At 44.9% G+C, this 102169-nt stretch overlaps 4 protein-coding genes across 4 annotated transcripts; 2 read left to right on the top strand and 2 right to left on the bottom strand.

Annotated features, from left to right (window-relative positions):
- Positions 1-20087: 20087 nt before the first annotated feature.
- LOC308674018 (testis-expressed protein 2-like) lies at positions 20088-53144 on the top strand (the record flags this gene model as incomplete). Its single annotated transcript, XM_081338162.1, is given in 13 exon segments — positions 20088-20415; positions 20418-21391; positions 27543-27743; positions 28494-28812; positions 32274-32485; positions 33386-33532; positions 34418-34517; positions 41932-42064; positions 45714-45851; positions 49990-50202; positions 50639-50759; positions 51976-52097; positions 52907-53144. Coding segments are annotated over 13 exon segments (3099 nt in total). The 3' UTR covers positions 52998-53144.
- A 1500-nt stretch (positions 53145-54644) lies between these two features.
- RPL3L (ribosomal protein L3 like) lies at positions 54645-75662 on the bottom strand. Its single transcript, XM_081338077.1, has 10 exons — positions 75588-75662; positions 71644-71836; positions 70072-70240; positions 69394-69529; positions 66237-66423; positions 64718-64878; positions 63588-63689; positions 59062-59157; positions 57178-57297; positions 54645-55039 (listed from the first exon to the last, which is right to left on the bottom strand). Exons 1-10 carry the CDS (start codon positions 75588-75590, stop codon positions 54983-54985), a joined length of 1224 nt encoding a protein of 407 aa, XP_081194203.1. The 5' UTR covers positions 75591-75662; the 3' UTR covers positions 54645-54982.
- A 2305-nt stretch (positions 75663-77967) lies between these two features.
- NDUFB10 (NADH:ubiquinone oxidoreductase subunit B10) lies at positions 77968-80739 on the top strand. Its single transcript, XM_081338173.1, has 4 exons — positions 77968-78178; positions 79115-79253; positions 79795-79934; positions 80483-80739. Exons 1-4 carry the CDS (start codon positions 78031-78033, stop codon positions 80581-80583), a joined length of 528 nt encoding a protein of 175 aa, XP_081194299.1. The 5' UTR covers positions 77968-78030; the 3' UTR covers positions 80584-80739.
- A 1715-nt stretch (positions 80740-82454) lies between these two features.
- RPS2 (ribosomal protein S2) lies at positions 82455-92903 on the bottom strand. The gene is made up of 8 exons (XM_081338171.1): positions 92736-92903; positions 90252-90341; positions 89635-89742; positions 87589-87762; positions 87262-87421; positions 85444-85535; positions 84971-85205; positions 82455-83397 (listed from the first exon to the last, which is right to left on the bottom strand). The coding sequence occupies exons 1-7, from the start codon at positions 92898-92900 to the stop codon at positions 85122-85124; spliced, it is 873 nt and encodes a 290-aa protein (XP_081194297.1). The 5' UTR covers positions 92901-92903; the 3' UTR covers positions 82455-83397; positions 84971-85121.
- Positions 92904-102169: the final 9266 nt, after the last annotated feature.

The raw sequence follows: 102169 nt of genomic DNA, 5'->3' as shown, positions 1-102169 counted from the left end.
CTCACCTCCTTCCGAAGCTGAGTCTATCTTCCAAAGTGTTAGCATTCCCCCCCCACACACACACACGCTTGGTGTCATCTGCAAATTTGATGAGCTCCCTTTCTGTCCCCTCTTTTATAAAGATATTGAAGAGTATTGGGCCTAAAACAGAACCTTGAGGTACCCCACTGCTTACTTCTCTCCATGTGGATGTAGTGCCATTGAGGACCACATACTGAGTGCAGTTGTTCAACCATCTGCAAATCCATCTGGTGGTGATACTGTCTGTCCCACATTGTTCAATCTCACCAAAAGGTAGGCTGTGGTCTACTTTGTCAAATGCCTTACTGAAGTCTAAATATACTATATACACAGGATTTTCATTATCCACTAATTTAGTCACTTTACCAAAGAAGGCAATAGGTTTTGTCTGGAATAATCTGCTTTTAACAAACTCATGCTGGTAATCTAGTAATCTTGGAAAAAGTTCAGAGAAGAGCAACTAAGATGATCCAAGGCCTGGAGACTAAAACATACGAAGAATGGCTGCAGGACTTGGGTTTGGCTAGTCCAGGGGTTCCCAACCCTGGAGGTGCAAGACAATATTCCAGGGGGGTGGAATCTTGGGTTTAGAAGTTTAAAAATTATAGTGTGTATGCATAATTCGTTGCCATTATTTCAAACAGAACGGTCATATAGAACAGAGGTCCGGGCTACGAGCCACGTGAGTGCCTGGCCAGTGAACGCACACATATGTGCGTGCTCATCCCCTGCCCTTGCAACAGTGCTAGCCAAACTGCGAGCCTCTCTCTGGAGCTAGCTGAGCCATGAGCCTTGCACCTCACCCCCTGTCCTTGCGCCAGCAATAGATGAGCTGTGGGCCTCTTGCCAGTGCTATATGAGCAGTGAGCCTTTCGCCCTGGCCTTGCGCCGGTGCTAGGTGAGCTGTGAGCTTCGCACTGGCGCTAGGCGAGCTGTGAGCTTCGCACTGGCGCTAGGCGAGCTGTGAGCTTCGCACTGGCACTAGGCGAGCTGTGAGCTTCGCACTGGTGCTAGGCGAGCCGCTCGCCAGCACTAGCTGAGCTGCACACCACCACTAGCAGCCCCATTTGCGGGGTGCACATGCTCACAGCACAAGTGCACATAAAGGTGCCTGTCCCTCCCTTTCCTACTGGGCCAACCCAGAAAGGTTGACAACCCCGGTCTAGAAGGAGTGCAAACACGCAGCCTTTCATAAATGCTTGATTGATGTCAGCACTCAGCAGGAGATACCAGGGGTGTAAATCTGTAAAAAAAAACCTGGGGGGGGGGAATTCTCCCCTTTCCTCCCAGGATCAACCATCCTTCTTTTCACTCCTTCGACAACCGCCCATATAACCCAATCTCTGTAGCACGTGGTGCGCGTGGTGTCCCTTCAACACGGGCGCCCATGCAAGGGTTGTCAATAATTGATTGCAATTAAATTGCTCGATTCAATCAATTATTAACTGATTATGTCAAAGAAGAGGAAATGGAATGATGACTACGTGTGCTTTGGTTTCACTTGTACAGGAAAGGAGGATTTCAAAAACCCCAGTGCATGTTTTGTAATGCTGTGTTTTTTAACGGAAATCTGAAGCCATCTAAGCTGTAGAGCACTTCAACAACAAGCACGGTGGAGCAGAGGTTTCTGGACATGATATTGGGTCACTGAAAATTAAAAGAGCGCATTTTGATTCTGGAGGAACCCTTCCAAAGTTAGGTTTCGTTTCCGTTGACAAAGCACTACTGTTAGCTTCATACCAAGTGGCATATAAAGTAGCCAAGTCCAAGAAGCCACATACAGTTGCGGAAGAGCTTATCAAACTGTGTGGCAACAATTATTCTGGGCCAAGAAGTAGTGCTGCTGTTAAACAATGTCATTCATAGCCGAATTGGCGATTTGAATGAAGATATTTTGGATCAAGTAATCTCAGATATATATATATTTTTAATTTTAATTCCATTTATATCCCGCCCTTCTCCGAAGACTCAGGGTGGCTTACAAGCTTAGCAGTAGCCTTCATTCTATGTATATGCCTGCTTATTAGGGCTTTCACACACACCCCAAGCGGCATTATTACAAAGTCAGCTTAATTGCCCCCAACAATCTGGGTCCAGATCCAGTCCCCTGAAGATCTGGTCCCCTGAAGATCTCTCTTCAGTTGGACGAGTCAACTGATGTGTCCAACTGCAGTCAATTCATTGCCTTGGTAAGATGTGTTAATGATGAAGCTGTAAAGGAATATTTCCTGTTTTGTGAAGAACGGAAAACAACCACGAAAGGGAAAGATGTATTTCAGATTGTGAAGGACCTCTTTGTGAAACATGATTTAGACATCCAAATAATCGGTTCTGTGTGCACTGATGGTGCCCCTGCGATGCTAGGGAACAAATCTGAATTTTCTGCATTGATGAAAGGGGAGATTCCGCACTTGCAAGTTTCGCACTGTTTCCTTCACTATCACGTGTTGGCATCAAAAACATTGCCTCCAAATCTGAAAAAAATACTCGACACCTGCGTAAATATCATCAACTGGATTAGGGGTTGTGCTCTAAACCACGTTTTGACAAAATCCTAAAGAAGCAGGAGCAAAAAAATCATTAAATTCAAATTGACTATTTGCACGTATTTGAATTTGTATAACTTTTTCTTATTTTTTATGTTCACGTCATTCAAAATTTGTTTAAATAAGTTTGTTGCTCAAATTGAGTGTATATTCGCTTTCATCACCTTCAAACCAGGTATTACTTTTATAAGGGGTGCGAGAATATATCAGAAGCGTTCTAGGGGTACGGGGTATAGTAAAGGTTGGGAATCACTGGGCTAGTCTACAGAAAAGAAGAAATAGGGCTGACATGATAGAAGTATTCCAGTATTTGAGAGTCTGCCTCAAAGAAGAGGGGTGTTCTGTACCAGCCTGCTACCGGCCCTGCAGAAAAAGCAGGGACAACCCCTTTACAAACGGCAAGAGGCTGGAATAAAGCCTGCCAAATTTATTAACATAAAACAGACACCAACCATGAAACAGGAGCTATGAAACAGGAACTATTCAAGCGGTTGCCTTCAGCAAACCAGCCCTCCCACACATTCCCCTTTTATACAGTTCAGGGCGTGGCTTCTCTCTGCCTCCTTCCGAGGTGCCCCATTGCCTTCCTCTGTTTACTCCTGATTGACTGCCTCCTGCGTCGGGCGTCCTTGAACAGGGTCAGCTGTGGGTCATCTTCATCCACGCTGTCAGGCTCACACAGCTGGGTCTCCGTCGTGACCAGGTGGGAGGGGCCTGGCTGAGGGCTCTGCGGAGCCTCAAGGCCATCATCAGCAAGCTCTTCAACACCCCCCTCCTCCTCCTCTGAGTCGTCCGACCCAACTGCCGAACCCACAGGCTGACCCTGAATCACAACAAGGGGGTCAAATTATTTTCCAAAGCGCCAGAGGGCAGGACAAGAAACAATAGTTGGAAACTGATCAGAGAGAAGCAATCTGGAATTTAGGAGAAAGTTCCTAACAGTGAGGACAATTAGCCAGTGGAACAGCTTTGCCTTCAGAAATCATGGGTCCTCCATCGCTGGAGGTTTTTAAGAGACTGAAATGGTATAGGTTCTCCTGCTTGAGCAGGGGGCTGGACTAGAAGATCTCCAAGGTCCCTTCCAGCTCTACTCTATTCTAATCACCTTAGTTTATTCTGAGAATTAGCCTTCCTGACTCTGTCCTTGTACATTTGGTCTATTTGCTGGTATTCTGCTGTAGTTATTTGCCCCTCTTTCCGTTTTTAATATTTGTCCTTTTCATTCCTCAGTTTTTCAGAGAGCTCTTTGTGCAACCATGTTGGTTTCATCTGGAGTTCCTTGTGGGTTTTTTTCTCCATGGTATTGTTTTTGTTTGGGCCTTTATTATTTATTTTTCAGAGTTTACTAAGCATCCTGAACTGGTTTTCCCTCTAGGATTTCTATCTAGATGATCTATCTAGATGCACAGGCTCACCACAGGGCTGCGTGCTTAGCCCCTACCTGTGCTCACTGTACACATACAATTGTGTATTGTCCAACCCATCCACCGCGATAATTAAGTTCGCAGATGATACCACCATAGTGGGTCTTATTACAGGTGGAGATGAAACAGCGTACGGGGGGGAGGTACAAAAACTATCCATATGGTGTTTAGAGGACAACTTGCACCTGAACATCGGCAAGACGAAAGAGATGGTGCTAGAGAGGAACCTGCCCCACTTTACATCGGGGAGGACTGTGTGGAGAGAGTTTCCTCCTTTAAATTTCTGGGAGTCTACCTCTGTGAAGATCTGACCTGGAAAGTCAATACAACCCAGGTGGCCAGAAAGGCCCAACAGAGGCTTCACTTTCTCAGGCTCTTGCGGAAGAACAGGGTAGAACAACGGCTTATGACCCTCTTTTACCGGTCTACTATAGAGAGCGTCCTCTCGCACTGTATTGTGGTTTGGTATGCTGGTCTGACAGCCGCGGATAGGAAAGCATTTCAGAGGGTGGTGAGCACAGCACAAGACATTGTGGGCTGTGCCCTGGCACCACTGGATGACCTCGCCAGGGCTCGTTGCCTTGGAAGAGTGAGGAAGATTCTCAGGGACGACTCACACCCTGGACGGTATCTCTTTACTCTCCTACCATCCGGTAGGAGATATAGGAATATAGCCAGCTGTACCAACAGGCTGAAAAATAGCTTTTATCCGTGGGCTGTTAGGCTTTTAAATGGGACATAATCTCTGTGAACTTATGCAGAATTGACTTGGGAGGCCGGTGTGTGGTGTAGTTGGTTCACATGGTGTGGTAGGATGGAGGGTTTGTTGTCACTGTGTGTTGGGGGGAGAGAGCACGGGGGGGAGGCTCAGCTAATCTCAATGTACACATGTTGTACTTTGACAATAAAGGTTTATTATTATTATTATTAATTAAGTTCCTGAAAATTCCAAGGTTTATGGAACCAGCAACCCTCAGGTGACTTGCAATTCATATGCCCTCACTGAGGAGGTAGCAGAAAAGAGATCTCCAAACCCAAGCCCTGAATATCTTGCAGTGGTGGATTCAGACTGGTCACCCTGAACGGTACCTCTTTACTCTCCTACCGTTGGGTAGGAGATACAGGAGTATAGCCAGCCGTGCCAACAGGCTGAAGAACAATTTCTATCCATGGGCTGTCAGGCTCCTGAACGGGAAATAACTCTATGTATGATTGACTTGCGAGGGTGCTGTGTTGTGCAATTAGTTCACATGGTGTAATAAGATGGTGGGTTTGTTGTCACTTTGAGTTGTGGGCACAAAGGGAACAAGATCCAGCTGCAGTTGGGGAATGTTACATGTTTTGTGCCAGCCCATGGCAGTTCCCCAAATAGGTCATCAGATGGAGCAAAGAGGCTTCTTTGCTCCCCTGCAGCAGCCCCATTGGCGAGAGAGTTTTATGGCTGGGGAGGGGCCGAGACCCCCCATAAATACCTCTGCTCTGGGGCTGCCTCTAAGCTTCTAGTTCTGCTTCTCTTTCTATTCTCTCGCATGCATTCTCTATCTTACAAGCATGGATGCTTCCATGCCATATAGCTCTTTTTATATAACCTGTCGATGAATAAAGCTTCATAATGACTGCATCTCTGCATTCTGCTTATTTCACTTGGAAGCACCTTAACGTCCCATCGATCTCTTGTGAAAGCTGCTTCACAAGTTGGTAGCAGAGAGGATGGTTAAAGGGAACGCTTCCAAAGCCTGCAGCTAATGCCTAGATTTGAAACTGAAATGGATGGCCGGAAATCGCAGATTGTGACCAGGAGTCTTCAATCAAGATCAACAGCTCTAGCCCCTGAAGCAAGCCCCGCTCCAGGTGAGAGCACAGATGGCTTCCTTCTGCACGCCACAGAGGGAAGCTTGGAAGTTTTACAGTCCGCCCAAGACTGTCAAGATGCAGCAGAAGCGCTCCGGGCCCAACGCAAGCAACGCGTGGATCAAATGTCTACACCGGAATGCAAGGAACTGCTTCTAAAACTCCTTGAAGTACAGGAGACCCCACAAGCCTCTCCACGAAGGACATCAGTGCAGCAGGACTGTGGATGCCGGGTAAGCCCCCCCTCAGCCACCACGAGGCCCCTCAATATGGCGTCTGCCACCCTGAGTAACCCCGGGACCCCAGGGCTTTCGGCGCGAAATCCCCTGCCTAACTGTGACCTACAGCTTCCTGGGGCAACAGGAAACAAGATGGCTCCGCCCAGGGAGGCCGCATGGTCCGGCACAGGAAGCAAGATGGCAGCCCCCCGTGCGCCCACATTTTCTAACAAAGAAAGGCCTCAACTAAGTCTGGAGGCCCAGCAACCCCTGGCACCCGGCCGTAGCAACATGCAAACTCCTGGGCTATCTCCAGCAGAAACCCTCGTGACCTATGATGGCTATAAGACTGCTCATTACCCCCCAAGGCCCCCGACCCTCTCTCCGGGGGCCCCAGCCTTCCCTTCGCCCCCGCCCAGGCGCTCTCCTTACTTGGCCTTCGGGGGGGGATTGGCCCCCTCCTCCAGCATCGGCTTTAGCCATCCCCAAGGTTTTCAGGAACAGCGATGGGCTTCTCAAGGCAATCCAGGGCCGGGGGGGCTCCAGGAAAGATTTCCAGAGCATTTTCAAAACCAAGTGCCGGCCGGCAATCTTGGGCTCCGCCCACCCCCTGATCACATGTTTTCCGGACATGCCCAGTACGGGCTTTTTAACCCAGAAGGGGGGCCACCTGAAAATCAGAGAAATATACCACCAACGCCCACTAGAGGGGTACCTTTACCATTTTTTTCAATGCCAACCTCCCAGATGCTGGAGGAATGGGATAAAACGTTTCTGGCTGCGTCCACGTTGCATCCCAACTTTGAAAAACTGAAAATTGGGGGTGAGAACTACCACAGTTGGAATAGAAATTTGCAGGCATGTCTATTAAAGGATGGGATTCTTGAAATGGCCCTGAACCCACCACCTTTCCCGTGGAGCTCACGAGAAGAGTGGCTTCATAGACAGACTTTTTCCACTCTGATGGCGTCCATCGATGATAATTTGTTCCCTAGCATTCCAGATGGACTCAGAGCTTGCGCAGTTTGGCGCTTATTGTACAATTTATTCAACAGCAAGAGCATGGGTTCTCTCACCAGACTCACAACTGAGTTTTACAACACAAGACTCAGGTTTGGGGCCAGCATGGCAGAACATCTTGGAAAATTAAAATCCCTCAGGGCGCAACTAATGTCCAAAAATTACCGAATACCTGAAGAGAACTTGGTCGCAGTTATCGTGGCTTCCCTGGACAAAAGTTGGAACAATTTTATTATTTCCCTGGAAGGGGGCAGGGATGGACCCATGCCTCTGTCCTACCTCGAGGGCAGACTCATTGACGAAGATAGCAGACGTAGACATACGGGAGAATACAACAGAGTCACCAGCCAGCCAGCCAGCACACGACACCGCAACTCAGAGCGGGTTAATGCTCTACTCAAGTGTTTCACCTGTGGCTCTGAGGGGCACCTCAAGAAGGACTGCCCCCATTTTCAACAAGGCCCCAAGCGTGGTCCCAATCAAGGTAGGGGCAAGGGACAAGGAAGGGGCCGTGGCGGGGCCAAAAGTACTAACAATCTTGTGTCTACCTGTGCCCCCACCACAAGAGCCGATAGCTCCACTGACTTATGGTTACTGGACTCTGGAGCTTCTTCTCACATTACCAATATGAGTCAAGGTTTTAAAAGGGTAAAGAAAATTAAATCATCTGTCAAGGTGGCCAACGGTGATAAAGCTTTAGTTATTGGGGAGGGCACGGTTTCTCTACCCGGGCTTGGAAAAGTTGAAGGTGTCTTACACGCGCCCTCTATTGCCAACAACCTGTTGAGCATTATCAAGTTATGCGACGATGACGGGGTGGAAGTTTTATTTCGCAAAGGGGGAGGTCATGTCACCCGGGACCAGAGGGTCATTGGAAATATAGCCATCATAGATGATTTGCCATATTTCTCCCCCTTAGAAGGGGCCTCACAGACAACCCCAAGGCTGCTTAACGACCGCAAAGGTGAAGCAGTTGCATCCAAGCCCCCACAGCAAGGCAGTGTGGATAAGAAATCCCAACCTCAGGTGTCACCTGAAGCACCGCTCAAGGCTACCAAAGCCAAGAGGGTGTCAGTCGGGAAGCCACTCCACGATAAGTGTGCCCATATTTTGCACCGAAGATTAGGTCATGCAAGCTTCCCTGTGGTTAAAAAGATGGGAGAGTTTGCTGAGGGAGTCCAGCTCAAAGATTGTGAGGTATTCCTGGACTGTGCAATCTGTAAGAAGTCAAAGAGGAAGGCTGCGCCCATTCCAAAAACATCACTGCGTAAGACCCAATTCCCATATCAACTAGTCCATGTTGATTTGGTCGGGCCTTTCACACCATCCCTAGGGAAAAGTCAGTATTTTCTCACTGCAGTTGATGATTTTTCACGGTACGGCCACGTGTATATACTCACAGAAAAATCTGAAGCCTTTGACGCCATAAAATCACTCTACAACTTTGTAGAGACCCAGTATAAAACCAAGATTGCACAACTGCAGAGCGACCGCGGGGCTGAGTTCATGTCCCGAAAATTCCAGGACTGGGTAAAGCGTAAGGGCATCCGCCATTTTCTTACCGCGCCTTTCACCCCCGCTCAGAATGGTGTGGCAGAGAAAAGAAATGGAGTCCTACAAACTATGATGCGTAGTCTGATTGCAGACGCAGGGGTTGCAGAATCATACTGGGCAGAAGCGGTAAAATACGCCAATTATACCTTAAACCGCACTTGGAGCAGTGTTGTGAACCAGACCCCATATTTCCTAGTTCATGGTAGGAAACCAAATCTGGGACATTTACGTGTTTTTGGGTCCTATGCATGGGTTCACATCCCCAAGCAGCTGCGGAAGAAGGGGAGATCTGTCTCCCAGAGACTGAGGTTCTTGGGCTACGCTCCTGGCTCCAAGGCCTACCGTTTCCTGGGAGAAGGGGGCAGGATTGTGACTTCCCAATCTGCCTCCTTCGAAGAGGACTCCAATTGGGCCCAGATACACTCCAATAATCTGAGCCCATATACCAACCGTCCCAGCAAGGGCCTACGACATCACCTGAGACGTCCACATACCCTGCCACCGACGAAAGTGTGGAACAAGACGAAGATGTCATCCCACCTGGTTCAGATGGGGAGGATGAGCCGTCTAGTTGCCCAGCAACGCCTCAGAAACCCGCGGAAGAAAAAGGCGGTGAGTGGCAGAAGGTAAGGAGGTCAAAGCGGTCCAACAAAGGCATTCCGCCAAAGAGAATTGACATTGGGCACATCGCGTCTGTTAACAGCGTTGTGGTCACCCCAAAATCCTTCTCCGACATTCAGGAGCTGCCCATCGAAGAACAGGAGAAATGGCAGCTCGCGATGGAGAAGGAAATGCAGAGCTTAAAACAACTCAAAGTCTTCACCCCCCAGCAACCACCAAAGGAGAGGAAAGTCATTGGCACAAGGTGGGTTTACAAGGCAAAACCACTTGCCAATGGCCTCTACCTGTATAAGGCCCGTTTGGTAGCTCAGGGATTCGCCCAACGCTATATGGAAGACTATGGGGAGACATACTCTCCAACCGTCCGGGCAGAGAGCGTCAAGACCGCCCTCGTGACTGCAGCCGCTCTGGGGGAGGAAGTCTTCCAATTCGACATCCAGACGGCTTACCTCCACGCCAAATTGGACCGGCAGATCTACGTGAAGGCCCCTCCTGGCTACCAGCAAGAAGGGGAAAATACATGGTTACTCCACAAAGGGTTATATGGTCTCAAGCAGTCAGGGAAACTATGGTATGACTGCCTTAGAAAAAGTTTAGAACGAGTTGGTTTCACTGCATCCCGTGCAGATGAATGTGTTTTCACACGCAACTCAAAGGGTACCACAGAAAGGGTGTTAGTTTATGTGGATGACCTACTATATGTAGGACCTGACAAGGAAGGTTGTGATGAATTTGCCAAGGCCCTGGAAGAAAAGTTCACTTTGAAATCTTTGGGGCGGGTTGATAAGTACTTGGGTGTGCATATTTTGGCCACTAAGGGGGGGTTCGCTCTATCTCAAAAGAAAAGATAGAGGAGTTATTGGCCAAATGCAAAATGGCAGAATCTAATCCCACGCATAGCCCAATGCAAAGCGACTTTTACAACCATACTCACAAGGACGGTCCTGAGTTCACAGATAATACGCTTTACAGATCTGTGATTGGCTCCTTGCTATATATCAGCAATTGGAGCAGGCCTGACATAGCTTTAGCTGTAAATCTATTGTCCAGGCATGTGGAACACCCAAAGGAATTCCACTGGACTGCTGTTAAGAGGGTACTTAGGTACCTCAGGGGCACGACCGATGCCCTCCTTGTGCTGGAACCAGAGAAGGGGAAGACGGCCCAGCTCTCCGCTTACTCAGACGCAGACTGGGCCGGCGACTCCAAAAGTAGACGGAGCACTTCTGGTTTCCTCATATTGCTAAATGGCTGCCCAATACATTGGCATGTTAGGCAGCAAAAATTTGTTTCTTGCTCCACGGCCGAGGCTGAATTTGCCAGCCTGTCAGACACGGCCAATGATTTGACTTGGTTCAATGAGCTGATAACGAGCATCTGGGCAGCCCCTCCTCTGCCCATCCAAATTCTAGAGGACAACACAGCCGCCATTGCAATCTCGGAGGCTTATGCAGTAGGCTCTAGATCTCGCCACATAGACATACGCTATAAAAATGTCAGACAGCTTGCCAAAGAGGGTTTTATACGTGTAGAGCACTGTAATACAGCTGACCAGATAGCTGATCTGTTCACCAAACCTGTTCCCATTGACCGGCACAACCTTCTGTGTAAGCGTTTGTGTTTGGTCTTCTGAACGTTTTTATACATGTCTATGATACCTGCTCGCCCCCTCACACACATTCACTGGTCCCTGTCATTGGCTGGCAAGAAGGGGAATTGTTACATGTTTTGTGCCAGCCCATGGCAGTTCCCCAAATAGGTCATCAGATGGAGCAAAGAGGCTTCTTTGCTCCCCTGCAGCAGCCCCATTGGCGAGAGAGTTTTATGGCTGGGGAGGGGCCGAGACCCCCCATAAATACCTCTGCTCTGGGGCTGCCTCTAAGCTTCTAGCTCTGCTTCTCTTTCTATTCTCTCGCATGCATTCTCTATCTTACAAGCATGGATGCTTCCATGCCATATAGCTCTTTTTATATAACCTGTCGATGAATAAAGCTTCATAATGACTGCATCTCTGCATTCTGCCTATTTCACTTGGAAGCACCTTAACGTCCCATCGATCTCTTGTGAAAGCTGCTTCACAGGGAAGAGCTCCCTTCACTCCCCTTTTCCCTTGCTCTCTGTATGGGCCTTGGAAAACCTTAACAAATTAGTGATACTCACCTCCTTTCGAGCAGCTGTCAGGTTCAAAAATCCCACAACTCCCTTTACTACCCTTATCTGAGCAGTCAGGGTCCAGAGAGCCCAAAGAAGCCTGCTGTGGGCTAGATGAAGGCTTACCCAGGCCTGATCTGCCAGGTAGGTTAGCTGGAGTCTCTTCATGGTTGCCAGAATTGTTGGAAGTTGAATTCCGGGCTTGTCCTTACAGCCGGGAAATGAGCAGCAGAAATGTCGCCTTAGCAGAAATAAAGAGATCAAAGCCAGCTGCCAGAAAGGAGGTTTGGTTTATTCAGAAGCAAACTGACACTGCATTGTTTCTGGGACAGCTGATAACTAGGTTTGGTAAGTAGACAGATTTTTATATGGTTTCTGGGCTTTGTGATTATGATATCCAGGTTCATTGTGCAATAGACTTAAATGTGTGCCTTTTAATATTCTAATTGTGGTGGGCTAACTCCTACTGAGATTGAGGGGTCATATCTTATCCTTCAGGTCAAGCAGGGGAATGTAGATTAAATTTTATTGTTTGTGTTTTAATCCCTTTAGCCTTTGGCTTCTTGGGAAACCTGCAGTCAGCAATGTACTGTTTATGAATAGGCTATAGCTGGTGGCACTTTCTCCCTCTGAATGGAGCTGTCCCAAACAATTGGCATACGCTTTCAATAAGTGCTTCGCTTGTAAATACTTGACAGCAGTTTTCTTAATGAGTGAGAGAGTGCCATTTGATTTTTATGTTGTGTAAAGTTCTTTTCTATTTCTTAGGGTGCTTTTCCTTCCTGCCTGTTTTCCTGGGGGGTGGGCTCCTTAAAGTCCAAAACATTGTGGGTGCAGGATTGGTTGTTAATCATTTTCTTGGATCTAATTTTGAAATTGAGAAAGCAAGTAAGCAAGATGTCGGCTCTACAAATGAGCATGGCTGCAGCCATTTTCCTTCTCATTCTAGGCTGCCACATAGAATGGAGGGAGGGGGGTTGCCCAGGTGCTTTGTTACTCAAAATAATCTTTTGTCCCGTGGGAACCAAGGTCATCAGCTGCCCCCGAGACTAGGGACTGGGCGTTGCATAAAAATCCCGCCAAATAATCACATTGGGGTACATACTTGCTTGCATAGTTTTATGGGTGGGACATTTAACTTTGTATTGGGAAATTGTTGCTTGTTTATCCAGATTGGTTTCACTCTTGACCGTGCCAATACTTTGTAACTAATAAACATGTTCTTTGAGGAATTTGCAAGCTTTGGAGTTCTGCTTTATTTGTCTCTTTCTGTCAGAACCGTGACATTAAACCAAGTCTCCTAAAAACTTCATTTTGGGGGGAACTGGGCCCCGACTGCCTACTCACTCACTTTTGGGAGAGTGGTAAACACTTGGTGAAGATTTGAAATGGAGGAGAAGAGTGAAACCGCTGCTAGCCGCAATGGAACTCCGGCTGTTGGAGCGCAAGCTGGCATCCCTGGCAGGGGCTCGGCCAAAGGCCAGGTTAATCCAACCTGGGAAACTGGTACCTCAGAAGGAGCTACAATCCTGGCGGACCTCTTTCAAGCCAAGGCTGCCCCTCAGCGCAGGAGCACTCCTGCAACCTCTGGAGAGGAGCTGCTATTGCTGCCATCCCAGGGTTCTTCATCTGCGGATAGCAAGAAAGGAAAGGGGTTGATGGGATGACTCCGGAGAGTGGAAGTTTCAGTCTGTAGTCCACAGCCCTTACTCGAACAGCTGAAGAAGTTTGGCAGGCTGCAGGTAAAGGTTACGATTCCTGTTGCCTAGGAGGAAGGTGCTGTGGGGCGGGGGGAAATGCCAAGCGCTACCCATCTCTTCCCCCTCCCTTATCGGAGCCCCAGCCCAACTGCTGGAGCCTGTGCCACTTCACCCATTCCCCAGCCAGCTGTGATGTCAAGCCCTGTATCCCAGCCAAGGCTGCTGCCACAGCCTCAAGATGCCAGTCCTAAAGCCCAGTCAAGGGAAGTCCAGAGAGTGGCTTGGCCACGTCCCCAGGACCAGCAACCCACCCGAGCCCAACAGCGGTTGCAGGCGGGTCCGCCGAGATTTGAGCTGCCTCCCATCAAGCCCACCTTTGATGGGGACCCTGAGAAGCTGGCCTTCTTCCTAAACCAGGTGTGGGCTCATTTAGATCACTACACTTATGCCTATCTGTATGGGGCTATGATGGTGAATGCTGTGGCGGCAAATGTAGAGGGGGAAGCAGCTGACTGGGTGACCAACCTCCACGGGCTCCTGAATTGCACAATATTAACCTATTCATGGAGCAACTGAGGGGCCATTTTAAAGACGAATCCCGGGCCCTGCTGGCCGAGAAGAAGACCCACCATCTGAAGCAAAGAGGCCGTTCTGCTAAGGAGTACATTTGTGAATTCAGGCAAGTTGCTGGTCGGCGGGGGCAATGGACAGAATGATCACTGATCAGCTACTTCAAGCAGGGACTGGATTGCGACTTACTTCAAACCTGCATCATTCGGAGGTTTCCTAACCTATTTTGTGAGTGGTACAGCATGGTGGTGGTGGTGGTAGACATTGAGTTGGACCACCCCAGAAAGTCAAGCACAGGTGAGCCACCACACATCCAGGAGAAATGCCCTTCTGGCCATTTCCAAGTGTCTCCCAAGCACCAGCCAGGTCTCCTATCAAGTGCTACCAGTGCGGTCAGATGGGCCACCATGTTGTTTGAGTGCCCAGCTCTTAACCCTCATCCCAGGAGTGTACCAGTTGCTGCCACAAAGCTGTGAAAAGCTCCCAGAGGGGGAAGAGAAAAAACAAACTGGGCATGTCAGGACCCGAGTGTTGAGGCCTCCCCTCCCACTGAGCTCGAGGCCAAAACCCAATTTGAGCTACAGCAAATGCTGACACCTTACGACAGTGACGAGGAAGGCAAGGAGGCCCCATGGTGAGTCAGCCCATTCCCTCCTTTGCCATTCCCGCTAGGCTAGTAGTGCCCAAAACAGGGGCCCGCATGAGTTTGAACAACCTAACAGACTCGGGGTGCACTCGGTGCTTAATTAACTTGCCCACTGTTCTCAAACTGGGCATCTGAGCCAAACTACTGCCCCTACCCATGAGGTTTGAGCAAGCCGATGGCTCCCTCATCCGAGGTACCCCTGCTACACACCTAACTGTTGTGATTCAGTGTCAGCCTGTGCTTCCAGCAGCTGAGTCTGAGGCATCTGAGTAGGAGGAGGAGGGGTTTGGAGAGCCTTACGTGTTGGAGGGAGGGTCTGAGGCACTGCAGGACTCTCAGCATGGCCCCTCCAATCGTGTTCCTCATGAGGCTCAGCTGTGTGAGGAAGAGGTGTTGGACTCAGAGGAGTCACAGCTGAATCTGTTCAGAGACACTAGAAGCAGAAGGCAATACAGCAGAGCAGAGCAGAGAAAATCTTATAAGGCAACTCAGTGAAAGGAGGAGAAGGCATTGAGTAGCCACGCCTTGGGACAGAGGGGAAGGTGTGGGCAGTGCTGGTTGCTGAAGGCAACCGTTCGGAGACATTCAAAGAGAATCCTGGTCTGTTCGTGCTAATCTGTTTGACTCTTGTTTGTTGACTCTTGTTTGATGTTTTGAATCATTTATTGAAGAAAGTATTCTGCTGCTTTTTTGTTTGAAAGACTTTATTATTTTTGAACTGTAAATAAATTTGGGTTGGGTTTTTTCCAGTCTATTAATTTGTCAAAAGGAAAAAGGGGTTGTCCCTGTCACACAAACAGGGCCGGTCGTAGGCTGGAACAGAACGCTAACAGAAGCCGTACGTTTGGAAGTGGGTTGGAAATTACTGTCTGAAGCAGTAATTTTGGGACTAGTGTGGCTTGATAAATGGCTTCCCAACATTTGGTGGGAGGAGGGAATGCGGAAATTAAGAAAGGGGACAGGACTCCTCCCACCTGCCACTGATGATAAAAATGCTGGCCATAAGCGAGATTCAAGGGGAGCCCCATGAAACCCTAAAGACTGTGGCCAAGAAGCTGCTGTGGGTTCAGCTTGTCCCCACGCGGAAGCGTTTAATGAAAAAAAGTGTGACATCCTTCCCCCACACCGGGCTATTGAAATTGTGCTATTGAGATTCTGCCCAGTGCCAAGCTCCCCAAACCCAAGATGTACTCTATGATGCCCGGAGAGAGCACATTGATGAAAACTTAGCTTGGGGTTTCATTCAGCCAGCCAAATCACGTGTGGCTGCTCTTGTGCTATTCAAGGAAAAGAAAGATGGGTCTCTTAGATTATGTGTGGATTTTAAAGGGCTAAATGCTGTCAGTATAGAAAATATGTACCCCCTCCCCCTGTTGAAGGACATGTTAACCCACCTGGCTTAAAGGATTTTTTTTTTACCAAGCTGGATTTAAGAGAGGCTTATTACTGAATCTGGATTAAGGAGAGGGACAAGTGGAAAACCTCCTTCAATTGCCCTTTGGGGAGTTTCCAATTTAAAGTGATGCCTTTTGGACTGCAGGGGCCCCCAGTTGTACTTATGCAATTGATAAATCAAAGGAGCCTTGGTGGAGCAGTGGGCTAATGCCTCCTTAAGTAACACCAGCTGCCTGCAATTAGTGCAGGTTCGCATCCCACCAGGCTCAAGGTTGACTCAGCCTTCCATCCTTCCGAGGTAGGTAAAATGAGGACCCAGATTGTTGGGGGCAATTAAGCTGACTTTGTAATAATGCCGCTTGGGGTGTGTGTGAAAGCCCTAATAAGCAGGCATATACATAGAATGAAGGCTACTGCTAAGCTTGTAAGCCGCCCTGAGTCTTCGGAGAAGGGCGGGATATAAATGGAATTAAAATAAATAAATAAATAAAATAAATGCTCCATGATCATTTATACAAAAGGGTTTTGGTTTATCTTGCTGACAATCTTATTTACACCAAAACCATGGAAGAACATATCAAATTGGTCTGTGAGGTGTTAAAGAGACTATTAAAAGCCAAACTGTCAAAGTGTTAATTTCACCAGACACGTCTTGATTATCTGGAGTATCAGATTTCAGATGAGGGGACAGAGATGGGCCCTACCAAAGTAAAAGCGGTGCTAGAATGGCAACCCCCATGCACCCATAAGCAGCTTCAAAGCTTTCTGGGTTTTGCCAACTTTTACCGTCAATTTATTCCCTCTTTCACAAAGATAGCCATGACAATCACTGATTTACTCAAAATGTGAAAAAGGGGGAGGGGAGCCCAACCTTGTCAGCCGTTGCAGTGGTCATTAGAATGCCAAGCTGCATCCAAGAAACTAAAGAGACTCTCTGCAGCTGAAACAATTCTTAAGCACCCTGACCCTGAACAACAATTCATCATTCAAGCCGATGTGAGTGAAGCCGCCGTGGGCACCGTTCTCTTACAAATTCCACAGGGGGGAATTACAACCCTGTGCTTACACTTCCCGAAAGTTAACTGACACTGAGAGGAGGTGAGCTGTTTGGGAGAAAGAGGCTTTTGCAGTTTGTTGAGCATTGCTGACATGGTGTCAAGGGGGAGAAATATCTTTTGAGGTGTGGATTGATCACAAAAATTTGGAGGCTCTGAAACACACACACCCCACAAATTATCCCTGAAACAGGTTTGGTGGGCTCAGTACTTCAACTGTTTTAATTTCACCTTAAAATATTTTCCAGGGGGTAAGAATTTTTTCGCTGATGCCTTATCTAGAATGCCCCAATTCAAGAACCACCAAGAGGAAATAATTAACACCATTATTCCTTTGCCACAATCCAATCCGGTTCTCAAATAACAACCAGATTGCAAACACAGAGACACACCCCCCCGCTGGTCCTGATGATCGTTTACTGAAGGAATTGAAGGAGAAGTTAGAGACTAATGCCCAGTTCAAAAACAACAAATCTATTTTAACCCTAAGGGGGCGACTAGCCTGGAAAGGCTCTAAGTTACACCTCCCAGATGGCCTCAAACTCCAAACCCTTCAGTGGGGTCATGATGCAAAGCAGACAGGTCATTTTGGGTTCCTGAAAATGTCGCATTTAGTATGGAGGCAACTCTGGTGGCACATTGAGAGTTATGTGAGGAACTGTGCTACCTGCAATGAAAAGATATCCTGGGAAGCCCCCAGGGTTGCTGCAACAAATGGCTGACCCTACCCAGCCTTGGGAGGAAATAGCCATGGATTTTATAGTGGAGTTGCCTGAGGACAAGGGAAACACTGTAATATTGATCTATTTTCCAAACAAGCGCGTTTCATCGCTTGCTCAGACTTCCCTCTGCCCAGAAGTTAGCCAAGATGTTTTTGTAACACATATATTGGCTCCATGGAGCTCCAAAGTGGATTATTTCTGACAGGGAGTCCAGTTTACGGTAAAGTTCTGGAGGGAGTTCCTTAAACTGATTGGGACCGTCCTAGGGGCTTTCATCGGCTTTTCATCTGAATACCAATGGAGCTGCTGAAAAAGCTAACGCAATGGTGGAACAGTACCTCAGATATGTAAATTACCAGCAGACTGATTGGGCTGATCTCCTGCCTTTCACAGAGATAGCCTACAATAACACTGTGTACAGTAGCACTGGACTCACCCCATTTAAGATAGAAACAGGTTGAGATCTTGTGCCCATGCCTGAGTACCCCAGGAGCCTCCTACTTCCCAGACTTTGGATCAATGGTTGACATCCTTCCAGAAGGTTTGGGTGAGTGTGAAAAAAGCATTGACCAAGGCCCCCAAGGTTTACAAGGAGCAAGCAGATAAGTGACACTCCCCTCAGAAGCCTTTTCGTGTTGGGCATTTGATTTATCTTTCAACAAAATATTTAAGGTTAAAGTTACCCAGCAGAAAATTGGGGCCAAAGTTCCTTGGTCCTTTTCGCATCACTAAGGTCATAAACCCTGTTACAGAGGAACTGAAACTTCCTGTGTTTCATTGTAGTCTATTGAAACCTGTGTCAGAATCCTCTTTAAGACCTGTTCCAGAGAAGCTGCCAGGTCCTGTAGTGGTAGAGGGGGAGACACGTTATGAAATAAAATGAATTATCGATTCTAGGTTATACAAGGGAAAGTTACAGTACCTCGTTCAGTGGAAAGGCTACCTCCTGCCAGAAGCTATGTGGATGAAATGTACCAATGTGAAAGCAGAGATTAATAAAAATGTTCTACGATAAATATCCTCCCAAGCCTCCAGGAAATACTTGACCTGCATTTTGTTTCCCCTACAGGAGGCTCTTTCTTTCTGAGAGGGGCCGACTGCCAACTCTACAAATGAGCATGGCTGCAGCCGTTTTCCTTCTCATGCTAGGTTGCCACATAGAACGGAGGGAGGGGGGGGTTGCCCAGGTGCTTGATTAGTCAAAATAATCTTTTGTCCCGTGGGAACCAAGGTTATCGGCTGCTCCCGAGACTAGGGACTGGGTGTTGCATAAAAAGCCTGCCAAATAATCATATTGGGGAACGTAGTCGCTTGCATAGTTTTATGGGTGGGACATTTAACTTTGTATTGGGAAATTGTTACTTGTGTACCCAGACTTGGTTTCACTATTGACCGTGCTGATACTTTGTAACTAATAAATACGTTCTTTAAGGAATTTGCAAGCCTCGGAGTTCTGCTTTATTCATCTCTGTCGGATCCATGACACAAGACTGATTTATGTGATAAGGAGCAATAAAGTTTTTTTTTTACTTAATGAAGTGGGGAACATGCCTATGGATGGGTAAGCATTAGGAATACACCAGGCTATTGCCGCTTGCTCAGCAAATAGTGGTTAGAAATTCTGGCTTAAAATTGGAAGGCATGACCTGAAGACCTGGCTCTTTGAGCTTTCCGGCCAGGACTGAGAACTTTTAATTTTTAACCTATTGTAATTGGGGTTTTTAATTAGAGTTAAGGGTTTTAGATTCAATCAAGGATAATTTAATTTATTTTAATTTGTTATTAACTTTTGTATTGTTATATTGTCTTAATTGCCTTGTGAACCGCCCTGGGTCCTATGGGAGAAGGGCGGTATATAAGTTTAAATAATAAATAAATAAATAAATAAATAAATAAATAAATAAATAAATATAGTCACCTGTTCTCCCTCTTCATGGAACCTTGGAGTCTCTAGATCGATAACAAAACATGAAGTTCCAGACTGTGTAATACCTTCATTAGACTGCAGTTCCCAAGATACTTTGGGAAAGTCACAACCACAAAAATGCTGTGAAAGAGATGATGAATCATAAAGTTGGTTGACCCTTAAAAGGTCCATAAGGTCCACCCCATCCTGACCCAGGAATCTCCCTTTTTACATATTCCCACAACATACATGAATATAAAGATTTTCCTAATACTCAAGAGTCTCCACATTTATGGAATCAGTGATCACGTTCTGAAATTATACACACACTAAAAATAAGTAGCTGCAAGGTGAGTCTGGCCAAGTTGCCTTTCAAGGGAGCCTACATGGAAAAGAAACACAACTAGAAATGAAGATGATACACATGGCTAGCTTTTTTGCTTTGCAAGGTGTGAACTCCCCCCATTTTTAATTAAGAGAATCTAAAATTAATAAAAACTAAATCAATTGGAGCATATCTGCCGAATGGCATCACAAGTATTACTTTGGGATGTGAGGGGTCAACATGTACAAGATAAATGAATGACTAAATGGCTGCTTTGAAGGAATTTGGGTTGGAATTTAAAGTTTCTCAGCATCTGTATTTGTTCCCATTCCATAGGCTCAGCCCCAGGGAGCATGTGAAAGATGACTGACCATCCTCAGATGCCTTCAGATCCTTCTGCAGCAAATATTCCTTCCCATTCCTGGGAAGAAACATGCCATCCTTCCCAAAGATTAAGCCATTGCTCAGCTGCTGAGTCTGGAAAAGACATTGTGTGGGAAGATGCATATGGAAACGAGCCGATTTTTGCCTTAGAAGACGAGGAAGCTCCAGCTCCAAACTTAGCCAGCAGGTTTTTCTTTGAGGAAGATGTGCACAAAGAGCCTGCCTTCTGTGGGTCATCCTCTCCTTTGTTTCCTCTTGAATCAGATTTCTCATCCACGCTCCCCATTTCCCACTCCCCATCTCCAACTCAGCATCTCAGAGAGCAACTAGCCTGGAAAACTCACACAGTCCCAAACCCTTAATCAACTTGGTGAAATCCCTCTCAACTGAAATGGAGTCCCAGGAAGGCCCATCTCTCAAATCCCAACCTTTGTTGAGCTTGGTCAAATCCATTTCCACTGAAATTTCCCGCTTGGAGACCGAGGTGTCACTGTCCAAATCAGACTCTAAGCTCAACATTCAACTCTGGCGACAAATCACCCAGCCCAAAAACAAAAATGGCGATTCCAGGACTGCTCCATCATCTCCCAACCGTTCTCCTTCAGAGAGCAAGGGCAGCTTCTTCAAGACTCAGGAAGCCAAGTTTGAGGACACCAAAAGGAGGTTTTCAGAAGCCATGCAGGAGCCACTCAGCAGGCTCAGCAAAATGATTGGGGATGAGAATAACGTGTCCCCCAAGCTCCGATTACCCCTCTCCGGGCACCAGCAGGGTCCTGAGTTCCTTTCTCATCACTTCAGGGAGTCTCCCATCTTGGAGAGCAATTTGGAACACCCCCTCCAAGAGACAGACTGGACTGAGACCATTTCGTCGGGGAGAGGGGAAATGGAAGAGCGGAAGTGGGACTCTTCTCCAAATTGCCAGCGTGAAGAGGGCCCCTGTGGGGATGTTTTCCAGGTGGCTGAGAAAAAAAGCAAGGCCCCTGGCAAAATGCAGACTCTCTCACCTCTTGGGCCAGTCCAGCCCCCCAGGTGTTGCAACCCAGTGCCATGTAAAGTTCTCACCTGGATTGCCATCTTGGCCTACAATTACCTGGTCCTCCCTTTGCCTCCTTATATTTCTGGCCTCTGCCTTGGCTTAGCCTGTGGGTTCCTTCTTGGTCTCCTGGTTATTTTGCTTCTGGTGCCAAAGCGTGCCCTGTCCCCACAGGAAAGCCCCCCTCCTCAGGGCAGGCCACCCTTGCGAGGGATACCTCAGCAGCCGTGGGAGCCCCACGTGCTCAAGGTAGGGTGGGGTCATTGGTGTTTCTTTGCAATCAGTGGGAGGAGGCCCAGAGGGTTTGGCTGGCTTCTGAACTTGCTTCTCAGTTCCTTTAGAAAACTGGCTCTTTTGGGTTATGCAGGAAAAGGGATACGATGACAGAAGTCTGAGTTTCTTCAAAAAAGCAAATTCAGGCAGACCATGTTTGACAACTGCTCTGTTTAGTAAACTGCCGAAGTTACAGTGGTGCTGCAAATGCAGTCAGTCCTTGCATTTATGACCATTTATGCAGTGTCACACAGTCACATGATCAGTCACCATTTGTGTGCTTCACAGCTGGGTTACAACAAGTAGACTCAATGGAGAAGTCAGCAATAAAATTGTGAATTGGAGTCACATGATGTCTCCTTAGTGATTGTGTCATTTAGTGACAGTTGCCAATCCCAATTGTGGTCACAAAGTGAAGACTACTTGTATAGCCTGACACACAATAGTTTCCTTCTCCCATAGTCCCCTGAAGTCCAGCATGCCAATACTTGAGCCACAGCCTTCCTCTACACTTGAAATGTTTCATGGAGATAAATTATTGCTAATTATTCAGCTTTAAGGTGGAAAAGAGAAAAGAAAAATGAAAGATGTTGCTATTTTTAAAATTTAGAACATTTAGTTCTAATAGTGCTAGAGATTGAAGCAAGATGGGATGAGCGTTCCCTTGAAAAATTCTGAGAAAATTCTGCATAAATTTTGAATAATAATAATAATAATAATAATAATAATAATAATAATAATAATAATAATAATAATAATAATAATAAGAAGAAGAAGAAGAAGAAGAAGAAGAAGAAGAAGAAGAAGAAGAAGAAGAAGAAGAAGAAGAAGAAGCCTTGGTGGAGCAGTGGGCTAATGCCTCCTTAAGTAACACCAGCTGCCTGCAATTAGTGCAGGTTCGCATCCCACCAGGCTCAAGGTTGACTCAGCCTTCCATCCTTCCGAGGTAGGTAAAATGAGGACCCAGATTGTTGGGGGCAATTAAGCTGACTTTGTAATAATGCCGCTTGGGGGGGGCGAAAGCCCTAATAAGCAGGCATATACATAGAATGAAGGCTATTGCTAAGCTTGTAAGCCGCCCTGAGTCTTCGGAGAAGGGCGGGATATAAATGGAATTAAAATAAAAAATAAAATAAATAAATAAATAATAAGAAGAAGAAGAAGTTGGAAGGGACCTTGGAGGTCATCTAGTCCAACCCCCTGCTCAGGCAGGAAACCCTATACCATTTCAGACAAATGGCTGTCCAGTCTCTTCTTAAAAACCGCCAGTGTTGGAGCATTCACCACCTCTGGAGGCAGGTTGTTCCACTGGTTAATTGTTCTAACTGTCAGGATGTTTCTCCTTAGTTCTAGGTTGCTTCTCTCCTTGACTAGTTTCCATCCGTTGCTTCTTGTCCTGCTTTCAGGTGCTTTGGAGAATAGCCTGACTCCCTCTTCTTTGTGGCAGCCCCTGAGATATTGGAACACTGCTATCATGTCACCCCTCACCCTTCTCTTCGTTAAACTACACATACCCAATTCCAGCAACCGTTCCCTATATGTTTTAGCCTCCAGTCCCCCAATCATCTTTGTCGCTCTTCTCTGTACTCTTTCTAGAGCCTCGACATCTTTTTTACATCGTGGTGACCAAAACTGGATGCAGTATTCCAGGTGTGGCCTTACCAAGGCATTGTAAAGTGGTATTAGTACTTCACGTGATTTATGCATAGGATTCCATTGAATTTATGCATAGGATTCCATTGAATAGCTTTATTTGTTTATATCAAATAAACACTTTCTTGTTATTTGATAGCCCTCTGTAGGATTTTTTCCTCCGTGGCCGGCAGAGATCCTTCAATGGGAAAACTGAAATCCATCAGCCAAAAGAGCAAATTATCTGTTTGATATAATTGACACAAACATTGCTCGTGGTCTCCTCCAAGCCAGCATGCAACCACTGCAGCCACAGGCCTCCTGAGCAAGTTGCCCTCTTTGATATGTACTTGTAGGTATTTAGGGCGATTGTTGCCAGGACACAGAACCAGGTCTGGCTTGGAACAATGGGAATTGTCGTCCAGCCTAGCCCAGTGCCCTTGGACTGGTGGTCTCTGCCCCAGGTTATGCCAGGGCTGTAGGGAGGCAGAAGAAATGGGGGAGAGGAAATAACCATAACTTTATTGCAGCTTTAGTGTGTGGTACCTAACTTGCAAAAGCAGCTCTGAGCAGATTAGATAGAAGCATAAAAAGGTAAAAACAACCACAAGAAACAGCGAGAACTAAAGCTAGATTGACTGAATAGCAAAACAGAAGGATAACTAAATAACTGAGGCCAAATCCTACTGTAACTGCTAAAAAGCTTCTCATTCTGGATGGACTCAGCTTGCTTCCCAACCTAGTACCTGATGGGAAGAATCTGCTTTTCACAGCTGTACAGAAGGCTCTCAGGATTGGGACCATCCATTTTTTTTTGGGGGGGGGGGTGCATCATTTTTTTTAATAAATGGGAAGGAAGTGGAGGGCCTCTTTTGAAACAGGGAAGAAATTGTTTCATAGAATCATGGGACCATAGGGGGTGGAAGGGATCTCTGAGGTCTTCCAGTCCATCCCCCTGCCCAAGGCAAGAGATCTTATTGCATCCCATGCAAATGGCCGTCCAGTTTTTTTTTCTTGAAGACCTGTTTTAATTATTTGAACCTGTTTCTACTTTTATACTTTTCCTTCTTGCCAGAGAGCTCTTTGTGCAACCGTGTTGGTTTTGTCTGGTGTCTTTTGTTTTTCTTTCTCTGTGGTATTGTTTTGTTTTCGCCTTTAGTATTTCATTTTTCAGAGTTTCCCATTCATGCTGAGCCATTTCAGTGACCCAGAGTCGTTTGTGACAAGATGAGTGGAAAATAAATTCAAATAAATAAATCCTGAACTGTTTTTCTTCCTAAGATTTCCATCCATGGAATCCTTCCTATTTTTTCTTTTAGTTTGTTGAAGTCAGTTCTCTTAAACTCTCAAGTGACTTAGTTCAGTCACCTGTGCCTGCATCATGGCAAATTCTAGTATGACATTGTCACTCCTGCAAAGTTCCTACAACTTCCACTCCTTCAGTCATTTCATCCCTATTAGCGGTGCTTTTTTTGTAAAAGAAAAAGGTGCCGGAACTCACACATGTCATACAACCCGCCTTGCCTACCCTACAAGGTTCCATCCAAAAAAGGTGCCGGAACTCCGTTCTGAGCGTTCTATGACAAAAAAAGCCCTGCCTATTAGTAAGGTTTAAGTCCAGTATAGCTGATTCTCTAGTTCTCACCTCCTTTTGAGTGACAAAGTTGTCAGCCAGGAATACAAGAAACCTGTTCTATTTCCCGCTCACTGCAGAATTTGTTTCCCAGTTGATGTTGGGGTAGTTAAAGTCCCCCATTATTGCAATGGTGTGTTTCCTGCACACATTAGTTAACTATCAAAGAGTTCATCTTTCCTCTTCTTGGCTAAGTGGCCTGTGATAAACACCTGCAGCAATGTCATTTCTTTCTCCTCTAATATTCATCCAAATACTTTCAAGAAGGCTTCCCTTGTATTGTGAGACACCAGCATGGTTGCACAAAGATCTCTCTGATAAACTGAAAGACAAAAAGGATAAGTACAAAAAATGGAAAGAGGGACACATAACTAAGGCAGAATATCAGCAGATAGCCTGAATCTGCAAAGATGAAGTCAGGAAAGCAAAAGCTCCAAATGAACAAAGACTTGCAACAAAAATCAAAGATAATAGAAACATATTAATAACAAGAAAATAGTCAAGGAAGTAGTTGGTCCACTAAAGAGAGAAGACGGCAAGGAAGTAACAGGCAACAGAGAGAAAGCAGAGCTGCTTAACTCATTCTTTGCATCAGTCTTCATACAAAAAGAAATTATAGCCCAACCTACCAAAAACGTAACTGTAAAAGACAGACTAGAAATAAAAATTAAAATAAGCAAGAAAATGGTAAGAGAACACCTGTCTTATCTTGATGAATATGAATCACCAGAACCTGATGGATTACATCCCAGAGTTCTGAAGGTGCTGGCAGATGTTATCTCAGAACCACTGTATCATATCTTTAAAAAAGTTTGGAGCATTGGGAAACTACCAGAGGATTAGAAAAGAGCTGATGTGGTTCCCATTTTCATAAAAGGGGGGGAGAACAGACCCAGGAAACTACAGACCAATCAGCCTAACATCAATACTTGGGAAAATAATGGGGGGAAAAGCAGATCTGTGAACATCTAGAAACAAATAAAGTCATAACTAGAAGCCAGCACAGGTTTCTTAAAAACAGATCATGCCAAACCAATTTTATTTCATTCTTTGACAAAATGACTAAATTAGTAGACCAGTGAAATACTATGGACATAGTATATTTAGACTTCAGAAAGGCATTTGACAAAGTAGACCAAAACCTACTTCTTGGTAAGTTAGATAGGTTTGTGGCTGACAAACCACACTCATCAAGTCGTCCTTAATGGTACTACATCTACACGGAGGGAAGCAAGCAGTGGGGTACTACAAGGTTCCATTTTAGGCCCAGTACTCTTCAATATCTTCATAAATGACTTAGATGAGGGAATAGAAGGGGAACTCATCAATGTGCCCTATCCAACAAAATGAAATTTAATCTAGAGAAAAGCAAGATTTTACACCTAGGCAGGAAAAACCAAAGGTTTAATTACAGGCTAGGCGAAACCTGGCTCAAAAACAGTAACTGTGAGAGGGACCTTGGAGTTCTAGTGGACAACTATTCAAACATTAGTTAGCAATGTGCGGCAGCAGCCAAAAAGGCTAAATACAATCCTTGTTGTATAAACAAAGGCACAAAAATCAAAATCATCTGAAGTATTCATACTACTTTATAAATCCTTAGTAAGACCACACCTGGAATACTCCATCCAGTTTTGCTTACCACATTACAAACAAGATGTTGAGACTTTGGAAAAAGTGCAAAGAAGAGCAACTAAGATGATCAAAGGCCTGGAGACTAAAACATATGAAGAACATTTGCAGGATTTGGGTTTGGCAAGTCTAGAGAAAAGAAGGGTTAGGGGGGACATGATAGCAGTATTCCAGTATTTGAGGGGCTGCCACAAAGAAGAGGGAGTCAAACTATTCTCCAAAGCACCAGAGGGCAGGACAAGAAACAATGGTTGGAAATTGATGAAAGAGAGAAGCAACCTAGAATTAAGGAGAAAGTTCCTAACAGTGAGGACAATTAACCAGTGGAACAGCTTGCCTTCAGAAATCCTGGGCGCTCCATCATTGGAGATTTTAAGAAGAGACTGGACAGTCACTTGTCTGAAATGGTACAGGTTCTCCTGCTTGAGCAGGGGGTTGGACTAGAAGACCTCCAAAGTCCCTTCCAGCTCTATTCTGATTCTGATTCTGGCCTATGATGAATACCAACAGCAATGTCATTTCTTTTGCCTCTAATATTCACAAGGCTTTTTCCCCTAGTATTGTGTATTTCTGTAGAACTATAGTAATTCTTCACATACAATGCAATTCCTACCCCCCTTTTTTGGTGCATTGGTTCTGTTTCATTTGAACAGGATATAGCCTTCCAGCACTTCCAATCTCTGAGACTGGCCATGAAAAATTACCCAAGCAGTTGCAATAATTTGAGGGTACCTTCATTAAATCCCAAAGAAGACATCAGATTGGGAAATGTGGATAGCTAAAGTAGATGCAAAGAGAAGGAGAAACAGTGATGAAATGTGAGTCAAGACAGTCAGGCCGAAATGTAGGAAGCAGATTCTCTTTCATTATATTGTTAGGAAAAATATGCAGGCAAATTTCTCTGGGACTTTTTTTTTCATGGAAAACTGATTTTAACGTGGAGGTGGGTAACCAATGTGTTCTTCTACCAATATGGCAGGACCTTGCTCCTGCAGTTGCCAGAAAGAGGAGAGGGAATGGAGAAAAGAACTTTGAGATGTTTTTCAGGAACTGGAATTTCAGGTTGCCCACATCTGTACTTTTGAAGAAATACATTAAAGTGAATGTGAAAGTTGCTTCTTTTATTCCAGCAAATGCAGGTCAATAAATAATATCAAGCAGAATAGTGACAGATAGGTTTTTACTCTTGTTTTAGACATTCCCTGACTAAAATTAATTGTTCTTTTCCAGGGTTGGATGAACAAAATGCATTGTTATGACCCTGAGATTTATCATCCTTCTCTTACCCATTCCATATTTGTGACCTTAGAAAACTCGAACCTGACATTTTCATATCCCCAAACCAGCATCCCTCGGCGGGCCACCTTTGGGGAAGAAAACTTTGAGGTGGCTTTTGTGACCCACCAACTTTATGATATGAGTGGAGCCAAGGTAAGATTCATCAACAACGTAGCTGACAGGGCGGTGGATATGTGTAGTAAGTACAGATTGGGAATTTGGTGGAAAGGCCAGGAGAGCTTTCATCCTTTCATCCCCGCACTGCAGATATGGTTCAGTCTTAGATCAGTTGGGGGCATTTGAGATCCCACGGGAAGACCTCCCATTCCTTCTTCTAGCGCAATCCAGAAGGGATTAAAGTCCTTCTCTACCTACTGCACTGATTCAAGCTGGATCCTGGGTTTTTAAAAAGACATTCAGTCAAAAGGAAGATCATTTAATTTAAATGTTTAAGTGTTCCACATTATCAGCATTTATTTTGCCTTTGGCTTTAGTTTCTTAGCTGTCATACCAACTTCTCAAACATATTTTATAAAATACTTATAAAATAGGATGATTGGGCAGCAAGTACCCCCAAAACTGTCTCAAAAGGAAGTTAAAATTGGATTGGCTCAGAACTCATAGAGTGATCCGTTCCTGTGAGATTTGGGGAACTTTAGGGGAGATGTCTTAGGATAAAAATTATTATTATGAGATCACAGGATTTGGGCCTTCTAAGGCAAGGTTTCATGGGCTTCAAATGCCAAAGTTCATAAGATAGGACACCCAGGACTCCTCAAGGCGATTGTCAGGTCACGCAATGGCATTTGGGTTGTGAAAAGGTTGCTCTGTAATTCAAGCTGCTTTTCCATGGAGAAGGTGACTTGATTCTCTTGTGACTTCAGATTGTCTGTTACTTTTCAGGTCTTCCTCTTCCCACCTGGGCTGGCTCGCAAAAGGATGTGGAACAAAAAATATCCCATATGCATTCTTTTCCCAGAACAAGTGGATCTGAAAACCAAAGCACTAGCAACAAAAGACCAAGATGTGGATTCTCCAAGAGAGGAGAAGCCAAAGAAGAAAGAAGTAACAGGGCAGTGCCCAGCTGAGGCCCAAGAAAGGACACTTTATCTCTTTGGCAGAACGGGTAGGGATAAGGAGGAGTGGTACCAATATCTCGTAAGAGCCTGCCAAGTTGAACACCATGAGCTACACCACACCAGCCAAGGTGAACTCCTCTCAGGTAAAGCAGGCTGGGAACCATGGGTCCAACCCCCAGGGTTCCTTGATTTGATTGCCTCTTATATTTAGAAACAGAATGAGGAAATCCTGGGATGGCATCATGTTTTGTTTAAATTGAATGGCATTTTGATAAGACGAGGTGAGCTGAGGTGAGGTAAGATAAAATGAAATGAGAGATAAGGTAAGGTAAGGTAAGATACGGTAAGATAAGACGAGACGAGACGAGACAAGACAAGACAAGACAAGATAAGTTAAAATAAGATAAGGGGAAGTTGCCCAAAATGGAGTGGAGGGATGAGCAGCCAGCCAAAGCTGTGGTAGGGGCAACAGAGGGAAGCCAGATTGGAGCCCAGGGGATTCCCGGTGGCCAAGCAGCCTCCATCTGGCCAAAGGTGAAAGCAGAGAAGATGAAGCAGCTGGCATCACTGGAATGGTCAGGGATGGCAGGAGCCTACAGCCAGCTGAGCCTGGAGTATTGGCAAGAAGGGGCACGAAAGGCCTCCAAAGCTAGGTTCCCGCTGGATTGCGTAATGTGACGGCTGCAACTGGTGGGGTGGCTAGGGCTCAACTGGCTAACTCCCCTCAGCCTGGTCCCAACCCAGGGCGTGGAGCTGCCGGCCGTCAGCCAGCAGCCGCCCCACCACCCTGGAGGCGGTGCAGGTCTGGATGGGAAGGAACAGGCTCAGGCTGAACCCCTCCAAGACCAAGTGGCTGTGGATACCAGCATCTTGTATTGTCCAACATGTTCCACCTCTTTTGATGGGGGGAGGTATTGCCCCCCTCTGAAAGGGCTCGCAACTTGGGTGTCCTCCTGGATTCACGGCTTAACTTGGAGGATCATCTGGCTGCTATGACCAGGGGGGCCTTCGCACGGGTTCACCTGGTGCGCCAGTTGTGCCCCTTTTTGGACCGAGTTGCCCTGTGCACGGTTACCCATGCCCTCGTCACTTCTCGCCTGGATTACTGCAATGCTCTCTACATGGGGCTGCCCTTGAAGTGCACCCAGAGGCTTCAGCTGGTGCAAAATGCGGCCGCACGGGTGCTTATGGGAGTTTCTCGATACTCCCATGTTACACCACTCCTGCGCGAGCTGCACTGGCTTCCGGTTGTCCTCCGGGTGTGATTCAAGGTGCTGGTAATCACTTTTAAAGCCCTACATGGCTTAGGCCCGGGGTACTTGCGAGACCACCTGCTGCCATTATCAAACTTCCATCGCCCGGTTTGTTCCTACAGAGTCGGCCTCCTCAGGGTGCCATCAGCTAAGCAATGCCGGCTGGCGACCCCCAGGGGGAGAGCCTTCTCTGTGGACGCTCCGACCCTCTGGAATGAACTGCCCCTGGAGCTGAGGATGGCCCCTGACCTTCGGTCCTTCCGCTGTGACCTGAAGACATGGATGTTCCAACAATCGGGCCTGGACTGACTGTAGTTTTAAATTTGGTTTTACTGGGTCTATTGTTATGTATTTACTTCATTGTTTAATTCTTTTTTAAATTTTGTATTTTATGTTTTTAACTTTTTATTGTTGTGAGCCGCCCTGAGTCCTTAGGGAGAAGGGCGGCATATAAATTTAATAAATTCAAATTCAATTCAAATTCACCCAGAGCAGCTGATCAGCAGCAGTCACAAGGGCCGATGTATGGTGCCCAGTGGTGGATGTTCCCTAATGGGATGGGATGGCCACCGGAATATTGGGGTGCCCCAAGGCCTCCACAGCCTCCCCTCGTTGAAGGCCACTTTTGACGGAAACCCAGAGAAACTGGCTAAAAAGCCAAAAAGCCACCAAGCAAAGGGAAGGAGAAGATGCAAGCAGAGTGCCAGGTTGTTGAGGTCTCCCCTCCAAAGAGTGAAGGGGAGGGAACTCCGGCCACAGTGGACCTGCAGCTGAACCTCTATGAGAGCGAGAGTGAGGGAGAGGATGGCCTGATGGTAAGTGGACCCGTCCACTCCCTCACAGCCCAAGTGGATATTGTAGTGATCCACTCGGGTTAAAGGGGGTAGTAAAAGCCCCAATAGGGTGCATCCAATGCCTGGTCAGCCTACCAACAGCATGGAAGCTGGGGTTGCGAGTGAGGAAACTGCACCAGCCCATGAAATTGGAGCAGGTGATGCCTTTTGGACTACAAGGACCCCTGGTCATATTCGTGCAGCTCATAAACAAGGTGCTGCATGAACATTTATACAGTTGGGTTTTGGCGTACCTGGATGACATCCTCATTTACTCTGAGATGATGGACAAACACGTTAAACTCATACAATTGCTGAAAAAACATTTGGACGCAAAGCTATATGCCAAGCTGTCAAAATGCAAGTTCCACAAAAGTAGTCTAGAGTACCTGGGCTACAGAGTGTCATGTAAGGGAGTGGAAATTGAAATCCATCTTGGAATGGCAAGCTCCTCGGACCCACAAGCAGCTACAGAGTTTCTTGGGGTTTGCAAACTTTTATAGGCAATTCACTCCCTCCTTCACAAAGATTGCCCCAGAGGCCAGTCACTGAGCCCTGTAATTGTAGACATTTTTGGCCCTGGCAATATAATGGCCATCTTGAAAAAATGGGGGGACCACTGCTGGCTGCAGTGAAAGATTGAAAGTATCTGTAAGACCGCAAGCCAACTCATCTGCACATTCCCTAAGAACACACCCAGTGATGTTATCTGGACCTGCTGTTTTCTGTATGTCAACTTTCCACAATGTTCTCTGGACAGAGGTGACATCAAAGCTAAGCACTTGCTCATCAGGGTGGGGCACAGCTTTCCTGACAGGATGCTATTTGATTCCTCAAACTACCAAAAATGTGTTCAGCTTGTTTAAAAACTCTGTGTCACCTTTACCACACGATGGAGCCACCTTGTAATGGCCTGGATGACTTACTACATGCACCGAGTGTTCGTTGGCTCTGTTTTTGTCTTGACTCAATCCAATTCCAATCCAACCCAATTCTTTGTTGCCACACTTATCCTAGGCACAGGGGACGTCATTCTAAGGCCGAGGGTAATGCAAGGGCATCCACCTGGGTTGGGGTGGAATAAAAACAGTCATCCATTTAAAAAAGGGTGGGCTTTTGACTTTTTTGACTGCTTCTGCAGACGCTGTCGTCTTTTGCACCCTGTAGATAAAGAAATGGCAAGTTTCATATAGTTTCACTTGAACCAAGCAGCTGTTTCTTCAGTTAACAAGTGTAAGATTGATTTTAGTAAAGTAAAGTAAATAACATTGAGGACCAAGTTGGATTAGAACCCACTGAGGGGTTAACTTTTATTTCCCACTTTGGTCTTAAACCCAATCTGAGTGGTTTTCATCAGAAGCTCCTGTTAAAGGACAGCAAATTCTGGGCATCAGCAACTACCTCTGTTATTTCCACAAACTAACAACCCCAAATTTCATGATGTTGATATTATTGCACTCCCAGGCCTGGCCAGTCTTGTCATTCTCTGTTATAGCCACCTTTCCTTCTCTTGCTCAGGTGTAATCCAGCTCCTTCCTGCAGGAAAGGAGATCCACAATCACGGCACGGAAGACCTGCCCCCTGCAGCTGGGCCCAAGGAGCTGAGCCTCAGCAGTCAAGAAAAACTCTTAGTGGACTACAATGTGTACATGTCCCAAATCATTCCGGCAGCCACTGACTCCGACCCAAAGCCCTGCTCCAATGTAGCAGACAGCCCCGGTTCCAAAAAGGTGAGGAAATCTTGCTGAAATCCCAGGAAAAGTGAAAGTGAAACTGCAACTGTGTGCTTGATCTTACAAAGGATTGGTTGTAAAGTTACTTTTTCATCCCTGTTGCAACTGCGAACAGTCACTGAACAAGGCAATTGTTAAACAAGGACTACCTGTATGTGTATATAAAATTGAATAAGTTAAACACTGTATTTTTTAAAAAATGTGTCAAATACAATTTTAAGATTAGGAATTGTTTTTCAAAGCTTCTTTTTAAAAAAATTAAACAAAAAATATCTGTTGTGATCAATGAGCTCTGATTATTCAGAACTTTTATTGGACATTTTTCAAGACACCTATTATTCTTCGCTATTTAGAAATTGTTTATACTCTGCTTCAGCCAAAATTGCTCCCTCAAAACTCAGGTCTTCAGTCTTTTAAAATAAATAAAGATCTCTATATTTTGATAAGACAAGAAAAACATGCTGCACTGAGTTTAGGGATGCTGGTAAGATATGTGACATTCCATTCGCTGAAAGATTAAAGCTGATGGTACCATCCCCAAGTATTCAGATTTTGCAAAATATTTTGAATTTTGAATTTTCAGACGCATAAGGTAAACATACCATACCAACAAAATAAAACATCACATAATCTCAAGGCAATCTGAGACATTTGCAAAAGTGGGGGGGGGTGTCTGTCATAAAGGTTAAGGTGACGGTGATGGCCACACAATGGAAACTCCACTCTGTTTTTATGTATGTTGTGCTTCCCAGCACTTAAGCACCCCCACTTATTTTTGCCAATTCTCCTGATTTAGCATTGTGACACCTTTAAAGGGCAGTTAGTTCTCCCCAGTGCATGTGGCCATTGCAGTCCAATACGACCACGAGTGATTGCTTTCCCTTTTGTTCCTTTCAGTTCCCTGGGGATGAGACTCGGATCCCCAACCCCCCTACAGCTTGGGTCAATGCGATGCTTGGGCGAATGTTTTGGGACTTCCTAAGGGAAAAATATTGGGCAGATCAAGTTTCAGACAAAATTCAGAAGAAACTGGGCAGAATCAAGGTGAGAAAAGCTGCTTTCCCCTTGAGCAAACAAACCTCCAGGGGGCAAAGAAGGCCTGCTCAGCTGAGATACCCAGAAGGCATTGCTTTCTGGCTCCAAAGGCAGATTTGCTCATCCCCCTCTTGTGTGCACGTACCTCACCCTACATTCCCACAGCACACGGAGTCACAAATTCACCAACCACGTTTCAGCCTAGAATGCATCTCAGCACACGTGGTTAGATTATGGTTTTGTAAATAATAAATCAGTTGAGTGCAAACCCAATACTTTCTTCTAGACATTTATTTTTTGGGTGCTGCAGACTGCCTCACCATATTTAGACCAAGCAATTCACATTGCTTGCCAACCAGAGAGGCTGATGTTGCTGGATGCAGATGGACTGGCTCATATCATTCTCAACTAAAGTCCCCCGCACTCTGAGTTCCTAGTGGACCACAACAAAGGCACTAGAGACACAGCGCAATTCTCTGATGCTGGTTACATCAGAGAATTAGCTGGCTCTGGGAATGGGACTGGACATTTGTGAAATACTGCAGAAGAATAGATGGACATTCCTTTTTTATCTTCTAAATAGCTAGTAACTTTCCCACCTCAAGTCAAGAGGCAGTTAGAAACAGAATCAAAGGCATGAAGGAGACCTTAATGTTCTCTCCGATAAATGAAGGCAAAGTACACAAATCTGATATCCAAGATTGTGTTACCCAGTCCCTTTTTCTTTGCAAGAAATCCAACACAGGGACACTGTGAATCTTGCTTTCTTGTTTATGTGTGGCTGTTAGGAGCCTGACATTGACTGCTAAAGAATGCCAGCTTGACATCAATTTCCTTCCTCTCTTTGGCTTCCCTGATGTTTGGTTTGTTTCTTCTTCCTTTGCTCTCATGCAGCTGCCATATTTTATGAATGAGCTCATCCTAACTGATCTGGAGATGGGGACCTCCATCCCACACATACTTGGCATTTCTAGCCCCACTGTGGATAACCGAGGTAGGTTTTGGTGACCAGCCAGCCTATGATTCGTATTGCTGTCTTCTTATGGTCCACGTGTATTACGTTGGGGTTCCGGAATCAGAGATGACACAAGTTCAGGAGCTAAGTTGCTTTATTGAGGAACATGGCCGAACTGGGGAACAAAGGATTTCAGCTCTCATTTATACCTGGCCAGGTGACTGCCTGGCCAATGGGTTAAAATCCAAGCGTCCTGCCGGCTGGTCAGCCAATCCCTTTAAATCCGGCTCTCCCGCCGAATGCTGTCTCCTTGTTCTGGCTTCCCGCCGAACGCTGTTCCTGCTTGCTGTTCCTGCGTGGAGCTGTCCAGCTCCACGCCTCCTTAATTCACTGACCCTCACGTGTATGCAAAACCTGTATACACTACAACGTGAACCTGGAATGTCTGGAAGCAGAGAAGCCTGGACTAGCAGGTTTCCTCCAGACACCTCCGGAAGGGAGCTTTGCTTTTTCAAGTTGTCTGTTCCATATTTGCATAGCTGGAAATAGTGGGGCCTGGTGTGCACAGGAAAGATGGATGACTGAAAGAAGAAATCCAATTGACAAAACAAAGAATTATTCAGACACTAGAAAAGACCAGCCTGGATATATTCCTTTAGCAAGAGCAGCCACTTCTGGATTTGGAACTATTCCTGTGGGAGGATGATTTGCCTCCAAGCAAATCATTCTTGCCTCTGTGGACACAAAGTCAGAGTCGTACCATCTGTATTTCACGATGTCAGTCTGCATAATTTCTCCAAGTATCTCATGTTCCACAAGTTGTCACATGCTCCCTATGAATGCCTCTGTCCATATATTAAGGACTATACCAAAACAAAAACAAAATGCTTGAGTTTACATGAAACATGAGTTAGGGCAATGTTTCACTTAGCCTACCATTAAGTGGGTTTACACACTATTGTTAGCCATGGTTTATTTAGCCATCATTTAAGGAATAAAGGTATAATATACCGAGTCATGATTACAAATCGCAACAGCGGAGTTAAAGTAAAGCAAACATATGGCATAAAGTGCTCTGTGAAGGCAGCCATCTGCTTTGGTAGACAGATGTACCAGCCCTTGGTGACTTTAGATGGTCAACCAGAGAAGGGAGGACAGAACTAAGTAGGGATTTTCTGTGTTCAGAGAGGAGCCATAATCCCTGATGTAATTCATTGGCCTGGAATGGGCATCCTTCTCCTTCCACCCGCCATTTTTCTAGAGCTGTGTTTCTTAAAGTATGGACCTAGAACTTCTGGGGCTCCCCAAGACCCTCTCAGGTGCCCACAAAATAAAAATTGCCAGCCTGTGTTGAAAAATAAAACAATATTAAAATTCCATTAAACAATTATGAAAAGTGTTTGCAACAAAGAATGTGCCAATTTTAATTTTTAATACAGTAAATATTGATAAATATAACACACACAAACAAATGTCTTTTGGGGTTCTCCATAATTTTTAAATGTGGGAAGGGGTCCTGAAAAAGAAAAAGTTGAAGAAACGCTGTTCTACAATAAACCATATGTGTCAGAATCCATTTATATCATATTCATAAATGGAATGTTTCAAACATTATCCCATGGATTCTGTCATCTCCCGAAGAGAAGAGGATAGATGTGTATTGAACCGGCAATAGGCATTTCAAAGGAAAGGAGAAGCCTTTTGAACTGGGGAAACAAAAGGGGGGGCTAGCATCTGGGTTTTGTCACGGTAGACAGCAATAAACAAAAGGGTCCTAACTTCCTCTTTCCCACGAGATGGATGATACGAGAGGAAGGATGGGGGGGGACTGACCAAATGGGGATTAAGGGGGGTTAAACCGGGAATTCTTTATAAGGGTTTACATCGTGGAAATATTAAGCCCTGTCTCATTTCCTACAACCGAGCATGTCATAGTAAAGATTTCTTTTGGACTAAAACCCTGGCTCCAAGAGTTTTGTCTTCCTAAGACGTGGTTTGGGGTGGGTCCTGACATTAGACAGGGCTTGCAACGAAAGTCAACCCGGGAAGAAGAACCTTACCGGGGGATTTTGCAAATAAATATGATGTCTGACGATGAAGCAAGAAGGGAAGAAAGCCCCACGGAGAAGGAGCCTTCCCCCCAGCCGAACTCCCAGAAACATTGGGAAGCTGAGGCATCATATTCCTCCTGGGAGGAAACGGAGCAGCACGAACAAAAACCCCGGTGGTCGATGGGCGTTGGAAGGAAAAGTGAGTGGAAAAAGGCTTCGAGAGAAGTGACCCTGAGACGGAGCGACCACCAACCGGAATGGAAACAAGAGATGGAGAACTCCCTGCACACCAGTGAGGAAGAGCGGATTCTGGAAAAAGCTATTGACTTGATGAAAACAACCCTGAGCTCACTAAGGGAGGAGAGAGCTGGAAACCACAACACCTGGGGTCGCAACTGGAGGGGTAACGGAAGGGACCCAACACCTGAAACCCCAGGGCTGTCCAATGGAACAGGAGCCGCTGACTCAGCGGTACCCACCCCCCCCAGACCCACAGATGGGGACCGAGATGAGGAGCGATACACTCCGCGGCGCAGACAACGCTCCAGCCAAAGATTCCCACCCCTGGAAGCAAAATTCAAGGGGGAGCCATCACGACTGGGATTTTTCCTAACCCAAGTCCTCAGCTACATGGAAGAGTACGGACGGGACATCCCCAGTGACAAAACACGCATCCGAATTGTGCAATCTGCCCTGGACGGGATGGCCGCAGACTGGGTGGTGAACCTGCATGACTCCAACGCCCCAGAACTCAACGACTTCAACCGATTCATGTCATCCTTGAGACGACGATTTGAGGACCCTTTGGCTGACCGGAAGGCCCGGGAGAGAATCAAGACGGTGAGGCAGGGCAGGAGAACAGTGGCCGAATATACCCAAGAATTCCGAGCCATCGCCAGCAAGCTGAACTGGCCAGAAGACATCCTCCTCAGCCATTTCAAAGATGGTCTAAACTACGACCTGTATGACGCTTGCCTGCCTCGGGGAGACCCCTACCATCTCGATGACTGGTATGTCCTGGCAGAGGAAGTGGAAATAGACCTATTGAAAAGACAACGCAGAGGAAAACCATCGGGCCGCCCGCCACTCGAGCAAACACGTGAGGGGGAAAACCCACCGGCCACGGCTAAAAAATCAAAGGGATGTTTCAATTGCGGGAGAGAGGGCCACCGTGCTGCAGAATGTCGTTCGAAAGCCCCTCCACGCAAAACAGAGGCACCATCTTCCAAAAAGCTGGGGAAGTCTCAAGGCAACCCAAAAGAATCTTCCATGAAGGGGACAGAGGCTGTAGAGTCCACAATTTCTGCCAAAACCTGGGATTGGACTCCGGCCTACACTGCAGGGGCGGTGGACACCTCGGAAGACAGCTCAGAGGGAGAACCTTTGGTAAGTGGACCTCTTCCACCCATACTTAAGACAGTAACTATATTAGCTTCCTCTGCACCAAAAGCAAATGAAATAAAAGCTTTGATAGACTCTGGCTGCATCCGCTGCCTCATCAGCCCAACACTGGTGGAGGAACTGAGCATCCCAGTGAGGAGGCTAAAACAACCAATCTCCTTCAGTCAATTAGACGGGTCTATAGCAGGGGGGGGACCAGCTACCCTAGCCACTCTACCACTCCACATGTCCCTGGGGTCCCATGAGGAAGACATAACATTTATAGTGGCCCCAGGCATGGCATGCCCAATGATTTTAGGACTGGAATGGCTGAAGAAATGGAACCCCGGGATAAACTGGAGGACTGCAGAACTCAACTTCCCAAAAGGGGAACAGGAAAACGTAAAACCCCCAAACACCCCCCCAACCCAGAGGGAGGAAAAAGCAGCAGTGGGGGAAGAGAAGGGGCTAACAGAGATACCGGAGGAATACAGGGACCTGGCTGAGGTTTTCAGTGAGGAAAGAGCAGATGAGCTCCCCCCCCACCGCCCCACAGACTGCACCATAGAATTCAAACCTGGGGCAAAACTCCCAAAACCCAGGATGTATGCCATGAGCCCAAGGGAAATGGCAGAAATGGAAAGATTCATAAAGAAAAACTTAGAAAGAGGATTTATTGAGCCCGCCAAACCCAAAGTAGCCGCCCCGGTTCTGTTCAGGGAGAAGAAGGATGGTTCCTTTCGTTTGGTTGTAGATTACCGGAACCTAAATACAATTAGTGAATGTAATCTATACCCCCTTCCCCTAATGAAGGATATGCTATCCCACCTATCGAAAGGAAAGATCTTTACCAAACTAGACCTGAGGGAAGCATACTACCGTATTAGGATTAAGGAAGGAGACGAATGGAAAACTGCATTCAACTGCCCAATGGGGTGCTATCAATTCAAAGTATTGCCATTTGGACTGCAAGGGGCCCCCGCAGTCTTTATGCAATTAATTAATGACGTACTGAGAGAGCACCTATATAAGGGGGTCCTGGTTTACCTCGATGACATCCTTATCTTCACAGAAACCAAAGAGGAACATATCAAACTAGTCAGAGCAGTCCTGAAGAAATTGCGAGCTGCCCATTTATATGCTAAATTATCGAAGTGTGAATTTCATAAGGAAAAAATCGACTACCTGGGATATCGCATATCCCCAGAGGGCATCGAAATGGACCCAGAGAAGGTCAGGGCAGTACTAGAGTGGGCACCCCCCCGCACACGGAAGCAATTGCAAAGTTTCCTGGGGTTTGCAAATTTCTACCGCCAATTCATCCCTGCATTTGGCCAAATAGCCATGCCCCTCACAAATTTGTTGAAAACGAAGGGGGGGTCACCCGTGAAACCCAGCCAGCCTCTGAAATGGTCAATGGAATGTCAAGCAGCATTTGAGAGGCTAAAGAGACTCTTTTCTGTGGAACCTGTACTTAAACACCCAGATCCCAACAAACCTTTTGTAATACAGGCAGATGCGAGCGACGTAGCAGTCGGAGCCGTATTACTACAAGAAAATGATGAGGGGGCGTTGCAACCTTGCGCATATACATCCAGGAAACTTACAGAAACTGAACAACGATGGCCAATATGGGAGAAGGAAGCATTCTCATTAAGGTGGTCATTATTAACTTGGCGTCAATTTTTGGAAGGAAATAAAATACCTTTTCAAGTCTGGACTGACCACAAAAATTTAGAAGCACTAAAAACGCCCAGGAAGCTCACTCCTAAGCAAGCCCGCTGGTCCCAACACTTTCACCGATTCAATTTCACTCTCAAACACTTACCGGGGGGAAAGAACTTCCTGGCAGATGCATTATCCCGCATGCCCCAATATAACAGCACAAGAGTTACTGACTTCAAACCACTTGTACCGGAACAACAACTGGCAGCACCAGTCACCACCAGGGCACAAGAAAAAATGAAACCGAAGGTAGATAGCCAAACTGGAATAGAATTCAGGAAATCTTTGGAAAGTGATGAATGGTTCCAGAAAAATAAACATGTGTGCACAATTAAAGATGGACTGCCGTGGGTGGGGGAGAAGCTATATATACCTGCCACACAGAGAATCAATTTCATGCAACTGTGCCATGATACAAAATCAGCAGGACACTTTGGCTTTGTAAAAACCTTACACTTAACTAAAAGGCAATTTTGGTGGCCATCTATGAAAAAGGACATTGAAAGCTATGTGGGTAGCTGTCAAATTTGCGCAATGGCCAAGAGGTTACAAGGGAAATCGCCAGGACTGTTACAACCAGTGGCGAATCCCTCAGCCCCATGGAAAGAAATAGCCATGGATTTTATTGTGGAACTACCAGAAAGCAACGGAAACACCGTTATCTGGACTGTTACTGATCTGTTCTCTAAGCAAGTCCATTTCATACCTTGCCCAAAAATTCCTACTGCAAAAACATTAGCAAAACTTTTTGTACAACATATTTACAGATTGCATGGAGCACCACTACGCATCATATCTGACAGAGGGGTGCAATTTACCTCAGCATTCTGGAAGGAATTTTTATCTCTGTTAGGAACCACCCAAGGACTGACATCTAGTCATCACCCTCAGGGTAATGGTCAATCTGAAAGGGCTAACTCTGTACTTGAACAATATTTAAGATGTTATGTACATTTTCAGCAGAACAATTGGACAGACCTGCTGCCTTTCGCAGAAGTGGCATATAACAACGCAATTCACTCCAGCACAGGTTACACTCCTTTTCAAGTAGCCACAGGCCAGAGCTTCAACCCCATACCTGATCTAACTCCAAAAGAACCGGTAATTCCAGAACTAAAGGAATGGATTGCTCAGTTACAATACACCTGGCCTATTGTCAGAAAAGCATTAACAGAGGCTAGATTAGCACACAAGACACAGGCAGACAAGAAAAGATCTGATCCCACACCGTTCAAGGTGGGAGAGATGGTATATCTGTCTACAAAATACCTTAAGTCTCTCCAACCCTGTAAAAAACTAGGACCAAAATACATTGGACCTTTTCCAATTAAAAGAATCATAAACCCAGTAACAGTTGAATTAGAACTACCTAAAAATCTTAGACGAATACACCCAATCTTTCACTGCAGTCTAATAAAGAGAGAACAACAATCTCCCCTACGAACAAAAATTCCACCACCACCACCTCCCATCATGGTGGAAGGAGAACAACATTTCGAGGTGAAGGAAATTCTGGATTCCAGGAGACATCATGGAACAACTCAATATCTAGTGGCTTGGAAACACCTCCCCTCCTCAGAAAATGAATGGGTCAGCAAACACCACGTTAAAGCAACAAAGCTGCTTAAGAGATTTCATACAGAATATCCAAACAAACCGAGTTAACATTTACACATGTTATTTTTTCTTCTCTTTTCTTTTCTCCCCCTACAGATGGACACATCTTTCTTCTAAGGAGAGCGGACTGTCAGAATCCATTTATATCATATTCATAAATGGAATGTTTCAAACATTATCCCATGGATTCTGTCATCTCCCGAAGAGAAGAGGATAGATGTGTATTGAACCGGCAATAGGCATTTCAAAGGAAAGGAGAAGCCTTTTGAACTGGGGAAACAAAAGGGGGGGCTAGCATCTGGGTTTTGTCACGGTAGACAGCAATAAACAAAAGGGTCCTAACTTCCTCTTTCCCACGAGATGGATGATACGAGAGGAAGGATGGGGGGGGACTGACCAAATGGGGATTAAGGGGGGTTAAACTGGGAATTCTTTATAAGGGTTTACATCGTGGAAATATTAAGCCCTGTCTCATTTCCTACAACCGAGCATGTCATAGTAAAGATTTCTTTTGGACTAAAACCCTGGCTCCAAGAGTTTTGTCTTCCTAAGACATGGTTTGGGGTGGGTCCTGACATTATGTGTTTCAGATATAACTCAGCCCAGCTGGCACCAGATCAAATCCCAGAAGCCCAGCCGTGACCTCTAACTCTCCTTTGGCCTCCTTTTCTGCTCTGCAGGGCTTTGGGTGGATCTGGAAGTGGCCTATCAAGGATTCCTGAAGATGACCCTGGAGACCAAGATGAACTTGTACAAACTAGGCAAAGAAGAGCTGGAGAAGGGAAACGGGGGAGCAGATAAGGACAGAAAAGGGTGAGACTTCTTGGAAACTTTCTTTAGCTGCCAGCTGAGCTCCCAGGACAGATGCTGGCCCTCTTTAAGAAACTCCCTAGGCCTAGACGACAGCAACGGGTGTGCCGTCACCTGCCCTGTGACCGCGGCTTCCTTTATGCTACTACCTGGCTTTGCAGTTTGTCCTGGAACAACCAGCTATAAGAGAAAGTTTGTTTTGCTATTTTTTATTTTTAAATATAAACGTTATTGAAGAATTTGTAACAAAATAAAAGCATTGCAAATGTTAGAAGAAAATAAATAAAATAATAATAGTGAATAATAAGAAAAAAGAAAAAAAGGAAAATATTAGATTACATTAAAAAGGTAAAGGTTCCCCCACACATGCGTGCTAGTCATTTCCAACTCTAAGGGCCGGTGCTCATCTCCGTTTCAAAGCCGAAGAGCCAGTGCTTGTCCGAGGACGTCTCCGTGGTCATGTGGCCTGCATGACTAGACACCAAAGGCACATGGAACGCTGTTACCTGTTACCTGTTACCTTAATAGGGACCGTAGTGGTCCCTATTTTTCTACTTGCATTTTTATGTGCTTTCAAACTGCTAGGTTGGCAGAAGCTGGGATGAGTAACAGGCGCTCACTCTGTTACGTGGCACTTGGGATTCGACCCGCCAAACTGCCGACCTTCTGATCGACAAGCTCAGCGTCCTAACCCACTGAGCCACTGCGTCATTAGATCAACTTATAAAAAGACAGCTTTGATTTTTTTGAAGTGGTTGTAAATGCATTTAAATGCATTATATACCTTCTCTATCTGATGTTACATCATCATTTCCTTCTTTCCATAAGCTCCCTTTTCTAATTTTCAAACCTGTCAATCACAAGTCCATTTTTCTCTTTTTTCAGCAAAAAGTCCACAAGGCACTTCCAGTCACTGATAAAGTAGTTATTGATCTTTCACCTATCAAAGAACTTAATTTTTCTATCTCTACTAATTCTGTTACCTTCACCAACCTCTGTTGTGGGTATTTAGGAATCTTTCCATTTTGTATATATAATTGTCTCACAGTACAAATCATATATTAGGATGCTCCTCCGTTACTCTTTTGCCCATTAATCCCAGCAAGAGCAGTTCTGATTCCAGTTGAATGTTGATCTTCAAAATTCTTTGTAACATCGTCTGTATTTGAACCCAAAATTTCTGGCTTTTTTATTACACCTTGCATGATTTCTGGCTTTTTTATTACACCTTGCATGATAAAATGACCCTTCATGTTGTCCACATTTCTAACATAAATTGAAGTATTTTTATATATTCTAGACCAGTGTTTTTCAACCACTGTTGTTGCCTGGTGTGCCGTGGGAAAAATTGAAAAGTAATTATAAAATACTTTCTTTGTGTTTATTTGATTCCTATTCAAGAGAATTACTTTATATATAGTCAATATAGGCACAGAGTTAAATTTTTTAACATTTTCTAATGGTGGAGTGCCTCGTGATTTTTTTCATGAAACAAGTGTGCCTTTGCCCAAAAAAGGTTGAAAAACACTGTTCTAGACAATTTTTCTGGAGTTATATGCCAACAGTATATCATTTTACAGAAATTCTCTTTTAAGTTATAATATGTAATTTTCAAATTTTTAAATCACATATTTCCCCTTTGCTCCATCAATATTCCATGTCCAAAGTACCAATTTTACCACATAGTCTTCTACTTGTTCTTCCATTTCAAATTTCAAAAGTGTCCATGTTTTAGCAATTACATGTTCGTTATTTAGTCCAACTTCTGTCTTTTGCTGCTCAGTTCCAAATGTCCTATTATCTACTTTAAATCTTTCTCTGGTTAAGACCAGTTTTTAGCACAGCAAGGCCTTTGTACGTACAGTACAATTCTCAAGCTTCAGCTAGGCTGATGAGATTAAAATATATACAGTGTATTTTCTTCACAGGCCAGTGTGTCTTCTTACAGTTCTGTCAAAACAGTAAGCTCTTTTCCCCACAAATCCCCCCTTTTACTTTTCACAATCAGTATTGATTTTTACATTCATATTTCTCAAATTGTTGCAACATTCTTCCAACCTCTTCACTCTCATATTTCATTTTCTATCCAACCATACAGTCTTTACAACAAATCATCATCATTGGTCCAAGTTGCATACAACAACAAATCATCATTCCAATTATCAATATTAAAATTCCCAACATTACTAATTGTTTTAGCCATCCGGCCAAGTTAGGGATCCAATCACTGAGTCTTTTCAAGGGATTTCAACCATCCCTCCCTATCGCCCTAGCCTTTTCTTGTAATTTATTTACTTGTTCATGATGTTTTTCAATTAGTTCAGAATAATCAGGTACTCCTTCACTAGTATTACGTATCCAAGTACAACTGTAATCAATTTGCTCTCCACATAGTCCATTCACAGCAGCTGCTAAAGTCTCTATTTCTAATTGTTGTCTTATCTAGGTAGTCCTTACTATTTTTAATTCTTCACTTATTTTTATTTTTATTTATTTATTTATCCTCATTTTACCTACCTCGGAAGGATGGAAGGCTGAGTCAACCTTGAGCCTGGTGGGATGCGAACCTGCACTGATTGCAGGCAGCTGGTGTTACTTAAGGAGGCATTAGCCCACTGCTCCACCAAGGCAACATTGTATCATTTTGAGTTGTGTTTATTATTTCATCCATAATATTGGTGTAATTATTTATTCTATTCACCATTTCCCATCCCCATCCTGTAAACGAAGGGGCTAAAGTCCACCATCTATCCTCAGCTTCAAACAAGTCTTTTTTCCTCCTATTTAACAAATACCTGGGATGTTCTGGTGTGAATATATGTGTCTCATCCTGCATCTCCATTACCGGCACCAACTTAGCAAGGTAACACCATCCGATTCTTCTCATGTTCATATATTGGAAACATTTGTTTTCACAACGATAATAAATGTTATTTCCAGCACTAGGCATTAGCAACACTGTAGTGATAAGCATTAGGAATTCAAGAGCTGGTTTGTGTGACACCCTTTTGTCCAACTGTCTCTGTCTGATGTGGAAATGTGAAAAAGATAACTAGGAATGATGGTCCAGATTCAGCTGCTTCAGATGGGGAATGTCATAGAATACCAGAGTTGGAAGGGACCTTGGAGGTCTTCTAGTCCAACCCCCTACTCAAGGAGGAGACCCTAGACCAGAAGTCCCCAACCTTTTGAGCACCATGGACTGGTTCCATGGAGAGAGGTTTTTCTGCAGACCGGAGGGTGTGTGGTTTTGTGTGCTGCCTGCATCTCGCAGATGGGGCTTTGGTTGTTTGTGCAGACCGGTTGCTGGTGTGCCATGGCCCAATACTGGTCCACGGATTGGGGGTTGGGGACCCCTGCTCTAGACAATTGTAGAGAAATGGTGGTCCATTCTCCTCTTGAAAGCCTCCAGTGACCTCCTGCTGAGCTATTTAAGATGCCGTTCTATTCTCCAGCCATTTCCTGCCACTGCTAACAAATCCTTTCTATTCTCATCCTCTGTGTCGGTCACTGTCCTTAGGATTCACTTCTTAATCTCAGGAAAGGGAATTAAAGCAGCAGAGCAGACTGTAAGTCTGACCCACATGGCTCCGCCAAGGACAGACCTTGGAAAGGCCGCCAGCTTCTCACCCTGATCTCCTTCTCCTTGCAGCACGAAACCCCACATAGAGCTGTTGGCCGAGAGTGATGCAGAGTCCTCCAGCGCCGGTTCTTCTGAGGAGGAAGACATGCCTGTTGTGGAGCTCTCGGGGATCCCTGGAGAAAGGAAAATCCCTCCTGGTGTTGAAGGGTAACACCCCCCCCCCCAGGCAACCAGGGCTCTGCCTCCACTTTCCCATTTAGCACTCCCCGGTCATGACCTGGTCCCAGCAGGTGGTCATTCTTTCCAGCTGAACGGGGGAAGAACTGCACAGAGTTTAGAGTAGCGTTTTCCTCCTCCAGCCAGTCCTTTCCCACCAGAGCGTGGGGGGGGGGACTTGCCTGGCACACAACACACACACACCATTGTCTTGCAGGTAAAATGCTTTGGGTGTGAGCAGAGGGTCATTTTGGAAATGTTGGGAGGCACTGAGTAAGTGAGTGTTCTGCTGTGGCTACAGCTCATGGAGCAAGTTTGCTGTAGTGTCTAATACACCCAACTAGAAACCAGGAAACTGTGAGTTCTAGTCCCATTTTAGGCATGAAATCCTGCTGGGTGACCTTGGGCCAGTCAATCTCCCAGCCCAACCTACCTCACAGGGTGGTTGTGAGGAAAGTAGGAAGAGGAAGGATTATTAGAAATGTTTGCCACCTTGAGTTATTTATAAAAATAATAAAGGTGGGATTAATAAATAAACATATAGCATCATTCCATAAAATACAATTAAATAACAGTAAAATGATAAACAAAGTGATAAAAAGAGAATTAGACGTAAAGAGTTGCAGCAAAAGAAAGCCATGGCTACAATTAAGAATTTAAGTATTTTTTTCTAAATTTCAATGACAGCAGAGCAAAAGTAGCAACTTGATTGCTGACAGTTGGGAATGCATCTGCAAGAAGAGAATTCAGTTTGTTGAGGCCCTTGAGTTCACTTAACCACTAATAATTTTGTCCTGAGCTCACTGTAAATGGAGTAATGGTGGACATAATGGACAATGTCCCCCACTTGACCAACTACAGAGAAATTGTTAGACAAACTGCTTTCAAAGTCTCCCTTTGAGATATGTGGCAGACATGCAGGTGAAGGGATGTTAAAGCTCTTCTCAGTGAAACACTGGCTATGATCGTGAGGTATAGATATATGTTGTATAGTGATGGTACCAAGATGAAAATTTGGATGAAACCTAATATTTTCTGCTCCAAGAGTTAAGTTCAGTTTAGGACTCATCTGAGATGGTATCTAACCTTGGTGATGCCATCAAGATTATGGTATTTCACAGAGGACGGTCTTGTAAGCCAAAAGGATCAGAGCAAAGGGTAACTGATCGCTCTCTGTTCTGCTGTGGACATTAAAAGAGTCCATAGAAAGGAATACAGGAGAAATCAGTCGATGACACTGGCCCTGAATGAGCTTCGGACTAAATTGCGTCTTCCTAATATAGACGATGATAACTTTGCCACTTCTGATGTTATAGTCACCAGCCCAGAGGAGATTAGTATTTGGTAACAGTTGTTCCACAAGGGTTTGCAGGGAAGACCACAGCTTAAACCACAGATTGGGATTCCATCCTGTTGGAAAATAAATGTTAATACAAATAATTAATCCAAAATATTTGCTCTCTGTCTGGACTACCGGGATATAATCACCACCTGCCCTTTGTTGTATAGTTCCTTTCAGATCAGCTGAGATCAAAATTGAAAGCCCACTTTCTCTTCCATGTAGACACACTTTAGTGACAGGGAAGGTATATGAGAAGAATCCAGGCAAGGAAGAAGAAATATCCAGGCACCAAGTTTCCTGTAATGAAACAATATTAAATTTTTATAGGTGCTGTTCAAAACAGGCATCCGCTAATTTTTTGTGTCGCTCAGAAATCCCAAGAGATGGCTTTTATGTAACCTGGAGCCTTAGAAGTGGCACTGGCAGCATTTGAAACATTATGTTCCTGTCTAGGTGCAAGAAGACGTATGTATTAAACTGCTGTCATATTGAAATCGTCAGAACGGAGCAGGCAGAAACTTTGGACTAATAGCAATTAATTTGCTATTTCTGGGCCTGACTGGACTCGCAAGCTAGTGGTTTTGATTACGATATACTCTTCAAATAGCAACTTTTTTTGGTCCTCATTTCTGATCTAGGCCCTCAGATAGAACAGAAGGAAGCAGATTGTCATTATATGAAACAGAACTAGATGGAATAGCAATAGCACTTAGACTTATATACGTTTTATAATGCTTTACAGCACTAAGTGGTTTGCGTAGTGTCAGCATATTGCCCCCAGCAGTTTGGCTCCTCGTTTTACTGACCTCAGAAGGATGGAAGCCTGAGTCAACTCTGAGCAGGTCAGGATTGAATTCCTGACGGCGGGCAGAGTCAGCCTGCAATGCTGCATTCTAACCCCTGCGCCCCCCAAGGAATCAGTTTGGGCTGCTTCAGAGTATAAGGGCAGGGGGACTTGCTGGGATGTGGGTTGTTTTCCTTCTTCGATGGAGTTGTTTGATTTCAGGATTCAAGTATTTCTTCTTCTTTGCAATTTGGTAAGGTTTCGAAATAGTTAAATTAATCTTGCTTCTGGAACTTCATCTATGCCAATATTTTCTTGCATAATTTCAGTATGATTATTTGAGCATTGTCTTAGCCAAGGACACTAAAGATGCTGAGTTGCTGTGGTTCTTATCATTTGGCACACTGCCCAAGGCATGAGACAGGGAAGTCTCTGCTTGAGATGTTAGACCACAGAGTGCAGTCCTTTTTCCATCTCAGAAAACATGTAGTGGATATATCTGAAAAGCAAAAAGAAGAGATTTCATCCTGAGGAACACTCAGGGAATGGTGGAAAGACAGGAGTCTATCTGGGTCAGTCACCGGGACCAGAGTTTTGTCTGCTGGAGCCCATCTTCAGGGAAGTCCACCCTGATCCACCATTCATAATCATTTGTTCTCTACGGGGAACAGTGGTCCTGCCTGCAATGGCAATAGCACTAGGACTTATACACCGCTTCACAGTGCTTTACTTTCTAAGCGGTTTGCAGAGTCAGCATATGGCATATTGCCCCAGTTTGCAACAAATTAAAGATCTTGTAAGTGGGAATTCTCAGGAATTCATTCTTGGCAGAATTCTTACAGGGAAACCATGAAATGGGTGTGAATACAGCAGTGATCTGTATTCAATGATCTGCCTCACTTGTCAGATCCTCAATGTGGTTGACTCAGGATTCCACAGTGTTTTTGCCAAGATGCAAATTTGTGGGTGCCAAAGCCAGTGCACATGTTTCTGCATATCCTCCAGCCATTTTGGCCAATCTGAGTTGGTACTACTATAGCTACCACTGAACAGTGTTAGTTGTTTCTGCCTCTCCTGATCAGGTCTCCCATTTAGGAGAGGAAGTCTTTGGATAGCAACTATTGTCACACTAGTCAACTTATCTGGTTAACCTGGGATGATATATAGGGAACGGTTGCTGGAATTGGGTATGTGTAGTTTAATGAAGAGAAGGGCGAGGGGTGACATGATAGCGGTGTTCCAATATCTCAGGGGCTGCCACAAAGGAGTCAAGCTATTCTCCAAACCACCTGAAGGCAGGACAAGAAGCAACGGATGGAAACTAGTCAAGGAGAGAAGCAACCTAGAACTAAGGAGAAATTTCCTGACAGTTAGAAAAATTAACCAGTGGAACAACCTGCCTCCAGAAGTGGTGAATGCTCCAACACTGGAAGTTTTTAAGAAGAGACTGGCCAGCCATTTGTCTGAAATGGTATAAGGTTTCCTGCCTGAGCAGGGGGTTGGACTAGATGACCTCCAAGGTCTCTTCCAACTTCTTCTTCTTCTTCTTCTTCTTCTTCTTCTTCTTCTTCTTCTTCTTCTTCTTCTTCTTATTATTATTATTATTATTATTATTATTATTATTATTATTATTATTATTATTATATTCTCAGATGTCTCATCCTCTTCCATAGGGTTCTTAAGAAGGATCTATGAGAGGGAGTGAAGTTCTTCCTTGAGACTTGCATTTGGGAACTTCCTGATTTGTCTTCACCATCAATCCAGCTGACTTAGGTTCAGGGAATATACTTGCAGCACATTCTTAAACTCAGCATAGTTTATGCAATTTTATGTCCCCAAACTAGACTGTGACTCAATTCACCCTTATCATGTCTCACATTTGGCCAATGTCACATAGTGAATTCTGGAGAGTAGCTGATCATAGAAATTGAACAAAGCAATATATCTCCATTTGAATTTATTAATTTCCTAATCCCTGCTATCTGCTTCCACTTTTTTCTTAGCTATATCAGTGGTGGCAGCACCAGTCAGAAGATTTTGCATTTTGTGGACAAGATTGCTAAATCCAAATACTTCCAGAAGGCCACTGAAAATGAATTCATTAAGAAGAAGATGGAAGAGGTTTCCAACACTCCACTGCTTTTGACTGTGGAGGTCCAAGATCTGACAGGCACATTGGCTGTGAACATCCCTCCACCTCCAACGGATCGAATCTGGTAGGTGCAAAGGGAGCAGAAGTGGGGGAAGTGACCTTCTGGTCGGGCCGAGCAAAGATGAGGAGGCTGCATGAGATTTGGGCCTCACGGACTTGGAAAAAGAAATGGAGACTTTTTAGTAAACTGTCCCATCACCATATCCCTGGCAGCATCTAGGGCAGCAGCAGGCAGAAGGAAAGTTCATAAATGGTTGAGATCATCCTGGTAGCTCTTCTTGTAAATTCTCCTGAATTCTAGAATTCTAGGGCATGAATATGGTATCTACAACAGGATTACGTAAAGTTGAAGCAACAGTTGCTGTCAAAGAAGAGAACATTCAATTATATTTTTTCCACATCTACCTTTAATATTCTTTCACAAAATAGAATTTGATTCCAGGAGTCAAATGTGCTTCAGAGGGAAACGAAGTAAAATCACTTTTGCTTTCCTGCCCCAGGTACAGCTTCCGAATCCCACCACAGCTGGATCTGAAGGTACGGCCACAGCTAGGAGAATGGGAGGTCACCTTCCCCCACATCGCTGAGTGGATTGAGAAGAAGCTCCATCATGAATTCCAGGTACTTGATTGATGTAGCCAATGATGAAGCATTAGAAGGGATCTTAAGCTGAGCTCAGTTCAGCTCCCTTAAGCGATAAATCTGGGCAGTTCTTGCAGCTGTAAGAGGTGTTGAGAGCCACCTGCTTAAGCGCATTCAAAAGGAATCAAGTTGGGAGCATCTTAATATGTGGTGGTCAAACCTTTTCCCCCAGGAGGCTTTTAAAGTGCAAGACCTACTCCTCCCTGTTCAATTTGGGAAGAGGTTTAGATGGTATGGAAAGGCCCGTGGCTGGTCTTTACCTCCATCTTTTTTAATTGCTGCAGGAAAGAAAAAGCAAATGAGCAGCGGTTTTAAATAGTGCGTGACTGAATCCCAGTGACTGTTCATACAACATACATAATTGGGGTTCTGAATTAACCCATTTTCTGAGTCCACCCAATTTGTTAAACTGCACAATGAGTTGGTTTGCAACATATTAAACCATGCCCAAAGAAACAGGCAAATATAATTCTAATCAAGCTTATGCATTGTGCATATGCAGCATCTATATCTTTAATGGGGGTGGTTAAAAAGTTGCTAGATGTGACCAGTTATTCCCAGTTATTCCTGGGGAAACCAGGCAGTAGCTTCCCTGCTTTTCCTTAGTGCCTGATGTGATGCTTCAGTTCCAAGTCAGTTCACGTTCTGCTCCTTTCTTCTCCCTGATCTTCCTGCTCGATACTTTACTTGCTTCCCCAGTATGAAGCTATCTCACCACGCACACTTCCCTTAGCCAATTAGTATTAATTATTAATTAACATTGCAATGCATCCATTGAAGGCATTAATTAACACTGAAAGTTGCCATGTTTACTTCTGAATCAAGCTAGGGATGCATTGTGCCTGCCGAGTGTGCAGTTCTCTTCCTCTGCTTAATCTGGATCCTTTCAATTATTTCTCGCAGTAGCTAAACTGAGCTCTCTTGTGCACACTCAGGAATAGAAAGGTGAGAAAGGAATAATTTAAACGAATAAACCAAGCACAGTTTATTCTACAGTGGAGAGGCCTGGAACTATGTGTCACAATAGCTGTCCTGGTTAACTGTAGTTGTGCATTCTCTGAAATGTCCAGTTGGCTCACCTTCTGCAGCCTCATCCTTGGTCTCACTGTAAGAGGCTACAGGGCTTCACCAAACCTTCCACTTGCAAACCTCCAGGCAGATTTAATTTTAATTTTACACTCTTGCTTCCGGTCAGAAAATTTTAGTGATGCCCAATATGGATGACATCATCTTGCCTCTGATGCACTCTGGTTTGGAGTCCCATCCTCCCACAGAAGGACCCCAGGAAGAGCTTCCAGCTGAGGAGGTCAGAAACAGGTGAGGTGATGTCCTCTGCTGGCCTGAGAACAAAGGTTCTCCTCCTCCAAGTCTCCCTGCTGGCTCTCTTCTCTCTGGAAGTGTTTTCAGACGAAGGAGATTTGTCTGGACATCTCTTGCTGCAGAAGGAAATACTCCAGGTGGGAAAGAAAAGGCAGGAGATATGCCAAGACCCCTGGCTGCTTGGAATTTTCTCCATGTGCCATCTCTGCAAATAACTTCAGTTTTAAGCATCAGTGAAATGGCAGAACTATCAATAACACTGAACAGGGTCTGTGTGAAGGAGGAAATAAGAGCGAAAGACCCCTTCAGCTACTACAAAAGGGCTAACGTGGGGGGGGGAGGGGGAGAAGCCAATTGGAGCCAAGACTCAAAACCAATTTGATCCAAGACTCAAAACTGCTCAGCAATTCCCATTTTAGCCTGAGGAAAGAAAGATGCCTGACTGACAGTTTTTTTGGGGGAAAAGAAATGATTTGTGTTTCCTACCATACCATCTGGGAACTGAAGCTTTGGTTTTGAACTCACTCTGACCCCAGGAGCAGCTGAAGGCTAAGAATACGGGGCAGGGGAGCCACCAACACTCCACAGTCCCGATCCAAAGGTCTCAAAGGAAACACGACCTAGTCTGCGTTTTGAAATGTGCTTCAGTTCAGAAACTCCTGGGGCCAGGAAGAAGGTGGGGAGTGGACCCCTTCTCTAAGCATTAAGTGAAAGAACCGACTGCTGGCGCCAGTGAGTCAGGGGAGCAGGGTACTTTTCTACCTGAGTGCATGGATTCTCTAATCGTCTTTATCCCCACCCTCCAGGGGGCCCTCCCGGATGGTCTTCCCATGCACGCCCACAGCCAACTGCCGGAGTCTTGGAGCTGACCAGGAGAGGCACAACAGGACCACGTAGCAGCTCAACCGGGCCAGCTGCCATGGGACCCTCGTGTCCTCTTTGCAATACAATGTTTCGAGAAAGCAAACAACAATGCACACATTGACATTAGTGAGCTGGATACTTCTATAAGGGCTTTGCCAACCTGGGATAATGTGTGTATCTGACGGCTGCAAGAACAAGAGAGAATGTGAAAGAAAATAAAGGCTTGTATCAGTCCTTGAAGTGTTCATTTTTCCTTTCCTGATGGGCCCAGAATCACTGGGAATTTGACAGTATAAACATTTAATAAATTATTATTACTCATATGACAGAAATTAAATTAAATATTAAAGCATTCTGGCACCGCTTATGTAGTATGGATTTGAATTTAGTCAACAAATCATGATTAAATAAGCCATAGCTAATTCACCCTAATGGTCATGCTGTTTCCAAAATTTTAAAAAATCCTCATGTTTTATGGGCAAAGACTATTTCCTTGAGATCTAAAGCTTTGGCATAAAAATATAATTTCAAAAAATCTTTTGTTGTTCAAAGGCTTTCAACTAGTTGACATTAGCAGTGACGTAAAACATTTGCAGTAGAAAGAGCGATCCTGTTTTTGAGTTTCACGCAAGTATCTTTCCTGTAACAACTGATCCATTTCGGATGGAAATTTCGGGTTTCTTTTTTAAACTTTAAACTTTAAACTCAAGCTAACTTTGAGACAGTATTTTTAACATGGTTATTTTTTGCAAATGTTAATTGATTTTTAGCTGACAGTTTGCACATCTTAAATATTGTTCATAGACATTGGCCATGAGTTGCTGGAATTGGGTATGTGTAGTTTAATGAAGAGAAGGGTGAGGGGTGACATGATAGCAGTGTTCCAATATCTCAGGGGCTACCACAAAGAAGAGGAAGCCAAGCTATTCTCCAAAGGACCTGAAGGCAGGACAAGAAGCAATGGATGGAAACTAGTCAAGGAGAGAAGCAACCTGGAACTAAGGAGAAACTTCCTGACAGTGAGAACAATTAACCAGTGGAACAACCTGCCTCCAGAAGTGGTGAATGCTCCAACACTGGAAGTTTTTAAGAAGAGACTGGCCAGCCACTTGTCTGAAATGGTATAGGGTTTCCTGCCTGAGCAGGGGGTTGGACTGGATGACCTCCAAGGTCCCTTCCAACTTATTATTATTATTATTATTATTATTATTATTATTATTATTATTATTATTATTATTATTATTATTATTATTATTATTATTATTATTATTATCTTTCTATTTAGGAGTTCATCCATTTTTACTATCCTTCAAAGGCTTCCAAGGTTTGCTGAGTATACAATTTAATACCCAAGACTTGAAAATGAAATTTTCATATCATCTGGTTGGAAGCTACACCAGCAGCATTATCTGCACCCCAGATTGCTGGATGTTTGCCTGTTTCATAGGTGTCGGGTACAAGGCAGATCACCTGTGAAATGACTCTTATGATGTCACTTCCCCCTCGGTCCCCCCACAGATGCTCACGAACTTTTCATCTAGTAACCTGAAAAAATAATCTTCACCATCAAAGTCCTTGTTCATTTTTTTAAAAGGTTTAAATAGATGAAGAACCAATGAACCAATTCAATCAAGTATTTGAAATGTGGCAAAAGAAAAATCAAACTTACATAATATGACAATACCTTTATTAGCACCAGCCAAAAGCACAAATATATATGCTAATATCTGGGTTGTCCAGAAATGCCCCCCTGCCAGGGACGTCCACGGGTGAGGTGATCAAAAAAGTCAATATGGCAACTACTTTAATCATGCCATCTCAAGTGCCATTTTGATTTTTTTTATCCTCCCTGTAATTCCTTATCATAAATATTGGGTTTTCTCTTTCAACACAATGGTCATTTTTCTTAATATTGGCAAAAACTATTCCATTTCAAAAACAGAGACTATGTTTGCACTCATATCTGATAAAGCCCCAGACACAAACGATTTAGAAGTATTTCCTTCAGAGAAACACCTTTATAATTCCTCTGGAGTTTCTGGCTTCCCTTTCAGCAGGTGTTTCTTCTGAGGGCCCTGAAACCGAAGCAGAAAAAAAGCAGGTGTCAAATTCTCAGACTGCTACAATTAAATGGATAAAACTGTATGTCAAGGGTTCGTGATGGATTTCTGTGGAACAGTCTGCCTTCTGTATATTACTTCACTGTTCTCCCCCAACTGGCAGCAAATATTTCATATTTTCCAGATCTCTGCTGCCCTCTGGGGGTGGTCTAACTTTTTGCAGTCCAGGTGTTGCAATTCTATTTCTTGGCCATCTTCAGAGTCAACTTGCAGCAAGGCCCAACCTAAACGCTGCTAAACCGCCTTTGAAATTCTAACTGCCAGGAGACGTTCTAACTGGAGAAATTTCCTGACAAAACAATAAATCGATGGAGTGAGAAGAGATTGGACAACCATCTGAAATGGTATAGTTTCCTGTTTGAGCAGGGGGTTGGACTAGAAGACCTCCAAGGTCCCTTCCAACTCTGTCATTCTGAATGCCAGTTAATGTGATGGCTCTGACTGAGCAGTGGGGGCTTTTTAGTCTTCCAGATAGATATGAGAAGAAAGGTTCAACAATATAGTAATGCCTGATTCATTTTTCTATTGTTTCATTCCACATTTCCAGGAAGAAAGAGTAGTTGGGAGATTTTTCTCCATTTCAAAAAAGGAGATTAAATTTCAGTGGTACTCGTGCTCTTCCAAGAACTTCTGCAGTAGCCTGAATGTTCTCCTGCTCAGTTTTTCTTGGTGAACCTGAGCATTAGCCACAGGGAAAACAGTTCTCCTTCTTCATTTGTTTCATATCACACCAGTTTATAAGGATTGTCTTATCACCACTTAGGGCTAAACTGCAGGAACCGTAAATGAGAATTGTGCAGAAGCCCTAGCCGTGGCTTTTGTTTCCCTTTTTAAGAAAAGTGCTGCATGGTGGCCTGTACTGGATTCTGACCAAAATGTCCAAGATGGCTGAAGATCGTGAAAAAAGAGCCACCCCCAGAGGGGAGGGCAGGAAGCAAAGACCAGGTCTGAAGCCCACAGGGGGGGGGGTTGGTTGCCTCTCTATGTTCCCCCACACCTGCAGTGTCCAACTGCCGAGTGGGAAGAATCCTAGCCTTTTCAAAATTTAATGTATTTTTACATGCAATTCTCTTCTGTTTTGGATTTCATGTGGCAAAAAAAAAATCCCCGGCAGAGGTAAACAAAAAGGTGAAGACGCCATCTGTGACTTGTGTGGTCAAAGCCCCACTGCTTTTTATTTGTCTCACAACTTGAGTGTTTTGACCTGATGCCCCCGCCCGCCCGGCTTCCATAGCCTCTCTCCTGTCCGGCACGACTCCAGGCCTGCTGAAAGGGGAAAAGCAATGGAGGTCCTCCTGGCGACGGATGAGCTGCCGGAGCCCACAAAGACAAATGCAAACTTGGGCTGGCAGAAGGTTTTCCCCCCCAACGCTGATCTCCCCCAGCGGCTAGGAGGGACCCGTCTGGCAGAGGCCAGTTGCAGCTCAGGCTCCTGCGCCCTGTAAACTGGCACGGGGTTTATATTGCACTTCCTGTCCGAAAACCTTTCTTGGTGGGTCACTTTGATCCAGTTCTGCTGGGGTCAAGAGGGAGGCTCACTTTTGACCGCAAAGGGTTCGCCTCAGAGAAGGAGGGTGGAGATGAGGCCTAAGAGAGATCTTCCATGTTATTGTTTAGCAACAAAAAAAAGAATCTGATGAGAACATTTCTTAAACCTTCAGAATTTTGATTGAAAACATAATTGTTAGGACTGAACCTCATTGGGAACAGAAAGCAGCACTAGAGCAATCTGTGAATGGAAACAGGTTTCCCTGCTGTCTTTAGAGCAAAAACTGCAAATAGAGGGATATCTATTTCACTCGATAATTCAAGCTTTACTATATAATGAAAATAAACAAAAAAATTGCATTGGTTCCAGAATAATCTCACTCCGAACCTCACCGCTTCCTTTCTTAATTAAAAGGCTGGTTTCCAGCTACCAAAGGAAATAACCCATTTGGATCAAATCCTGAAGCCAATTTGGGAATGCACCAGCAGAACACTTCCCACTGAACTCTTGGATGACCGAAACAAATCATGGTTTCATATACAGAACTCCCCTCCCACAGTTTGTCTGTCCAGCTTGGGAGGGGTATTTCCGAGCACAAACTCACCATGAAGGCCCGCTTCTCCTGGGCAGTCTGGAAGCGACCGTGCCCAAACTTGGAGGTGGTGTCGATGAATTTCAGCTCCACTGCCTCCAGAGCTTTTCGGCTTGTGTGGACCAGAAGAGACTGGGGAGGCAGGAGGAAACGGTCACAACAGAAATCCAGAGGGGGGAGGGGGGGCCAAAGGCTGGCTGGATTGTTTCAAGGGCACAGGTCAAAATGCTGAGCTTGGACTGGGGAGACCCAGACACAGATCCCTCCTTGGCCCTGGAAGCTCAGTCTGGATCTCTGGGCCAGACCCATTTTCTCAGCTCGGGGTGGCAATGAAGTGAAGGGGGATCCCCATTTCTGCTGCCTTGATGTCTCTGAGAAAAGTCAGGATATAAGTGCACATGACCTGGGAGTTCATCGGCAGAGGGCAGATACAAATCTGTGGGAGAAATTTCCATGCCTCTCACTGAAATTTAGTGCTCAGAATGTATTTTAACTAATGCACAACCATTGCACATTGTGGCCAGGTGGGTGGTGAATAAATTAAATAAATAAATAAAGATTGCAAAAGCCTTTCCTAGGCGAAACGTGAGCCCAAAACTAGGTACAGTCTTGTTCTGTTCCAGCCTATGACCGGCCCTGTTTGAACATCAGGGACAACCCATTTTTATACTCAACAGGGTGGGGAAAACCCAACCAAATTTATTTACAAAGAGTTCAAACAAAAGTTAAATGAAAAGTTCAAACAAAACTTAAACCAAAAAGGTTAAACAAGAGTTAAACAAGAATAACAGACCAGGACTCTAGCAGAAGATCTTCAAACGGTTGCCTTCAGCAACCAGCACCTCCCACACATTCCCCTTTTATCAGCAGTCCCAAGGCGTGGCTTCTCATTGCCTTCTCCTGAGTTGCCTCATTGCTTTCCTCTGTTCTGTTCTGCTAGATTGCCTCCTGCTCCTAGCGTCCCTGAACAGAGCCAGCTGTGGATCGTCTTCTTCCAATCCCTCATGCTCACACAGCTGAGTCTGAGGAGGAACAAGACGGGAGGGACCAGGCTGAGAGTTCTGCAGTACATTCCTCTGACACCAAAGGCTCTCCAAACCCCTCCTCCTCCTCCTCCTCAGAATCATCCGACTCAGCTGCCGAAACCACAGGCTGACGCTGAATCACAAGTGTAGAGGGCCTAGGCACTTGACTTAGATAACAATGAATAAAACTTTTTTTTAATCCCATTTATATCCCACCCTTCTCCGAAGACTCAGGGCGGCTTACAATCTAAGAAGCACAAATCAATGTGCTTAGCAATAGCCTTCATTCTATGTATGTGCCTGCTTATTAGGGCTTTCGCCCCCCCCAGCGGCATTATTACAAAGTCAGCTTATTGCCCCCAACAATCTTGGTCCTCATTTCTACCTACCTCGGAAGGATGGAAGGCTGAGTCAACCTTGAGCCTGGTGGGACTCGAACCTGCACTAATTGCAGGCAGCTGGTGTTACTTAAGGAGGCATTAGCCCACTGCTCCACCAAGGCTCATGATTTCTTAACCTCTTGTGTTTCTCCTGAGAAATTCAGGCAGGGACATTTCTGTAGGGATTTCACTGCATTTCTCATCCCATTTTGTGGTGATACCTGCACAAGACTTCGGCATGCCAGCAACGGTGCTGCTAGCCTCTTGTTGATTGCTTCCAGGCTTTCTGCCCTCCTCCCAAAGCAGCTGAAATGCTCCTTTGCTCAGGCTGACTCCTCCCACCCTCCCCCTCTGGAGAGCAGCAGAAACCCTTGGCACACCACCTTGCATCGGTCAACCCCACAGACCAACCCTCGCCCCAGAGAACCACACTTGTCTTTCATCCTTGGACTCATCCACTGTCCTTCATGATGCCTCAGTGAGGCCCTCACCTTCCTCAGGGTCAGCACCCGCTTCCTGGTACCCATCACACAGCCCTTCACCATCACAAAGTCATTGTTGACTTCTCCATACTGAGGAAATCCACCCTGGAAGACAGAAAGGCAGAGAAGACATCAGGTGTGAGGGTGTTATTGATGCATTGATGAATAGCAGTCCTCACCAGAAGGCACGTGTGACACTTGGGAAGTATGTCGTGGCATTCAAAAGAAATGGCTGCCACAAAGAAATTCCAGCATGCATAAAATGGCTGTCTTTGCAAGGACGGCCAATTGCAAACATGCCCAATGCCATGAAGGGAATACTCTCCTGTGATGTATATCATGTATCATATATATCATGTCCCCTATTTCACTTTTCACCTATTTCACTTTTTCTAGCTGCAGTCATTTTTCTAAACACACCAATGGAAGCAAATGGTATCCTAAAGCATCATGGTACTTAATTGCAGAAAATTAGAAAGGCAGCAGGCTACTTCATAGCAATAGCACTTAGACTTATACTGTATACTGCTTCACAGTGCTTTACAGCCCTCTCTAAGTGGTTTACAGAGTCAGCCTGTTGCCCCCAACAATCTGGGTCCTCATTTTACCAATCTTGAAAGAATGAAAGACTGAGTCAACTTTGAGCCAGTCAGGATCGAACTCCTGGCTGTGGACAGAGTCAGCCTGCAACGCTGCTTTCTAACCTCTGCACCAGCAGGACCTCTACAATTACAGCATTCCATGTGGATTTTTAAATTTAAAATAAACTTGAAACTTTTTAAAAAGTAGAAGATGGCATGGAATGTCTACAGGCCTGGTGCCCATGGATGCCTGCAGGGTAGTGTCAAGATTTGAAGCCCAGTCTTGCTGGTGCAACAGAAATTGCTTCTCATGTGGAACTGCCTGAGAGTTCCAGGAATACCGTAATCTAGACTGTGATTGACCTGTTTTCGAAGCAAGCACATTTTTGTGGCATGCCCGAAAATCCCATCAGCTCAGACCTTAGCCAAGTTGTTTGCACAGCATATATATAGGCTACGTGGAGTCCCAAGGCATATCATCTCTGACTGGGGGGTGCAGTTTACCACAAAGTTCTGGCAGGAGTTTATCAGATTGATAGGGTCCTCACAGGGGCTTAGTTCTAGGTTCCATCCGAGTACCAACAGGGGGGCAGAAAGAGCTAACACAATGATAGAGCAATACTTGTGCTTCATGAGAAATACCCGCAACGTCCAAGGTGATGATGCTTGAATACGTGTACTTATTGTTTCCTTATGTCTAATTTTTTTCCAGGGGGTTGGCATGTCAAGGCTGAATTGCTAAGATGTCTGCTAACCTCGGTAGCTGCTCAACTTGCCATAGAAACAGGGAGGAGTGGGAGTCTGAGAAAGAAATGGGAGTTTCAAGAAGCCACCCAAGGATCGTGAAACCCAAAGTTATCAAAAGCAGGTGTCTGACAGAGAAGAGGACCGTTCACATAACAAATAGAAAGAATGTGATTGGGCAATGTGAACATATGGTGGGTGGGATTATGAAAAGCTATTGTTAATCAGATTTTCACTAGAGTTGATTTTACTTCTTCAGTGCCAGGATGTGTATTCAATAAAGATTATCTCTTGAGGCACCTCAAGGCCATAGAGTTTCTTCAGTGTTGAATTCTCCAGCTGGATGGTTGACACATGCACTTTCACTTCCCGAAAGCTAAACGAAACTCAGAGGTGATGGACAGCGTGGAAGAAAGAAACCTTCACTGTGCGGTGGGCCCTACTGACATGGAAACAATTCTTAGAGGGGAGTAAGGTCACCTTCGAAGTTTGGACTGATCACAAAAATTTACAGGCACTCATGACTCCCTGCAAACTTCCCCCAAGCAGGTTCAGTCGGCTCAATACTTCAATCAATTTGACTTTACTTTGAAATACATCCTGGAGAGGGGAGAACTTTCTAGCTGATGCACTGTCTCGCTTGCCCCAATCCAAAAGTTCCTGAGAGGAAGTGGTGAACCTTATTATCCCCATGAGGCAGTTGGCAGTACAGGTGACCACTTGACAGCAAGGGAAAAGGAAGACACCCCCCCTTTCTGGTGATGCGTTCACGCAACAGATGAAACAGTGGTTGCGAACTAATGCATGGTTTGGAGCACACTGGGGAGAACCAACGCTGAGAGAGGACTTGGCCTGGAAGGGGAACGAACTGTAAGTTCCGGACAGCCTAAGGCTACAAGTTCTACAGAGGAGTTACGATGCTAAGCAAGCTGGCCACTTTGAGTTCTCAAAGACTTTGCATTTAACTAAATTGACCATTCTGGTAGCCAGGGATGAAGAAGGACATAGAAAGCTATGTGAAAAGCTGTGCTGTATGTACTGCCATGAAGCGGAGGCCAGGGAAGAGTCCGGGATTACTGCAGCAAGTGGCTGACCTGACCCAACCTTGGGAAGAAATAGCCACGGACTTTAAAGTCAAACTTCCAGACACTGGGGGGGAGCATGGTGATATGGAGAGCGGTGGACTTATTTTTGAAAGAAGCCCACTTTATTCTATGCTCCAGCCTCCCATCAGCCTAGAGACTAGCCAAGATGTTTTTGCAGCATGTTTACTGGCTGCACGGAGTGCCCAAATGCATAATCTCAGTCACCGAGGGGTCCAATTCATGGCAAAGTTTTGGTGTGAATTCATAAGGGTAATAGGGTCCTCCCAGGGTCTCAGCTCAGCTTTTCATCCAAATACAAATGGAGCCGCGGAACGAACTAACAGAATGGTAGATCAATACCTTCAGAATACCGGCAGAACTCTTGCCATTTGCTGAGGTGGCATACAATAACACAGTACATAGAAATACAGGGCTTGCCCCTTTTAAAATTTCCAGGGGTTGAAATTCATGCCAATGCCAGAATGCCCAAGAGACACCCCCCCCTCGTCAGTAACACTGACTGAATGGGTGAATTCCATCAAGAGCACCTGGAGTAATGTGAAGAAAGCTCTAGATCAGGCAACAGAGAGTGAGAAGAAACAGGCAGACAAGAAATGAGCTCCCCAAGGAATATTTCATGTGGGAGATAAAATGTCTACCAAATACCTGAAATTGAGAATCCTCTGCAAGAAACTAGGTCTCAAACACATAGGATCTTTTCCAATTATAAAAGTGATCAACCCAGTCACGGTAGAATTGAAACTGTCTAGAATATTGGGTAAAGTGCACCCAGTATTCCATTGCAGTTTGCTGAAACTGGCCAGGGGTTCTAGGCTGAGGTGGGTCAAAAAGGAAGCACCTGGTCCAATAATAGTGGAGCGAGAGAGGCATTACGAGGTTAAACAAATCCTGGATTCTAGGGTCCATAAGGGGAAGCTACAGTACCTAATACAATGGAGGGGTTACCCAATAGAAGTGACATGGGTTCAGCTTCATAACATCAGAGCAGAGCAGTTAATCAATAGGTTCATGCCAAGTATCCACAGAAACCAAAGTAAGAAAGTGAGGAAGAAGTGGCTTAATGTGTGTTTATTGTTTTCCAGGCTCCTTCCAGTTTTTAGGAGAGTCCGCCTGTCAAATTTCGAAGCCCAGTCTTGCTGGTGCAACATTGTTTCTCAGCTTGCCAACGAACTCAGGGAGATGGGAGATGTTTGGAATGCAGACTTCAAAGATTAAGAAAGCAGACCGTGGGAACCAAGGGCAGTGCCCAGGTGTCTGGCTAGACCCAGAGATGCTCTCTCATAACAATATTTTCCAACTTGATTGGGCAACGTGACCTGAGCCAGAGGAAGAAAGAAGTTAATGCTTTTACTATAGAGGTTTAGGAATGGTCCTGCCAGAGCTGGTTTTAGTTTCATATGTGCCGAAATGGTATACTCAATAAAGCTTTTCATTAAGAGCCTGGAAAGTCTTGAAGGTGTTTGCTTGGTTGGGTTCGTCAATCAGAACCTTGACAGGTAGATTTAAAAGGTCAAGGCAACAGCCTCAATCTTACAGTTGAAGCTTTACCCCTCTTTACCATGTGATGCATGCATGGCATAAGTGAAAACTGGGGTTGGTCTTCGACTGTGTGATCATGACCACTGTTTTGACTGTTTTGACCCCTTCCTGGTAGACAATCCTGAATTTCCTTTACACAAAACTGCCTAGAGCTGGGCTGAGTCCTCTGATCCATCTAACCCATCAAATTTGGATAGCTTTTCCCATTTTTTAGCCTTGTCTCCAGCACAGAAGGGACTTTTCCATCTCTGCCCTCTTCAAGTGACCCAAGAAAGGGAAGCCCTGCATCTATACAGGGATCTCACCTGTGCATCTCCTGAGCTGAAATAATGGTCACGATGTGGTCATAGAAAATACCCCGGTGCTTCCAAAAGTTTTCCCACTGTTTTTAGAACAGCACTGGAATTCATTGCGGTGGGGATGGATTTTGAAGACAAGATATTCCTTTAAAACATGGGTTTTCGTCTTGATAAAAAGATGGTACGTGCAGAGAAGGGCTCATGATGAGACACCCAAAGGTTCATTCTCCAGTCAGAAGAACTAACCTTCCTTCTGGCCTCCTTACCAGTGGTGTGATGGTTTTCTCTGTTGGGTCATAACTGGTGGATGCATTGTTTCTGATCACTTTGCCATCTGCTACATGGATTCCACGGCCGATGCGATAAACCTAAAGGAAAGATTTGGCCAAAGTGACTTTCAAGTTATCTAACTGGAGAATGAAGGCTGGCCAAGTCTACCTTGGTCACTGGTGCCTAAGCCCAGCCTGCTTTTGCACACCCAATTCCAGCCTCAATCCTGCTCTTATAGGCCACATCAGCACAAAGGAGGCACCAGATGCTGCATCATCCCTGTCCCCGCCCCCGCCCTGCAAAAATCAGATTTGCTCTGAGCTGCTGAAAGCTGTGGCTTATGGACTCTCAAAGCAAAAGGCTCCTCTGAGTTGACTCCTGGAGACTTCAGGAGATGACCCTGCAGCTTTCTAGGCAACAGAACACAAAAGTGATTTCTAAAGCCACCTATAGCCTTTCCAAGCGCACTTTCAAAATATGGCATAACACAAAGGCTACCACTAATGTTGTTTGTAGAGAGGAAAGCAAGAAAGAAAAAAAGGTAGATTACATGGGACAGATATCTTTGGATTGCAAATATATTTTAGGTTTTATGTAATAATTTATGTAATGGATAATATTAAAAAGGGAGGCTTTAGTTATTACCCCTTTAATCGTTACATATCAGTTTTGTAGTGTTCACCTACGGAAGGCAAAGCAAAAATGACATAAAGAAGCTCTCCTAAAATGTTGGACCTCATTTGTTTTTGCTACTAGTTTCTTGGTAAAAACAGCCCCCCCCCACTCTCCCATCTTGCAGAAGATGCAGAATTAGAGGCGGGGTTTGCACTGGCTGTCCCAGAATCCTAAAGTGACTTCAGCAAGGAATGGGAAATTGCAGTCCTGCCATATCTGTAAAACGGTGAATTCTCTGCTCCCAGACGACCCTTGCCATGCACTTGCTAAGCCTGATAGCTTCACACCTACCAGCCATATCTATCAAACAGCTGGTGGGCGAGGAGGAAAGATGGATCAGTGGGTTGCAGCTGTTGTTCCTAAAACACTCTGATCCCACCAGAGGTGGGTGCAATTGGGGGCTGTTCGTCTGTTTGGGCTTCAAATGAGTTGACAGGGGGAGGAGTCATACCTTCTTGTTGAGTTCTGTGCGGTGGTGGTAGCCCTTCTGGCCAGCTCGGGCAATCGAGTAGCTCACCCGGGCAGGGTGCCAGGCTCCGATGCAGGCGACCTTCCGCAGGCCTTTGTGAGTCTTCCTTGGGAGTTTCTTGGTACGCCACCGACTCGTCACCCCTGCAGAAAGGCAGCCTCGAGGTTACAGGCAGGACCTCTAAATGTCTGAGGCAGGGGTGCATTACTGCATTACTCCAGATGCAGCTGAACTGCCCTCCTTCACCATTAACCATACAACTGGGGCTGCTGGAGTTTAATTATAGCTACCATACAGGTAGTCCTTGACTTACAACTGGGATGGGAACTTCCATCCACAATTTGATGACTCTTTTTGCTGCTGGCCTTTAAGCAAATCACCACAGAATTACATGGTTATTAACTGAATCTGGATTCCCCCTATGGGCTTCCTCCATAGATTCTGCTTGATGGAAGCTATCGGGGAAAGTGGCAAATGAGGATCACGTGACCCCAGGACATGCAACTGTCATAATGCCAGTTGCCAAGATCTGAATTTTGATCATGTGGCAGCGGGGATACGCAACTCGTTGTTAAGTCACTTTCTGCAATGCCGTTACTACTTTACACAGTCACTAAACGAACAGTTGTAAGCCAAGGACCACCTGGACTATCTAGAAGGACAAAACGATCTAGTCTTCGGATGGAGAGGGAATGAATGAAGAATTAAAAGGAGAGTTTTAGAAAAGACAACTGAGAAAGTGAAAATCAGGCGAAATTCAAAAGGCTTACAAAATTCCATTACTATGTTCTACCCTGCAATAAGAAAGACCAGCTCTGTAGTGTCAGACGTTCCTTTCCTGACCTGGCCTTCTTTGACTGACCATCACAGGATCAGCATCCCTTTATTAAAGAAGAAAAGGGGCTGAAAAAGAACAGGAGCAGTTTCACCAGACCCGGAATTAGGCACTCTCACAAAATGGCTGCCCTGATTTTTATTTCCTTTATATCCCTATGCCAACAGTCCTGCCAGCTGCCACAAACATGTTTGTTCCCCGCTTTCCCCAGAATGCTCTCTACCAACTGCCTTTTAATGGCAAGATGACCACAACATGGGGTGCAACCACTCACTAAAGGGGTCATTGCCTCCTTTGGGGCTTAGAAGTCTCCTGACCCTCTTCTAAAATATTATTCCAGCAGAAAACATGGGATGCTCCAAGCCTAGCTTTAAACCAATGTTTCTCAACTTTGGCAGGTTGAAGACGTGTGGATGTCAACTCTCAGAATTCTCCAGCCAGTCATTTTAAATTCTTAAAAGAATTTGAAGTGAGGTTGAGGAGGGAACCTATCAGGCCCCAGGGAAGGTGTGGACATCTCTGGTCAGAAATACAGAAAAATCTACTTTTCCACATATCTTGCATGGCTTCTGGAGTCATTCATCTGGAATGCAGTCTATAGTCAGACGGCTTCCAATCAGCCTCTGATCCAAGACGCCTCAGGGTTCCAGCTCTGCTGCCTCCTACCTTTCATGCCATGCCCTTTGGTGACTCCAATGACATCGATCATCTCATTCTGGCTGAAGACACTCTGCACCGCCACCTGCTTCTCCAGCTTCTCACGAGCCCAGTCAACTTTCTCTGCCACAGAGCCCCCATTGAGCTGGATCTCCATAATATGTGCTTTCTTCTGCCTCATTGGCAGGAGCTTCATCTGCAACCAAAAAAGCTCAAAAATTGTACCATGCAGCAGAGGTGACAAAGGCTCATGGTCAACACTTAACTGGCCACAAAGGGAATGAGCAGGAGATCCAGTCTCTCAGAACCTTCCACCTGTTAGGAAGGAAGGAAGGAAGGAAGGAAGGAAGGAAGGAAGGAAGGAAGGAAGGAAGGAAGGAAGGAAGGAAGGAAGGAGATTGGAAGGAGAGGGAAGGAGGGTCTGAGGGAAGTCCTGCCTTAGTCCTGCCCTGCTGCCCTTTTGCCATCCCCTTGCCCCCCCCTCCTGGCCTATCCTGGTGATCTCCCATCCTATCGCTAAGGATGCTTTGGTTATAATCATCATTTTTTCCCAAACTATAGTCCGCCCCCCCCCAAACAGTCTGAGAGACAATCAACTGCCCCCATTTAAAAAGTTTGAGGACCCCTGCCCTACATGGTGGAGAGAGAAGGACTCTCAACTCTGCTCTTCTCCAGGGTCTCCCAACCTGGGGCTCTCCTGGATAACCAGTAGGGGCTCTGAGGGGCTTCCTCATGTTCCCCCACACCTCCCTCTCCTTTGATGAAGTATGGCAGAGATGAGGGCTCTCTAAGCTGGAACAAGAGAGATCAGGAGGCACAAAAGTGGTCTATGAAATCACACATAGCTCAGAGAAGTGGGGAGAGATGCTCTTCTCTGTCTCCTGAAATGCTATAATCACTGTCATCTCATGAACGTCAGGGCAGCAAGATTTAGGACTACAAGAAAATGAGTCCTATTTCTCCATTTCTTCAGGAATCATCCCATTATTGTTGTGCCAGATTAATAGTAATGGGGACAGGCTTGTATCACTTCAGTTATGGGGATAATCAAGCAGTGGGTTTGTGAGGGTATAGAAAAGAGCAAAACTATTGCTAGAAGCCAACATGGGTTTGCTAAAAACAGATCGTGTCAGACAAACCTTTTTTGTTGTTCGTTGCCTTGTTTGATAAAGTAACTAAATTGGTGGACCTGGGAAATACTGTGGACATAGTTTACTTTAGACTTCAGTAAGGCATTATACAAGGTAGACCACAGCCTACCCTTTAGTAAGATTGAACAATGTAGGATAGAGAGCTTCACCACCAGATGGATTCATAACTGGCTGACCAACTGCACTCAGCATGTAGTCCTCAATGGAACCACATCTAAATGGAGAGAAGAATGCAGTGGGGAACCACAAGTTCTGTCTTCGGCCTAGTACTCTTCAGTATCTTCATAAACGATTTGGGTGAGGGAATAGAAGGGGAACTCATCAACACCAAGCTGGTGGGAATAGCCAACAGTTTAGAAGAAAGGCTCAAGATCCAGAAGGATCTTGACAACCTTGAACACTGGAAAAAAAGTAAGGTTTCACACTTAGACAAGAACAACCAAATGCACAGGTATAGAATAGGTGGTATGTGACTCAACAGCATCTAAGTGTCCAAGTGGAAAACCACTTAAGTATGAGCCAGAAGTATTCTGCAGCCGCCAAAAAAGCCAACACAGTCCTAGGCTGCATCAACAGAGGGATAGTATCAAGAGCACACAAAGTGTTAGTATTGCTTTATATTGCGCTGGTAAGGCCACAGTTGTAGTATTGCATCCAGTTCCGGTCACCATGCTATAAAAAAGATCTTGAGACTCTAGAAAGAATGCAGAAAATAGCAACAAAGAAAAACAAACAAACAAAAAGTCTGGAGGCTAAACCACACAATGAATGGTTGCTGAAACTAGATATGTCTAGTCTAGTGAAGAGAAGGACTAGGGATGACAGGATAGCAGTCTTCCAATGTTTGAGGGGCTGCCACAGAGACGTGGAAGTCAGCCTATTCTCCAAAACACCTAGAGCTGGACAAGGAGTAATGGATACAAGATTGGGGTTGTAATGGAGTAATGGATACAAGCAACTTATTATTATTATTATTATTATTATTATTATTATTATTATTATTATTATTATTATTATTGTTGTTGTTGTTGTTGTTGTTGTTGTTGTTGTTGTTGTTGTTGTTGTTATAGAGAGATCAAATCTAGAATTAAGGAGAAATTTCCTGTAAGAGAGAACAATTAATCAGTGGAACAGCTTGCCTCCAGAAGTTGTGGGTGCTTCTTCAAGATCTTCAAGAAGAAATTGGACAATCATTTGTCTGGAATGGTATTGGATCTCCTGCTTGAGCAGCAGGTTGGACTGAAAGACCTCCAAGGTCCCTTCCAACCCCATTATCCTATGTTCTGTGTACTATGCGAGGCTGCTATGAAGATGCTGTAGTGAGGAAATTGCTTAAATTAGAATGGTGTGATTTCTTGCCATAATTTGCTACCAGGTGGTTTGAAAAGAGGTCTGGGTGAATACCTGGAGGACCAGGCTCCCAAGGCCACTAAAACCGAGGCACTTGTCCCTCCCTCCACCTTGGCATCAGGCCTTCAAGGATGCTGTTGCATAGGGACAGCAAAGAGCACTCCCACCTCCACTGTTCGCTTGGGGGCTTCCTCAATGCCTCCAGTGGGCCATTGTGTGACCCAGAAGTGGACTAGTGAGGCTGCCATCATTTGAAGGACTCCTGAAAGAAGAAGCAGCTTTTTTTAAACTGAGTCAGAAACCCCTACCCCCAACCCCCAACCCCAAAGATTCATGGGAGGTGTTCATGGGAGGTCTGGAGCTCTTCTTCAGCCAGGACCTTGACTTTGGTGCTAACCACAAATTACTGGATTCTCTCTTTTGGCTTCACTTACACATGCTGTGTTTGTGCTTCTTAATCAAGTGAGAGGGAGGGACTAGCAACCTCATCTGTCCTTCAGGATAAAGAATTCAGTTCCGAAGATGCAACCCAGGTTGCACAACAGACAACATCTGGCAGTGAAGACTTTGTCCAATCAAGCAGAAACAACCAGCAACAAATCACGAGTGAGTTTGACCAGCCAGTGAGCAAGACAACCCTCCTAAGACATGTGGAAAATGTTCACCTGGGTGTGCACAATGACACGGATGACCTTGCAGTACTTCTTCATGGACACAAAGTCCTTCTCCAGCTGCTTCTTCCCAGCCTCATCTTGCCATTTCTTGCAGTACTTGGTGAATGCCTTCTTTTTGCTCTTGTGCCTGAAAAGAAAAGGCATGGAAAATCAGCCAGCAGATACAAGATCAACTGGAATTATTTCAAACCAGGCTTTGCCAAGAAAATGGTGGGGGGAAGGGGGGGCTCAACTTCAGGTTCTTCAGGGAAGGGCTGGATCACCTCCGAGAAGGCCACGTCCTATCAAAGCCTCCAGATGTTAATGTCAGGTAATACCCATAATTCTAAGACTGGTTTATGAAAACATTGAACTGATTTTCTGATTTAACATGGAGGCTTATGATACAGGGGCTGTGTTCAACCAGTTAAACAACAAACCATTTTAGTGAAGTCTCACATGTGAGAATTCAGCTCCTCCTCCATCACAGTAAAAATTGCAACTTGGAAGCCACTCTTGGCTACCAAAGTCATACCAAAGGCTGAAGGAAAATACCTACAATCCCGCAGAACCCCTGGGTGTGTATTCATAATTGCAGGCTTCGCCCAGAAAGCACTTCCAAAGCACAGCTGTGAGCCCCTGTTTAAGCAGGGCTTTCCCCTGGCTCACTCACGCTGACCCCCTCCTCACCAGTTTCTGTAGAAGCGTCTTCGGCATTCATCACTTATGTGTTCTGCAAAGATGGTCTTGAAATTTCTCAGCCCCCTCGGTGTCTCGATGTAGCCCACTAGCCCAACGACCACCAATGGCGGAGTCTCAATGATAGTGACAGCTTCCACTTCCTCTCGCTTAGAGATTTCTGGAGATTAAAGGGGGGTGGGGGGAAGACTGAGGATGTGATCCAGGAAGGCTCACATAAGCCATAAGGTGGTTTCTTTTCCAACCATTATTTATAGTTTTTTGGAAGGGGACATATAAAGCCTACCACTGTAAAATATAAATCATGGGTTATGGCTAAATTGTTGCAAAAACCCAGCCAGTTGAGGTTTGTTCAATTAAAAAAAGGAATCACAGACGAGCACAATATTTATGCAGCTCACTGTATTTCCTATTTGATATCCATTGGCGAGGGCCTCTTTCCACACCAGCATTCTCAAACCATGTACCCTCTGGACATGGGTGGCAGTCCCAACACTTTGGGAGAGGCTGGCTTGGATGCAGTTTTCTGACAAAGAAAAGAATTCCACACACTAAGTCACCTGGAAATGTCTACCATGAGTGTTTCCATTTCTCACAAATATCAGAGACTTCCATTCTGTTCTGTATTGGTCAGACCTTGCCTCGAATACTCTACCCTAGTCTGAGCACAATATTCTAGGAAGGATTGAAAGTGGAAGAGGTTAAAGGAAGGAATGAGGAAGATTACAGGCCTTAGGAAGAGCTAGATCAAAAGATATGGGTATGTTTGGCCTTGAGAAGAGACCTGTGGTGGAATGCAGTCTGGATTCCCAGTAGGGAAGGGCTGCATTCCAAAGAGGCAGTGGAGCATGGAAAGTTTGGTGGGGGGGGGGGGAAGAGGGTTAAAATGGCTCCCCCCTCAACAACTTCCAAAGTATATCCATAGTGATGCAAATAGTTGCTTTATTCTGGCAAGACTTTGTAAATGAAAAGCAATACAGGAAACTTCTCAGAAGTTAACTTCAGATGTCGTTCCTGGTTCTTGGGGCCTCACAAGAAGGCTGAAACTAAGGATGGAACATGATAGCATTTTTCAAGTCCCCGGAGATTTCAAATAAGCCGAGATCCTGCCAGCACGAGGGCACGGAATAACCTAGGTGCTAGGGCAAAAACAGAGCTCTGAGTCCTGTATGTGGCTAGGGGAGCATCAGGAAACCTGGGTGGTAACTAGACAAAAAGACAAAAGAGAACAACAGCAAATCACTTCCCTAAGTACATGGATGTAACCAGGAGTTGAACTTACCTTGTGGAGGAGGAGGAACAACTTGATATTAAATTTGAAAATGAACTCCTACAAGAAAGAGTAGCTAATACCTAAGGAAATACCTAACAGAGAAACTAATACCTAGGGAAAGAGTGGTCTGCCCTTCTCTGGATGAGTTCAAGTAGAAGCCTGATTGTGGGCCACTTGTCAGGCCTGCTCCTGATTTGCATGGGCTTAGTGGCCACTATAGCCCCTTCCAGTTGCCCAGGTCTATGAAGCTTTCTAAGTGAGGAATAGAATTAAGCAAACCTGGCACATACTTAGTCCTGATCTATGATGTTCCCGCAGGATGTGAGTCATGCCAGCTTTATAGCCCAGGAAGGCGGTCAGGTGGACTGGTTTGCTGGGATCATCCTTGGGCCAACTCTTCACTTTTCCTCGATGTCGGCGGCTCCTCTTATGAGGAAGGAAACCCAAGTGGCCGTGCCTGGGAGCTGAAAACTTCCGATGAGACTGGAAAGGTGGGGGGAGTTGGTGGGAAGAGTGACTAGTTACTTCTGTGATCTTGCAAAGATCATGAAAAGCTTGTCAGACAAGGCAGGAAGTAAAAGTCCCAACACATCTGGAGCAGAATGGCATAAAAAAACTAGAGCGACTTGGATTCTTCCTAACTCAACTCAGCAGACTCAGGCACAAAATGTGCAATGCTAGGCTTGAGGCAACGGATTAAGGGTGATGATATTCAACTAGACAAGGCATCTCTTTCTAAGGATATACATTACCTTTGCCCTCTTTAGACCCACCAAATATGTAAACTAAATTATAATCTCCAAATACAAGAAGGCATTCTGGCTGGATCTATAGAGGTTTGAGAAGAGAGATAAAAGGGTCAAGGTTTTGCCCAGATGACAGATGGGCTACTGAAATCCTAAGCCGCATTTTATTATTTGTTTTTTGTTGCTACACATTTAGTGTTGGTAACCCCGCACTTGAACAAACTCCCGAGTTGTCCCAACTAGTTCTGTTTACAATTTTTACTTTTGGATACATGTGATTCTGTTATTTTCAATATAGTAAAATTTTATATGTAAAATGCATAGCAATATGCCTAATTTATTTTATGATATTTTTTCATATATGTAATCAATTTATACTATCAAATTTTGTTGTGTATTTGTTATTGAATGCAATAGGGATACTATTGCATTCCAGATTGAGGAAAGTCTGCTCCAGATGGGAAATCCTCTATTTTTAACTTTAGTAGTTCTCACAACAAAGAAAGGGGTTTCTCCACCCTGTTCATACTAAGCAAGCAAGCAAGTTCAGCAAAACCTACTGACTCAAAACAGCAAAAAACCCCTCCCCCCAGCTCAAGTTACAAACGTCTAAACTCTGCCATCAAATATTACTTTGTTAGTTGCTACTCTAAGAACTGGAACAGCCCAGATCTTAACAGGTTATGCAGCCAATTCTGCCTGTGACTTGCATTCACACCGGAGGCCCTTTTCCTCTCTCCCGATGAGATTGCCACTTGGAGGGGTTTATGAACTACTTTAAGCAAAGATGACCTGATGGCTCCAGAACATTTCAATAATTTTGTATATTATTTCCAAGACGCTGTGTTCCTGCCCCACCTCCCCCTCCTTAAGCCGTGATCAACAGAGCCTTGCAACACAATAACAGAGTTGGACAGGGCCTTGGAGATCATCTCATACAACCTGCTGCTCAAGCATGAAATTTATGCCATTCTGGATAAATGTTTGTCCAATCTCTTCTTAAAAACCTCCAGTAAATAAAGCACCTATAACTTCTGGAGGGAAGCCATTCCACCGATTGATTGTTCTCACTGCCAGAAAATTTCTGCTTAGTTCTAGGAGTTCTTAGTTTTCCTTTTGGTAACCAATCACATAAGGAGGAAGGTAGAGAAAAAAGAAATAAAAAAGAAAAACATAATGAAATAGAAAGTGATGGAAAGGATAGAAATCCCAGTTACAAAGTAGGAGATACAAGAAACATACTCAAGACCAGTAAAGGACTCAAATGCCTATACACTAATGCTCAAAGTTCAGGGAACAAGCAGGGCGAACGTGAAGTACCAGAAGGCAGATATGATATAGTTGCCATTACTGAAATATGGTGGGATGAAACTCATGACTGGAATGTACTGGAAGGATATAAACTACTGGAAGGATATAAACTATAAACTATAAACTATTCAAAAGAAACAGACCCAACAAAAGAGTAGGTGGAGTTGCATTATACATAAAAGATCACTACATCTCTACAGAAATAAACAAAACCAAGGATGAAAACCACCTAGAATCCATAGGGGTCAATATAAAAGGGAAAAAGAATGACATTGCTGTAGAGTATACTGCAGGCCACCCAACCAAGCAAAAGAAATAGATGAACTCTGCTAATCAATTAACAAATGTATGTAGGAAACATACCATAGTAGTAATGGGAGACTTTAACTACCCTGATATCAACTGGGAGACAAACTCTGCAGCAAGCGGGAGATCAAACAGATTCCTAGCCAACTTAGCTGACAACTTTGTCACCCAAAAGGTAGAAAAGGGAAGTAGAGAAAAAGCTATATTGGACCTAATAGAGAAGAAGCGATAGAGGGAGTTGAAATTGCCGGAACCTTGGGCAAGAATGATCATGCCATACTAGAATTCTATATAATCCAAACACAAGCAATAGAATATAATCCAACCAGTGTCCTAAACTTTAAAAGAGCTGAGTTTAACAAACTCAGGGAGAGTCTAAGCAAAATTTCATGGATAAAAATCCCAAAGGGGAAAACAACTCAAGAAGCATGGGAAACACTGAAAAATACAATCATAAAAGCCCAGTCCAACATAATACCACTAAAAAAGAAAAGCAAGAAATCCAAGAACAAAACCAACATGGTTGCACAAAGATCTCTCTGATAAACTGAAAGACAAAAGCCTTGGTGGAGCAGTGGGCTGATGCCTCCTTAAGTAACACCAGCTGCCTGCAATTAGTGCAGGTTCGCATCCCACCAGGCTCAAGGTTGACTCAGCCTTCCATCCTTCCGAGGTAGGTAAAATGAGGACCCAGATTGTTGGGGGCAATTAAGCTGACTTTGTAATAATGCCGCTTGGGGGTGTGTGTGAAAGCCCTAATAAGCAGGCATATACATAGAATGAAGGCTACTGCTAAGCTTGTAAGCCGCCCTGAGTCTTCGGAGAAGGGCGGGATATAAATGGAATTAAAATAAATAAATAAATAAAATAAAAAGGATAAGTACAAAAAATGGAAAGAGGGACACATAACTAAGGCAGAAATAGCCCAAATCTGCAAAGATGAAGTCAGGAAAGAAAGGCTCAGAATGAACAAAGACTTGCAACAAAAGTCAAAGATAATTTAAAAAAATTCTTTCAACATATTAATAACAAAAAAAGTCAAGGAAACAGTTGATCCACTAAAGAGAGAAGACGGCAAGGAAGTAACAGGCAACAGAGAGAAAGCAGAGCTGCTCAACTCATTCTATGCATCAGTCTTCACACAAAAAGAAACTATAGCCCAACCTACCAAAAACATAACTGTAAAAGACAGACTAGAAATAAAAATTAAAATAAGCAAGAAGAGAATACCTGTCTGACCTTGATGAATATAAATCACCAGGACCTGATGGATTCCCATCTTCAAAAAAAAAAGGGGGGGGAACCAGACCCAGGAAACTACAGACCAATTAGGCTAACATCAATATATGGGAAGATACTAGGAAAAATATTTTTAAAAAACAGATCTGTAAACATCTAGAAACAAATAAAAGTTATAACTAGTAGCCAGCACGGGTTTCTTAAAAACAGATCATGCCAAACCAATCTTGTTTCATTCTTTGACAAAGTGACTAAATTAATAGAGCAGCGAAATGCTGTGGACATAGTATATTTAAACTTCAGCAAGGCATTTGATAAACTAGACTACAACCTACTTCTTGGTAAGCTAGAAAAATGTGGGATAGACAGCATCACCACCAGATAGATTTGTAGCTGGCTGACAAACCGTACTCAACGAGTAGTCCTTAATGGTACTACATCTAAATGGAGGGAAGTAATCAGTGGGGTGCCACAAGGTTCTGTCTTAGGCCCAGTACTCTTCAACATCTTCATAAATGACTTAGACGAGGGAACAGAAGGGGAACTCCTGAAAGCCATTGCTTTCAGACACTGACTCCCCCCTACCTCACCCCCCAGCCCCACCGAAGGCCAAGCCCATCGCTTGCCAGTACCATGATCTGACGTCTTCAGCCGAGACTGCCGAGAAAGAAAGAGGCTACCAGCAAGTGCCTGGCTTGCCTAATGCGAAAGATGTTTCTCCCTCCCCAAGACATAAATTTAGCAGCAGGCTTCATTCTGGTGTACTATCCATTTCACCCTCGGGAGGGCTGACAGGGGTCAAGCACGCCTGGAGGGAGGGAGGCAGAGGAAAGGTCACTGTCGACAAATTTATCATTCACCACCAGCCACTGCCTGGCACCAAACGCAATTCTACTTCTTGGTGGAGCCCACCCCAGAGCCAAGCACGAAGCCCACGGAAAGGGGAGCCACTTCTGCCCCTTTGCTGTTCAGCCCAGAGCCCGGACGAAATGGGCTCCTCTGGGATGGGCATGCAGCCCCCCCCAAATGGCTTTGTCTAAAAAAGTGTCCTGCACAAAGGCTTCTCTTTTACCTACTGAAGAAATACTTTGAGTGTAGCATGCAGCAATTTCTCCCTGTGACAAGTCTTCCTTCCAGTCTAAAAAACCACCCCCTCTGCCCAAAAGGAAGTGTGGTGCTGCTGCCAGGCTGTCAAGATAGAAGAGTTCTGGGGGTTCCCCTCCGTACATTCAGATTTTTCAGATTAAAGGGATTTATAGTCAACTATGCAAGCATCAACAAGGGTTTTTTTCTAAAAGTCAAAATGTTTAAATCTTTAATTTCAAAATATCAAGCTCAGCATCAAGGGATAGGATGAGAAACTCATAAAGTAGAGCCAGGAATCTTTAGGGAGACATTTTCTATGGTTTATTAGCTCCAGAATAAATAAAAAATTCAACAAGGTCGCATTCCAATTCTCCCAATTCTTCATCCAAAAACATGTTCGGATACATACTCCATGCGAATAAATCAAAGTACCAGAATTTTGCCTGGAGTGCTATATAAATACATATTAATTGGGTTAGAATGCAGTATTGCAGCTGATTCTGCTGACTGCCAGCAGTTCGAGTCTCACCAGCTCAAGGTTGACTCAGCCTTCCATCCTTCCGAGGTGGGTAAAATGAGGACCCAGATTGTTGGGGGCAACAGGCTGACTCTGTAAACCGCTTAGTTGTTGTTGTTAGCTGCGAAGTCATGTCCGACCCATCGCAACCCCATGGATAATGTTCCTCCAGGCCTTCCTGTTCTCTACCATCTTCTGGAGTCCATTTAAGCTCACGCCTACTGCTTCAGTGACTCCATCCAGCCACCTCATTCTCTGTCGTCCCCTTCTTCTCTTGCCCTCAACCTTTCCCAGTATTAGGCTCTTCTCTAGTGAGTCCTTCCTTCTCATTAGCTGGCCAAAGTGTTTGAGTTTCAAAAACTGCTTACAGAGGGCTGTAAAAGGACTGTGAAGCGGTATATAGGTTTTAGTGCAATTGCTATTGCCATTAAAAATTGTTCTCAATGACAGTTCACATTTTTATAAACTAAAAATTATTTCTTAATTTGAAGTATTTAGAATGTGTACAATTTCCAAGCAAGATAGTATTAGTTCTAATGATTTAGAATTTAAGATCTGCAGGGAGTAACAGTTGTCCCTCACCTGAGAGAACAATCAATTAATCAATCCAACAGTGAAGGCATGAGGGCCTTTGCGGTAGTCGACTTACAGCCACAACTGAGCCCAAAATTTCTGTTTCTAAGGCAGTTGTTAAGTGAGTTTTGTTCCATTTTATGACCTTTTATGCCACAGTTGTTAAGCGAATCACTGCAGTCGTTTAGTGAATTGTGTGGTCATTAAGAAAATCTGGCTTCCCCCCTCGATCTTTCGCGTCGGAAGCTAGCTTGGAAGGTTACAGGCAGTGATCACAGGATCCCAAGATGGAGCAGCTGCCCTCAGTCCGTGCCGGTTGCCAAGTGCCTGGATTTTGATCCCGTGACTGTGAGGATGCTGCAGTGGCCGCAAGCAGGGTTTCAAATATGTGAACAACCAGTTCTCTGTGTAGATGCTGCTTCCGGAATTCTGTTCTGGGCCTGGGCAACAAAAAATTAGCTTCCGGTTCTGCCAAAGTGGTGCAAACTGTCTGAATCCCACTACTGGTCGCAAGTGTGGAAAATGGGTCAGAGGTCACTTTTTTCACTTCTGTTATAACTTTAGACGGTCACTACAGAAATGGTTGTAATTCGAGGACCTCTTGCACTTATTCAATCAGACCTGTAAAGGGGAGGTGGGGAAAGCTGTAACACTGGGGAAATAATGGCCACCTGTATTAAAAGATTAGCGTTGATCAAAAGGAGGAACAGGAGAGGTTTATTGGCAGGCAAAGCCAAGTACTGTATCTTCGATACAGATGGGGGGGGGGAGAGAGAGAGAGAGAAACGCCTCCCTGACCGATTGGCCGGCGGAAAGAGAAAGCAGTTTCGCTAGTGTGCGCATGCGTACTCGTCGCCCGCCGCCATTTTGTCCGGTCAGGCGTTCCGGAGGCTGCGACGATGTCGAAGGACTCGGAGCGGGCCGCGTATAATTTGCCCCCGATCGACGTTCCAAAGCCTGAGCCCCCCGTGCCCCCTTCCGGCCCGACCCTCTTCTTCGAGAAGCTCTTTTACTACACGGTAGACAGACCGGTCAGCCTGTACAGAGGTGAGGAGGAGGGGCAGGAGCTCCAGGGAGGGCGGGGCGGGGCTTTCGCGACTACAACTCCCGTCATCCTCAGCCATAGCGGTCGGAAGGCGGGGCGGGGCTTCTTTCAGGTGTGTGGCCTTCAGCTCCCGCAATTCCGCAGCCTGCATGGCTATCGGTGAGGATTCCGGGAGCCGAAGTCCACGTACCCTGCAGTTGCCAAGGTCGGAGGGCGGGGCGCCCCTGGCAACGGGGACGCGGCTTTGGAGGAGGCGGAGACCTCGCGAGCCTGGCGCGGGCGGGCGGGCGGCTCGTGCCCGCTTGGCGCTTCCTAGAAACACAGCCCGCTGAGGGCATTTAGGATTGAGTTGCCTTTTTGCTTGCCCGGGAGGTGAGGAATATCGGAAGCCACTTCCTTCGTTTCTATCAGTCTTCAACTTTCTTTTCTTGCACCTTTTTATTTATTTCTTCCTTACTACCGTATATATTATTTTCTTTTACCTTCTTGTTAATAAAGTGCTAATACAAATTGTACACAAAAAAGGCAAGCTGTCTTAAGGGCCTAGAGGTCACCTTAGAAGACAGACAAGCAGACAGACAGAGACATAGACAGACAGACATTGTCATTTTTTTCCTGTGGGCACAATGGCACACATTCTGAGAGTTGAAGTGCACAAGTCATAAAAGGGCCAAGTTTGAGGACCCCTGGTATAGATCTACACCCTTACATATAAGTAACATATATTCACTGTCCATAACGGAAGGAGGAAGCTTTAGATTAAAAGATCTCTCTAGCTCAGGGGTGTTGAACTGCCGGCCCGCGGGCCAGAGCGTCACGGAGAAACCATGCCCATCCCATTTTCGGCAATGGGAAAAAGTTCCGATACGTCGCGCGACGTCGCGAGTTTGACATGCCTGCTCTAGCTCCTGTCTTAAGGTTATTTTTTCTTTCAACAGAATGGATTGAACGCCAGCGTGCAAATAGTAAGATTTATTATTATCATCGGGAGTTCCGTCGTGTGCCAGACATTACAGAATGCTTGGAGGATGACTACCTGTGCATCTACGAAGCTGAGATGCAGTGGAAAAGAGATTTGTATGTCTGTATCTTTTCACAGTTCCAGTCTCTTGCCAAATGATCTGTTACGCAGGCCACCGTTAACTACAGCCTTAGGTGCTTAGCCTGCTAAGGCAGCAGTTAAAATATGGCAAGCTTGGAAATATAGGTAGGGCTACAGATACTCCAAGAGAAGAGTCCAAAATGTCCTAGGATCAGCCTTTTTCCTGGGCTTATAAATTACAGTGGTGGAACAAATAAGAAAGGAGAGGAGCAGAAAGCTCATCTTCCAAAGGGGGTCCTCTTCAGTCACAAAGGTGTGTACAGGACAATGAGAACTAGTTCCTTTTCTACCAGGTTGGTCCAATCTTCAGTATTTTATCTAATGAAAACATATAATAGGCTGGACCTGCTTTGATAAAGATTTGTTAGTGGTTCAAACCTGACATGAGCAATCTTTTCAGTGGGCATAAGCCTAAAAAGAGGCTGCTTTAAGTTGCAGTAAAGGGGCAGTGAGTTTGCAGGGCTAACTGGAGGAGTAAATATGTTTGTTACAGCATTCTCCAAATCTGTTTCATAGGCAAGTTGACCAGGAAATTGTGAAAATCATACGGGAAAGACTAGGGGCTTGCAGAGTCCGGGAAGGCGTGAATGCCCCTGAAAATTGTGCAAAGGACCTACAGCTATTTAAAGATGTGGCCAAAGCTTATAGGGATCGATGTAAGTCAACCACTGTGACATTTTTTACATTAAACTATGTAAAACCAAATCCCATGTTGTAGGCCAGTGGTTCTCGCAACTTTTTGGTGTAAGGATCCTATTTATATATGTCAAAGTGAGTGAGAATGTTAAAGACCCTTGGTTTGTGTGTGTTATTTTACCTCACACTTGGTTAAAAGCTACTGTTCTAACTACACTGACTTCTTTATGGAGAAGACTTGGAACTTAGGCTGCTTTATTTTCCCATGGATGGATGTTTTTAAATTTTAATTTTTACTTGGGTTCAACTTGCTCTGAAATTCATTTAAATGTACTTCATGAAATATTTTTAATGAAGAAAAATAATTTCTTCATACTATCCTCTTTGGCTATCAACTTGTTTTCTTTTCAAGTTGCTTTACATTGTAAGGATTAAAAAGCAGCTTTTCTAATCAGTGTTCAATCTCAGGGATTGAACTGGCCTTCAAGAAATAATACCTTGCTTGGCAGTCTCACTGCGCAATAACTTTTTTGGCAGGTAACTTTTTCTTTTGTTTTTATTACCTCAGATGATGAGCTAGGTGCTTATGGATCTGCTCGCAGGTGTTTAATGAAGCAGAAGCATCGGATGATTGCAGAAAGGAAAGCCCAAACAGAGGCAAAGGCATAGCAGAAAAGGAATGAGCTTGGTGGGAAATCAGGGGGCCGTCCTGGTGCAATTCCTCGGCGGATGAGGCTGAAGTGCAATTCAGCTAGAAAATGAATAAATATGTAACCTTACCAATTCCTTAATGTTCTTTGTATAAAATAAAGATGTTTCAGCATAGCAGAATTTTGTCTTGCTCATTAATGGCTCACGGAGCCAAACGCAAAGAAACCGCGGCTGTGGAACTGGGCTAGAAAATTGCCTGGAACTTGAGCCATTCCCATTTTCAGCCAAGAGAGAATCTGGGAGGGGGTCCCGGGTTGAGTTATGGATGGTGCGTCTGGCCCTCTTCCTTGCTGCTGCCGCCCTTGAATTCCAGGATGGAATTGTAGGGCTCGAAGAGACTTTGGACCTTCTGCCCCCTGCCCAGGACAGGAGTCCCTAGTCTATCCTGGACACCCAGAGAAAATACGCGGACTACCCGCAAACATCTCAGCGTTCTCAAAAAGTTTGGGTAGTTCCGTTTGGTTGGAAACAGACCGGTCACGGGGGGGGGGGGGGGGAGAGAGAGATGGGTTGCAGGTGAACCTTTCCAAATCTTACGAGCACGGGAAAATTCAGAGCAACCCGAATTTACTGCAGCCAACCCCTTTAGTAAAAGAAGCCTTTGCTTTAACCAAATGGGAGTCGAGGGTCTTTCTTTCCTAAGGGATCAGATTGGGGCAGGTCTGCCACTTTTGTATCATAGTTTCCATTTCCTTCTTTTACAGCCCATCCCCAAGCCTGCCTTCCCCTGCTATTGCCTCTGTAATGCAGTCTGCCCCTGGCTGAATCTTCTGAAGAAAAACGGGATTTCTTCAAAGAGCAAGACGGCCCAACTCCTACCTGCCGTGAGAGAAGATATATTTCAAATTTGTAGCTAGGTGAGCATCCAGTAAAAAGTGGCCAGTAAAGTTCAATTGCTGTCCCCTATGGTAACCTAGAACATTCTGAGACAAGGGCAGAGAATATTCAGAGAAGGATCTGATGATGGAAAGCGGTGACAGTGCAGAAGGCAAAGAGCACATCAGTGATGGCTATCAAGAGCTAAGCTTGGGAGGAAAGAACATCCTAGTCCCGTGGTGGCAAACCTATGGCACGGGTGCCTTAGGTGGCACGCAGAGCCCTCTCTATGGGCACGCGCACCGTTGCCCCAGTCCTAGGCCTTCAGCTGGGTTTTATAAAACCTTTTCGCTTTAGGCCTCCGCTAAAGGTTCAATCAATTTCAGCTTCTCACGGAAAAAAAAATCTTGCAAAGTTGGGATTGACTGATTGAACTTTTTAGTCCCACCCAGTCTGCCGTTACCACTGCAGCCAGGCCCACCCAATTGGACACACCCACCCGGCACCCGATGATACGTAAGTGGGTTTTGGGTTGCAGTTTGGGCACTCGGTCTCTAAAAGGTTCGCCATCTTTCTCTTGGCCTCTCACATTGCTGATACCCAATCTTCAATTTCAGACAACCAGGAAAAGGATTTCCTTGGGCAGTAGATCACTTCTTTATTCCTTCACCTTTCCTGGGTGGTCAAAGGTCCTCACTCTGCTCCAGTTGTGCAGGAACAAGGAGTTGTAACCACTTAATTGTCAACATCTGCCCGGGAACCTTTTACAAAGGGGCAGATTTGGATTTATTTTGAAATGCGAAGCTCTGCCCAGGCCTGGAGCGTCTGACAAAGTGGTTGCTTTACCCATCTATTTATCAATATAAGAGAATATTTGTAGCTCAAGGCTGAATGAGGGCTTGGTGCTCTCTGAGCTTGGCTGTTGCTCTTACAGAAGTTTCATTGGCCAACTAGATAACATTTGTTTGTAAAAATTGTTAAAAGGAATGCACCTCATCTGTAATCCACTGAAATCAAGGAAGCCAAGTGTTCACTTAAATTTGTCATCTGTATCACAGTGAATATGAAAAATCCAGGTTTAAGAAACATCCAACATGGGCCACGAATTCCAAATATTAAATTTGGCAAGAAGCAAGAGCGACTACCAAACAGACCAACATTAGAAGGGGAAGTTTCCTTTCAGTCACATTTTTTAGGCAACTGACTGGAGTCGACCTTACAATTTTCTTGCAAGTTTTCAGAAATGATCTGCCATTTGTTCATCCCAGGGCTAAGAGGAAGTAACTGAACTAAGGTCACCCGGCTGGCTTCATGCTAAGGTAGGATTAGAACTCACCTGTTGCCTTAACCATGACACAAAACTAGCTATCATTAGACTTTTTAGTGCCTTTTAAAAAGAAACATATCATCCGCAAGAGCTTATTGAATTTGGCCTTTTCAGGTTTTCCTTGTATTATATAAACCTTACGAAAGTGTTGTATTCCAATTTTGGTCACAAATAGCAGTACCTCAAATTAGCTGTCAGAACCCCTCAATCTTTTCATTTCTCCCTTTCCTGCTTTTGCCTATGTATTTATGAGGCCTTCCATACTGTTGGAGGCTTGTATGGGGGATATTATTTGCTTTGCTCTGCTCGAGGTGGCCTCCCTCTGGGCGAGAGGGTCTCCAGGCTAAATCTCCAGGCTCTTATAACACTCTGGCACCTGTGGATTGGCTGGATTTCAACCAGATGGTCGGACATTGGGGGGAAGGAGTTTTGAATTGCCTTTTGATGTACACTTTTGCACGCAAAATCTTCAGACCTCGCTTTGCTCTCTTGCCATCACTTTCAATAAAAGTTCCTTTTGAAATGATGCCTGTTTCAAGAGTTCTGCTTTCTTGGGAGATCTGGTTGAGGCAGGTCCTTACACTAGCTGTCAGGCCTGCCATCTTCAGCTTCTACGCTTCGCTGGCATCCTGCCATGAAACACAAGGGAGGAGAGAAAGGTAAAGTTTGGGCACCGTGGGAGAGAGAACCAAGAACCACAGGTGTCGAACTGGAATAAACCAGCTGCCAAGGACACATGGTCTGGGAACAGAATGCAAAGCTACGTTGAGGGGCGCCAAACCTCAAAAATAGTTCCCAGAACATCAAAAAGGAATACTATTGGACACTGATGACCTGGTGGGGGGGGGGGCGGGGGAGAATGGGGACAAATGAAAAAAAGTGTAACCTTTGTGTGGGAATACTCGGATCTAGCTTTACTTTTGCTGCAACCGCTTAATTTTAGTAAAAGCTATCACTTCAGATAAATGGAGTTGAGGGCCTTTCTTTCCTAAATGCTAAGCCAGGGCAGGTCTGGCACTAGCTGTCATTGTGCATTAGAATACAATTATGTATTCTAATGTGGCTTTAGATTAAGCCACACTGGAAAATGGGAACACCAAGAGTCCCTGCAACTAACTAACCCTAAACCAACCAAAAAGGCACACTGGACCAAACATGGAAACTCTGTTGGAAGCCCACTGGATAATACTGCCTTATGTGGCAGCCTGCTGTTAACTTTTTGAGAGGAACTCTGATTTTCAACCAGAGCCCATCTTGCTTTAGCTTTCTTCTTTCCTACCAGAAAACAGCTGACCAGTTAATAGGTTATGCGGGTTAAGGTTCAGGTTTACTAAATTTATATGCCATCCTTCTCCCTGAGGACTCAGGGCGGCTCACAACAATAAAAAGTTAAAAGATATAAATACAAAAATTAAAAGAGGATTAAACAATATAAGAAATAAGAGCAATTTAAACCAATAAAAAAACAAATTTAAAAACCATGATCGGTCCAGGCCCGCTTATTGGAATAACCAGGTCTTTAGGTCACGGCGGAAGGACCGAAGGTCAGGGGTCATCCGCAGCTCCGGGGGCAGTTCGTTCCAGAGGGTAGGTGTGCCCACAGAGAAGACTCTCCCCCTGGGGGTCGCCAGCCAGCATTGCCTGGCAGACGGCACCCTGAGAAGGCTGACTCTGTGGGAGCGAACTGGGCAATGGGAGGTTGACATTGGCAGCAGGTGGTCTCGCAAGTACCCCGGGCCTAAGCCATGTAGGGCTTTAAAGGTGATTATCAGCACCTTGAATCGCACCAGGAGGGCAGCCGGAAGCCAACGCAGCTCGCGCAGGAGTGGTGTAATATGCGAGTATCGAGATACTCCCATAAGCACCCGTGCGGCCGCATTTTGCACCAGTTGAAGCCTCCAGGCGCACTTCAAGGGCAGCCCCATGTAGAGAGCATTGCAGTAATCCAGGCGAGAGGTGACAAGGGCATGGGTGACCATGCATAGGGCATCTCGGTCCAAAAAGGGGCGCAACTGGCGTACCAGGCGAACCTGTGCAAAAGCCCCCCTGGTCACGGCAGTTAGATGATCTTCCAAATTAAGCTCCTTAACTACAGGGAATAACACCTGAAACATAATACCTTACAAACTTCCTGGGAACAGATTGCTGCCAACCACTGAAATAATACAAGCAAAAGAGTTAAGATCCTCAAAACGTCCTTACTGTATAACCTTTGATTTCAAGGATATTCAAGATGCATTTTTGGACCATTAGCATTTCTTCCAATGAAGGAACCTGCACAAGGAATAAATACAGCGGGTGCTAGATTTGTTTAAAATTTAAGGGTTACTTTATTGATGATGTACAGGATCTTTTAGGTGGTTGCCACAGCAGCTGCCTGAGTTCTTTGCACAGACACTCTGGTGGCGTGGGTCTTTGCCAGATGATCAGTGAACTCCTGTAGGAAAGGGGGAAAGATGCATCAGATTTTTTTTTCTTTTTGGCATAAAATACAGCCTAGAAGGTGTGTGTGGGAATTCTGTTCAGTCACTTCACTATCTCACAGGGTTAGTAGGATAAAATGAGAGGAGCCTCTGAGTCTGTCCCCTTTGAGCTCCACCAAGGAAAGGCACAATCTGTGAGAGGCAGGGGTGGGGGAGGAGTACTCCCTAATCCCCACACCAAGTTCTTCTTACCTGATAAGGAGATTTAGTGAAAACAGTTTCTTTCCAGAGATCAGGGGTCAGATAACTGTAGGTCTTGGAGATAGCATCAAAGGTGGCTTTAGCTGAAATAAAAACAGAAGTCTCCTCAGCACCCACCGTGTTTTTTATAAGGCACACTCACATATTCAAGCCTGTCGAGTTTGATAAGGAACAGAGAGACCACTGCAGCCGGACTCACTGCCGTGCAAATTTGAACTCATTTGCTTTCCCTCTCGAAAACTCAGCTGCACCACTGGAATCAGGCGCAACTGAGCAGAGCTGAGGGTGTTCTGGAATTGAGCATTCCCAAAGAACAAAAACACCAGCGCACATTGATGCTGGGTTGGGATTTTGCAAATTTATTTAACAAGTCCATAGAGCAGCCACTTAATACTCAGTAGTTCAAATAACAGATGCCAGCACTAAATGTCACCTTAGTCAGCTATACGTTAGATCCTGGCCACCCCCAGTATGTCAAGGCAGCACGAGAGATGCCCAAAGGGTGGATCCATGCAGCGGTGTGGTCTCCCTTTACGTGACGGGGAGGTCCCCATCGCTGAACTCCTCCATTTTCTAATCTTCCCATTATGGAAAAAAGGTTGGATGGAAGCTACAGATCATCTTGGAGGAAGCAAATTATCTGGATCAGCTTTAGATCAGGGTATATTGTGGAGACAGAATTGGTTGAACTTGACCTTTGGTGGAACCAAGATTAGAGGAGGTACATCTGTCCTTGAGCTCTCAGCAGCTTTTGGGATCAACCCTGATCTCTCTCTGGACTGATTGCAGGGGTTGGGAGAGCAGCAATGATTTGCCTCCTTCCTCAACTATCATTCCCAATCAGTGTTAACGAGAGGGACAGTGCCCACAGCCCCTTTTGTATGGCATGAGCCTCTAGTCATGTTTTTCAATTCTTATGGTTGCTTTTTTAGTTCAGGCTGTTACATGTCATGTTACATCATCAAATATACTGATTTATCTTAACCTCCTCCTGATCTTTAGAAAATAATAAGTTTTAAAAGAAATCATCTTGAAAGCAATGCAAGCTCCTCAATTCCAAATCTTTGCCCTTCCCCTCTAAGCCACTGTTTCCCACCTAGATTTATAGTTGGTGGGTTTTAAGATTCTTGCTCAATAAAAAACTAACCTGTGACATTCAAAATCTACCTACTCTCCCTGCTTTAGAGAGGCCGGGGCCATTAAGCCTGCAAACATGCAAGAGATTATCTTTATTTCTGCTCAGTCGTCATTCAGTGATATGCCAGGGCTGGTTTATCAAAAGCCAGAATAAAAATGAGATTTCACTTGTTCATGTACACTTAATACAATTCCTGAATTTAAGACTTTCTCCGCGCATAGTACGAACAATTACTATTTGGAAGCCAACTTCAAGATGTTTGGGGGCATTCTAGAGCAGGGTTTTTCAAACCATCTTCCAAGGACTCTATTGTAAGTTGAATACAGCCAATTTTTCCCAGTCCTGTTTATCAGAGAATTTTAAAGCAAGTTTCACGGTCTGAAAAGAATCTTGTTCTAGAGCAGGGGTGTCAAACTGCCAGCCCACGGGCCGGTTTCAACAACTTTGCGGGTCCTATGACAAACCTGCAAAATTGTTAATTGCACTTTAAAATTGTTTTCAATGGTTGTCATATTTGCTTTGCTTGATTGTACCCAACCCAGAGCCACACTTACTGAGATCAGCAGCTCTATAAATTAAATAAATAAGCTACTGGTAAGCTAAGAATTCTGTGGCACAAAGTTGCCACTTCCCAAATTACAACCATTTACTTCAGATACCCAAAGACATACCAAAATTGCCCAAGGTAGCAGTGCAGCCCCTGGCCGAGGTGTAGCAGTCATCAATTCCCGCCATCATCAGCAGCTTCTTTGGAACGGGCGCAGACACAATTCCTGTGCCACGTGGGGCAGGAATGAGGCGAACCAGGACAGACCCGCACCGGCCTGTCACCTACAAATGCAAGCCAAACAGAGGTTCAGATAGTAAAGTAGTTCATGAGGACCCGGGTTGTTGAGGGCAGGATGCTGACTCTGTAAACCACTTAGAGAGGGCTGTGAAGCACTGTGAAGCGGTATACAAGTCTAAGTGCTATTGCTATTCAAAACCAAAAGTGTTACCTTGCACGGCACAGTATGAGGTTTGCCAATCTTGTTCCCCCAATAGCCTCGCCTTACTGGCACGATGGAGAGTTTCGCCAGGATGATGGCCCCACGAATGGCAGTGGCAACTTCTTTAGAGCACTTGACCCCAAGACCAACATGACCATTGTAATCCCCAATGGCAACAAAGGCCTAAGGAGAAAAGAGATAACCTGCAATTCCACAGCGGAAATGCAACCATCCTGACAGCCAGCCCGACTTTAACTCTGCAAACACGTGGCCTCTGATACTGAGCACAGCTTACTATAGGTAGTCCTCAAGTTATGACCATTCAGCAACCATCTGAAATTACAGCAGCATGAAAGAATAATGCTTACACCTGGCCCCAAATTATGGCCACTGGAGTGCCCTTGTGGTCAGGGGGTCAAAATTCAGGTACTTGACAGCCCACCCACGTTTGCAGCCAACTCCCCCCATCGCTGCCTTTTTGGTCACCTTGCACAATGGCCTGGGCTTTTAGCAGTATCAGCTGGCCACTGTTGCCCCTGCGCCTCTACGCCAACCCAGTGGCACCCCAAGCTGTGGCCAGCCACCTCAACTCCACAGCAGAAAACATCCTGCAGGTCCTGCCGTTCCCCTGACTATTCTCACTGAAAGGAAATTCTGCCTTAATTCTAGGTTGGATCTCCGTTAAGTTTCCATCCATTACTTCTTGTTCTACCCTCGCGTGCTTTGGAGAATAGGTTAACCCTCTCTTCTGTGACAGCCCCTCAAGTACTAGAAGACTTACCACGTTACCCCTAGTCCTTCTCTTTGTTGGCAGGGTGGATAATAATGTTTTTTTAAAAAAATTAAAAAAAAATTAAATTGGATTTTTTAAAATTTATCAAATTTATTTTAATAAAATGCTTTTGGAGTAAAAATCCATCTAAAGATAGTTTTCTATTTAAGATACATTAATAATGTAGTTTATTCAGCATGAAATGGAGCTTAGTTATGTAGCATGAGGCTGTACATTCTGCAATATTTACATTTTTGGTAAACTCATTCAATGAATCCAAGCTCTGTAAGCTGAGATAACACGCAGCGTTATCACACAATTTCACAGTAACCATGAGATAAATCATAAAACAATTATTTTGCAAATCTATGTACACTGCAAACTGTATAATTTTTTGAAGAGAAATGCATCTTTACCAGGCTCTAAGAGTTTTAATTAGTTTGAGTTGTTCTCCAACTATGTGTCATTAACCTATTAACCTAAAATCGGTTCTGATGTCGCTGTTTTACTAACCTGACAGCTTATTATTCTAAATAGGAAACCTTCCATTTTGTTTGCAAGTAATATTAAAGATTCTAACTACCAGCAAGAGTGAGTCCTTACATTTAAAGAGCACCTGTCATTTCAGATCCATCGTGGCAGCGCCCGTTAGCGGGCATCCACTCTCCTGCTGCCCGCCACGCCCCTCACCTCGTTGGGTCACTGCCGCATCACCAGCCGCCCCGTTAAAGGGAATGGGACTGTCGGTGAGTCAACGGTGGGTCAGAGGAGCTGCCGCTGCAGGGCAGCAATGACAGCTGCTCTTTAAAAATTATGATTAGCCTTTTTACTAGTGATTTAAATTGACTTGGTTTAAATCAAATCTACTATATCCACAGCAAGAATGTAATAAGGATCATCAGGCATGATGTTTCTGAAATCCTGGAGCACTTTTCTGTTGTTGTCATCCAGTCCTCCAGTCGTTCCCCAGCGCTTCGGGATTTTTAAAAGACACAGTTCAGTGGTTCTAAGATCACGTCCACTCCTTAGAATATCCTTCAGATATTCAGCTTCATCAGGAAAAGTTCATTCTTTATATCGAACAAGCTCACTTTCCCAACTCGATGCTCACTAAATGAAGCAAATGAATCCCAGATTGGGAAGTCTGCTTTAGTAACAAAGTAAACATACCAAGAAAAAAGGAGGATGGTTTAGCTAGAAGTCGCATCAGGAATTTCTGCTGCCTACACATCCTACACAGCTACACATCCCAAGCACAGGATAAACAAAATGCAGTTGGTTACCTTGAACCTGGTGCGCTGGCCTGCCCGTGTCTGCTTCTGCACTGGCATGATTTTCAAAACCTCATCCTTCAGTGAGGAACCCAGGAAGAAGTCAATGATTTCAGACTCCTGAAAAGTCAATATAGGATAAGCCACCTCTCTCCACTGCAGGAAATTTCACAATAGCATCCATCATTGGCTTGGGTCAACGAGCCACGCCTGGTTTCTGCAGACTCCCAGAACAAGTCAGTACCATTTCCTTTGCAATGTTTTTGGAAGTGGCCTGCCAGCACCTTCTCCCCAGGGCTGAAAGTAACTGGCCAAGTCATCCAGCTTTCTTTCACGCTTAAGGTAAGACTAGAAATTCATCTGCAGCTTTTAATTGAGTGCCTTTGTGCCAAATGAGTTCTCAATGGATTTTCTCTGACTCCTTTGAAAACCCAAAAGTATTAACACACCGTATAACAATAACTTAAAAGAGAACAAATTCTTTCCAATTTTGTCTGGATCGCCTCACCAATTTTATTGGGTGACTAATACACGGGTGCACAAATGTGCTTACCCTGTCCCCATCCCTGCAACTATATATGTTATTCTCTGAGAAAGTAATGAGTTCTCCATGTTTTTAAGAGTAATACCTTGATTGGAAGAGAGAAAAGGTAGATCTCTTCCAGAGATTTGATCTTCATGTCCTTTACCAGTCGGCCAAGTTTGGTCACAGGCATCCACTGCAAAAATAGAAATGAACCTATTAATTCAGCAATAACATACGTTTCGCATATAAAAAAGCAATCAGTTGGACCATAGTTATAACTTTAACAAGATAGTACATGGAGGACAGTATGCATTTTAACAATCCATCCCCTTCTTTATTATTTTGCAAGTTTTATTTGTTATGCAGGTGACATCCAATTATACGTTCAACCTGACCCCAGAGAGCCAAGTCCAGTCTGCTCTACAGGAACCAACCAGAACCTTTAATTTCTGTCACATCAAAAATGGAGTAAAAATGTATTAACATAACCAAAAGTTCTCTAACTATAGTGGCTTCTGCTGAATTCTGTCTGGCTTGAAACAGACCAGTGATACATCCAGAGGGCTGGCTTGTTGGTTGCCAATTTCAGTTAAGTATTCTGACTTTGATTTATTCAATCCTAATAAAATGAAAACATAATCAGCATTCCTAAAGTCCTTTATTTATTACCAGAGGATGACAAGCCTAAAACGTCATCTAGAAAAGCCATTTCCATTTGCTTCAATAAAATTACAGGACTTTCTCAAGACTTTAAAAGAATAGAATAGACTATCACAAGATCAAGTGCTGTCCACAGTGCACACTACACACAAGTAAAAACCACAAATAAGTCCTTTATATATACACATCCTTTGCATTCTCTTCACCATTGCACTGCCCCCAATATTGCACTTCAATTTTGCACTACTATACGGTAGTATTTAATATGGTTACAGCTCTGGGATAAAAACTATTTTTCAGCCTATTTGTCTTGGTTTTTATTATTCTGTACTGTCTGCCCAATGTTAATAGTTCAAAAAAAAGAATGTCCTGGATGAGAATGTTTTGAGCTTCCCTAAGACAGCGGGAACTGTACAGTTCATCCAGGGGGTGGAGGGGAGGGCAGCCAATAATCCTCAGGGCGATGGTAACGACCCTCTGGAGCACTTTCCTATCTGCTACTGTGCAGTAAGCAAACCACACACGAATGCAGCAAGTTAGAATGCTCTCTATGGAGCAACGGTAGAAGGTCACCAGCAGTTTTTCATGCAGTTGTTGTTTGCTGAGAAGTCTCAAGAAATATAATCTCTGCTGGACCTTCTTAACCAATGCTGTAAAATGAGCACTCCAAGTCAGGTTCTCCTTGGAGATAAGCCCCAACCACTGTTGTATCATCTACAAATTTAACAATAATATTGCTGGGATAAGCGGGATAAGTGGGGGTGCAGTCATAGGTCTAGAGCAGGGGTCTTCAAACTTGGCCCTTTTATGACTTGTGGACTTCAACTCCCAGAATTCCTCAGCCAGCGTGCCTGGCTGAGGAATTCTGGGAGTTGAAGTCCACAAGTCATAAAAGGGCCAAGTTTGAAGACTCCTGGTGTAGAGGGTGTAAAGTAGGGGACTCAACACACAGCCCTGGGGGGGGGGGGAGCCTGTATTAAGAAATATAGTTGCCTAATCTAATCCTCTGAGAGTGGCCAAACAGGAAGTTCACAATCCAAAGGCAGATTGAATGTGAAAGACCAAGGTTGACAAGTTTAGGCACCAGTGTGTATGGAAGAATTGTGTTGAATGCAGAGCTAAAATCCACAAAAAGCATCCTTACATAGGTCCCCTGCTGCTCCAGATGAGCCATAGCAGTATGGAGAGGATGGCCTCCCGTGGATCTTTTTGCTCTGTATGCAAACTGGTGACTGTCAAATGTGTATGGGAGGGAAGACACGATGTACCTGCGGGCCAGTTTTTCAAAACACTTCCTGATAATATGGCTGCTGGTTTATAATCACTGAGACTGCTAATAAAGGACTCCTTTGGTAATGGAACAATGACGGAGGCCTTCAGACAGCAGGGAATAGTGGACTGGGATAGAGACCGATTAAAAGCCTTGGTAAAGACCCCAGCCAGCTGGTCTGCGCAGTCTTTAAGCACCTGGCCAGAAATGCTGTCGGGTCCAGCAGCCTTCCTTGAGTTCACACCTCTCAAGGTACTCCTCCATGGTGAGGAGAGGGCTGCAGTGGACTAGTGGCTGTGGTACAGCTGCCTCTGAAGGCTTCACTTCGAAGTGGGCAAAGAAATGATTCAGCTCCTCTGCCAATGAAGCCCGTCAGCAGGAGTGGTTTTATTTAGTCTATGGTTGATAGTTTGTTGGATCACCTGCCACACATCACTGTTATGAAAATGGTCTTTAATCTTTCTCTTACAATCTGCCTTGGCCTGCCAAATGCCTCTGTTCAGACTAGCTCTGGCAGCGCTCCATTTTGCCCCATCACCAGACCTGTTTCTTTCATGCACTGTTTCTTTCATGCAGGAGACCAGGCTGGACTTCCTTACTCATCCAAGACTTCTGGTTGGAATAAAAAAAAGACTAAAACAGGGTAATTCTACTCACTTCTTTGTCCTCAGCTTTGCCTCGAGCTCCGCGACCACGGCCGCGACCACGGCCACGACCTCTTCCACGGCCCCGGCCTCCACTGCCAAAGCCTCCTCGGAAGCCTCCCCTGGCAGCTGGTCCTCCTGCTCCTGCCCCTCCCGCGGCACCGGCGTCATCCGCCATTTGCTGGGGAAAAAGTTACATTTGGAACTGTAAAGTGTTGAATTATTTCAGGACACCTGCTGCACAACACAAAAATGACCAAGCAAAAACACAGGACTGAAACATAATCAATTTTCAGTCTGTACAGGGCTGTGTTCAAAATCATACTTCCATCTGGAACTGACCCTAAAAGAAGCTAAGAATAAAGCAATTCCTCTACTGCAAGCCAGCCAGGCTCCTAGAAACAGGCTCTAAGACCAGCAAAAAGAGGGAATTGGAACCAGTCGGTCCCTCCTCTTTTGCATGAGGCCATCGTGCCTAGTCCTTCCATTCTCTGCATGTCAGATTAGATGTCTGAACTAGTTTACGTGACTCAGATGGTTTCTGCATTTGTACTGCGAGACACATTCACGTGCTTGGGGCTGCGGGACCGATGAAACGAGCCCACTTTATTCTGTGCAGAAACGGCGGGAGAAGGCAGACGGGGGGGAGGGGGGCGAGGGAGCTTTGAGGGAGGCGGCCAGGCAGGAGGCAACATTCGCCAGCCTTGCTCCGCTCACCTCTTCCAACGTTCAGTTCTGCAAACCGGGCCCCAAACGGACGGGAGGCCCACCGGACGCCGAGCGAGGCCAGCTCCAATCCACCCGATTAGCTGCGGGGTTCCACTCGAAGCAACGGGGCCGACGGCATCGCCACCGCGGTGTCCCCGGCTCTTGCGAGCAAAAGGCCTCCTCGGTTCCGAAGCGCCGGACCCGATTGGCGTACCTACCGCCCGAGAAGCCTCTGCCTCCTTACGAAGCCCGTCCGAACCCCCCCCCGCCTCCGCCGGCTGCTTCGGCCACGAGCGCTCACATCTCCCTGCCGGATTCATCGTCCCCGAGGGCGGGACCCCTCCCAGACCTCCCCTCCGGAGGGCACAGAGCCGGCCTGGCTGCTCGCCCCACGACCGGGCCCAGCGCCGGGCCTCCCCGAAAGCGATGGCGGCGGATGGCGCCGCCGAGAGAGCCGACCGCTACTTACGTGCAATAGAATAGAAGGCCGGACACGCGCAGGGAGGGGTATTTAAGGTCAGCTCCTCTCGCGAGTTCCGTTACCTCTCAAGGCGCGTGCGCGAGGTTCTATTTCCCTACCTCCTAAACAAATTGCGCAGGCGCATTGGCCGGATCGAGCATGAATTAAAACGCCCGGGATCGAGCATGGATTACAAGGACGAGGCTATAAAAGGCAGCGCCGGCGCGCGGGTTTCGCGTGCGCTTTCCGGGAAGGTGAGCGGCGCGGCTGGCGCGGTCGGGCTCGTCGGTGGTTTCAGCCTGGGCCTGTAGCGGGTGGCGTTGCCGTTTCTCTCACTGTTTGTGGAAGTCTGGGGTTTCGACTGCCGTCGCCCCAACCCCGAGGAAGCCCAAATAACGTACAGTGAGACTTAATTCAGGTCAGCGTTCAGACGTAGCTTGTCTTGATATTCTTTTGGTGCCGCTGGGTTTGTCTGTTCCACGTGGCGACTAATTGTGGCGCTGATGTTTCTCCCGGATGCCTTATTCTGCACATCGCTTTTGCTTTTTTTTAAAAAAGCAACTCTGAAATGCTGTCCGTTTAAAAATAAGTTGTGTGATGTTAACTTTTTTGCAAATGATATAGGTGGGGAATGCAGTTGAAACTACCTTTAGCATTATGGAGTATGTTGTCCTTCAACTATAAAAAAGCTGCATTTTTTGGTACTTTGAAAAAGAACCCTTCATTTCAATTTTATCTAACAGGTTCCTGAAATGGATAGCAAGCCTACTATATAATCGAGAATTATGGTTGCTGTGGCTAAGGCTGATGGCTGTTATTGTGTTGGGTACCACGAGGGTGGAATGAACAGAATCACCAACTGCTGCCAGTCCTGGATTAGAAGCCCTGATATGTTCTTTAGCATCTCCTCTTTCACCTCTGCTGGTGGCAAGTTGTTGTGAGAAAAGGTTGTGTTGCTGTTGTTTGTGAAATGGAAGCCTATTCATCGGTACGCTTTAAACAACGTGCCGTGATAGAATTTTTGACCGCTGAAGGAGTTCCTCCAATTGAAATTCACCGCCAAATGCTTGCCGTTTATGGTGAGGATTGTGTGGATGTGAGTACTGTGCGTCGCTGGGCCAAAAAATGTAAAGGTGGTAAACCAGGAAGAACTGATTTATGTGATCAAGAACGCAGCGGAAGACCAGTGACGGCCACAGATCAGTTCCACGTGGGAAAAGTGGATGAACTGATTAAGGACAATCGGCAGATCACTCAAAGGGAAATTGCCGCCAAGCTTGGCATTTCACAGGAACGTGTGGGACACATTATTGATATTCTTCAGTATCGGAAGGTTTGTGCAAGATGGGTTCCTCGCATGCTGATGCCAGAGATGTATGCAACCTATGCAGATGGCAAGTGCAATTAAAGTTGCCTTTTGAATTTATGGACTATATTATCCTTCATCCCTATAAAGGAATTGTAACTTGAAAGGGAACACTTTTAAAATTATGTGACAAACAGATCTGTGGAATACAGGGTAGGTGGCAGGCCTACATCCTGTTCAATGGGTGTGGTTGCGTTACCATGATTTCCATGCCTTGGTTCCACCACTTTGCTAGCTGTTGGCTAGCAGGTGCTGGACATCATAGGGTATTTTCCACTTATATACAAGTTTCTAATGTATGGTTTTCTCTATATGTTGGTTTGTTCAACAGATAACCTTTGACTTGATTTTGGTAGTATGTTAGAAACTTTTCAGCTGCTGATAGAAATTGCTTTCCATTGTTATACTATGACATGGGGTTTTAGGGCACTGTCTGAAAATAATCCTTGGCTTCCTTTGTGGCCTTGGATGAGGTAACCGTGCCCATAGCAAAAAGGAGCATTAAGCTTATTGCCTTAAGCGCAATCTTTGAGCAATAAAACCCAGGCTCCTATATCTCGTAAAAATACACCATGGTTGTAATAAATGCTAATAGCTATTTTTCCCAACAGATGCTGCAGAGGAAGATAAGCTTTGAAGACTAATATGCTGCAGGATCTTAACTTTCCACATACCGGAGAGGAATTCCCCACAGCTATTACAGGGAGTGCAGAATTATTAGGCAAATGAGTATTTTGACCACATCATCCTCTTTATGCATGTTGTCTTACTCCAAGCTGTATAGGCTCGAAAGCCTACTACCAATTAAGCATATTAGGTGATGTGCATCTCTAATGAGAAGGGGTGTGGTCTAATGACATCAACACCCTGTATCAGGTGTGCATAATTATTAGGCAACTTCCTTTCCTTTGGCAAAATGGGTCAAAAGAAGGACTTGACAGGCTCAGAAAAGTCAAAAATAGTGAGATATCTTGCAGAGGGATGCAGCACTCTTAAAATTGCAAAGCTTCTGAAGCGTGATCATCGAACAATCAAGCGTTTCATTCAAAATAGTCAACAGGGTCGCAAGAAGCGTGTGGAGAAACCAAGGCGCAAAATAACTGCCCATGAACTGAGAAAAGTCAAGCGTGCAGCTGCCAAGATGCCACTTGCCACCAGTTTGGCCATATTTCAGAGCTGCAACATCACTGGAGTGCCCAAAAGCACAAGGTGTGCAATACTCAGAGACATGGCCAAGGTAAGAAAGGCTGAAAGACGACCACCACTGAACAAGACACACAAGCTGAAACGTCAAGACTGGGCCAAGAAATATCTCAAGACTGATTTTTCTAAGGTTTTATGGACTGATGAAATGAGAGTGAGTCTTGATGGGCCAGATGGATGGGCCCGTGGCTGGATTGGTAAAGGGCAGAGAGCTCCAGTCCGACTCAGACGCCAGCAAGGTGGAGGTGGAGTACTGGTTTGGGCTGGTATCATCAAAGATGAGCTTGTGGGGCCTTTTCGGGTTGAGGATGGAGTCAAGCTCAACTCCCAGTCCTACTGCCAGTTTCTGGAAGACACCTTCTTCAAGCAGTGGTACAGGAAGAAGTCTGCATCCTTCAAGAAAAACATGATTTTCATGCAGGACAATGCTCCATCACACGCGTCCAAGTACTCCACAGCGTGGCTGGCAAGAAAGGGTATAAAAGAAGGAAATCTAATGACATGGCCTCCTTGTTCACCTGATCGGAACCCCATTGAGAACCTGTGGTCCATCATCAAATGTGAGATTTACAAGGAGGGAAAACAGTACACCTCTCTGAACAGTGTCTGGGAGGCTGTGGTTGCTGCTGCACGCAATGTTGATGGTGAACAGATCAAAACACTGACAGAATCCATGGATGGCAGGCTTTTGAGTGCCCTTGCAAAGAAAGGTGGCTATATTGGTCACTGATTTGTTTTTGTTATGTTTTTGAATGTCAGAAATGTATATTTGTGAATGTTGATATGTTATATTGGTTTCACTGGTAAAAATAAATAATTGAAATGGGTATATATTTGTTTTTTGTTAAGTTGCCTAATAATTATGCACAGTAATAGTCACCTGCACACACAGATATCCCCCTAAAATAGCTATAACTAAAAACAAACTAAAAACTACTTCCAAAAATATTCAGCTTTGATATTAATGAGTTTTTTGGGTTCATTGAGAACATGGTTGTTGTTCAATAATAAAATTAATCCTCAAAAATACAACTTGTAGAAGAGACAACATTTAGATGTCACAAGCTGTTGTGTATATTGATTGGTTGGCAGAGGAATATATATATATATATATATATATATATATATATATATATATATATATATATATATATATATATATATATATATATATATATATATATATATATATATATATATATATATATATATATATATATATATGCTTTTTATATTAACTATAACCTCCTTTCATCCAAAGCAATGAAAATGTTAGTTGTGGGGAGACTAACATTTGCAAAGTTTTTTGAATTATAAAATAAACACTTTTGTGATATACACATCTGTCTTTTTTGTGAATTATTTTCCTAGTTCCTGAGCTTATGTGATACCCCAATTTATGTAATAATAAAGTTGGAAGGGACCCTGGAGATCATCTAGTCCAGCTGCCGTATCCCAATTTACCATAAAGGTTAAGAACAATAAGCCCTAACACTGATGCAAAGCTCCCATTTCCATTAATTTTCAATTACAAAAATGGGTGGGCCAGAACATTTCTGCCTCGAGGTTGGGTGGGGATTGATGTGACCTCATGGAAGACATCAGCAAAAGATATACACAGTTCTCCCCCAATTAACGTGTGTACTCACTATTGATTTGAAGGACATCTTGGTGATTACCTAGATGTATGGGAGGCATATTCAGCTGTATTTGTGAAGTTTACAAAATTTAGCCTTTGGGTGGGAGACCAGTCTGACAAGCCATTGAGAATATTGTAGTTCAGGGTTGAATTGGTTGTTTCCTTGCAGAGATTTTATTACCCAGCGAAGCAACATCAGTGCTAGAAGGGATCAAGCAGTAAACAACACCCCAATCCAAGAACTACCAACTCAAAGAACAGTCCAGTCAAAGAACCACCAGCATTCTCACCGACACTGGCAAAGCAAGCCAATGGTGTATATATAAAATGAGAACAAACTACTACTTTCTGGCACTGATGGTGTTACCTACGTGGGTAATGATGCAGAAGTCAAACCCCGGAAGAAGCCATTTGTTGTTAGCTGCGAAGTCGTGTCCGACCCATCGCAACCCTATAGACAACGTTCTTCCAGGCCTTCCTGTCCTCTACCATCTTCTGGAATCCATTTAAGCTCACGCCTACTGCTTCAGTGACTCCATCCAGCCACCTCATTCTCTGTCGTCCCCTTCTTCTATTGCCCTCAATCTTTCCCAGCATTAGGCTCTTCTCCAGTGAGTCCTTCCTTCTCCCTAGGTGGCCAAAGTTTTAGCTGCAGTATCTGGCCTTCTAAAGAGCAGTCAGGGTTGATCTCCTCTAGGACTGACCAGTTTGATCGCCTTGCAGTCCAAGGGACTCGCAGGAGTCTTCTCCAGCACCATAGTTCAAAGGCCTCAATTCTTTGGCGCTCAGCCTTTCTTATGGTCCAACTTTCACTGCCATACATTGCAACTGGGAAGACCATGGCCTTGACTATATGCACTTTTGTTGACAGGGTGATGTCTCTGCTTTTTAGTGTGCTGTCTAGATTTGCCATGGCTTTCCTCGCGAGGAGCGTCTTTTAATTTCTTGGCTACAGTCCCCATCTGCAGTGATCTTGGAGCCCAGGAAAATAAAATTGTCACTACCTCCATTTCTTCCCCATCTATTTGCCAGGAATTGAGAGGGCCAGATGCCATGATCTTGGTTTTCTTAATGTTAAGTTTCAACCCAACTTTTGCACTCTCCTTCACCCACAAGAGGCTCTTTAGTTCTTCTTCACTTTCTGCCATTAGAGTGGTATCATCTGCATATCTTAGGTTGTTGATATTTCTTCCGGCAATCTTAATTCCAACTTTTGATTCATCTAGCCCTGCCTTTCTCATGATGTGCTCTGCATATAAGTTAAATAGGCAGGGCGACAGTATACAGCCTTGCAGGACTCCTTTCCCAATTTTGAACCAATCAGTGGTTCCGTGTCCAGTTCTCACTGTTGCTTCTTGGCCCACATATAGGTTTCTCAAGAGACAAATAAGATGGTCTGGTATGCCAATCTCTTTAAGGACTTGCCACAGTTTGTTATGATCCACACAATCAAAGGCTTTGGCATAGTCAATGAAGCAGTAGATGTTTTTTCAGGAAATCCCTAGCTTTCTCCATGATCCAGCGTATGTTGGCAATTTGATCTCTAGTTCCTCTGCCTCTTCGAAATCCTGCCTGTACTTCTGGTAGTTCTCGATCCACATACTGCTGGAGTCTAGCTTGTAGGATTTTAAGCATAACTTTACTAGCATGAGAAATGAGTGCAATGGTGCGATAGTTTGAACATTCTTTGGCAGTGCCTTTCTTTGGAATTGGAATGTAAACTGATCTTTTCCAATCCTGTGGCCACTGTTGAGTTTTCCAAATTTGCTGGCAAATTGAGTGTAGCACTTTTACTGCATCGTCTTTTAAGATTTTGAATAGCTCAGCTGGAATACTGTCACCTCCACTAGCTTTGTTGCTGCTCAGCTTTTCTAAGGCCCACTTCACTTCACATTCTAGGATGTCTGGCTCGAGGTCAGTGACCACCTCATTGTGATTATCAGGGACGTTAAGCTCATTCTTGTATAGTTCTTCTGTGTAATTTTGCCACCTCTTCTTAATCTCTTCTGCCTCTGTTAGGTCCCTGCCGTTTTGGTCCTTTATCATGCCCATTTTTGCATTAAACGTTCCCTTCATCTCTCCAATTTTCTTGAAAAGATCTCTGGTCCTCCCTATTCTATTGTTTTCTTCTATTTCTTTGCATTGTTCATTTAAGAAGGCATTCTTATCTCTTCTAGCTATTCTTTGGAATTCTGCATTTAATTGGGCATATCTTTCTTTTTCTCCCTTGCCTTTCGCTTCCCTCCTTTCCTCAGCTATTTGCAAAGCTTCCTCAGACAGCCATTTTGCTTTCTTGCATTTCTTTTTCTTTCGGATGGTTTTGGTTGCTACCTGTTGTACAATGTTGCGAACCTCCGTCCATAGTTCTTCAGGCACTCTATCAGATCTAATTCCTTAAATCTATTTGTCACCTCTACTGTATATTGAACAGGGATATGATTTAATTCATAGCTGAGTGGCCTAGTGCTTTTCCCTACTTTCTTCAGTTTAAGCCTAAACTTTGCAAGGAGAAGCTCATGGTCTGAGCCACAGTCAGCTCCTGGTCTTGTTTTTACTGACTGTATAGAGCTTCTCCATTTTTGCCTGCAGAGCACATAGTCAATCTGATTTCTGATGTCCATGTGTACAGCCGTCTCTTGGGTTGTTGGAAAAGAGTGTTTGCTATGACCATCGTATTCTGTTGAAAAAATTCTATCAGCCTGTGCCCTGCTTCATTTTGTACTCCAAGGCCAAATATGCCTGTTATTCTGGTTTTCTTTTGGCTTCCTACTTTAGCATTCCAATCCCCTATGATGATAAGGACATCATTTTTTGGTGTTTATTTATTATTTATTTATTTATTTATTTATTTATTTATTTATTTATTTATTTATTTGATTTATATACCGCCCTTCTCCCGAAGGACTCAGGGCGGTGTACAGGGCAATAAAAATAAGAATACAAGATACAAGATTTAAAGTTAAATGATTGTGCCCAATGTGGTAAGTTAGTTAAAATAATGTTAAAACCCCAAACCCATCAGGCCAGGCCGGCTTGTTCGAATAGATAAGTTTTTAGATCACGCCGGAAGGAGCGAAGGTCGGGGGCCATCCGTAGTTCAGCCAGTAAGCGGTTCCAAAGGATTGGTGCGCCCACCGAGAATGCTCTCCCCCTGGGGGTCACCAGCCGACATTCTCTGACCGGTGGTACCCTGAGGAGGCCCTCTCTGTGGGAGTGTACAGGATGGAGGGAAGTTGACGCCGGCAGTAGGTGCTCCTGTAGGTAATCCGGATCCATGCCATGTAGTTCTATAAGGTGCTGTAGGGCTTCATAGAACCAGTCAATTTCATCCTCTTCAGCACCGGTGGTTGGGGCATAGACTTGGACTACTGTGATATTGAATGGTTTGCCTTGGATTCAAACTGAGATCATTCTGTCATTTTGAGGATTGTATCCCAGTATTGCTTTTCCTACTCTTTTATTGACTATGAAGGCTACTCCATTTCTTCTGAGGGATTCTTGCCCGCAGTAGTATACCTGATGGTCATCTGAATTAAATTCACCCATTCCTGTCCATTTTAGTTTGCTGATACCTAAAATGTCAATGTTCAGTCTTGTCATCTCTTGTTTGACCACGTCCAGCTTTCCTTGATTCATGGATCTTACATTCCAGGTTCCTATGGAGAAAAAATCTTTACAGCATCGGACTTTCCTTTCACCACCAGACACATCCACAGCTGAGCGTCCTTTCGGCTTTGGCCCAGTCGCTTCATTCTTTCTGGCGCTACTAGTACTAGCCCTCTGTTCTTCCCCGGTAGCATATTGGACGCCTTCCGACCTGAGGGGCTCATCTTCCAGCGTCATATCGTTTTGCCTTTTGGTACTGTCCATAGGGTTTTCATGGCAAAGATACTGGAGTGGGTTGCCATTTCCTTCTCCAGTGGATCACGTTTTGTCAGAACTCTCAGCTATGACCTGTCCGTCTTGGGTGGCCCTGCACGGCATAGCTCATAGCTTCATTGAGTTACGCAAGCCCCTTCGCCGCGACAAGGCAGTAATCCATGAAGCGGGGAAGAAGCCATAGCAAATCAC

The sequence above is a fragment of the Vipera berus genome, assembly GCF_964194415.1.
Source record: "Vipera berus genome assembly, chromosome: 13".
Lineage (NCBI taxonomy): Eukaryota > Metazoa > Chordata > Lepidosauria > Squamata > Viperidae > Vipera > Vipera berus.
This window is presented reverse-complemented; position numbering and strand designations above follow the sequence as displayed.

Coding starts and splice junctions, on each gene's coding strand:
- RPS2 (XM_081338171.1), bottom strand. CDS start 92,900: ATGGCGGATGACGCCGGTGCCGCGGGAGGGGCAGGAGCAGGAGGACCA. Junction 89,743..90,251: donor TTTTCTCTCTTCCAATCAAG/GTATTACTCTTA, acceptor TTGACTTTTCAG/GAGTCTGAAATCATTGACTT. Junction 87,763..89,634: donor GCCAGCGCACCAGGTTCAAG/GTAACCAACTGC, acceptor TTTTCTCCTTAG/GCCTTTGTTGCCATTGGGGA.
- RPL3L (XM_081338077.1), bottom strand. Junction 70,241..71,643: donor ACATCATAGATCAGGACTAA/GTATGTGCCAGG, acceptor TTTAATCTCCAG/AAATCTCTAAGCGAGAGGAA. Junction 63,690..64,717: donor GCACAGAACTCAACAAGAAG/GTATGACTCCTC, acceptor TCTTTCCTTTAG/GTTTATCGCATCGGCCGTGG.
- NDUFB10 (XM_081338173.1), top strand. CDS start 78,031: ATGTCGAAGGACTCGGAGCGGGCCGCGTATAATTTGCCCCCGATCGAC. Junction 78,179..79,114: donor ACCGGTCAGCCTGTACAGAG/GTGAGGAGGAGG, acceptor TTCTTTCAACAG/AATGGATTGAACGCCAGCGT. Junction 79,935..80,482: donor CAAAGCTTATAGGGATCGAT/GTAAGTCAACCA, acceptor TTATTACCTCAG/ATGATGAGCTAGGTGCTTAT.